Source organism: Salvia miltiorrhiza, chromosome 8, assembly GCF_028751815.1.
Source record: "Salvia miltiorrhiza cultivar Shanhuang (shh) chromosome 8, IMPLAD_Smil_shh, whole genome shotgun sequence".
Taxonomy (NCBI): Eukaryota; Viridiplantae; Streptophyta; class Magnoliopsida; order Lamiales; family Lamiaceae; genus Salvia; species Salvia miltiorrhiza.
The window spans coordinates 27,906,896-28,044,555 of record NC_080394.1 but is presented as its reverse complement, the minus strand read 5'-3'; the positions used below and the strand labels follow the sequence as shown (position 1 = coordinate 28,044,555).

At 36.5% G+C, this 137,660-nt stretch overlaps 11 protein-coding genes, 4 long non-coding RNA genes and 1 pseudogene across 19 annotated transcripts; 9 read left to right on the top strand and 7 right to left on the bottom strand.

Moving 5' to 3' along the window:
* Positions 1-16,546: 16,546 nt before the first annotated feature.
* LOC130998274 (uncharacterized) lies at positions 16,547-17,512 on the top strand. Its single transcript, XM_057923706.1, has one exon. The coding sequence runs from the start codon at positions 16,547-16,549 to the stop codon at positions 17,510-17,512; it is 966 nt and encodes a 321-aa protein (XP_057779689.1).
* Positions 17,513-18,112: 600 nt separating this feature from the next.
* On the top strand, positions 18,113-21,022 carry LOC130997446 (uncharacterized). 2 transcript variants are annotated; one of them, XR_009093081.1, is made up of 6 exons: positions 18,113-18,306; positions 18,384-18,498; positions 18,727-18,769; positions 19,545-19,615; positions 19,687-19,779; positions 20,596-21,022. It is a non-coding gene; the product is annotated as an uncharacterized LOC130997446 (long non-coding RNA). The 2 variants fall into 2 exon arrangements; XR_009093080.1 differs by having other exon boundaries at positions 18,127-18,306; positions 18,384-18,440.
* A 9,652-nt stretch (positions 21,023-30,674) lies between these two features.
* Positions 30,675-33,733, bottom strand: LOC130997449 (uncharacterized). Its single transcript, XR_009093085.1, has 3 exons — positions 33,271-33,733; positions 31,489-31,567; positions 30,675-30,893 (listed from the first exon to the last, which is right to left on the bottom strand). It is a non-coding gene; the product is annotated as an uncharacterized LOC130997449 (long non-coding RNA).
* Positions 33,734-40,039: 6,306 nt separating this feature from the next.
* LOC130997448 (uncharacterized) lies at positions 40,040-43,095 on the bottom strand. The gene is made up of 3 exons (XR_009093083.1): positions 42,636-43,095; positions 40,854-40,932; positions 40,040-40,258 (listed from the first exon to the last, which is right to left on the bottom strand). It is a non-coding gene; the product is annotated as an uncharacterized LOC130997448 (long non-coding RNA).
* A 3,794-nt stretch (positions 43,096-46,889) lies between these two features.
* Positions 46,890-49,392, bottom strand: LOC130998273 (uncharacterized). The gene is made up of 2 exons (XM_057923704.1): positions 47,354-49,392; positions 46,890-47,282 (listed from the first exon to the last, which is right to left on the bottom strand). The coding sequence occupies exons 1-2, from the start codon at positions 49,390-49,392 to the stop codon at positions 46,943-46,945; spliced, it is 2,379 nt and encodes a 792-aa protein (XP_057779687.1). The 3' UTR covers positions 46,890-46,942.
* Positions 49,393-51,974: 2,582 nt separating this feature from the next.
* LOC130997428 (rubisco accumulation factor 1.1, chloroplastic-like) lies at positions 51,975-53,705 on the top strand. The gene has a single exon (XM_057922743.1). It carries the CDS (start codon positions 52,190-52,192, stop codon positions 53,558-53,560), a length of 1,371 nt encoding a protein of 456 aa, XP_057778726.1. The 5' UTR covers positions 51,975-52,189; the 3' UTR covers positions 53,561-53,705.
* A 118-nt stretch (positions 53,706-53,823) lies between these two features.
* LOC130997441 (peptidyl-prolyl cis-trans isomerase CYP19-3-like) lies at positions 53,824-55,230 on the bottom strand. Its single transcript, XM_057922767.1, has 2 exons — positions 55,040-55,230; positions 53,824-54,505 (listed from the first exon to the last, which is right to left on the bottom strand). The coding sequence occupies exon 2, from the start codon at positions 54,502-54,504 to the stop codon at positions 53,980-53,982; it is 525 nt and encodes a 174-aa protein (XP_057778750.1). The 5' UTR covers position 54,505; positions 55,040-55,230; the 3' UTR covers positions 53,824-53,979.
* Positions 55,231-55,629: 399 nt separating this feature from the next.
* Positions 55,630-58,790, top strand: LOC130998272 (uncharacterized). The gene is made up of 2 exons (XM_057923703.1): positions 55,630-56,488; positions 58,714-58,790. The coding sequence occupies exons 1-2, from the start codon at positions 55,630-55,632 to the stop codon at positions 58,788-58,790; spliced, it is 936 nt and encodes a 311-aa protein (XP_057779686.1).
* A 1,441-nt stretch (positions 58,791-60,231) lies between these two features.
* Positions 60,232-65,085, bottom strand: LOC130997433 (uncharacterized). The gene is made up of 5 exons (XM_057922756.1): positions 64,766-65,085; positions 63,944-64,239; positions 63,765-63,854; positions 60,808-61,148; positions 60,232-60,730 (listed from the first exon to the last, which is right to left on the bottom strand). Exons 1-5 carry the CDS (start codon positions 64,950-64,952, stop codon positions 60,466-60,468), a joined length of 1,179 nt encoding a protein of 392 aa, XP_057778739.1. The 5' UTR covers positions 64,953-65,085; the 3' UTR covers positions 60,232-60,465.
* A 9,249-nt stretch (positions 65,086-74,334) lies between these two features.
* LOC130997438 (AT-hook motif nuclear-localized protein 19-like) lies at positions 74,335-75,576 on the top strand. The gene has a single exon (XM_057922763.1). The coding sequence runs from the start codon at positions 74,631-74,633 to the stop codon at positions 75,459-75,461; it is 831 nt and encodes a 276-aa protein (XP_057778746.1). The 5' UTR covers positions 74,335-74,630; the 3' UTR covers positions 75,462-75,576.
* A 9,473-nt stretch (positions 75,577-85,049) lies between these two features.
* LOC130997422 (protein RDM16-like) lies at positions 85,050-90,455 on the bottom strand. Of its 3 annotated transcripts, XM_057922735.1 has the most exons (7): positions 89,985-90,126; positions 87,569-87,652; positions 87,368-87,491; positions 86,790-87,206; positions 86,430-86,624; positions 86,193-86,353; positions 85,050-86,103 (listed from the first exon to the last, which is right to left on the bottom strand). In XM_057922735.1, coding segments are annotated over exons 1-7 (1,866 nt in total). In that variant the 5' UTR covers positions 89,987-90,126; the 3' UTR covers positions 85,050-85,220. The 3 variants fall into 3 exon arrangements, with proteins under 3 accessions (XP_057778718.1, XP_057778717.1, XP_057778719.1); XM_057922734.1 differs by having other exon boundaries at positions 87,368-87,652; positions 89,985-90,455; XM_057922736.1 differs by lacking the exon at positions 89,985-90,126 and having other exon boundaries at positions 87,368-87,486; positions 87,569-87,642.
* A 94-nt stretch (positions 90,456-90,549) lies between these two features.
* Positions 90,550-94,910, top strand: LOC130997434 (SWR1 complex subunit 2). Of its 2 annotated transcripts, XM_057922758.1 has the most exons (12): positions 90,550-90,686; positions 90,768-90,926; positions 90,999-91,068; positions 91,416-91,487; positions 91,566-91,609; positions 91,681-91,939; positions 92,455-92,530; positions 92,627-92,746; positions 92,910-92,978; positions 93,305-93,347; positions 94,021-94,086; positions 94,578-94,910. In XM_057922758.1, exons 2-12 carry the CDS (start codon positions 90,853-90,855, stop codon positions 94,765-94,767), a joined length of 1,083 nt encoding a protein of 360 aa, XP_057778741.1. In that variant the 5' UTR covers positions 90,550-90,686; positions 90,768-90,852; the 3' UTR covers positions 94,768-94,910. The 2 variants fall into 2 exon arrangements, with proteins under 2 accessions (XP_057778741.1, XP_057778740.1); XM_057922757.1 differs by having other exon boundaries at positions 90,649-90,926.
* A 7,215-nt stretch (positions 94,911-102,125) lies between these two features.
* On the bottom strand, positions 102,126-111,585 carry LOC130997421 (homeobox-DDT domain protein RLT3). Its single transcript, XM_057922733.1, has 16 exons — positions 111,104-111,585; positions 110,009-110,058; positions 109,580-109,891; positions 109,366-109,422; positions 109,064-109,277; positions 108,797-108,897; positions 107,914-108,000; positions 107,674-107,805; positions 106,315-106,455; positions 105,605-105,727; positions 105,034-105,480; positions 104,310-104,708; positions 103,622-104,230; positions 103,117-103,221; positions 102,797-103,025; positions 102,126-102,511 (listed from the first exon to the last, which is right to left on the bottom strand). Exons 1-15 carry the CDS (start codon positions 111,372-111,374, stop codon positions 102,804-102,806), a joined length of 3,270 nt encoding a protein of 1,089 aa, XP_057778716.1. The 5' UTR covers positions 111,375-111,585; the 3' UTR covers positions 102,126-102,511; positions 102,797-102,803.
* A 4,190-nt stretch (positions 111,586-115,775) lies between these two features.
* On the top strand, positions 115,776-116,452 carry LOC130998271 (probable BOI-related E3 ubiquitin-protein ligase 3; annotated as a pseudogene).
* A 3,654-nt stretch (positions 116,453-120,106) lies between these two features.
* On the top strand, positions 120,107-123,658 carry LOC130997445 (uncharacterized). Its single transcript, XM_057922770.1, has 5 exons — positions 120,107-120,289; positions 121,816-121,888; positions 121,990-122,038; positions 122,443-122,566; positions 123,320-123,658. The coding sequence occupies exons 1-5, from the start codon at positions 120,287-120,289 to the stop codon at positions 123,398-123,400; spliced, it is 330 nt and encodes a 109-aa protein (XP_057778753.1). The 5' UTR covers positions 120,107-120,286; the 3' UTR covers positions 123,401-123,658.
* Positions 123,659-129,605: 5,947 nt separating this feature from the next.
* On the top strand, positions 129,606-135,038 carry LOC130997456 (uncharacterized). The gene is made up of 3 exons (XR_009093093.1): positions 129,606-129,696; positions 134,093-134,159; positions 134,762-135,038. It is a non-coding gene; the product is annotated as an uncharacterized LOC130997456 (long non-coding RNA).
* The last annotated feature ends 2,622 nt before the right edge of the window (positions 135,039-137,660 follow it).

The window sequence follows — 137,660 nt, the reverse complement described above, 5'->3', positions numbered from 1 at the left end:
AAATTAAAAAAATGCCCACTTTACATCACCCCTTTAAAAAATCCCGCAATTCACAACCAGTGTGAATTCACAACCAAAATTTTTTTGGTTGTGAATTCACACTAGTTGTGAATTGTGAATTCACAACCAGAATTTTTTGTTTGTGAATTCACAACTAGTCGAATTCACAGCCAAAATTTAATTCACAACCAGAATTTTTTGGTTGTGAATTTACAACCAAACGAATTCACAACCAAAATTTAATTCACAACCAGATTTATGTTGGTTGTGAATTCACAATCAGTCGAATTCACAACCTGAATTTAATTCACAACTATAATTTATTTTGGTTGTGAATTCAAGTAGTTGTGAATTTGGGGTTTTAAAGTTTGAATTCACGGCTAAAACTGGAATTTATTTTGGTTGTGAATTCGAGTTTTAGTTGTGAATTCATAGATTTGATTGTGAATTCAACAATATTAAGTTATGAATTTATCGAGCTGGTTGTGAATTTAAGAACATTAAGTTATGAATTCATTGAGCTGGTTGTGAATTCATAGATCTAATTCTGAATTTAAAAACATAAAGTTGTGAATTCATAAATACTATTAAGTTGTGAATTCATAAATATTTCCAGATTAATACTATTAAGTTGACACTAACAACATATACTTTGAGGCTCTCAGAAAAAAACAACATATATATTGTACACCTGTACAGCTGTTCGCTATTATTTTCACCACGCCGCAAGTATACGGTGTAGTTGCAATAAGTGGAAGCAAGGTCGTATCCCACAAGGATTGGTGAATTCAAACTTCTAAATACTATTAATGAGTTGTTTTCAATCTATTTAGACAACCAAAGATGAAGAGGTGTTGATAACTAAAACAAAGCTAAATTAAAGCAAGCAAAGTAAAATAACAACAAGATAAACTTAGTTAATAAATTGGGGAATGACTCGAATGAAAGTTATCCTAGGGACTAAATTTCGATGGATCGTAATGAACTTCAATCTAAAGCAATATTAATCTTGATATGGCCTACTTATCTAGGGCGATCTCCCCACTAGTTTTAGCCCCCTCCCGGACGACTAAAACAGTAGATTATGGGTCATAATTGCCGTCCCCGGTCAATTTCTAACCTATAACTCCCAAGAGCACAAAAGATCAACAAGCCCTCACCCAACTCTCAACCTCCCGGTTTATTGAGATGATATGTATCAAACTCCTAATCTATTGTAATTATCCTCTCCCGATTCAAATCACAAATTAGAAATGCACAAAAGGTGGCCAACCAATCATACAAGAGATAAATCTAGGACTTGAAAAGATAACAATAAGCACAATCAAGATATATATAGAACAAAGAAATCAATCCATTACAAATCCATCTAATCTAATCCCTAAGATAAGAGATTTTAGCCAAGCATATTCATAATAAAAGCAAATCTCAAGTCATAAGAAAACATAAATAAAGATATAGAGAGATAGAGATTCATAGACAAATCCTATAATCTTGATCTTCAATCATGTAGTCTTGATGAGCTCCTTTCCAAGTCTTCCCCTTCTTTCTTTGATTTTGGTGTTGTTCTTGTGTGTGGAAGAGAGAAAAAATGGTAGAGAATAGAGGCTAGGGTTTGGAAATGGAGTGTTGGGGAAGATGAAGTGGGTGTGTGTGGTGAATGAATGGGGAAAGGAAGAGAAAAATGGAGTTTTGAGGCTAAAATCGCGTTTGGGGTCCATTTGGGGGAGCCCCGCCCTTTTCCCGCGGTCACGGCCCGCGTCCGCGGCCTTCAAACGTGGGGGATGCTCAGGGGACCCGCGGTCCCGCCCCGCGGCCGCGGGTGGTGACCGCGGGTGTCTCCTGAGTCGGGGGCAGCTGACCCGCGGTCCCACCCCGCGGCCGCGGGTGGTGACCGCGGGCTACTGGGCGTTATGCGCAGTCCGCTCGTTTTGCTCCGTTCTCCCTCGTCCGGACTCGGATTTGATCGCCGTTTGCGCTCACGGATTCCTCTCGAGACGTACTTCAATATAATATCTTCAAAATCCTCCAATTAATCCTTGATTTTTCCTGAAATTACTCCAAAACTACACCAAGACATCAAATCTTCATAAAACTCAACATTATGGTACAAACACGCATTGGCAAGCAAAATATGAAGGGAAATGACAACAAATCATGTGGAATTGAGGTACGAAAACCATGTTTGTCAACCCCCCCAAACTTAAAGCGTTGTTTGTCCCCAAACAACAAAGAGAAGAGAAATAAAAGATAACAAACATGTGAGAATGAATTGGTGTCATTTCAAGGGCTTCAATTTTTTCAAAATATTTCACTAGTGTATCACAAGTAGATATGCATTTCAAGAAGTCACAAGTGATAGTAAGTTCAACATTATAGCCTCCAAGCTTGAATCCTCACAAGGTGAATGTTTCAATGATGCACTCGACTCTCAAGTGTTTAGAATGGACGTGTTTACACTCAATTCGAAACAATGCATGCAATCTACCATAGGCTTGCCATTTGTCCTAACTCTCTATGCTTCAATGTGTTATAAATAGAGATCAAAAAGGGCTTTCATTGGGTTGTAATGAGGGCTCTTTGGTAAGGTGAGTAGTTTTTTAGGCAAAGTGACTCATCCCACAATCCATCAATCACAATGAACAAATCAACTTCACCATTTCTCTTATCAATCAAAAACCAAAATCCCTACATTTCATCTTTTCATCCTTAGTGATATCTATCATGGCTATGATTCAAAAGGCAAATCACTCCCCTTTATGCTCTTTTATTCACATTCAGTTTCATTTCTTTTTCTTTTTGAGCTCATAGGGGATTAGTGATTTTCACACAATCAAAGCTTGATAAGCAATTTCAATCATTTCCCAAACTTTTTTCTTCATCAAAGCAACCACTAACACTCTAAGTTCTACCCCTTTATCATTGGTTCATTCAAAGAAAGGCTACAAGGCACAAAAGGGGTAAACTAGGATCATATGAGAATTTGGCACAATTGGGGTCAAGTGGCTAACAAAGATGGCCTTAAATCACTTCAATATTAACAACACATCTACTTTTATTTTCAAGAGAGGACTCATGGCAAGTTCTAGAGACCAACATACATGCTCAATCGATTTACACTCAAGAACAAAATGAGATTGTGATAATATGACAATCAATGGCTCAAATCTTACAAGCTCATTATCAAGTTCTTGGAGGCAAAACATTTAAATCACTTGTCACAAGTTCAAACTTTTCATGCATAATCCACAAGTGATACACACAATTTCTTTTCAAAAGCAACATTCATATCATAAGCCCAACACACATTTCATCCAACTCATGTTTTTCAACAATCAAGCTCAAAAACAAAAGACAAGGAAAAGCTCAAAAACAGAGACAAAATCTCATTATTCGAAAACTAAACTAACTAAATAAATAAACAACGGATAAACGAGATAAGTAACCCATCTTCACCCTCCCCCCCAAACTTATTTCACACAAAGGAGAAATAAGTTTGGATGAAGGAGAAAATGGTTACTTGTCTCGTACTCACAAACGAGGTGGAGGCTTAGGTGGTGGCCATTTCTCATCAAATTTGCATGCTCCATCCACCGCGACCCAAAAATATGGTGGCTTTGCAATTCTTGAGACATCCCGGGCGTCATGGTAATCTCGTTCACCATCTAGAGTACCACCACACTCAAACAATTCCTTATTAGACAAATCAAAGTGAAAATCAAAAGATGAAGATAAATAAAAGTGAAAGAAGCAAGCCTTCATAGAATCGCCTGTGGCGAGGTAAGGATCGACAAAATTTTTGACTTTGCTTTCTTTAAAGCTTGTGAAATCTTCATCTTTTTGAAATTGTAGAGATTGTGTCGGAAAAGTTGGGCTCTCGACTTCAAGGGGTTTGGAGAATTGATCCTCATCTTCTTCATACTCTTCTTCAACTTCTTGAGGCTCTTCACTTAGCATTGGCATTGGTTCCTCATACAAGGTTCCATTTTGAAGGCTAATGGCCATGCACAAATCATCAATTCGCTTTTGATTTTCCATAGTGGTAGCCAAAGACCTTCTTTGCTCTTCTAGCATAACCTCCGATTTTGCTAGACTTTTTTCTATCCAAGCTTGTGTAGCTATGAAGCATTGAAGGAGATCGTCTTTTGAATTTGATTTCTCCTCTTGATAGTATCGATTTCCCCCTTGGAAGCCTTCTTGAGTGGAATAAGAAATTTCATAATTCCAACTATTGAAATGGTCCTCATACTCCAATGGTGATTGCCACTCCATGGCATTGCACCCCATGTCATAAAAGTCACCATAGGAAGGTGTTGGTTGGAAGGCTTTTTGGATCATTGGTTGCCTACAATTTCTTTTGGCTTCCAAAACACGCAACTTAAGTTGCATCAACGCCAATTGTAGTTGGAGTTGCTCAACCAACTCATTCCTTCCATCATCCATTTTTGGTGCCGCTTTTACGGTTGTGGAGCAATTTTCTCTAACAAAAACAAATAAACATATAAATAAACAAACATAAAAACAATATCTAAATTAGATAAAAACAACTTTTCACAATATCAAAAGTAAAAACTCAACCAATCCCCGGCAACGGCGCCAAAAACTTGTTCGCTATTATTTTCACCACGCCGCAAGTATACGGTGTAGTTGCAATAAGTGGAAGCAAGGTCGTATCCCACAAGGATTGGTGAATTCAAACTTCTAAATACTATTAATGAGTTGTTTTCAATCTATTTAGACAACCAAAGATGAAGAGGTGTTGATAACTAAAACAAAGCTAAATTAAAGCAAGCAAAGTAAAATAACAACAAGATAAACTTAGTTAATAAATTGGGGAATGACTCGAATGAAAGTTATCCTAGGGACTAAATTTCGATGGATCGTAATGAACTTCAATCTAAAGCAATATTAATCTTGATATGGCCTACTTATCTAGGGCGATCTCCCCACTAGTTTTAGCCCCCTCCCGGACGACTAAAACAGTAGATTATGGGTCATAATTGCCGTCCCCGGTCAATTTCTAACCTATAACTCCCAAGAGCACAAAAGATCAACAAGCCCTCACCCAACTCTCAACCTCCCGGTTTATTGAGATGATATGTATCAAACTCCTAATCTATTGTAATTATCCTCTCCCGATTCAAATCACAAATTAGAAATGCACAAAAGGTGGCCAACCAATCATACAAGAGATAAATCTAGGACTTGAAAAGATAACAATAAGCACAATCAAGATATATATAGAACAAAGAAATCAATCCATTACAAATCCATCTAATCTAATCCCTAAGATAAGAGATTTTAGCCAAGCATATTCATAATAAAAGCAAATCTCAAGTCATAAGAAAACATAAATAAAGATATAGAGAGATAGAGATTCATAGACAAATCCTATAATCTTGATCTTCAATCATGTAGTCTTGATGAGCTCCTTTCCAAGTCTTCCCCTTCTTTCTTTGATTTTGGTGTTGTTCTTGTGTGTGGAAGAGAGAAAAAATGGTAGAGAATAGAGGCTAGGGTTTGGAAATGGAGTGTTGGGGAAGATGAAGTGGGTGTGTGTGGTGAATGAATGGGGAAAGGAAGAGAAAAATGGAGTTTTGAGGCTAAAATCGCGTTTGGGGTCCATTTGGGGGAGCCCCGCCCTTTTCCCGCGGTCACGGCCCGCGTCCGCGGCCTTCAAACGTGGGGGATGCTCAGGGGACCCGCGGTCCCGCCCCGCGGCCGCGGGTGGTGACCGCGGGTGTCTCCTGAGTCGGGGGCAGCTGACCCGCGGTCCCACCCCGCGGCCGCGGGTGGTGACCGCGGGCTACTGGGCGTTATGCGCAGTCCGCTCGTTTTGCTCCGTTCTCCCTCGTCCGGACTCGGATTTGATCGCCGTTTGCGCTCACGGATTCCTCTCGAGACGTACTTCAATATAATATCTTCAAAATCCTCCAATTAATCCTTGATTTTTCCTGAAATTACTCCAAAACTACACCAAGACATCAAATCTTCATAAAACTCAACATTATGGTACAAACACGCATTGGCAAGCAAAATATGAAGGGAAATGACAACAAATCATGTGGAATTGAGGTACGAAAACCATGTTTGTCAACCCCCCCAAACTTAAAGCGTTGTTTGTCCCCAAACAACAAAGAGAAGAGAAATAAAAGATAACAAACATGTGAGAATGAATTGGTGTCATTTCAAGGGCTTCAATTTTTTCAAAATATTTCACTAGTGTATCACAAGTAGATATGCATTTCAAGAAGTCACAAGTGATAGTAAGTTCAACATTATAGCCTCCAAGCTTGAATCCTCACAAGGTGAATGTTTCAATGATGCACTCGACTCTCAAGTGTTTAGAATGGACGTGTTTACACTCAATTCGAAACAATGCATGCAATCTACCATAGGCTTGCCATTTGTCCTAACTCTCTATGCTTCAATGTGTTATAAATAGAGATCAAAAAGGGCTTTCATTGGGTTGTAATGAGGGCTCTTTGGTAAGGTGAGTAGTTTTTTAGGCAAAGTGACTCATCCCACAATCCATCAATCACAATGAACAAATCAACTTCACCATTTCTCTTATCAATCAAAAACCAAAATCCCTACATTTCATCTTTTCATCCTTAGTGATATCTATCATGGCTATGATTCAAAAGGCAAATCACTCCCCTTTATGCTCTTTTATTCACATTCAGTTTCATTTCTTTTTCTTTTTGAGCTCATAGGGGATTAGTGATTTTCACACAATCAAAGCTTGATAAGCAATTTCAATCATTTCCCAAACTTTTTTCTTCATCAAAGCAACCACTAACACTCTAAGTTCTACCCCTTTATCATTGGTTCATTCAAAGAAAGGCTACAAGGCACAAAAGGGGTAAACTAGGATCATATGAGAATTTGGCACAATTGGGGTCAAGTGGCTAACAAAGATGGCCTTAAATCACTTCAATATTAACAACACATCTACTTTTATTTTCAAGAGAGGACTCATGGCAAGTTCTAGAGACCAACATACATGCTCAATCGATTTACACTCAAGAACAAAATGAGATTGTGATAATATGACAATCAATGGCTCAAATCTTACAAGCTCATTATCAAGTTCTTGGAGGCAAAACATTTAAATCACTTGTCACAAGTTCAAACTTTTCATGCATAATCCACAAGTGATACACACAATTTCTTTTCAAAAGCAACATTCATATCATAAGCCCAACACACATTTCATCCAACTCATGTTTTTCAACAATCAAGCTCAAAAACAAAAGACAAGGAAAAGCTCAAAAACAGAGACAAAATCTCATTATTCGAAAACTAAACTAACTAAATAAATAAACAACGGATAAACGAGATAAGTAACCCATCTTCACCCTCCCCCCAAACTTATTTCACACAAAGGAGAAATAAGTTTGGATGAAGGAGAAAATGGTTACTTGTCTCGTACTCACAAACGAGGTGGAGGCTTAGGTGGTGGCCATTTCTCATCAAATTTGCATGCTCCATCCACCGCGACCCAAAAATATGGTGGCTTTGCAATTCTTGAGACATCCCGGGCGTCATGGTAATCTCGTTCACCATCTAGAGTACCACCACACTCAAACAATTCCTTATTAGACAAATCAAAGTGAAAATCAAAAGATGAAGATAAATAAAAGTGAAAGAAGCAAGCCTTCATAGAATCGCCTGTGGCGAGGTAAGGATCGACAAAATTTTTGACTTTGCTTTCTTTAAAGCTTGTGAAATCTTCATCTTTTTGAAATTGTAGAGATTGTGTCGGAAAAGTTGGGCTCTCGACTTCAAGGGGTTTGGAGAATTGATCCTCATCTTCTTCATACTCTTCTTCAACTTCTTGAGGCTCTTCACTTAGCATTGGCATTGGTTCCTCATACAAGGTTCCATTTTGAAGGCTAATGGCCATGCACAAATCATCAATTCGCTTTTGATTTTCCATAGTGGTAGCCAAAGACCTTCTTTGCTCTTCTAGCATAACCTCCGATTTTGCTAGACTTTTTTCTATCCAAGCTTGTGTAGCTATGAAGCATTGAAGGAGATCGTCTTTTGAATTTGATTTCTCCTCTTGATAGTATCGATTTCCCCCTTGGAAGCCTTCTTGAGTGGAATAAGAAATTTCATAATTCCAACTATTGAAATGGTCCTCATACTCCAATGGTGATTGCCACTCCATGGCATTGCACCCCATGTCATAAAAGTCACCATAGGAAGGTGTTGGTTGGAAGGCTTTTTGGATCATTGGTTGCCTACAATTTCTTTTGGCTTCCAAAACACGCAACTTAAGTTGCATCAACGCCAATTGTAGTTGGAGTTGCTCAACCAACTCATTCCTTCCATCATCCATTTTTGGTGCCGCTTTTACGGTTGTGGAGCAATTTTCTCTAACAAAAACAAATAAACATATAAATAAACAAACATAAAAACAATATCTAAATTAGATAAAAACAACTTTTCACAATATCAAAAGTAAAAACTCAACCAATCCCCGGCAACGGCGCCAAAAACTTGTTCGCTATTATTTTCACCACGCCGCAAGTATACGGTGTAGTTGCAATAAGTGGAAGCAAGGTCGTATCCCACAAGGATTGGTGAATTCAAACTTCTAAATACTATTAATGAGTTGTTTTCAATCTATTTAGACAACCAAAGATGAAGAGGTGTTGATAACTAAAACAAAGCTAAATTAAAGCAAGCAAAGTAAAATAACAACAAGATAAACTTAGTTAATAAATTGGGGAATGACTCGAATGAAAGTTATCCTAGGGACTAAATTTCGATGGATCGTAATGAACTTCAATCTAAAGCAATATTAATCTTGATATGGCCTACTTATCTAGGGCGATCTCCCCACTAGTTTTAGCCCCCTCCCGGACGACTAAAACAGTAGATTATGGGTCATAATTGCCGTCCCCGGTCAATTTCTAACCTATAACTCCCAAGAGCACAAAAGATCAACAAGCCCTCACCCAACTCTCAACCTCCCGGTTTATTGAGATGATATGTATCAAACTCCTAATCTATTGTAATTATCCTCTCCCGATTCAAATCACAAATTAGAAATGCACAAAAGGTGGCCAACCAATCATACAAGAGATAAATCTAGGACTTGAAAAGATAACAATAAGCACAATCAAGATATATATAGAACAAAGAAATCAATCCATTACAAATCCATCTAATCTAATCCCTAAGATAAGAGATTTTAGCCAAGCATATTCATAATAAAAGCAAATCTCAAGTCATAAGAAAACATAAATAAAGATATAGAGAGATAGAGATTCATAGACAAATCCTATAATCTTGATCTTCAATCATGTAGTCTTGATGAGCTCCTTTCCAAGTCTTCCCCTTCTTTCTTTGATTTTGGTGTTGTTCTTGTGTGTGGAAGAGAGAAAAAATGGTAGAGAATAGAGGCTAGGGTTTGGAAATGGAGTGTTGGGGAAGATGAAGTGGGTGTGTGTGGTGAATGAATGGGGAAAGGAAGAGAAAAATGGAGTTTTGAGGCTAAAATCGCGTTTGGGGTCCATTTGGGGGAGCCCCGCCCTTTTCCCGCGGTCACGGCCCGCGTCCGCGGCCTTCAAACGTGGGGGATGCTCAGGGGACCCGCGGTCCCGCCCCGCGGCCGCGGGTGGTGACCGCGGGTGTCTCCTGAGTCGGGGGCAGCTGACCCGCGGTCCCACCCCGCGGCCGCGGGTGGTGACCGCGGGCTACTGGGCGTTATGCGCAGTCCGCTCGTTTTGCTCCGTTCTCCCTCGTCCGGACTCGGATTTGATCGCCGTTTGCGCTCACGGATTCCTCTCGAGACGTACTTCAATATAATATCTTCAAAATCCTCCAATTAATCCTTGATTTTTCCTGAAATTACTCCAAAACTACACCAAGACATCAAATCTTCATAAAACTCAACATTATGGTACAAACACGCATTGGCAAGCAAAATATGAAGGGAAATGACAACAAATCATGTGGAATTGAGGTACGAAAACCATGTTTGTCAACAGCCTCCACAAGACCGTTGATTATGTTGCAAAATGGGAAGTTGCTCAAGAAAAGTTGGAATCAGAGATAGAAACCATTGTCAAGGAATGGATCAATTAACAATATTAGAATTTGAGCTTCAAAATGAAAGCAAAAACAAAACGATTCTTCATTTTTATATAAGCAATGATCTTAACAATGTCATGATCAGATACAGCACAATGGGTCTTGCTGTGTTCAACACAAAACCAAAAGAAAAAAGAAATATTTTTCTTGAAGCAACTGCTAAAGTGGTAGTCTACAGCAAGAGGGAAGAGATAATCTGCAATCCACAATCGTAACAATCACCCGGAACCAGTTTCTTATGGTTTTCTTAATCGTACATTCCTTCCTGCTCCCAAACATCTACCAGAAAATCGACCATTTCCTGCCAGTTTAACAGTCGAAACAGTGAGATTATAGGAGTGGTGTTTGCGCGGCGGGGATGTTGCGCGCCGTGTTTCTCGACCCCTTCATCCTCCACGTCACAGCCTTCGCCACCAAAACCATCTCAATCTCCAGCATCGCCGACCCGCCGCCACCGGCTGTCGGAGGCGCGGAGACGGACGGTGAAGGAGAGGTAATCGACGAAGGAAGAGCTGGCGGCGAGAAAAAGGCCGTAGGAGAAGGAGAAGGCGATGAGGACGCAGGAGCCGCCGCCGCCATTTCAAGCACTCCAGATCTCCAGATCTCCGGCGATCGACGGCAACGCCACTTCAAATATTGGAGCTCGAAGTCGGAATCAATGGATTCGGTGCTCTAACCACTGCGATGCCTCCGATTACGCCACCGATTGATGAATCCATGGAATCGAGATCGCCGCGCGACGACAACGGCCACGGCACGCACACTTTCACCACCGCCGTCGGATCCATCGTCTCTGGCGTGAGTTTGTTCGGTTACAACGGCGGCGCAGGGATGAGATCGCCGGCGATCTGAGCTCGAAGGGAGGGAGGGAGGGAGGGAGAGAGAAAAAGAGAGAGAATGGGGAAGGGAGTTGACTGTGAGGGAGAAGAGAGAGAAGAGAATGAGAGAAAAAAAGAGAGTGCCAATTTTTAAAGGAGGGTATTTTTGTCTTTTCAATCAAAAAGTGGACAGTTTTTATTATTTTTATCTTAGTGGACAATTTTTATCTTTACAATATGAAAGTGGATAGTTTTATATATTAACTCTTACTATTATTATTGTTATTGTTATTGTTATTATTATTATTATTATTATTATTATTATTATTATTATTATTTTCTTATTATTCTTATTATTTATTATTGTTATTATTGTGAATGTTATTGTTATTGTTGTTTTATTCTTATTATTATTATTATTATATTATTATTATTATTATTATTATTATTATTATTATTATTTATATATTATTATTATTATTATTATTATTATTGTTGTGTTGTATTATTTATTATTATTGTTATTATTATTATTATTATTATTATTATTATTATTGTTATATTATTTTTATATGTTATATTATTATTATCCTTATTATATTATTATCCTTATTATATTATTATTATATTATTATTTTATTATTATTATTATTATTATTATTATATTATTAGTATTATTATTATTATTATTTTTATTTGTTGTTGTGTTTATTATTTATTGTTATTTTATTATATTATTATTATATTATTTTATTGTTATTATTTTTTTGTTATTATTATATTATCCTTATTATATTATTATCCTTATTATTATTATTATTATTTTATTATTATTTTTTTTATTATTATTTATTATCGTTATTATTATTATTATTATTATATTATTATTATTATTGTTGTTGTTGTTATTTATTATTATTATTATATTATTATTATTATTATTGTTATTTTATTATTTTATTATTGTTATTGTTATTGTTATTGTTATTATTAGATTATATTGTTATTATTATTATTATCCTTATTATATTATTATCCTTATTATTATTATTATATTATTATTATTATTATCGTTATTATTTTATTATTATTATTATTATTATTATTATTTATTATTATTCTTATATTATTATTATTTATGTTATTATTCTTATTATTGTTATTATATTATCCATTTATTATTATCCTTATTATTATTATTATTATTGTTATTATTATTATTATTATTATTATTGTTGGTGTCATTATTATTATTATTATCAAATAACTAATGAAAGATTAGTAAAAGTAATCACAATACATAAACAGTACCCTTTTAGTCTTTTACACCACCTTTTTCAGCTTTCTTAGTCTCCGTGCCGAACCCCAAATGAGAGTTTTTTTGGTGGACGGAGGGAGTAATTTTTTTATGCATGTAAAAATCAGTTTTTCAAAAAAAAAAATTGGGGGGGGGGTGGGGTGGGGGGGGTCAGTGGTCAGAAAATCAGTTTTTGAGAAAAAAAAATTGTGGAGGGATGGGTGGGTGGGTGGGGGGTGGGGGGTAGGGGTGGGTCAGTGGTTAGAAAATCAGTTTTTTTTTTTAAAAAAATTGGGGGGGGGGTGGGGGGGTAGGGGGAGGGGTGGGGTTCAGGGGTGTGGGGGGTGGGGTGAAATCTTATGCATTTTTATATGAAACTTTATGCATTTTTATATGAAAGTTCATGAATTCTCGTATGAAACTTTATGCATCTAAAATATACCTATATTGAGAAAATCTAATTTTTTTTTAATTTCGAAAATTACATTCCAATTTTACCCCTTTCCAGATGTTGCCTTGAAATGCCTTGCCACATGTCACCATCTTGATGCGCCACATGTCATAAATGTGTGGTCTAGATTTGGATTTACGGATCTATTATAAGCTTGGATACTACCGGAACCCAACCATATATATATATATATATATATATATATATATATATATATATATATATATATATAGGGGCACGCTCCAGTGAAACCCCCTATTTTTAGTAAGACCTGAGACACGATCTCGTGCGTTTATTTCACCAATTCTATGACTGATATTGTATCTAGAGGGAGAATTTTTTTTCTTAGGGTTCGAATCCTGGAGGGAGCGAAATATTTTAAATTTCGTTATTCATCAGTATATACTGCCTTGTGGCCCTTGTTCATCAGTATATACGTCTTATTCATTGCACCCAGTGTCTCACGAAAAATAGGGGATCTCACTGAAGCGCGCCCCTATATATATATATATATATATATATATATATATATATATATATATATAACAGAGACCAAATCTCATGCGTTGATCTTATCTAATCTAACGGTCAGCGTTCGTTCATTCAACGTTCAACGAAATTTTGTATTGAACGTATACAGGGTTCGAACCCAAAAACCTCAAATGTTCAATAAAATTATTTGTATGTTCGTTTAACGTTCAATAGGAATTACTGACATGTTCAATAGTTCTCCATTCTCTACTTGTTTGTTGGTTTACATAGAACCTAACCATATCTGTATATATATATTTAAATACCTTTTTGACATATACGTGGTACTTGTGGTGCAAATGCAAAATATATATAGATCATATTCAAATGAAAGAAGAAATTCTAAATATAATAAAATTTAATTAAAAATATACATTAAATAATTAAAATTTCCTTGATGGATAGTGATAACATGCATTCATAATGGAAGAACTAATAACGTAAGGATTCATATATATATGTCTCCATTTTTTTTACCTTCATTTATTACCGAGTTGCATTTTATTAAGTATTAAATATTGTGACTTGGAAAATTTGAATTTTGGCTTCTCATAAAGGATAAACTAAAATGTACATTTCCAATCGGTACTACCAAAATTATTATTATTATTATCTTCAATTTGTCCATGTAATGAAAGTTTTGACCAACTTCAAAGACTGACCCATATTCGAGAAGTTTTTGAAAGTCTTTAGAAGTTAAAAGTTTGGTAGTCAAAAGTTCCAAAATATGAATAAAAATAAATAATAAAATAGTGGGTGATTTGAATGGCAATGAATCCACTAAATATGATTGGAACTTTCTCATTTATTTTGTCTGCCCTTCATACAGCATATCAAACATTAAAGTGGTCTTAAAGTAGTTCTATAAAAATTAAATAAAGTGATCATTTAATCCAAACTTTGTTGCATAATAGACAGTTTGAATACAGAGTTTTCCCGAGCTAGTGCACGTGTGGTGATCAATTCAAAATGCTGTAATATCAAAAAGTGTTGTTTTGACCAAAATTGACAAGTTTCTTTCTTTTTTTCAGTTCATAGCACACTCTCAAATTCACAGTAAAAATATAAGTTTTCTCTTATATGAGGAGTAACAATTTTAATTTAAATATGGTGAATTTTTTGAAAAGGATAAAAGAGAAGCTAAATCCAAGGAGTGAGATGCATTAAAACTTTGCCATCGTAAAGTTAATGAAAAAATACCGATTAAGGAAAGAATAGTTATCTATAAAAAGGATGGTCTCGATGCCGATCGCACCAATTGCCGTATTGTCTTCCGAGAGCAATGTCGGACCATTGTCCGATTATTCTTGATACAAAGAAGGTGGATTGGGGACCAAAGCCATTCCGATTCATCAATGCTTGGATTAAACACCCGGATTACAAACTGATCATTCAAAAGGTGTGGAATGAGGCGAACATTCAGGGATGGAGCTGTTATGTCTTCAAGGAAAAACTAAAGGCTGTGAAGGCGGCTTTGAAAGAGTGGAACAAGACTTCCTTTGGTCACATCGAAAAGAAGATTAACTCCTTGAAGGAAGAACTTCTTGAATGGGACACGATCGACGACGTGTTCGGGTTAGAGGAGAGTGAGGCGACTCGGAGAAACGAGATCAGAGCAAACATCATCCTCCAATCAAGGGCTAAAATTAGTTTACTTCAGCAGAAATCTAATGTCAGGTGGCTTAAGGAGGGGATCTCAACTCAAGTTTCTACCATAAAGCAATCAGAGGTAGAAGGAAAAAGAATGAACTGACAGGGCTACAATTTGAGCAGCAGTGGATTGAAGAGCCGACAACCCTTAAGGAGAAAGTGAAGAACTTTTTCGAGAGCTTTTACAAGAGAAGAAGCAGAGTTATGCCAATCATTCCCCAAGATTTCGTTGCAAGCAAAATCAGCGAAGAGGATAAGAGGTGGATGGTCAAACAATTCACCGAAGAGGAGATCAAGGAAGCAGTTTGGAGCTGCGACGGCAACAAAAGCCCGGGCCCAGATGGTTTCAACATCAACTTCTGGAAAAATGCTTGGGAGACCATCAAACAAGACTTCTTGAAGGTGATGAAGGATTTCCACACAAATGGGAAGATCCCCAAAGGATGCAACTCCTCATTCATTGTCCTTATACCCAAGAAAGAAGAGGCATGTACCTTGGACGAGTTTCGCCCAATATCACTCATCAGCAACATCTACAAGGTCATTGCAAAGATTCTTGCAAACAGAATGAGGGCAGTCATGGATGTGATCATTTCAGAAAACCAAAGTGCCTTCATCTGCGGCCGGAATATCCTAGATGGAGTGGCGGTTCTTAATGAAGCAATGACAGAGGCAAAGAGAAGAAGGAAGGGGAGACTGTTCTTCAAAATTGATTTCGCAAAAGCATACGACTCGGTCGAATGGGATTACTTAGATACGATGCTGGATCGTTTCAACTTTGATCCCCGTTGGAGGAGATGGATCAATGGCTGTCTGACCTCTGCCTCAGCCAATGTCTTGATCAATGGCGCACCTTCGGGTGAATTCCAACTTAAATGGGGCCTCAGACAAGGAGACCCGTTGTCACCTTTTCTTTTCCTTGTAGCAGCCGAAGGTCTTCAATCTTTGATGGATAGAGCAGTGGAGAAACAAGTTGTGAAACCGACAGAAATTGGGAACGACAGAATTAAGGTCTCACACCTTCAATATGCCGACGACACCATTTTCATTCTAGAGGATCAAGAAAGCAACGCGGAATCAATGAAGTACATTTTGAAACTTTTCCAATTGTTGTCAGGTCTGAAAGTTAATTTCGACAAAAGCTGCCTCTTTGGAGTTGAGATCGAGGACCAGAAACTCGAGAGAATGGCGGAGGTGCTTTCATGTAAGGTCGGTTCCTTCCCTTTCATTTACCTTGGGCTCAAAATTGGTGGTCGCTGTAAAAGTGTGGTTGAATGGAATTCGATAGTGGAAAAAGTTAAAAGGAGGGTGGCCGGCTGGAAAAAAATGAAACTCTCTTTGGCTAGACGGATCACCTTGGTGAAGGCAGTTTTGCAGGCAATCCCGGTCTTTCAACTCGCCTTTTCCATCATTCCAAAGGCAACTATCAAGTCCATGAACTCCTTTTTTTGTAAGTTTCTATGGGGGGGAGTGCGAGTCAAGGATCGATTGCGTGGGTGAAGTGGATTGATCTTTGTTGTGACAAGAATGAAGGGGGGTTGGGGTTTAGAAACATCGAGTGGTTCAATAGGGCTTTGGTGTTGAAATGGGTTTGGCGTTATCTTGTAGGGAAAGGAAAATTTTGGGCAAGAATTATGAGATCGATCTATGGGGAGATCGAGTGGGGAGAAGAAGGGATGACATTGGCAGGAGATGGTAAATATAGGACAGGGTGGTTCCTTGAGTGGGGAAATCCAGAACAGGTGGTTTTGGAACAATATTAAGCGTAAAATTGGAAACGGGAGGACCACAAAATTCTGGGAGCATGGGTGGACGGGCACAAGACCTCTAAAGCTTGAATTCCCTAGACTTTTCCAACTAACTGAAAATAAGGAGGCAACAATTAGTGAATTCGGAAAGTGGGAGAACGGAGGTTGGATTTGGGAGTTGAAGTGGAGGCGGGATCTTTTCCAGCGTGAAATCGAGGCTTCTAACGAACTGCTCTCTTCTATCTCTAGTGTTTCTCTTGTTGCAGGGAATGAAGATGGGTGGTGTTGGAGAGCAACCAAGAATGAAACTTTCTCAACAAAATCAGCATATGAACTCATCAAAGCCACAAGGAATCAAGATTTGACAGCGCATCCGAACAAGGATTTGATTGCCAAAGTGTGGGATACACCCGCACCACAGAAAGCGAGAGTCACAGCATGGAGAGCACTGAGGAATAGACTGCCGACCTGTAACAATCTGGTGAAGAGGAATATACAGCTCGGCGTCGAGGAGGTAATGTGCAATGCGTACTTCCATCAAGTTGAGTCTGCAAATCATTGCTTCTTGACATGCCCAAAAGCGGAGGTAATCTGGAACAGCATTTATCAGTGGCTGGGCATCACCGACGTTAGACAGCAGTGCGTCGTTGCACACCTGGAATCTTTTGCACATTTGGGCAGGAGTAAAAGGAGCCGGAAATTCCTTACGACACTTTGGATGTGCACCATTTGGCTGATGTGGAAGTGGCGAAATGTGAGCAGATTCGACAGCAACACTGGAGACACCAAAAGTATGATTGGGGAGCTCAAAGTTAGAATGTGGAGTTGGATTAAAACTTTTGGATTGTTAGATTATGATATTAGTTTCTCCTCTTGGTTTACAGGAGAAATTCATAATTTCATTGTCTAAACTCTTTTGGTACCTCTGGTACCTTGATATTTATACATTAACTTTTCTGATAAAAAAAAATGTAATTATATATTTTAATCTTGATTTTAAACTTGTGTATCAAATAAGTACTGATGTCATGTGTTTTATCTACCAAACACATAAATATAAATATTAATCTCACTTTATCCACAATTTTAACCATAAGTTTAATTAACTAAGTATATCTTAACATGCATATCAAACAAGCCCCAAGTGTTAACAACATAGGTTTTAATTAACCTAATTTTTAATAGTTGAATTCTCCAGTTTAAACTTTAAATAAACTTAAAAGGAACTTATTTTTTTTTGTACATAATATGTTATGAAATTGTATATTACATTAATCAAATAATAATCATACTATTATAAAGTAGATTAAATATCCAAACAATACAATCCAATTTTCAAATAAAATACAATCACTACAAAAAAACGCTTTTTTACCGAGGGATTACCGAGGGAAACTGTTCCCTCGGTAATTACCGAGTATTTTGCGAGAGTTTTCGAGGGATAATGTATTTTTAATATTTCCGAGAGATTACCGAGTGGATAAATTACCGAGAGAATATTTCTCTCGGTAAATGATAAATTTAATTGTATATCTAGATTTAATTTAAGTAAAATTTATAGTTTAAATTTACCGAGTGGAAGTTCCCTCGGTAAAATTGAATTAAACACTGTTCATAGACGTCTTCCTCATTTCCCTCCCCAAATTGAAAGCCCTAGCTACTTTCTCACCCCTTTTCGCCGCTGTCGTCCGCCACCCCACCACCGTAAGCTCACTAACTCTCTCTCTCTATATCGCTCTCTCTCTGTCTCTGAGATCTCTCTGTGTGTGTTATTCCGTCAGCTTTCGCCGTCGTCCCTCCGCGCGCCGCGCGCCGCTGTTACTGCTGCTCTGGTTCAGGTGGAGAAGCTTTCTTTCATTTGGTTTCAATCAACACTCTCTCTCTCTGGTTGAATATGTACAACAACTCAACACTCTCTCTCTCTCTCGTTGAATAAAGCTTGGCCATAGGATTTTAATGTTTGCCAGCAGCTGAAGCATTTTAAATCAAGTAACAGATTTTGAGTAAAATACAAAAGGAAATGCGATTGGATTTAATGTTTTATGTGTGTTTTGCTGTTCTTGGCATTGATATTGGTTAAGTTGCTCTGAATCATGCCTTCTTTTGGCGATTTACTCTGTGCAGAAGGAGTCACCAGTAGGTTTGGCAACAGAATCAGCTCATCCTGGTAATATTTCTGAATCTGTAGTTTTAGAATTGATCAGTTTGTTCTCTTTGATGATAGTTTTTGATATAGTATTGAACCATGGTTTTCTTGGTATAGTGATGGAGAAAAAACAGAACTGATAATAGACTGCATTGTTATCAGTAATCATGATATGTGCTGGTTTTCTTTCTCTTACTTGTGGTTTTCATGAATTGTTGATATTTGCTTTTCTTGATATGTGATTCTGAATAAATCAAAGGATTAGTGATTAGTGATTGAGGATTGCTAGTCATGATTAATGAAAAGAAGTCTCATTATCATGCGGCTATCATTGATTACAGATTAGACAGAAATAATCTCCCAACTCAAGCTTAGGCCTATTAGATTTTCACAGGTCAATATTAAAATATTCATGAGCAACTCAGTAATGCATCCCACTGTTTTCTATGGGAACTGCAGCAACAAACATACCTCTGTTTAGACAACTAGAGAATTTTGGAATGAATGGGCAGTTGTTCTCCTTCATGCAACGACAGTCTCAGGGAATATAAACTAAAAGTAATATGATAGGCGATAGCTCTGTGACCAAGACATAGAATATAGAGGAATACTCAACGGATGAATGGTTTGACTGATCTATCTCTAAGCATATATAAATAAAATGGAACTAAATATGATTCTTCTCTACTGAGGGGTTTGCTGGTTTCCCAGATTTCTTGACAAAGTAAGAGGTTTGTTAATTGGTAACTGCTTGAAGATGAACATGCTATTGTCTAACTTATGTATCTTTTTGCAGGGAAGGGAGATTTTACAGAGCACTGTTAATTGGTAACTGCTTGAAGCTGTATGTAACAGTTCTTGCACAAGGTTGCTTGGTTTTCTAGTAATTTTAAACTTCTGCCCATCGAATTTCTTTAATATTTGTTTTGTCTAAGCAGGTTATTTATGGAGACACAGATTCAATAATGATATAAAGTAGAGCAAGCTTCCCAAAGGGCTTTGTTTTTGGGATTGCATCTTCTGCTTATCAGGTAACCTTTTCATTTTGTAATTTATAATTTATAATTATTTTATGGCTATCTTAACTGGGTGGCATGTAAGAACTTTAAATTATAATATTAATTAACATTTAAGAACTTTTAGAATGACAGCAAACAGATTAGACAATCTTGGCATCCTATAATTGAGACAAAAAACGAGTCTATTATGACTTAGGAATAGTGGAAGCTTCATTAAAAGATTAATAATAAGTGGTTTTCATGCATGAAATTAATATATTCTTTCCTTACTTTAGTTATTATGCTTTTCTTTTTTGTTCTCATTAAACATCTCCAGAACTTAAACCTTGAATTAGGAAATAACAAGGAATCTTGCAAAAATAAATAATTCAGCAGCACTCAGATTGTGGCTTCAACATTTATGCTCATTTAAATCCATCGTAATACATGATTTGTTTTTAATACTCTATTTCTATTGACTATTTTTTGAATTAAATGCATGCACAAAGAAGAAATCTCCAACCAAGCATCATAAACTGCTCCATGCTTGTTTTATAAATTTGACCCCCTCAAGTAAACCTGTATTTTGTGCAATAATTGTGGATTGGGGCAAGGAATCTATAACAGAAAGCAAGTTATCTTAGCTTCTATATTGTGTGTTCTTCATAAAGTATGATTACACGAATCTATTTAGATTAGTGAATTTATAAGCTATTGGCAAATGGAATAAATGATATGGTATTGATAATCAAGGAATGTAAGTTTACTGCATGAATAAAAGGATTTTGCTGGTAATCAAGGAATGAGTTCAAGAGAAATGATATTAGTTCTATGCTGTTGTAAATGCAGGTCTCCGAATCTGGAAGCAGCAGTTGTTTGGGAGATATTCAGCTCAGGAACCAGCAGAAGATTGGAGATTTTGAGAACTTGTGAGAAGTATAGGAAGAAGCCAAGAATAAGAAAAGAGATTGAAAGATTGTGAGCATACACTCCAGCAGCTTCAGACGGAGCGTGAGCAGAGAGTTCGATTGGAGGAGTCACTTCGGGTAACTAATGAGATGCTCCAGCAGTTCTTGAGGTCCCAGCAGTCGAGGAGTAGTGGCTCAGGAGGTTCTTAGCTTTTGTGTAGTATGTTTGGTACATTTTGATACATTATTATGATATTTCGCTTAGATGTAGTTTATTTAGTACTTTTTATGTTATTGTGTTATTTACATATAAACATATTGTTGGATATTGAACAATGTCGAATGAATTTTAAATTATGTTTAGATTATATTGTAATTGGATTTATTGATAAACATGTTGTCGTAACTAGGTATATAAAAAATTAAAATGGAAAAACATAAAAAATCAAACTTTACCGAGGAATTACCGAGAGAAACCACACTCGGTAAATTTGAAAAATATAGCCGTAAATTACCGAGAGAATCACACTTCTCGGCAATATAGCACATTTACCGAGAGATTACCGAGGGAAATTTCCCTCGGTAAAATTAAAGCACAAGCCGACGTGAAACCCGACAAAAAATTACCGAGACCCAAATCCCTCGGTAAATCACTCGGTAAATTTACCGAGGGAATTTTCCCTCGGTAAAATTTTTACCGACATTGAAAATAACGACGGGGCGTTTTTATCGGTGATATCTCGGTAAACATTTTACCGAGGGAAAATCGTGTATTTACCGAGGGAATATTCCCTCAGTAAAAAAAATATTTTTTGTTGTGAATCCATACGTTGTTACTAGAACTTGAATCAATGACCTCTAAGAAGATTTAGTATTTGGTCCATAACTCCTTTTTAAACATTATAATAAAAATAATAATAAATATATATATATACCATTTTATCTCTAACCTTCAAATTATATTCTTAATAAATCCTCAAAATCCTATAGTCATCGTATTCCCAAACATATGAGCCCTAAAATTTGAAAGAAGAAAAAAACCATAAAACTCGTTGAACTCTGCCAGTAGCCTCGATCTATTGTTCCTTACAAAATTGAAAATTCTAGGAAATGAAAAAAACCCAACTGTGTTGATATGAATAGCTTTCACAATGAATAATATTGAGTTTTATGGAAAATTAAATACAATTACAAGGAAACAAAGCAATTGATGGCAGCAATTGAAGGTGTGTTATATGCACTAAACAAATCAAGAAACTGTAAAAAATATGAATACGGTCTCTTTATCTCTATTGTTTGGATGGTTTTTACTATTTTGGTTCTTAGAAATTTTTTATTTTGTGATGAATATGAGATTAAGGCTATAGGAACATTGTCCTAATTTGACATTTTTCTTCTTTCAGTTTTTAAAGTTCGTAGTTTTTATAATTTGGTGGCTATGAGTATGAAGTTTTTCTTCTTTCAAATTTTAGAGTTCATAGTTTTGGGAATACGGTGGCTATGAGATTACAATGATTTATCATATAAATTTAATTTAAAAATTAAGGGTAAACTTGTATATTTATTATTATTATTTTTATTACTTTCTCTGTCCCATAAAAATATGCATAGCACGGGACGACATAAATTTTAAGAAATCTTGTAAAGTGTAGTATGAGTGGAGGAGGGATTCGACATTGATTGTGATGTTTAGTGGAAGAATTATTATTATAAATGGAGTATGTATATTTTTATAAGATGGAAGAAAATAAAGGGTGTATAACTTTTAGAAAGGGGCTATGAAAAGTAAGAAGGAGTCTACGAATAGAATTACCCCTTGAAAGACGTTGAATAATCCGCCCAATAGTTGAGGTTTTGTTTCTATTTTTTCCCTAAAGAAATTGGGCCATTATCCAATTAAGGATTTAAATTTTCTCACCGAGCCCAATCGTTTTCTAAAAAGTTGGGCTGTTTTGTTAAATGTGATATTTGCATCCAACGTCTATATTTTTATGCAACCTCATAGGTGATCATTTTTATTTTATTTTTGTGATAAAACCTCATAGGTAATCACTATGTTCATTACTACATGTTTTTCAAGTATTTAAAATAAAATCTTGAAGTTATAAATCTGTGGTGACATAAATATATGCACAAAACGAGCATTTGTTGAGAATCGAACATTTTGCATGATCCCTAATATACTCCCTCTGTTTATCTTAAGTGTTCTACGGGGAAAAAATTATATTGAAGTATTATCTTTGTGCCCATATTTATTATTTTTAAAGTGTAATAAATTTATTCTTTAATTATTTTTGTGAGCATTTGACTAACTAATGAGCAGCTCATCTTTTAAAATTGTTAAAATACAAATATGTTACTATTCTATTCAAATTGTTAAAGTTCTATGCGTATGAATCTTCACATCTTTTTAAAAATGTGCCCTGATTCGATGTGTGAAAATTGAATTAGTTTGTTTGATTAATGTTTTTGAATTCACAATTAACTCGATGAATTCACAATTGAATTACCAGCGTTGGTTGTGAATTCACAGCCAACACTATTTCTAATTGTGAATTCACGCGAATTCACAACTAACACTATTTTTAGTTGTGAATTCAAACTTTAAAACTTGAATTCACAATCAATACTAGCTATTCAGTTGTGAATTCGAGTTTCAAAGCTTGAATTCACAACCAAAATTAATGACAACTGTGAATTCGACTGGTTGTGAATTCTTGGGCAATTTTTAAATTTTTATATGCAAGTGTGAGTATTTTTTTAATTTTTTTTATTTTAGTGGGTATTTTTTAAATTTACTATTCCAAAGTGCCTATTTTCAAAATTCATTTTTTTTTTTATTCTCAAATTTTGAAATAGGACACTTGAAAAGGAACAATAAATTTTTCTTAATAAGACACTTAAAAAAAATAGAGGGAGTAATCTTTAAAATTATTTATTATATCAAAACCCTCGATAAATTGTACTCCCTCCGTCCCAGCCCAATAGGCTCGCTTTCCTTTTTGGGACGTCCCACTCCAATAGGCCCAGTTTAAAATAGGAAATAATTAGGGCTCTAATTAAAATTATAACTACTAGATTAAACCATAATTAAAACTCTAAAAACTCTAAAAACTCTCATTTTGGAATTCACTCGGCCGTTGTTCTTCTCCCCTCCCCTTCTCCCATCTTCCGCCTTTTCCATTCTCTTTCTCAACGACGAGCGCCACCGCCATTTCCGCCGTCGTCGTCGCTCTCTTTCTCCCCTCTCCCAGTTATGGTGGTCTTCTCCCCCTCCAGATCCCGGAACCTCTACCGTCGTCTCTAGCGACGTAAACCCTAGCCGCCTCCACCGCGTTCTACCGTCTCCACCACGTTCTACCGTCTCCACCGCGTCTTCGGTCTCCACCACCTCCATCCGTCTTGTACACCAGGATCCCCAGATCTGGTGAGGAAGACGATGTGGTGGCTGAAATCGCTGATTTTGGGTGGGGTTGCAGATCTGGAATTTTCTTTCTCTGAGTTTGATTTCTAAGTTCTTTGATTTGTTGATTTGTTGCTGTCAAATGGGTAGAAGGACGATTTTGTTGTTTTATTAATTTTCAAACTCTGAGAAATGGATAGAAGGTCGATTTGTTGATTTGTTGATTTTGTTGATTGTCAAATGGGTAGAAGGACGATTTTCTAAGTTCTTTCTCATAATTTTGTTGGGTGCTGCTATTGAATTCGTAGTGTTTGATTCCTCTAATTAATTTCCAGAATTTCCCCTGATTAATTCGTGCAATAAATTGCAATGCAAATTTAATTTAGTTAAATTAAATGAAAAATGAGATAATGAAGCAAATATGATTAAGGAAAAATAAGAGAACATTTAAAACCTTAATTATTGGTGTACCACACCATTTACCTACTAAAAATGAGTTTCTTAATCTCCGTGCCGAAATGAACTGGGCCTATTGGCCTGGGACGGAGGGAGTAGTAATATATTAAAGAAGGCTAAGAACAATCACAAGTCCTAGAACTAGGTTAATCACAAGTTGAAAAAAAAAAAAATCAATGAGATGGGTGTTTTTTTATATACAAGATACATATTATGTCATAAAATTATATATTATATTGATAAATTAAAAAAATTATTTTTAAGATACAAGATACATATTATGTCATAAAATCGTATATTATCTTAATCAATTAAAAACAATTATATTATTACAAATTAAACCAAATATTCAAAAAAATTACTGCAATTTAATATCTAAACAAAATACAACTCACACAATTTGAAACAAAGATCTGTTCTTACAAAAGAGAGTATTTGATATCTCAACTTTACCGTTTGAATCAAATCTGATGAGTAAAAGTTCAAGTACAAAATAAATTTATGACGTCATATTTGGTATTAGAAGTAACTAATTAGCCGGATATACTTTGATACCAACTCTCATAATAATGTTGCATCAATTACATCATTGTCTTATCAAAAATACGTGACATGCAAGAGCATCCACTCCAACATACTTACACTCATATAGCTTTCATCATCTTTACTCCTTATCCCCTTCTTCTAACGAGCTCAATTTAAACTACATTCATTACAAATAGATTGGACTTTTAAAATATCAACTTTATTATAATAGAAGTAAAATTTATTGATTAAACTAAAAAATTTAAAAATTAGCTATACTTATCATTTTACTTTTCACATAAAAAAAATTTAAAAATTATTCACTAATTTTTTAATTGTGAATTCGAATTTTTGAGTTACAATTCAAAACCAATAATATTTTTAATTGTGAATTCAAGCTTTTAAACTCGAATTCACAATTAACACTAATTCTAGTTATGAATTAAAGCTTTAAAATTCGAATTCACAAATAATACTAGATATTCAATTGAGAATTCAAATTTTAAAGCTTGAATTCATAACTAGATGTAGTGCTAGTCGTCCCTTCAAAAAAGAAAAAATAGTGCTAGTTGTGAATTCGAATTTTTAAAACATAAATTCACAATTAAAAATAGTGTTGATTGTGAATTCAATGTTTAAAATTCAAATTCACAATCAACACAATTTCTAGGTGTGAATTTAAATTTTAAAATTTGAATTCAAAACTAGCAATAATGTGAGTTGTGAATTTAAGCTTTAAAACTAAAATTCAAGTTTTAAAATTCAAATTCAAAACCACCACTAGCGATTCAGTTGTGAATTCATCAATTTGGTTGTGAGTCAAGAACATTAGCAACACAAACCTACCTACATTTTTATCCCAATTAATAAATTCCTTAAATTTTTAATTCTCGTCGAAATTTTTTTCTAGATCGTCAATAAAACTTGATCCTCTTTATTCCACGAATTCTTTACAAATCCCCAAATTATTCTCAATTACCCGCGCATAGATTGGATTTGACGCCTTGTTTGATGATTAAAATCTCACTAAATTTGCCCTTCGTGCAATGCACGACAATAATTATCAAATTAAGTTAATAATAAATTATAGTATACCACAATTATATATGTTGAATTAAAATATATTTTAAACTTTCAAAAGTATATATATATATATATATATATATATATATATATATATAGGGTTAGGTTCAATGAAAAAGGCCTAAATGTAAGAAAGAAGAGAGAAGTAATCTCATCCGTTGATCTTATCTAATCTAACGGACATGATTTATTCACGCCATGTTCAACGGATTTTTTCGTTGAACATTCGTGAACATATACAATATTTTTGGGGGTTCTGGGTTTCGACCCCCCATGAAAAAATCCGTTGAACATGGCGTGAATAAATCATGTCCGTTAGATTAGATAAGATCAACGGATTAGATTACTTCTTTCTTCTTTCTTACATTTAGGCCTTCTTCATTGAACTTTAGCCTATATATATATATATATACTTTTGAAAATATATATAGGGGAAGACTAAAATAAGTACACTTCTTAAGATATAAAATAGGAATTATTTTCAGCCCTTAGATCATCAAGATCTACGGTTGATTTATTATCATGTTGGATGAATTCATGGTCCTGAGTTCGATTTCCAAAGGTAGCAAAAAATTATTTTTCACAATTCATACCTTTATACAACGAATTCATACGTGTTCTACATAATATTCATATATTTTTCCTATTTCTTATTTCTTATTTTAGGAGGTACTCCCACAGTAGCCCTCCCATATATATATATAAAAGAAATCTAAGTATGAAACATATAACCATATCACGAAAATATAGAAATACATTAAATAAGATTTTTTTAATAAAATGAATACAATATTACAACTGCGTCCAAATAATTATATGTACATTTTGATAAAAGGAGTAGAAGTGTTGGAAATTTTAGAAAGAAATAACTAAAATATTTTTATTTAGTCACTCTAATGTATGTATATATATGAAGAAGATCAAATGAGTCCAAGTAAAGAAAAGTAATTTTTACTTGAATAAAGAAAAATAAAATAAGAAATTAGTTCAAATAAATCGTTAACACAAATTAGAAAAATGAATTATTCAAAAGAAATTTAATATCAAACCTCAATCTTTCAAATGATAACTATATTTATTTTTTCCATATCACATATCAAATTAAAATTATTATCATGATCTTTAATTTCATAGATATATTAAACTTTGGTCATTAGTGAATTTGTGTATTTTTTAAAAATAAATAAAGAAAAATAAGAAAAATGTAATTGAGATAAAATGAAAAGAAGAAAAAAAACCTAGTGACGTGATATTCTCTCTCCATGTTGCAAGGGATATGGTTACAATTTGGAGAATGTCATTCTTTTCAAAAATATTTGTAAAATTACCATCTAAATTAATTTGAAATTGATTTTAAATTGAAAACTCTCTTTTTAATATTGTATAGAGTGGCTCATGAGCTTGCTCGTCTTGCTGTTGTTTCTAATGATGTAATGATTTAGAAGTCAGGATTTCCTTCTTGGCTTCTAAATATTGCTCTTTCGGATTTCAATCAATGATAGTTTCTTTCCCTTCAAAAAAAAAATATTGTATAGATATCTTTTCAAGGGAATGCATATCAAGGAACACATCAATCATAAATATCTCACATGGAATGCATATCAAGGAACACATCAATCATAAATATCTCACATGGAATCGCAAGAAATTAGCATTTAGATGATCCAACAACCAAATTTCAGATGGGACGGAATTTAAAGTACCCACTTTGGTTAGTTATCTTACAAAATTACCCACCCATATAAGATGTCTTATAAAACTACCCACTTTGCAATTGATGGTGATAGGTTTGCATCGTTTTCCGTAAAAGTTCTTACACTTTTCTTACACAAGTACACTTGTGTAAGAAAATGTGTAAGAGAGGTAGTTAAATATGACTCTAAATCTGAGGAAATGGCATTATTTGCTAACTTACGTCATTATTTGTAACCCTAAATGCCTTAAGTTCGAAAAAATAAAGACAGGTTTTCATGTTATTAAACATCTATAAGAAAGTTGAAAAAAAATTAAATGAAGCGTATTATGAAACAAGTATTTTTTTTTAAGCTAATACAACAATTACCCGCCGGTTAATCGTAGCCGTTAGCAGTAGCCGGCCGAAAATGGATCCCGGCGGCTACTTTAACCGGCTAGGATTAACAGGCGGGTAAATACTTCATTAGCTTTATAAAACATTCTAGTTTCATAATACTCTTGATTTTAAATTTTTAAACAGACCTAATTTTTATTATTATTATAAACTTAAAGGGGGATTGGACAATTCACGGGTATAATAGCTTTCTAGGGTGGGAATCTATTTGCAGTAAATTCACGAGAATGAGATTGACAATATAAACTCAATAAGTCTAAATTTATTTAGTTTATTTGATTGTATATTAATTAATATTGTAACACATAAAATAATAGCAAATGGTGCATAAAAAAATTACAAAATCATCTATTAAATATTAGTGAAACATAATACACCTTACCAAGTGGGTACCCGCCAGAAATATGTAGCCGGCTGCCGTAGCCGTGGCTAAGAAACTACTCACGGCTACAGCGTACGGCTACTCAGTACTGGCGGGTAAGCTATTAAATATTTTTAAAATAATATTTCATATCATTTTATATAATATTCGTATTTTTTACCCTTAATTTACTACTATTTCTTCTATTTATACACGAAAACCTATTTTTTTTTAAAATTATAAGCTTAAAGGGTGATTGGACAATTCATACGGCTACAATGCAGCTTTATAGGGTGGGAATCTCTTTGCAGTAAATTCACGAGAAGGAGATTGACAAAATAAACTCAATAAGTCTAAATTTATTTAGTTTATTTGATTGTATATGAATTAATATTGTAACACATAAAATAATAGCAAATGGTGCATAAAAAATTACAAAATCATATATTATGAATCAGTGAAACATAATACACCTTAAAAAGTGGGTACCCGCCAGAAATATGTAGCCGGCTGCCGTAGCCGTGGGTAAGAAACTACTCACGGCTAAAGCGTACGGATACTCAGTACTGGCGGGTAAGCTATTAAATGTTTTTAAAATAATTTTTCATATCATTTTATATAATATTCGTATTTTTTACCCTTAATTTACTACTATTTATTCTATTTATACACGAAAACCTATTTTTTTTTTAAATTATAAGCTTAAAGGGTGATTGGACAATTCATACGGCTATACAGATAGGCGAGAATCTTGGAAGCTTTATTGGGGGGATATACACGGCAATTTAAAGGCTTGTTTGACCAAGAAACCCATTTACATGTATAAGAATTGAGTAGAAGTTTTAACCTAGCCGCACGGGTAAAGTTTATTTTTTGAGAGAGAGTGAGAGAGAGAGGCAGCCGAGAAAGAGAGAGACAGAGGAGAAAGAGCATCGGCTACTCATTTTTAAGAGAGAGGAGAGCATTCCAAACCCAAGGTAAATTGGAATGAATTTTTGTTTTTTGCTTGGTTTTCTTGTTTGTCCATGTTTGAATGAGAATCATTTTTTTTGAACTTGAAGGAGAGCATCCACGATTTTTTCAACGTCCGAAGGCATAGACCATGGCTTCTTCTTCAAATCAAGTAAGTATCCTATTTCGTTGATTTTAAATTCGTGAATAAGGATGTTATTTTCCACAACAAGTAGAAGCATGTTATTTTTGTGAATTTTTTTGGACCGGATTGTTTAATTCGAATTACTTGTGTTCGTGAATTAATTATGTTGGGACGAAAATTACATTGTTTAATTATTGGGACGGAATTTACTTATGTTGGGACGAAAATAATTAATTATTGGTTGTATATTCATTTTGGTTGTAGTCATTATGTTTAATTATTTTGTTGGGACGTGAATTACTTATGTTATTTTGTTGTAGTCATTTTGGTTGAATTAGTTATGTTATTTGTGAATTACTTAGTATATAATTTGATTTAGTTTAATTTTAAAATTATTTCAATTATTTAAATAAGCTGAGATGCCAAAGAATTGAATTGGGTAGTGCATAATTATTAAAGTAACGCGAAGATCCTCTACATGTACATAATTATTTTCGTGAATTATTTGATTTAATAATAATTCTATTTGGTTGAATTAGTTATGTTATTATTAAATTGATAATTATTTGATTTAATTAATTATATGTTGGCTTTTTAATTGATAAATTTTTGGTATTGAATAGATCGGTTATCGGAGGCCCGACACAATAAATCGCCCCGGGACGCAGATCAGTTCTTACTACAAGACCAGTTATTTGTCCCTGGTACCCGAGCGACTGAGGGAAATTGGGGGCCACGCACTGGAGAATACGTTCAGGCAGGGTTGCTTTGGACATTTGTTGGATTGGGAGCCAGGCTACAGGTGCAACATGGCATTGCATCATATTGTCTCTCGTCATCTGCTGGATAGTGACGATGTGATGTTGTCACAGCCCACTATCACAACGACGGGTTAACAGGGGTTATGACTTGGGGTGAACAATAAGAAATGGAAATGGACAATTACTTAACATTAAAGTATATGAAATGTCACTCATAGATAAAATGCTAGGATTATATATGATTATTTGGATACTTATAAAACATACACTTAAATGAGAACTGATTAAGGTGGGTTACCCAATAACACGTATAACAACTTCATAACATAGAGCTATCCTAATCAAAGTGTTTTGCAGCGGAAAACGTGTGAGATATACATATGAAGATGTATACTCAAGGTTACATTTCTTGAAATGTCAAAGGAACACCCGCTCAACATCATTCCATTCCATCAACTGCTCAACCTGCACATTTAGAAATACATGCAGGGCTGAGTATAAAAATACTCAGTGGGCATAGCCGAAAATACAACATGCATACATATATAAATTGAACTGCCATAACAGTAACACACAGGGGTTTTCTTAAATGACCTGCGCTTACTAAAATATTTCTTTCATTTTCATAAAGTCGATCGGCCGATCATTTTCCCTCATATGATCCATATCTGTCCTTTCTGTCACGCGCCGGGAAGGAGGCCTCCTTACCACGGACGCCAAGACCGGTCGCAAGCGACTCGCGGTCTCCATAAGTGTACACGTTAACCCTAGCTAGCGACCTTTGTCTAGCATAGGATCCCAATTGGATTTCCTTTAAAGTTGGCGAACCAACACAGATAGGATACATATAAAAACATAAACATTTTTGGCAGTCAATCATTTCATAAACATTTCATTTCATTTCATGAACATTTCATTTTCATTTCATAAGAGTCATTTATCATTTGGGCATAATAATAAACTGAAATTAACAGTTAAAATCATCTCATGCATATATTCGTATAAGAGGCCTACGACACGCAGGGGATCTCTATATACGTATAGTAAAAGTAATGCCCACCTGGATAGGCAAAGCCTGAAGATCATAATCACATAACCTGTCTTGGGAAAACAGTGCTAATCCCCTTGGTCCACAAAGCCTACAAGAAATTCTATTCTTAATAGGTCTCCTTGAATCTAATCTTAAGTCATGGTGTAGTGCTTAACATTCTATGATTCACTTAGCCGGGTTTTTAATGAATAAATAATTAAAAACATTTCTCTTGAGTTAAGAACACCAACAATATTCTTACTCATCTTTCTTTAATAATTGGAATTATAAATAAAACCAATTAAATCATAAATACTTTTTATTTCATGATGCAAATGAAATGTCATGTCATGCTTAGCATATGATAAGTAATTACTTAAAATATGCACTTAATAATAATTTAATATTATTATAAAAATTATCCTTTAAATAAATTAATCAAACTAATAATAGTTCAATTAATTAAAAATAAGAAAGCCCAATTTAATTAATTGAAGGCAATCCAAAGTCTTTAAAAATAATTAATCAAACTAATTAATAGTCTAATTAAATAAAATAGGGAAGCCATTTAAATAGATGAAATAGAGCTCATGCTTAAATAAATAATAGCCCATATAAATTTAAAAGATGAGGCCCAACTCAATAAAATATGAATGGCCCAGACTGAATAAAATAAATCGGGCCCAGCTAAATAAAATTAAAAATCGGCCCAAGCTTTTAAAAATCGCAGCCCAAATCTATTTAAAAATCGAAGCCCATCACTCATAAAAATCGGCCCAAATACTCGGCCCAAATAAGGAAATAACAAAGCCCAACCTTTAAAATTTTCGGCCCATATGCTCAAGCCCACTCCAAACCTAGCCCAAAGTCTTCCTCCCCCTTCTTCTTCCCCATCTGTCGCACAACACTCATCTCTCTCTCCCTCTCAGCCGCTCACTCTCTCTCGCTCTCTGCCTCTCCCGCCGCCGCCACCGGACGGCAGCACCGTCCCCGGAGGCCGGCGGCTCCGCCTCCTCTCTCTCCTTCCCTTCGACCTCAAGTCTCCCTCTCACTCTTCCCCCACCTCACAAACCAACACACGCCGGCCCCTCTCCCGACGCCCCTCCTCTTCTCCCTCTCTCTCGGCGGCAGCAACCGCCGTCACGGTCACCGCCCGACATTAGCGGGCAGAGCCGCCGTGCAGCGGCCTCCTCTCTCTCTACGCGCTCTGGCCAGACAGCAGCTCGGAGCCACCGCTGACCGCCGCCTGCCCTCTCTCAACTCCGGCCGATAGCAGCAGCCATATGCTGCCACCATCGCCGATTCCCAGCAGCTCTCTGTACCCCCCCTTGTTCTCTCTCCTCCTCGCTGCTCTCATGGCCGCTGGAGCTCGCCGGAGCAACGGCGACAACCACTGCCCCTCGGTTCTCCCTTCTCTCGGCTGAAACAGGCCCGACATCCCACCGCGAAGAGCGGCGCCCGAGCCCTCGCTCCCTCTCTCTCACCGTGGCCGGGCGACAGCAGCGCCGCTGCCGTCGACTCTCTCTCTGCCCTTCCCGACTCAAACGCTCCAAACACTCAGATTCGACAGCAAACCAAGTTCAAGACTCCATTTTTCAATAAAAACAACAAATCTCCTCTTCTGCTTTTCTTTTCTTTTAACAACAGTCATGTTCTGATGTATGTGTATGAATAAATAAATGTCATTCTTTTGAAATGCTTGAAATGTTTTGCTGTGTAAATCATGAGGTTTATTTGTGGTTTCTGATAAACCAATTTGGAGCTAGAGGCGTAATGTATAAACAGAGGTAGGCGAAAAAGTCAAGTGGTTACCTTGGCGAGGATTTCAGTTGGTATTCTGATTTTTTGCTTGTTTGCTCAATACTTGATTTTTGGTGAAATGAGCTTGGGCAGCCGATGAAAATTTTCAAAATGAGTGGAGCATGTTTCTAATAGATAGAAGAGTGCAGATTGGAGACTATAATTGTGGAGGTTGCAGTGTAGAATGGTGAAGGGAGTTGCTAGCTGGAAAGCATGATTGAAATTAGTCAGTGATGAATGAGGTGTAATGCATGTATGGTAGGTGGGTAGGTGGGTAGGTGGCTAATGGATGATATAGGGTGTAGGTGATTTGACTAATAAAATATCTGTGTTGGTTTATCGAACTGTAATAATTCTTCAGTGTTCGCTAAATAAAATAGTTCGTGTAAATGATCGATGCTCAATTAAATAAATATATAATGCATATAAATTTAATAACTAAATTTACATATATATATTTTTGTAAATCGTCTTTGTTGGAATTAAAATAAATTCTTTTTTTCTCAATCCGGCGTGAATTATCTTACTTCTAAATTTAAAATTATTCTAAACTTAGCTCGAGGAAACGGGGGTATTACATTCCTCCCTCCTTAAAAAAAATTCCGTCCTCGGAATTGCATATCTGATAATCTAGTTGGGGATACTAGTCTTTTATTGCATTAATCTCTTTCGTGGCCTTTTCCATCCTGTGATGGTTCCACTACATGACGAGAACAATATTATTGCCTCGTAAAACTTGAACCTTGCGATCAAGTATATGGACTGATTTATCTTCATAACTTAGGTCCTGGCTAGGACTACTTTATCTTGCTTAATCACATGCTTTCTTAATTGCGAGATGCTATACGTATTGTACACATCCACAATGCTTGGTGGCAGAGCCAACTTATAGGCTACAAAGGCCTAACTTATCTAGGATCTCAAAACGTCCTATATAACGGGGTCGTAACTTGCCCCTATTTCCCGAAACGTATAACTCCCTTTGAGGGAGAGACTTTGAGGAAAAATCGATCCCCAACATTAAATTCTAATTCCGATCGGCGTTTATCGGCGTAAGACTTTTGTCTATCTTGAGTTTCTTTGATTCTTTGCTTGATGTGGTCGACTTTCTCAATCATTTGTTGGACCAGTTCAGGACCTAACAACATTCTTTCACCCACTTCATCTTAGTAAAGTGGTGAACTACCTTAATTGTTTCCTTTGTCCTAAGTCACCTTCTCAGATTTGACTAGGAAATTCTAACATCAAACTTTTCTCATTATCTTGGTAACTCTCACTTACAGATTAATGGTACTCCTTCTGTCATGTAAACTAATTTTCTCATTTCCAAATATTTTTTTTTAATGGGGGTTTCTAAGTTTCCATTGTGGTGGTGTTCCAACTTTATTCTTACTGTAGCTTCTGGCACTTTAGCCAAAGCATTCACTCTCTTAGCTTGAGCCTACTAGTCTTGGGGTTGGGTTATACCTTAAGTTTAGTTCTATTGCTTTCCTTCCATTTTCTTTTTCTTTACCTCCATCTTGAGGTAGTATACATATCTTGTTTGTGCGTGAACTTTTTCCTTCTCCAATTGTTGTAGTGACTCGGTGGTGAGAGTCTCGTTCATTGCTTGTTCCTTCATAATATCTCCCTAGTTTACTAGGGAAATTGAAAATCTCATGCCGCGATTTATTTACGAACTCCTTTACTCATTTCTCATTATTCATTTATAAATGACTTAAATAAGCATTTTAAACTCCATTAAAATGGAATTGATTTAAAACATTTTAATCCTTTTAAAATCCATACTCATAAAGCCTTAACTCATGCTCTATCTCTTTACTCAACTTTATATAAACTCTCCACTCATCTTAAATCCTTAAGTTCAAGGATAGGTTTCAAGAAAATCATGGTACTAAGTCTCGATTTATCTCTCATATAAGGCTCGTCTAATCTCATTCAACACATAGACAACACAATCACATAAGGCACATAAGAAAACACAATCAAACATTATCAAAACATGCTCTGTTTTTACACTGACTCAACTTCAAAATCTAACCTGTTCTTACTCCGACACCTCCTGGACTCGAGACTCATACCAAAAGAAAGGTCATCGAGTCTATTTTCATATAAAAAAAAAATAGAGTCAAAAACTCGAAGTATTGTAGGAGATATGACTGTTTTACTACAGTCTACCATATTCGGCAGTTTTGAGCAATCGAAAACTTGGATTTTTGAAAAATAGTAAATGTTGTCAAACTGGGCTCACATTTTGTGGATATCTAGCTAATACAATAAGGTTAATACCATAAAATTTTGGAAAGCTAGATCACACAGGAAGCTACTGAAATGAATGACTCTTTCCCCTGCTCTCTGAAACTCTCGGTAGTAATGTGCAGTTTCGGTTTTGTATTTTATAAAAATAGTAAACGAAGTCCAAATCATTTGAAATTTTACCGATGTTCTCAATACTCATGCAGAGACTTGGTATAAAATTTTCAAAGCTTTTTAACATTGAAAAATCGTCGATCACAGTAGGTCAGTAGGCCTACGAAATTCACCACAATCTCATCTCAAACTCTTAAAATACTCAACTCAACATTCCTTCAAGGAAACTCATCAAAGCTCATTTTAAACACATATAACACTCACAAACATTCAAGCACATTATAATGCTCATCATACTCAAATCTTGACTCTCTTCTTACATCATAACCTCAAATCTCTAGTAAAACGTTTCAATGAACGCATCATTAAAATTCTCTTTTCATTTTCATGCACAAAATTACTCAATTATTCAAACATGATCTCATTCATCATATAAATCATTATACACATATAGATTCCCTTTTATCATGTACTAAACTCTAATGAAACTTCATGTATCATCATAAAACTCTTAATAAAACATGACAAACTTTCACATAATGGTCATAAAGCAATTAAACCTCATTTTATCAATCATCGACTTCTCAAAATATGAAAACTCAAAAACTCATATAAACTAAACTAAGTCAAAAATTTTCTTAGCCAACAAAAGACTTACTCAAACATAATTATACACTAATATCATGCTCAAATATATATATCTTAAGCCAAAATCACTTTAATAACACATAGGCAAAAAGTCCTAATTTTTATTAAACTAAACTCTTTTGAAAATATCACTAATCATGTATAACCTATTGATCAAATCATAGATCTAACATCCTAGGTTACCAATTAGCACAAATCAACATCATAAAGCAAGATCACATATAGATACACATGTATGTCATCTTCTTCCTCAAACTAACACTTTTCATTTTTCACCTCTCAACCTCAAGCTTCAATCTCATCCATCATTAATCTTCTAAATCATCTCATAAACTCAAATCCATCATCAATACATCAATTGATCCATAGGATCTCAACATCCCAATTTTAGGTAAACTAACCTAATAGAAAAATCTATATCTCATGGCTAATCATCAAGATATTCATATATATATTAACTCAATAATCATCAATCATCATATAACTCAAGCCAATTCAAGAAAACAAACAACAATTTTTCGTAGGGTTTCAAGCCCCTAATTTTCGAAAATTTCATAGAAATAAGTTGGGTGATTTTCTTGCTCAATCATGATCATATACTCACATATAACATCATACAATCTAGATCTATAAAAATAAGAATCACTTACCCAAGATTAAACAAAAATCAAAGTTTTCCTTTCTCACTTTTCAAACCAAACCCCACGGTCCTCTTGAAATCTTCAAGAATTGAAAGGTGTTTATGTTGATTTGGTGGAGGAATTGATCTTGATGTGAACTTGGAAGCTTTGGTGATTCATCTATGGTGATCTTTTGGAGCAAAATCGGAAGAGAGGGAGAGAAATTGAGAGTGGCCGAATGGTGAAGAAAATGAGGGAAATGAAGTGAATTTGTCTTGCTTAGGAAGGATGATTGGGGACCAAACACTATTCATCATTTAATACTTGTCCCCCCTATACACTAATCCCTTCCCTTCATCTTCATACCACACGTCCACTTCAAGTAAGGCTAAGGAAATTAATCACATGCTTATTAGATTAAAATAATCATGTGTGTGTAAGGTTGTGTAGTCTAGAATAAATCATGTATTAAGCTACATTAATAAAATCATAAAAGACTAATTACTAATTAATGCAATGCTACAAAACTCTTGTGACCAATATTTAAAATAAATATGGCACTAATATTAGTGCACTCACTTAATTATAATATTCTTCATCATAGGAAAAATAATTTGAAAATATTTTCTTTGGAAAAAAAATTTCATAAACCGGCATTCTTTGATTTCTCGGTAAAAATAAACTGCACTTGCTTTGAAAACATAATTAAAATTCCAAGTGCTAAGGTTATCAAATAAAAATCATAATAACTTGCTCACAATGACATACGTAACAAAACTCACATAATCAATCAGTCACGTAATTTCACATAATATCACGTCAAAGCAGTCGGTAAACACAGACAAACTAGACGTCTCTCCGACCGATTTTTTTTTTTTTTTTTTTTTTTTTTTCTTGACTCTATTTTCAACTAATTATTCATATTTTCTTAATAGGACAATCAATCTCTCTGACATCTCAGTATTCTCAATAGTGTTAAGACATTATCTCACAACATAGGGAAAAAGTACGGGGTGTTACATGTACTATCAAATTTAGATAAAATTCATGACTTCATGCATAATTTAAAATTCATGTGGCTCATATAAATACACTTAACTCACCAATTAAAACTTATGCACCACATTTATAAAAATTTTCCTTTAACTAAGCACATTAAAACACATATATAATGATTAAATCACATCAGATAAATCAAACCAGTTTTTTTTTTTTATAAATGGATGCTGAATCCTAATTGTTAATAATTAAGCCCTTAATCAGGGATTAAAAGTCGGGGTATGACATACTATCCATTTTAAAAGAAATTTCGTCACGAAATTTGTACCACAGAAAATAATTCTGGGTACTTCTCATTCATGCTAGAATCGAGTTCCCACATCGCCTTTTCTTGATCATAGTGCTTCCAAAGAACTATTACTAAGGGTATCGACTTATTCCTTAGTACTTTAACTTTCCGATCTAGAATAGATTCGGGTCTCTCCTCATATCAATTGGATTCCTAATTCCAATTTATATACACGAGATTTACTTGAGAATAAGTTCCCTCGTCCTTTTGCGGCGGTTCATTTTGCTCCTACCTCATTCCTAGGGCTCATCTACGGGGTATATTTTTTTTTTAAAGACTAAAATAGTCATCAACCCATTTCTTGTTATCTATCACATGAATAACACTTTCCTATGAATTTATCTTAAAACTATCATAGACCAATTAACTTAAGTCCTCGTACTCGAACACTATATTACGGTCTTAGCTTGGACTCTGAATTTCTATCATAATGAGTGGTCGATATCATTTATAGGACAAAGACTAATCTCAACTAATCACAATTTTACGAAGCCATAGTTTGGGTAGTATACTACGTCGGTAGACTAACACTTCTTAGTCTTATCAATCAAGGGGATCTATCATGACAACTCACGAGTTGCAAGACTCAAACTCAACACAACATCAAAGCAAGGTGTTGTAGAAATTGTTCAAGGGAATCAAAAGAATGACCAGAGGGTATGAAATGATTAACTACTATGTCGAACAAAATGACCTCGAGTAAGAACCCACCTGGCTTTTCAACCGAAAGTTGAAACACATGGGTTTTCAACCCAAAAGACGTCTACTGAGATTTGGATCATGTGGACTGGCCAGGTCCAACATCATCACCTCCCAGTCACACGGGAAACATCGTCCCGAACTTGAAGAGCCATGAACATATTATACATAACAAAACATAAGCTCATTATGACAACTAAACTTATCTTAAGGTTCTCTATCCTATTGATCTCAAACCCCAAACCTCTCTTAAGACATATACACACAGACATACGTACACAGGCAAAACACACTATTCTTAAAATCTGTCCTGTAGCAAAAGTCGATTTGATATTCCGTCGCACTTGAACATTTGAACATAGAGACTATGGTTCAACCTTTGATGCAACGTTTACCTTGAATTCGTCGCGTATTTTCATTCTGTGCTTTTCCTTTACCTCGTACATATCTTTTCATTCCTCTTTGTAGTTCAAAAGAACCATCATTTTCTTAAGGGAGCTGAGACGTTCTAAGTTCTCTTTCATTCTTCTACATCATCACCTTAAGAATCTAGATTGTAGAGATATCCTACTAATCTAGTAGTCTATGTTCTTTTAAAATTGTGATCATGCAACTTATAGCAATCTATGTTATCCGGGAAAACATATGTCAATTTTTCTATCATTCGTCTGATCATAACATCATAGATTGCGAAAATATGCCATGAAAGGCAAAACATTCAACATTTCATCATAACCTGTTCTTCCCATAAACATATTCATGAAGCATTTTAGAACATTAACATCTTTAAAACGTTGAAACTGCAGTTACCTTCTTTCCTTGATTGAGCACGATGCAATGGAGTGTTGAGCGGTGCCATATGAACCCGTGTAAGTCTAAAGAATCAAACTAGACTCGACTCTTTAGAATAAGGTTTCTAGGGCCAGAGCGAACGAACCGCTCTGATACCACTCTGTCACAGCCCACTATCACAACGACGGGTTAACAGGGGTTATGACTTGGGGTGAACAATAAGAAATGGAAATGGACAATTACTTAACATTAAAGTATATGAAATGTCACTCATAGATAAAATGCTAGGATTATATATGATTATTTGGATACTTATAAAACATACACTTAAATGAGAACTGATTAAGGTGGGTTACCCAATAACACGTATAACAACTTCATAACATAGAGCTATCCTAATCAAAGTGTTTTGCAGCGGAAAACGTGTGAGATATACATATGAAGATGTATACTCAAGGTTACATTTCTTGAAATGTCAAAGGAACACCCGCTCAACATCATTCCATTCCATCAACTGCTCAACCTGCACATTTAGAAATACATGCAGGGCTGAGTATAAAAATACTCAGTGGGCATAGCCGAAAATACAACATGCATACATATATAAATTGAACTGCCATAACAGTAACACACAGGGGTTTTCTTAAATGACCTGCGCTTACTAAAATATTTCTTTCATTTTCATAAAGTCGATCGGCCGATCATTTTCCCTCATATGATCCATATCTGTCCTTTCTGTCACGCGCCGGGAAGGAGGCCTCCTTACCACGGACGCCAAGACCGGTCGCAAGCGACTCGCGGTCTCCATAAGTGTACACGTTAACCCTAGCTAGCGACCTTTGTCTAGCATAGGATCCCAATTGGATTTCCTTTAAAGTTGGCGAACCAACACAGATAGGATACATATAAAAACATAAACATTTTTGGCAGTCAATCATTTCATAAACATTTCATTTCATTTCATGAACATTTCATTTTCATTTCATAAGAGTCATTTATCATTTGGGCATAATAATAAACTGAAATTAACAGTTAAAATCATCTCATGCATATATTCGTATAAGAGGCCTACGACACGCAGGGGATCTCTATATACGTATAGTAAAAGTAATGCCCACCTGGATAGGCAAAGCCTGAAGATCATAATCACATAACCTGTCTTGGGAAAACAGTGCTAATCCCCTTGGTCCACAAAGCCTACAAGAAATTCTATTCTTAATAGGTCTCCTTGAATCTAATCTTAAGTCATGGTGTAGTGCTTAACATTCTATGATTCACTTAGCCGGGTTTTTAATGAATAAATAATTAAAAACATTTCTCTTGAGTTAAGAACACCAACAATATTCTTACTCATCTTTCTTTAATAATTGGAATTATAAATAAAACCAATTAAATCATAAATACTTTTTATTTCATGATGCAAATGAAATGTCATGTCATGCTTAGCATATGATAAGTAATTACTTAAAATATGCACTTAATAATAATTTAATATTATTATAAAAATTATCCTTTAAATAAATTAATCAAACTAATAATAGTTCAATTAATTAAAAATAAGAAAGCCCAATTTAATTAATTGAAGGCAATCCAAAGTCTTTAAAAATAATTAATCAAACTAATTAATAGTCTAATTAAATAAAATAGGGAAGCCATTTAAATAGATGAAATAGAGCTCATGCTTAAATAAATAATAGCCCATATAAATTTAAAAGATGAGGCCCAACTCAATAAAATATGAATGGCCCAGACTGAATAAAATAAATCGGGCCCAGCTAAATAAAATTAAAAATCGGCCCAAGCTTTTAAAAATCGCAGCCCAAATCTATTTAAAAATCGAAGCCCATCACTCATAAAAATCGGCCCAAATACTCGGCCCAAATAAGGAAATAACAAAGCCCAACCTTTAAAATTTTCGGCCCATATGCTCAAGCCCACTCCAAACCTAGCCCAAAGTCTTCCTCCCCCTTCTTCTTCCCCATCTGTCGCACAACACTCATCTCTCTCTCCCTCTCAGCCGCTCACTCTCTCTCGCTCTCTGCCTCTCCCGCCGCCGCCACCGGACGGCAGCACCGTCCCCGGAGGCCGGCGGCTCCGCCTCCTCTCTCTCCTTCCCTTCGACCTCAAGTCTCCCTCTCACTCTTCCCCCACCTCACAAACCAACACACGCCGGCCCCTCTCCCGACGCCCCTCCTCTTCTCCCTCTCTCTCGGCGGCAGCAACCGCCGTCACGGTCACCGCCCGACATTAGCGGGCAGAGCCGCCGTGCAGCGGCCTCCTCTCTCTCTACGCGCTCTGGCCAGACAGCAGCTCGGAGCCACCGCTGACCGCCGCCTGCCCTCTCTCAACTCCGGCCGATAGCAGCAGCCATATGCTGCCACCATCGCCGATTCCCAGCAGCTCTCTGTACCCCCCCTTGTTCTCTCTCCTCCTCGCTGCTCTCATGGCCGCTGGAGCTCGCCGGAGCAACGGCGACAACCACTGCCCCTCGGTTCTCCCTTCTCTCGGCTGAAACAGGCCCGACATCCCACCGCGAAGAGCGGCGCCCGAGCCCTCGCTCCCTCTCTCTCACCGTGGCCGGGCGACAGCAGCGCCGCTGCCGTCGACTCTCTCTCTGCCCTTCCCGACTCAAACGCTCCAAACACTCAGATTCGACAGCAAACCAAGTTCAAGACTCCATTTTTCAATAAAAACAACAAATCTCCTCTTCTGCTTTTCTTTTCTTTTAACAACAGTCATGTTCTGATGTATGTGTATGAATAAATAAATGTCATTCTTTTGAAATGCTTGAAATGTTTTGCTGTGTAAATCATGAGGTTTATTTGTGGTTTCTGATAAACCAATTTGGAGCTAGAGGCGTAATGTATAAACAGAGGTAGGCGAAAAAGTCAAGTGGTTACCTTGGCGAGGATTTCAGTTGGTATTCTGATTTTTTGCTTGTTTGCTCAATACTTGATTTTTGGTGAAATGAGCTTGGGCAGCCGATGAAAATTTTCAAAATGAGTGGAGCATGTTTCTAATAGATAGAAGAGTGCAGATTGGAGACTATAATTGTGGAGGTTGCAGTGTAGAATGGTGAAGGGAGTTGCTAGCTGGAAAGCATGATTGAAATTAGTCAGTGATGAATGAGGTGTAATGCATGTATGGTAGGTGGGTAGGTGGGTAGGTGGCTAATGGATGATATAGGGTGTAGGTGATTTGACTAATAAAATATCTGTGTTGGTTTATCGAACTGTAATAATTCTTCAGTGTTCGCTAAATAAAATAGTTCGTGTAAATGATCGATGCTCAATTAAATAAATATATAATGCATATAAATTTAATAACTAAATTTACATATATATATTTTTGTAAATCGTCTTTGTTGGAATTAAAATAAATTCTTTTTTTCTCAATCCGGCGTGAATTATCTTACTTCTAAATTTAAAATTATTCTAAACTTAGCTCGAGGAAACGGGGTATTACAGATGTGGTTCTACATCAACGGCCAGAAGGTTTGCCTTGATCACGCCGCTTTCGCTCTTGTGACCGGATTGTCATTTGGGCAACATCGTTTCGATCCAACAGCCCGCCACAATTTGAATAGTAATGTAGCATACAGACGAGTTTGTGGCGGGCGGCGCTTGTCAGTTAAGGAGTTGGCAAGCATTTTTTTTTAGCAGTGGACGGAGATTGACGACCCCGACGGCTCGATAGCACTGCGTGTGGCCCACCTGTTGGTGCTACACGCATTTATTTTGGGCGTGGACACGCCACGACCCGTGGAGATCTGGACGTGGGCTTTGGCGGAGGACTTGTCGGAGTTCTCCACATTTCCTTGGGGTGCAGCGGCATATAATCGCTTGAACTTCAGGATGAAGAAGATGTCGGTAGAATGGAAGTACCACTTCTATGGGCCTTCTTGGGCTCTATATACTTGGGGTCTTGAGGTTATTCCCGCCTTGGGCAGCCACATCGCTATACATAATGCCGGGATATTACCTAGATTCAAGAGGTGGACCTTCTTGAGTCACAACATTGCAGACTTGCAGCCCCTATTTGAGTCACCGGTAATAATTTAAGTGTTTACTAGTTAATTATATTTGATGTTATGAATATTAATCATCATGTACATATATTTTTTATTGCAGGAGACCGGGCTTTATGAGTTGCAGCCCGAACAGCAGGAGCTGGAGACGCATTGGTGGCTATCGGTCGCGAATGAAGGAGATGTCCAGTTTCCAGGTCCGGGCGTCTTCGGCCAGAGGAATCCTCGACCGGATACGGGGGGTGGGGACCGCTCTGACGCATCTATTCAGATGGAACCCCGACGTCGCAGTTCGAGGCGCAGAGACCAGGGAAAGCGGCAGAGACCACAGGTGGTTTCGTCCTCGTCGAGCAGTGGCCAGCGGGATCAGAGTGGCGGCGGCGATCGCCCCGTGACTTCCGGCCGGAGGTCACAGAGTCAAAGGAGGCCCAGATACGGGGGAGAGAGCAGTGCTGCTCATGGGCCTTCTGGTTTGAGCGAGCAGGAGTGGCAGCGCATGGAACAGATGGTGCGCGAGAGTGAGGGCCGGGTGGCGAGGCGTGTGGAGGAGGGCCTATTCACGAGGCTGAAGAATTGGGCCGAGGAGACCTTTGGGTGTATGCGTTGCCGATGCTCGCATAGCACCGATGTACGTCAGCCCATGCCTGCTCCAAGACCTCAATCGGACAGGCGACGTGAGCCCGAGCCCGAGACGGAGCCCGAGCACGAGGAAGCGCCATCGCAGCAGAGGTCCCCTGCACACCAGTCGCCTGCTAGGGACGCGGGTCACTCTGCCAGTGATGATTATCAAACCCCACCGGGCCCGCATATTGGTTTTGGTGTGCCCACGACTTTTGGGGCTGGCGGACACTTGACCCCATATCTGGGGCCACGCTACTCGTACACTGAGCAGCCCTCGAGCTCAGCACACCCATTCGAGCCGCCTCATTCTTCGCTGCCTATTCTTCTCGAGGCTGGTTATTCTCAGGGAGATATGGAGCGTTTCTGGCAGCAGTTTACTGGGGTAAAAGCTCAGTATTTGTTTTAAATTTAACTTCTAATTGAAATTACGTGTCATTGTTAAACTGTTTATATGTTTAACTTTTGTTGTTTTAATGTAAATATAGGGAGCTTCTGCTTCTGGGGCAACACCTGTCCTTCCCGTCAGTGTTTGTCCACCACCACCACCAGAGGGCGCGCAACTGCGCCGAAGCCACCGTGAGCGGCAGCTTTCGGCTGCGCTGAGATCCCCATTCGTTCACAGCCACGAGCCGAAACCCGTCGACAAGAAGTATATTGAGGGATTTACTCGTATGGTGGAGGGTATCCGTACTGGGAGCTACAGGAAGTTGGTGGTGACAGAGAGTGGGCACCCGATCAAGAGGACGTTTTGGCAAACTCTCATGAGCAGGACTAAAGACCTCGAGCCACAGGTATCTAATATTTTTGATGCATTTGTTACATGTAGTATTATTGTTTACTTAATATTAACACTAAAGTATGTGCAGCATGTAGATGCGTACATGATGACGCTGAGGCATAGGCTGGTGACCGGTACAGACCTGCTTCAGGACATCGATCACAGGACGCATATCATATTGGATACGGAATTCTTCGTAAGCATTAACATATTTTGCGTTTATAATAAAATATTGTTGAAATAATGTTTTTCTTCTTTGCAGGCTTATTTGGATAGAGAATACAAGGAGCTAATGGAGAATGCGCGCCGTATGTTTAGCTCTCGTGCAGAGCAGCGTCTTATAAGCTCTGAGGCTCCGGTGTTGTCGTGGAAGCCGGCTGCCAAGCTGATGTATTCAGTGTATGGCAAGGGTACCTCATCGACTCAGGGAGATTGGTTGGATGCCATTGCGGTACACAATTACACCTACATCATAAATAACTTTGACTGAAAATAAAAAGGATTGTTGATCAAGTATTTCTTCCTGTACAGGTCATTGTTCCTGTATTTGTCGAGGGGCGTATCGTTATCTGTAGCATTGATATGCTCACGGGTAAATGCCGCGTATTCGATCCGAACTTGTATCGGATTGGGGCACAGTCACGCCACGACATGCTGCGCGCTCTGTGTCCTTTGGGCCGTCTTTTCTACCGGGTCCTTGAGGTGTTCCTTTGGTTCGAGAGGACACGCATTGTGGAGAACCCGAATCAGAATCTCCAATGGCGTCAGCTGCAGATCGAGTATGCTGATCCTGCCGAGCAGTTTGCACAGAGCGACCGAGTTAGCTCTGGTGTTTTCGCGTGCATGACCGTGGAGCGTTTGATCGCAGACTCGCCGAGCCTGGAGTGGGGCAATAATAATTTTCAGCTGTACATGCACAAGATAGGCAGTGCCATCTACGAGTTTTGCTCATCCCCCGATGTACTTTGAACTTGTATTCTCTGTACATTATGACTATTTACATCTTTATGACTATTTTGTTTACCAATATTTTTACCCCGACATGTTAGTATCTTCTTATCTATATTTACTTCCATGATGACTTGTGATACATATAAAACTGTAAGATAAGATGAATAAACTAATTACCTGCCACAAAAGTGTAGCCGTGAGTATTAGCCGCCACGGAATTCACTACTAGCGGCTACCACTTTTTTTACACTTTTGTGGCGGCTAATTAGTTTATTTGGATTTAATGACATTTTTAATGCATAATCACATAATTTCAAGCTCTGTAATGGTATATTATAAATTTATTAGTACAAGTTGTGCATTTTCCCAAATTCTCATTCATAATTTCAACTCATAATTGTAGTGACATGTAAATGTTGGTCATTGTTAAGTAAGTATGATTTATTGTTTGAATTTGTCAAATATTAGAATTAAATATCCTTAAAAACGTCCAACAAACCAAAATAGAAGGATTAGCCGCCATAAAAGTGTAGCCGTGAGGATTAGCCGCGTATTATTTTACTACTCGCGGCTAATCCTCACGGATATACTTTTGTGGCGGCTAATCCTTCTATTTTGGTTTGATGGACGTTGTTAAGGATATTCAATTCTAATATTTGACAAATTCAAACAATAAATCATACTTACTTAACAATCAAAATTATGTAGTAATTCATTTCTATTTCTAAATTGCATTTATAATTAAAGAATATAGCAAGTCTTTATGCTGATCTAGAAAGCATTTATAATTAAACATATTTAAAAAAGCTTCAATTTAAACATAAATACGACTACGCATCGGTGGCCGTACCCTTGCACGATCGACGTGTGTGACCAGACCCGCCACAGAGACCACACGTTTTGGGTGCTCGTTTCTTGCTACTAGTTGATGCCTCCGTTGTTGATGTGTTTTGAGTCGGCCTTTCACCTGCGGATCGAACTCGAGTTTCCTTTGGACGACCAGCTTGTCGCCGAGAGAGATTTGGTAAAACAAGCTGAGATGCAATTTGGAAAGGAATATTCCAATTTTCTATGGGAGGCAAGTGGTTAACGTCGCCAGAGTATGTGTCAACTAGTGAACTGTTCCAGTAGTAAGAGTGCACGTAATCCTCCACTGACTCGTTCGCCTCACTGCAAAACAAACGATTATACTTTTTGTTATTTAATAATGGTAATTGAGGTCATGAATAGAAATGACATACGTAATGGCTGCAATCGCATGAGAACACGGCATCTGGTCCTCGTTGAATTCGTTGCATTCACAGCTCTGCTTTTGAAGGTCAACCATATAATGGCGACCACTAGCACGAACCCTGTATTTTCTCTCGGTGGTCCTCTTGGCTGTGTAACGACGACTTTTTACAAGTTCTGCACTGAGCTTCTGTTTTGCCTCCGGAGTCAGATTTTCATCGCTCTCTTGTGCGGCCGCAAGCCTGTCGTTGAACCACTGCTCGACAACTAATCTGACTGCCTCCAACATCGAGCAGATTGGAAGACGCCTGGCCCACAGCAAACGTGCATTAAAACTCTCGGCGGCATTGGATGTAAGGAAACTGTAACGGGACACAGGACATTGTGATCGTGCCCACTTCTCCGGGCCTACGCGCAACAACTTCTCGTACGCCTTTGGCTTCAGAGCAGCCATGGCTGACATTGCACGCGTGTAATCTGATTGCTCGTAGGCGTATGCAGCTTGGCGGAAAAGCTCAGCAACACCGGGCCCGTAACCCTTCATCTTGTTCAACAAGTGGTAGTAGCAAATACCGTGAGTAGCATTTGGAAACTCGCTCTTCACAGCATTAGCGATGGAGACATGCGCATCAGATACAATAAGTAAGTTATCGGGCTCGCCGCAAGCACCTCTCAGATGTGACATAAACCACTTCCACGACTCATCATTCTCGATCGGACCGACACCGATCGCCAAGGGAAAAACTGCCTCGTTTCCGTCTTTTGTCACGGCGACAAACAAAATGCCACTATTTTTGCCCTTCAGGTGTGTGCCGTCAACCACAATCACTGGTCGAAGGTGAAAGTAGAAAGGTGAGATGGAAGCCGCCAGAGCAACAAACAAATGTTTGAACCGGCAGTCTATATCTGCTTCCAAATCATATAAGGTGCCAGGATTCGCTTCCTTCAGGGCATACAGATATCTTGGGAGCAGGAGGAACGAATCATCAACTCGACCGTATATCATATCCATCCCGAGATTTCTTGCACGCAGCGCGACATCATATTTGATTTTGATGCCGAAATCGCGTACTAACTCAGCCATGATGGATTTCGGCTTAATGACCTCTCCATCATCGCGTATTCTGTTTGCCACAAACGCTGCCACCACCTTCGAGTGCGCCTTGATTTTTTTAGCTGTGCGCAAGTCCCCTTCGCATGAATGCTCTTTCAACTTATGCACTCTCCACATCCCTCGGCCGTGACTAGACGCACGAAGATTGAAATTGCAGTTGTCAGAGTGCTTGCACGAGAAATAGACTCGTCCCGGATCTGAGCGGACAACTTTTGTCTCAGTGCCTCGCTTCATGTTCCACAAACCAACAGCAATGATCAGGTCGTCTTTGCTGTTGTAAAAAGAATTCTTCTGCAGATCATCAACTCTAGAAGGGTCACTCTCGTGAGCAACCAGCGAAGCCGAGGCGTCCACTGGAATCAAGGGAACTAACCAATTAGTTAGATCACCGGTCTCGGCTGTCGGATCTCCGTCACGTGTTGTACTTTGTCGGATCCAACCTGCTCGCTCGGTCTCCATGAAATCGATTAGATCGTCGTCTAATAAATCCTCAGAGGCATCAAAAGCAGTGCCCACCTCGAGCGCAGGGTCAAATTCTTCGTCATCAGAATCATCATCGTCTCCTGATGCAACCGAGCCTTCAGCTTCGTGCTCAGGTTCATCATCTGTCCGCACATCGTTCAATCTCCCACATACTTCATTAAGCCTTTCGATTTGATTCCATGCAGATTCGTCTAGCGGTTGTCCATCCCATGTAAAATATTGTCGTGGAGGCGAGCTCTGGACACCATGAAACGACGTATGATGATAATACGGCGTCTCATACTGACTGCATTGTGCTTCATCTACGTGTCCCGAAGGTTCAGCAAAATTAAAAGTAGGGATGTAGGCTTCTTCTACAATCGGACCGTTGTAGTGCTCAACGTACACCATGGGATAGTCGGCAGTTGCCAACAAGGCTTCCACGTCATCGTCTGTGGCCAAGCCACATTTCATCTCCCTACCAAATAGATTGGTCGCCAAATAATACAATTGGTAGCTCGAGCTCAACGAATGCGTCCTCATAATATTGTTGACGCTGCACATCAGGCTCTCAATAGTTTCGTTGACGAGGGGAAGGACCTCTGTAGCCCCACCAACATAGTGTATACCATCGACGAGTCCGTTGTATCTCACATATATGTATCTAACGAATTCCATCTATAAAAACACATAAAATGTAGTATTAAAATATGCATAAACACTTTAAAAATTCTCATAAATATAACATAAAACATTCAAACTATTAATTACACAAACAATATATGAGAAAATCACCTCTTCAAGTAGAATTTGAACACCAATTGCACCAACTATCGCACAAACCACTTCTCAAATCTTTGAGGGTTTCAATTTCTCAATTTTTTAACTGAATGCTCTTTCTACGAGTATTTGGATTTATGTTTTCTCATTCACAAATGTAGCCATTATAGACTAATATTAGATTCCTTTGTACAAATTCACGTGAAATGTATTGTTCATTCATTCAGTACACTTCAATCTATTATTCAATGTGCAATCAAATGCATGCAGAAAGTGAGCATTAAAGCCTCATTACAATCCAAATTTGTGCAGTCACCTTATCTCTTATTTCATGTGGACATGTACTTTTTTGACTAAAACATTAACAAATAAATAGAAATACACAAAAAGGGATACATATGTTACTTTCAAACATTCATAACAAGGTAAAAAAATTTACAACCATATGTATTACTTCAAAATGATTTTTTGCTCCCAAAAAAAATATTAGCAGACACAAAATCGTAGCCGGATTCACTAGCCGTGTGTGAAAATTTTCACACGGCTAGTATGACCGGCTTTGAATTTCTGGCGGCTAATTGTTTTTTTAGAGCTCAAATATTTTTTTGGTTACATTTCATGAGTTTCAAGTGTTTTCTTCAAAAATAGCCTATTATTTTATGTGTTTACTGTATTATAATGTGTTCAATCAAATCATGCATAAAGTGAGTATTATTACCCCACTATAATCCAATTTTTTGCAGATTCAGTATCTCTCATATTTGACATCAATGTATACTTCTTGTAATATAAAAAAAATAAAATTAAAAATTTAAATAAAAACTCTAAATTAAGGTATTCGTGTTATAATATAATATTACTAAGAGGGCTCAAAAATTCACTATTATGTATATTATGCAACAAAAAAATATTATGAAACAAATGGATTAATTAGCCGCCGGAAGTTCATAACCGCTGACCAGTAGCCGTGTATATTTTGGACCGCCGGCTACTGTTCACGGCTATGAATTTCCGGCGGCTAATTGTTTTTTTAGAGCTCAAATATTTTTTTGTTTACATTTCAGGAGTTTCAAGTGTTTTCTTCAAAAATAGCCTATTATTTTATGTGTTTACTGTATTATTTTGTGTTCAATCAAATCATGCATAAAGTGAGTATTTTTACCCCACTATAATCCAATTTTTTGCAGATTCAGTATCTCTCATATTTGACATCAATGTATACTTCTTGTAATATAAAAAAAATAAAATTAAAAATTTAAATAAAAACTCTAAATTAAGGTATTCGTGTTATAATATAATATTACTAAGAGGGCTCAAAAATTCACTATTATGTATATTATGCAACAAAAAAATATTATGAAACAAATGGAGTAATTAGCCGCCGGAAGTTCATAGCCGCTGACCAGTAGCCGTGTATATTTTGGACCGCCGGCTATTGTTCACGGCTATGAATTTCCGGCGGCTAATTGTTTCATTGGTTTCTGAATATTTTTTTGTTGCATAATATACATAATAGTGAAATTTTTAGTCCTCTTACTAATGTTTTTATAACGCAAACGTAAGCTAATTTTTTTATAAATTTTCAAACATACAGTATACATTAGATTGTGAAAGTGACGTGAGTTGGGCAATTATTGTCTCTTCATCACATTTTTAACTTGTGAAATTGACGTGAGTTAGACATTTTACAAAAACCGAAGCATGTCAGGTCTGCTTTTCCAAAAAACCAAGCATGTCGGCTTTGACTTTTTGGACTTTGACTTGGGTGGGTACTTTTGTAAGACAAGTTATAAAAGTGGGTACTTTCGCCTATTCACAGATTTGAGATTACCAACAATCAGTAAACCCCTAAAAATATGGATAGAAACTTGTGTACATCTAAAGTATAATATGTCCTAATTAAATTCAATGAGAATTCAATCATCTTTGTTATAGTTTATCAGTCCTTACTTAGAATTTATTAAGGATGGATTCATTGGGTTTACCACTTTAATAAAAAAAAGGTTAATTATAATTTATATCACGAACTTTTAGCAAATTTCAGCTTATAATTACAATGTTGATTTATTTTTTGAATCGTTTGAACTTTAAAAATTTCGATGTCAAAATATCACAATCACAACGGAGATGTAGTAGTATATGGTTTTTTTTATCGAAATTATATGTAAAACAATGACCAATGATTACGAAATCAAAGCTTAATGCATTACTATATACTAAAGAAAATTTTCAATAATAGATAATTCACTATCCTCGATCGAACCACTAAAATAATTGAAATCACGTCTGAAAATTAATATTACTAGTAATTGATTATTATTTCAAATGTAATTTTAACAAATAGTGGCACTCATTTTCCGAAAGGAGTAATAATAGTAAGATAGGATATCTCTCTCTCTCCTCTTTCTCTTTCTCTTTCTCGACTCACTTCCACAAACCACAGTCTTACTTAGATTCTGAAACAGGATAACGTTTCCCCTGAATCACGAGCATGGTGTCCCTCACCGCAAACACCACCCCTAAACCCTTCCTCTCCACCCCCTTCCTCCCCCACCTCCACCTCCACCCTCACCCCTCGCTCTTCAAGCCCTCTCCCAAACCCCTCTCCATCTCCGCCCTTATCCTCCCCTACTCCTCCACCCCTTCCCGCAACCAGAACCAGAAGCAGCAGCCTCCGCAGCTGCAGCAGGTCTACCAACCCTACCGCGCCCCTCCCTCGCCCCTCCCCGCCCGCTACCGCACCCTCGACACCCTCGCCCGCCTCGAGATCCTCACCAACCGCCTCGGCCTATGGTTCGAGTACGCCTCCCTCATCCCCTCCCTAATTTCCGAGGGTTTCACCTCCTCCACGCTCGAGGAGATCACCGGAATCCCCTCAATCGAGCAGAACCTCCTCGTCGTCGCCGGCCAGGTCCGCGACTCGCTGATTGAGGCCACCGACGCCGAGACCGTCTCCTACTTCGACAACTCTGGCTCGGCGGAGATCCTCTACGAGATCCGGATCCTCAACACGCCGCAGCGTGCCGCTGCCGCGCGATTTATAATTAAACACGGATTCGACGCCAACCGAGCCGAAGAATTGGCGAGATCGATGAAGGATCACCCTAGGCGGTTTGAGGAGAGAGGCTGGGAGTATTTCGATGGAAACATCCCAGGTGATTGCTTGGCGTTTATGTTTTTTAGGCAGGCGCATGAGCACAAAACGGCGTCGTCGCCGGATTGGACGTTGCCGGCGTTGCAGAAGGCGCTGGAGATGGCCGAGACGGAGCGGGCGCGGCTGAGAGTGCTGGAGGATTTGGAGGGGAAGGAGGAGGAGGCTGAAATTGAAGACGAAGTGGTAACCGCAGCGCCTGTGCCGGTTGTTAGGTTGGTGTATGGTGAGGTGGCAGAGTCGAGCGCGGTGGTGGTGCTGCCCGTGTGCAGGGCGGAAGGGAGGGAGATGGAGGTACAGGAGGCGCCGTGGGAGTGCGGGATGCGAGGGAATTTCGGGATCGTGGAGGCAGAGAAGAGCTGGAGCGGGTGGGTGGTGCTGCCGGGGTGGCTGCCGATCGCCGGACTGGGGAGGGGAGGAGCGGTGGTGAGGTTTCCGAAGGCGAAGGGGGTGCTGCCGTGGAAGGATAAGAGGAAGGATGTAGAGGAGGAGATCTTGGTGGTGGTGGATAGGGGACAGAAGGAGGTGGTGGCAGAGGATGGGTTTTATCTGGTGGTGGGGGGTGGCAACGGGAGTGGCGACGAGGCCTTGAAGGTGGAGAGAGGCGTCAAGCTGAAGCAGACGGGGGTGGAGAGCAGCCTCGGCACGGTGCTCTTGGTGGTCCGGCCGCCTAGAGATGATGTTGAAGATCAATTGGTTGATGATGATTAGGAGATGAGATTTTTGCTTCCATTTCGTATATTGTACTAATTTTTTCGAGGGGTGTCAAAACTTTGCAAGAATAAGAGAGACATCCATATTGTTTTTACATCTTGTTCATACTTGTATTCATGTAATACAATCAAACTTTTACCAATATTCATATATTTCACTTTTAGAATGTTCCCTGCAGTATTAATTTTGTCACTTGAACTTGCTACAATTGCATGCATAAATTCATCAGAAATTGACAACTAAAAAAATACTAACATGTATATTTAAAAGCAACAATTTTTAGAATTTAACGATAAGGTTTTAGGTGCAATTATCTCTTACAAAAAAACAAGTGATAATCAAAGGCAAAAGTCCAAGTTTTGCACAGATAGATCCCAAATCTTATTTATGATTTACATATAAAAATCCTAATCAAATTAATCCTCAAGAATCTGACCACAATCCTCAATCAAAACTTTGGCGGAGGGCGGTCCAGCCTCGGAGCCGACCTTCTCCATCTCCTTGACTACGCTATAGCCATCCACGACTTCCCCAAACACCACGTGCTTCCCGTCGAGCCACGACGTCGTCGCCGTGGTAATGAAGAACTGAGAGCCATTGGTGTTTTTACCAGAATTCGCCATGGACAAGAGGCCTGGCTTCGTGTGCTTTAGAGTGAAATTCTCGTCCGCGAACTTGGCTCCATAAATGGATTCTCCACCGGTCCCGTTGCCGCGAGTGAAGTCACCGCCTTGACACATGAAATTGGGGATAATGCGATGGAAAGCAGATCCTTTGAAATGCAGCGGTTTCCCGCTAGATCCGATCCCTTTCTCGCCGGTGCACAGAGCTCGGAAATTCTCGGCGGTTTTCGGAGTGGTATCCGCGAAGAGCTCCATCACTACGCGCCCAGCTTTCGCTCTCCCGATCAATATGTCGAAGAAAACCTTAGGGTTCTTCATTCTGGTAATGGAAACAGACATTAGATAAAAGAATTTTCTTATTCTGGAATCATTATACCAATACTTGGATAATAAAACAACTAATGGAATCAAATTTATGTGGATTAAAACCAAGCAGTAGCAACACAATCACATCAAATTAATGTGAATTTCAGTTCTCGCGAGGAAGATTCAAGCGTACATTCTTTTCTACATTGCAGAGATAATGAGAAATTGCGTAAGGCTCAATCATCGCATATGAAATTTATAGAAAAATGAAAATCAATTACCATTTCCTAAACGAGTTTAAATCCAATGAAATCAACAATTAATGTGTATATCCAGTAAAAAAAATCCTCCAGATGAAGCGATACAAATCGTGAGGATAAAAAATTTACGGACAATTTAATGTCGCACAATTTTTGAGCTTCATAGGCTTTCAATTAGTTTATACCCATGAAGCCTTCGATCTGTGCTTCTCTCTCTCGATTTTGAGACGAAAACAACGTAAAATTAGCTTAGAAGAAGAATTGAAAGATACAAAGGATGGACTTACCTGAGTGAAGTTTGAGAGAGGAAGACGATGCTAAGTGAAGACTCACTGTGATATGAATATATAACAGGAGGCGACTGCAGTGGCTGCGAGATGAGCTTGGGTTTTAGGGTTTAAGAGTTTCTTCTTTTCCGAGTTTGGCCTTATGCTTTCGCATATTCTCACATCGCCCCTTGATTATTTCAAAATTAAATTATCTACTTCCCATGTACTCATTAGAGCATCTCCACCGCCGGGGTCGAAGGGAGTCTCGATCCGGGGCGCTGGGACTTGGGAGGACGCTGCACTGGAGATGCGCCCTAATATGAGGTGGTGTCTTAGCGAAGAGCCGGGGCGAAGGAAGGAAATGGTTGGCGCGTCCTCCGGATGCGCCCCATTTAAAAAAAAAAAATCAAAAATCTGATTTTTTTTTTTTAAATTCGACCGTTCAACAACGGTCTATTTTTGTTTTGTTTTTTTTTTTTTTACTTTTTCCCCGTCTATAAATACCACTCTTCCACATTTATTAAAATTCACCACTTTCTCAACTACAATTCTCTCTTTAAAACTTTTTTAATCCTTACAACAATTCTCTCTTCTACATTTTGCTTGTAATGGATCGCGAATTCGATGAATACCTCGAGCAACAAGGCGGTTCGAGGCTTCCAATGATGGGATTTGCTCCATTTTCGCAAGCCTCCGATGTCTTGGCTACGAGAAATCTTCCCACGCCGGCGGGGAACGTCCAAGAAGAGCCGGAGGCGGTGAGGCCGAAAGTCAAGGGCACCCGCGCTTCATATTCTAGCGAGGAGTCCGAGCTCGTGGCAATCTTGTGGGCGGAGGCAACCCACAATCCTATTTTGGGGACCTCCCAAAGGTTGCTCCAATATTGGGGAGCAATCGCGGAGAAGTTCAACGCGCTCAATGAGTCGGGAGCGCTGCAGCGAAAGTCGGAACATCTCAAGTCCCACTTCGCCCGTGTCCAAAAGGAGACGAAATTCTTCGAGGGCTTCTACAATACTTGCAAGGAGAATTGGGGGAGTGGTATGAGCGACGATCAAATCACCCAACAAGCCCAGACGATGTTCGAGGCGAATTTCAAGAAGCAATTCTCCTACATCAAAGCTTGGAAAGTGTTTCGCGAATGCGAAAGATTCATGTCGCAAGCCGGGGATGTCCACTCCGCAAAGAAGTCGAAGGGCTCCAATGGTGGAGCAACCACCACTTCTTCGGAGCCGAGTGTCACGACGAGGCCCCAAGGCCAAAAAACGACAAAGCGAGACAAGGGCAAGGCGAAGAAGGGAGAATGGTCTTCGGGAGGAGGTTCGACGTTCTCCGACGCCCTCGAGAAGGTGGCCGAAAGCATGAGGGAGCATGCTCTCAAAACGGGGGAAATCGCAGAGGTCAAAAAAATGCAAGCCGAGATGAAACAGGAGGAGATGAATATGAAGCTCTTGAACAAGGACACGACGGGTATGACGGAGGCACAATTGACCTTGCACAACCACCTAGTCCAGGAAGTGCTCAAGCGTCGAGGGCTTATTTAAATTATGAAATTATTGTTATTTTTTATTTTATTATCGTATTTTAATTATGTTTTAAAATTTATTTTAATTATTATAATGTTTAATTTTATTTTTAATGAAATTGAGAATTTAAAAATAAAAGTGTAGAAATATGAATTTTGTGGAAATGGAGATCTAAGACACCCTCTAAGCACCAATGCATTGGAGAGGGGTGTGCTTTAAGTGGGGACCACCATCTAAGACACCCCCTAAGACACCATGCATTGGAGATGCTCTTAGGAATGTAAATAAAGAGATTATTTTAGTTCAGTTGATATTTAAATAAAGTTTTATGATTAAAATACAAATGTAAGTACTTTTTTTAAAATTCAATTAGTTATCAAAAAATATAATGACTTAAATTGTATATATGTTGCAATATATACATGTTTAAATATTTTAATTACGCATATTTAGTTTTAATTACGCATTCATATATGTATTTAAATTAAGTGATTATGAAATTTTATTTAAATATTTATAATAAAATTAAAATTTTATTTTATTTATACTTGTTTTATATGATAATTGAGTTAATATTTTATTTTATATATAAAAAGATATTCCCCCATCCACAAAAATAGTCAAATTTTATCATTTTAGAATGTTCATAAAAATTAATTTCTTTATATTTTTGGACAATACCCTGCAACCTATGTTGCACAGGTGCGGGGGGTGGGGGCGGGAGCGATATGATTCGGGTGCGGGGATACGGATTTTCAAAAATTATAGGGTGCGATTCGTGAAGGATACGTCTATTATATTTATATATTTTATTACATATAACCAATCAAATATATATATATATATATATATATATATATATATATTTTATTATATATAAAACCAATCAAATTTATAGGGTGCGATTCGAGAATTTAGAAGAGTTAGATTAGAGAGTATAATGTATTAGTTTAAATATTTAATACTACATTTAAGTAAAAATGTATAAATTGAGCTCAACAAAATAAAAGTATGAACCATGAAATTAAAAGAAATCGGCCCATGAGATTTAATAAAATAGCCTTTTAACTTAATTAAAAGTCTAAAAGAAAAGAACCCAATTAAAAGTCAAACTTAAAAATTTAAATAAAATCTGAGGAAATTAAAACAATTTAAAATCAAATAAACCCATTTTCTTCACAACCCTATTCTCTCTCCTTCCTCACAACCCGCCGCCCTCTCTATCTCTTATCTCTCTATCGGCTCCTTCATTTTCTCTCTCTCGGAACTGACCACGCCGCTGTCCTCCTTCCGGCGTGAATCCCCAGCAGTCGCACCCCCTCACGGCCCCTCCACCTTTGCCACTGCCTCTTATCTGTCCTCTCTCTCTCTCTCTCTCCCACGTGTTTTTGACAGCAGACGGCCAAGAAGGGCCGCCGTTGCTACTGCTCCTTTCTCGGCTGCATCAGCGGCGCCTGCCCTTCGGCCCCGCCGCCCTGCTCAACCGTCTCGGATCATGCCGCCTCGCCTCCTGTCAGCCAACAGCCGTCCGTCGAGAGTGAGAATCCCGATTCGCGAATCCGATTTTTTTTTTAATTTTTGGGGGGATTCGCCAGGTGGCTAATCCCACGCGAATCGCGCCCGCACCCGTCCCCTGCACGAATCGGATACTGCACGGTATTGTTTTTGCGCGAATCTGTGCATCGCAGCCTACAGTTTATTATCTTTAATACATTGACTTATTTATCATTTATATCATATGGTGAGTCTCCTTCCCCACTTATAATACAATTAATTATCATTATTAACACTACATTTTAAGACATTTCATCACTTACAATATACTCAACCATTTTTATTAAGTATTTTCTCTTCTAAGTATTATCATTTATATCATATGGTGAGTCTCTTTCCCCGAAATATACATTGGTTTGACTTGAGGCTTTGGGCTTTGTAACATTGATGCAGAGGGCCTACGTCTTATTTGTGGATCGAACGTTGGGCTTGATTTGAGTTTTGGGCTGCTTCCATGAAGAACGCCTTGAATCTTGAGTTTTGTGCTTTATAACACTGATGCAGAGGGCCTTCGCCTTATTTTTGGATCGAACGTTGAGCTTGACTTGAGCTTTGGGTTGCTTCCACGAAGAACGTCTTAAATCTTGAGCTTTGGGCTTTATAACGTTGATGCAGAGGGTCTTCGCCTTATTTCTGGATCGAATGTTGAGCTTGACTTGAGCTTTGGGCTGCTTCCACGAAGAACGCCTTGAACTTCTATGGACTTTGTTGTTGATCATAACAATAGTAATGCTAGCATGCGTGCTATGAATAATATCGCGAATGGCAGTTGGTCGGATGAAATGGAGTTGGACGACTTCCACACCAACATGAGTTTTCCTTATTGTTAGGTGTTTGTCCGACTGGGTAATCAGCGTGCTGCAGCTTTTAGGTTGTCCTGCATGTTTTGCTAGGTCGCATTTTTTCTGATATTTGACGAGCTCCTTTTTGAGTCTTGAGTCCCTAGTTTGCGTTCTTGTGCTTTCAAAGGCTTTTATTTCTCTTTCTTTTTAGGGTTAATTGCCCCTAAATACACCACATTTCCTTGAATTCTACAATTGCACATCACCTTTAAAATCCGCCCCTAAATACACCACCTTTCCTTGAATTCTACAATTGCACATCACCTTTAAATCCGCCCCAAAATACATCAATAAACAAGTCATGGCATTAAGAAAATAAAATGAAACTTTTATTTTAATAAATTTCACACGAATTCGATATAATTTGGAATTTAGAGTTACAATAATCAAAAGTACCACATGAATAATATAATAAGTTTGAAAGAAACATTTTTTTTAAAATTTTTTTTAAAGAGGTTCGACGCGCCCATTTTGATTCTCCACGTGCCTCCAATGTCATTTACCTGAAATATTAAATATGGGATAAGCATACATAGTATACTTAGTGTGGGAACATGCAATTATTGTCCACGTTAATAAAATGGTAACACATACGATCATAACATTCAAAACGACACATTTTTGCCAATCTGGAAGCCACGTCATTTAAAGTGGTAACACCCTAATCTAATTAAAGTGTTAAATATAAATTTAAATATCTTTTTAGCAGCGAAAATATAATAAAATAAAATTCTTTATATTTTTATAAAGAATTTTATTTTATTATATTTCCGCTGCTAAAAAGATATTTAAATTCATAAATTAACACTTTAATTTATTTCTTGAGGATTTTTTAATCATGTGCAAAAACAGAAAAAATATAAAGGTGATGTATTTTGGGGCGGATTTAAAGGTGATGTGCAATTGTAGAATTCAAGGAAATGTGGTGTACTTAGGGGCGGATTTTAAAGGTGATGTGCAATTGTAGAATTTAAGGAAAGATGGTGTATTTAGGAGCAATTAACCCTTCTTTTTATATAAAACCTCAATTTAATAATAATAAAAAAAATCTCTTCTAAGATTATTTTTTATAGAATGAGGGAGCATAAAAACATTTGTCGTGCTTTTCACATGTATAAATGCTAGTTAAATATCGCTAAAATGCCCAAACTAGTACATGCCTAATTCCAAAAATATCTTCAACTTTCAATAATATCAACTAAAGGCTCAAATTAATTAAATTGTAACGAAAATGTCATAATCGATCAATAATATCAATAACAAGCCAAAATTATTGAGATTGCAATAAAAATGATCATTATAACAATTTCTACTGAAGAACGATAACGTTGTATATTACACCATAATCTTCCCATCCTTTCCAAGATTAAAAACTAAAAAGGTGAGAAAATAATTTCCAATAAGTTCATACAACTTGAGGCATTCTGAATTCTGATAAATCCAGTTAACATTCATGAGTACACAATCTATCAAACTCAACTACTTCTTGCCGATTTTGGAGGCAGATTGGGAAGTGACAATGGCATCAACCAAGCCACTGCTGACATTTCCGGTCTCCACTGCCTCCGACAGAGCGGCGGATGCTGATCTTCTCGCCTGCGTATTTTTGCTGTAGCCACTCGAAAGCATTCACATCCAGTTTCCCAGATACGGACTTCCCTTGCTTCCTACGCATCTGAAGTTCCTTGATCGAACCCCAGAGCTTCTCAATCGCATCCCTCTGCCGGGTGGTGAATCTTGAAATATTATCAAACGCATGCTTTGCCAAGATGTCGATGGCTGTTTGGCACCTAAAAAAAGAATATGAAGTTCGTATCAAAGCAAAAGGTTTTTCAACATGTAGCACGGAGTGATGAACAAATCTTACCATGGTGTCTTGTATCTCTTTGCAGCACTCTCTAAACACAGAAGTAATGCTTGTCTCTGCAATTTGAGGAATCTCCCCTTCTCGTCATCTTCTTTTCTACTATGGGACGATGACTCCTTTTTCCCATTCGATTTTTCTTCTTTGGCAGGTGCATTTGATATGAGGGCATCCAACCCGAATGGATCGGGCTCTTCCTCATTACCTTCCTTTTTTAGCTGTGCATCTGCATTTGCCTCCTCAGTTTCATCTTTGAAGGCAGCAGCTTCTTCCATATCATCTTCTTTAGTCGCAACTGGAAGAGCGGATATGGCTTCTTTTATTCTCCCAGTTGCCTTTGAGAACTGAAATTATAAAGATAAAATTGAAATAACTGAGAGAAATTAATTATAATGTTATATTGATTACCAAAACTGGAATAGAATGTTGAGCATGGCAACAGTAACTCATAATATACAAGTGAATTTTAATAGCCTAGTACTTACATCTAATCATGTGTTCATCCTAAGGCAACTAAGACATGGGAGAATGATATGTCTTGGAATACGAAAACAATCCGGCTCAAACCATTCAATTAATGTGACCATGATAAGATCCCAACTTAAGTAATGTGAACATCTCAAAGTTCATAGGAAAGCCATGTACCTACTCTAGCTTATGTGGGACAGAAAAAAGTTTCGATGAACTCAATCAAGAACACAAAGGCACTTTCGTCATTTACGGTCAAACTCGGTTCAGGCTCATCATCTCATTAAGCGTGGCAACATCAAGAATATATACTACTTACTGATATTCAATATGGAGATCTTATCAACTATAATTTCAGTATGCAATATGCATTACTCATCCAAAATCCTGCAGGAGGAAGGGTGCAGCTTAGTGATCTTATTTTTCCCTTAAACTGGTGCTGTTTAGTGCCACCCCTCAATAAATAACGTGTAATTATATAAATTTAAATGTAGGAGGTGAGGGGCCAAAGAAAAATCATTGGGCTCATGATTAAACAAATATTAGCAGCTAGTGCTTTCACTCACTGAATGAAACACTAGAAAAAATCAGAAAACGGCAGCTTTGTCCACTTCCCTCTTTTTTGTTTCCTATCCTACCGTTTTGATTATGCCTATCTTTGCATCAAATGTTACCTCCATTTAGCCACCATGCCTCCAGAACAGTCACTGTTAAACACACCCTTCACTTCATGATCAGACATCCAGAAAGAATCAATCACGATGAAGAGCAGAGTTCTACCGATGTAATGTATTGGCTATTTGCGTACGCAGGTGATTGTGCTCAGTGTGTAGGGGATAACAGTGGCAGCATCGGAAAGATGAAAGTGGTGATGTCATGAAGGTGCTACTGCAGGCAGCTGAATTTAATGTTTTTATGCCAGGTGCAGGCGGCTAGCACTTATAGTTAGGTAAGAATAAGATGAAAGTGATGATATCATGAAGGTGCTACTGCAGACAGCTCAGTTTAGCGTTTTTATGCACTGTGCTCATCTGAAGGCGGCGAGCACTTATAGTTAGGTAGGATGGGCCAAAGTTGAAAAATCAGGTAAATTGAGTTAAATTAACCAAACTGCAAATTATGCACTGTGCTCATCATTTCCAACTTCATGACAAAATCAAGCAAGATAGAAATTGCATTTAAATGAGGGTAAATCTATGTTCTAATAGTCAATTCTACTAAAAGAAAAGGAAGAGCGTAAATATTGATGATTCCAGGAGACACATAGGTTCAAGTTAGTAATACTATAGTTTTTGTCAAAGCACAATCATCATATTTAACCCTAAGATATTTAAACCAAGTCTGATAGACTTCCTTCACAATCTTTGTAAGCTCGAAAGATCAGGGCGGTAATATTCAGTGGGAAAAAGAATTTGAAATAAATTTCATTTTATGCTATAAAAAATAAAAAATAAAATGAAGATAAATAATAACTGAAACACTAGCATACCAAATGCTAAAATGATCAATATGAGAGCATGAATGATTAGAATGTCAAGTAATTCTCCACACCAAGCCCAGCATTGCCATCTCGGCGAGTGAAGTAGTAAAACAGGATCAGAGGAAATAGGCAGCTACTTGCAGTTATAGCAATATCTCCTCCACTGGTACAGAAAAATAAAAAGGGTCTTGCAGACTATCAAGGGCTGGATTAAGGAAGTAGCAACTGGAAAACAAACAAGAATCATCTATCCCGCAATTACATCAAAGGAGGAGAGTAAACTGCAACATCAACATTGTTAATACTAGAAGTCCGTGTGACTTTTTTCTTTGGACATCATAAACATCTACGTGCTCTAAGATTTTATTTTAAGTGAGATAAGAGGTGATAATTTTGTGCGCCAACTTGCCAATAAAAAAAATTACAATTATAATGCAAAGTAAAATACAATCTACTTAACAATGGATTGTGTGACTGAAGCCAAAACAAGACATAGCAATAACAAACTATTCTCTGGAGTATCCAAAAGAAATCAGTATAAGCACATACCGGACATGCATACGTCGTTTTAAGTTTTAACTAACCAAAAATACCCCTAATAACCTATTCAGTATGTCCAGTCTATGACAACCATATCCTGAAATTTTACCTCCAACAGAAACAGATTAATCCTCAATAAAATATAATTATAAATGAGGGTAAATAAGCAAAATCTTCTAGGTACTCATAGTTTGAGACATATTCACTGAAATTTTTCTGTTGGCTACATTGTTAATTTAGAAGATTACAGAACACAAGGAAAAGCTCCAAGAAATAAATGTATTCATATGAGCTAGATGGTAAAATTTTGCATGTGTGATAAAGTACACTCGAAGAGGAAGGTGAGTGTTGAGAGAGAGAGGGGAGGGAAGGAGAAATGTGCAGGAGATTAACTGATAGAAAATCATGAAGAACACTGTAAAGCAAAGGTATGTAATTTATAAGAGCATAAAGCATAAATTTACACAATTACCACAAAACTGTCATCAGTGAACAGGTCATTTGCCCAAACAGCCCGGATTGTCCATGCAGCCAATAGATTTTGTTGCTTCTTGTTAAGGCACTGCATGTGTAGATTCAAAATAATTTACATTGTGATCTTCAATAAAAGGTAGAGGTATATGTAAGGTCAGAGAAAACTCGAAGGCTTACTTCAGCTACATCCTGAGCAGCTGAGAATAATGCATGATAATCAGCACGTAAAGAGGGCTCGTTGCAACTAGTTAAGGGGGTCATCGCTGCTTCGAGTACCACAAAGAAATACTCACTGGTAGCTTCCTTGATACTACCAGCCTGGATCAACTGTATAGCAAGCTTCGATGCCTTATTGAACTTTGAAGGATTCTTTATGTGCGAAGCTATCTTCTGCATAGCTTCAATTACTTGTTTTTCCGAGGCATCTGTTGTCGTCTTAAACCTCAAACGTTTACCAGGAGCAGCTGAACTTTCTGTAACGAAAAAAGTGCGTTTAGGAGCAAATCGGAGATTAATCAGATGGTGTTTCTTCACACACAGGGTTCACTTCAATAATGGAATAGATAGTGTCGCGTTTAGGTTCACTTCAAGTAATACATTTAGGTTTTATGGGTGGGGGTGGGGGGATTAATCATCTATGCTTCATCCCAATTTGTACAATAATCTCAAGAGAATATACTCAAACGTTAACTACAACATGTATAATCACCTTCAAAAGGAATCCACTCAAAGGAAAAATGATGAAATCCTTAAAAAGAGTCCGGAAACCACAAACCATCACCTAAAGTTCAAGAACTCCAAACATTATCCACACACACAAAAAAAAAAAACTCCAAATATTGGATAGAAGAAAAAGAAAGAAAACCCTAAAAACCCATAACAGTAATACACGTAAATGTTTAATCTCGACAGAGAAGCCACTTGATCGCCCAGCTAAAAAATAACAGAACATATAAATTAAGAAAAAAAAACGATTCAATATTAATCAAGAGAAAGTACCTTCAGGCTGTGACTCGGGCTGTGGCTTAGGCCGTTTGAGGGCGCTCTTTAGCACCGGAGCAGGAGGAGCCGGCGGCGGCGGGGGTTTGGGATTAGATTTTAGACCACCGTTAATTGGAGGATGTGCGATTTGTTGAGATTGTGGCGCACTTGGAGGCGGCAAATCGTGGAAAAGATCACCAGCCATTCTTCTGTCTGTTACGTTGCTCAGGATCCTCTTTCGTGAACTTGAGTTTCACAGGAAATGAGAGAGAGAGAGAGACGGTGAGGAAATTCAATTGATATATCTGCAAAAAGTTGTGGAAATTCAATAATTTCCTATGTCAAGCTCAAAGTTCAAACCACTTGTTATTTTTACACTTTTGCCCCTTGCTCTGTTCACTTTTACACATATAGTTTCACTCCGTTCGATGGATTAGACAAAATTAACTGGTGAAATTTATAATACTCGTAACTATACTTTCAGTCCCACAAATTTTGAATTAATTACATTTTTCGATCGTTTCACAAATTTTGAGTCATTTCTATATAGTACTCCCTCCGTCCACTAAAGATATGTCACTTTACTTTCGGTACGGGTTTTAATAAAATGTGAGTGAATTTCATAGTGGAGTAAAGGTCCCACGTACTTTAAATGTGAGTGGAATGATGTGGACCCTACTACTAAAAATGAATGTGACATTTTTTTGTGGACGGACAAAAAAGGAAATTGTGGCATATCTTTGGTGGACGGAGGGAGTATGAATTAGGCAAAAAATAAGAATTTCTTAATTAAACTTAACTTAATTAAATTCTCTACTTAATTATTAATCTTGTTAGATGAAATTTTCTGGAATCGGTTCATTCTCTCTCTCTTGACTCATTTCACTCCGCATTGAAACCCTAAATTTATCGTAATCTCTCTTTCTCTCTTAAATCTACCGCCGCCTCTAAAGCTTGAAACCCTCCAATTAGCTTCGCTGCCACCATCAACGACGGCTGCCCCCATGGATTCCACACCGCCTTTGGATAATTCTGGTTGGGTGAACCCTCGCCGACCTCTAAATCGACCATCTACCATCGATTTAATGTTGAGGAAACTCTGACATCCACCATGCTCCACTATGATCCCTCTTCGAGCCCTAGATCCGGCACAGATCACCCTCGATACGGGCGGCTTCGCTGCCTCTCACCGCGATGACCGATGGAAGCAGAGGGGTCGCTGGCGGTGGAGTGTTCGTCAACGGCGGATGACTCCGTGATTCTGTTTCTAATGGCCCTTACTTTCATTCCCACCACCCCAATCGCTCTTCGAGCCCTAGATCTGGCACTGATCACCCTCGATACGGGCAGCTCCGCTGCCCCCCACCGCGATGATCGACGGGAGCGGAGGGCTCACTCAATCCGTTTTTTATGGACCTTTGGTGGATCTAGTGGTTGGAGCGTGGATTACGATGTTGAGTCCAATGTTGATGAACCTCTGGTTGAAAATGAAGAGGACTCATTGGAATTCAAAGCAACCCCCTGTGGATCTTATTACTTTCCATTTCCAAATGAATGGGAGACGTGAGAGGCCGTCGTCGAAGAGACTGCGCGGCAGATGGAGGAGGGGGGCTTCTCCTGGTCTCAGACCGATGATGAAACCCTTCGATAAAATCTGATGGTCAATTTGGTGAGATCTTTCAATTTGCTAATGTTTTTAATCGTTGGTGGCTGCTGAATTGAAGGTGTTGTTGTGGATTGTGAGTGAATTGTGAACTGTTTGCTAATGTTAATTGTTGGTGGCTGTTGAATTGAAGGTGTTATTGCATTGTTCATCAGTATATATGTCTTATTCATTACCAATTTTTAAATTTTATTTTTCACCAGTATATACATCTTGTTCATTAGATATACGTCTTGTTCGTTAGTATTATATGTCTTATTCATTGTCCTCATGTTACACGAAAAATAGGGGGTCTCACTGGAGCGCGCCCCTATATATATATATATATATAGGGTGGTGCTATTCAATGGACTTTCCTTAGTCTATAATATAAGATTAATTTATAACCATAGATTGTACATGATCTACGGCTGGATTTTAATTTAAATGTGTTGTATAGTGCATTTACTTAATTAAATTGTGCATACAGATATGTGACTAAGGGTACAATTGCCCATATCAATTTGATTCCCTAAATATTCTATATGGTAGTTCCGATTGTGAAGCAACAATTAAAAAAGGAAAATTAAGATTTCCAATCATTACTTCTCGATATTATCAATAGAGTGAATATTCATTAATCCGTATAAATTTATACATGAATTTTTCTACTTTATACATTAATCCGTTTGCTTTATAAAAATTTAATAAAAATGAAAATATTCATACGTAGTTGGGAAAACATTCACGAGTGTACATTTAAATATGTTAAAAATTGTGCAAACATAAATTGCATCGAAAGTTAATATTCATGCATAAGTAGGGAAAAATTCATGAGTATATAGTATAAAAATTCGTGCAGTAGAAATTTATTGGATCCGCAGAACGTCTGAAACATACGTTCCTTAGTAGCTGCAGAAGTTGTATGATTAGTAGAGTTCGTGTCAGCCCATCTCTTAATGTATTTGGGTATGAACACTTCACAATTTTACATGAATTATTTCGTATACACTCGTGCACATAAAAACAACCAATAAAAATAACAAAACATAACAGAAAATTGATATAAATAATTGTGCAGTAAATGTTACTAATTCAAAAAGAATACAATCAAGATTTATACGAAGTTAAAAATAACAAATAATCAAAAACTGATTACCGGTGAAGCATGAGTTCAAACTATACAACATTAACAAACAAAAACAATAAAAAATTCGAATGATGAAAATATAAAATTGGTATTAACAACCCTCTATTTGGGTATGAACACTTCGCCATTTTACATGCATTATTTCGTATACACTCGTGCACTTATAATCAACCAATAAAAATAATAAAAAATAGCATAAAATTGAACTAAAGAATTGTGCAGAATATGTTACTAATTCAGAAAAAAAAAAAAACATGAATGAAGTCTTGATTACTGGTAAAGCATAAAGATATGGGAAACATGATCCCATGATTCTTGGGATCCATATTAATTAAAGGAAGGCAATTACATTATTAGCCTCCTAACAATTCGGCTAACCTATTTAAAAAAAAGATCTGGCCGTTAATTCAATTAAGATCAAGAGTTGAGATTGAGTCTTATTTTATAGTATAATATTCAGTCTTATTTTAGCGCAACCCTATATATATATATATATATATATATATATATATAGCAAATAATAACTTATTTATCTTATATGCATGCATAAACAAAGCTTGGAGACTGGACTCTCCCCCGCTGCACAGAACTATAGCACCTTCCTCCGCCTCCACATGCGCGAGGATGAGACTTTTCTGTCAGTGAAGGATGAGAGAGTAGATGTAAGTGTTTAAGTTTAATCAAATATTAGTGATACATAATGAAATGTACTCCCCCCGTTCCACGAATTTTGACACATTTCCAAATAAGGTAATAATTATTACATTCTCTCTCATACTTTATCACTTTTATTACATTATCTCTCTTACTTTATCATTTTTATACTTTATTAACTACACACTTAAAACACTAATCTACAACTCCTTAATTCTCGTGCCGAAACCAAACGTGTCAAGATTCGTGGGATGGAGGGAGTATTTATTTTCTAACAATTATGCATTGTTATGTATGAATTAGGCGGAGATTCGTCGCATTGCTGTTGAGACTTGAGACTGGGCGAGAGAACCGGCTGGATGAGATCTACTTGGAGGTCGTACAGCCTGACAGATCACGGCTCTACGGCACTGGAAGTGCCGATCGGAGCCAGGTTTATAGAGGGTCTACTCACAGCACAGGCACTTCCGCGATGTCTCAGCAGCTGTATGGGACACGGATCTCAACGCTGGAGGAGCGGCTGCAGAAGGCTGACGAGGACAGGGCTGCAGCACTTGAGGCCGAGCGAGCAACACTTCAGGCCGAACGAGCATCACGTGAGGCCCTTGAGCAGTGGATGGCCTACTTCGTAGAGATACTGAGGCGGTCTGGCCAGCTACCTTGAGCAGCACTTCTACGTATTTTTATTTGGTTGAACTAATTAATTCATGTTTTGGAACAAAATTACACTTGCACTTTCTTTTTACATTTATGTTTGCTTGAACTATTTATTTCATGTTTTCAAACAACATTGCACTTACTTCGTAACAAATTAATAAATAAATATTTTTTCGACATAATAATAAGGACGTATGGAAATAAATTCAAAATACATTACAATTAACAAATTAAAATACTTATGGTGTACATACTAGATTGATAAAAAAATTAATAAATAAATATTTTTTCGACATAAAAATAAGGACGTATGGAAATAAATTCAAAATACATTACAATTACCAAATTAAAATACTTATGGTGTATAAAATACATTGATAAAAAAAATATTAATAATAAATTAATAAATAAATATTTTTTCGACGTAAAAATAAGGATGGAACCGAGACGTACCGATCCGTAATTAACAACATCACTTGGATATCATCTCGACATATTATAAGGTATTGTATATTGAAGTAGACTTTAAATGAATTAATATGTATTAGATATACCAATAATACGAATGTTCTGTACTGGTGACCATTCCAAAGGAACTTCAAGGTTAAGCGTGCTTGCTTAGAGCACAATGGTTGACCGACTGGAAAGTTCGTCTAACTTATGCAATACCATATAAATACGGAAATAAATTGTGGGTATAAATAAATAAATAAATAAATAAATTTCAAAAAAATACCAGCGGCAATAGGCCGTTGCTAATCACCGGCGGCGGCCGCCACCGGTAATACTCCGAGATTCCGTCAAGAGGCGCCGCCGCCGTCCAGTCAACATTACCGGCGGCGTAGGTGCCGTCGGTAATTAGCGGTGGCCGAATGTCGCCAGTAATTCTCCGGAAGCTCTCCGTTCAACGACGATTGTTAACGGTGGCGGCGCCGCCGGTAATTTCCGGCGGCATGTGTTTGACGTCGGTAATTGAGTTACCGACGAGGAACCGTCCGACGGCGTCTTATCGACGGCAAACACCGCCGGTAATTGCCTGTTTTTTTGTAGTGAGTTATGTTTAGTTATTTGGACCTATTTAGAAATTATGTACTCATATACATGTCTTAAACCATATTAAAAGAGATTTGACTACTTGTTCTATCTTAAATCCATATAATAATTAATATTCATTAATTTCTCAAACATGTTTAAATTTATAGTATATATAATCAAATAAATTTAAAATAATAATTGATTATCCGTCTAACTAACCCCCAAAATCACAAAGCAAATATTAATAATAAATTGTATAAATAACCAAAGATTAAAAATTAAATTAATAAAAAGCCTAAACATATATACAATCTAGCTATGAATCCCCTTAGAATTTATATACTTGTATCGGTCTCAAACACGACTAAAACTAATTTACTATTTATTCTCATCTCAAACTCATAAAATAATAATCATTAATTATAAAGTTCAACTATTCGAACTCATTTAGGATTTATAATTGTGTAGTTTTATTTGTCCCAACCTTGATTATTATTCGTTCTCATCAAACTCATAAATGCTAATTTGTTGGACCACAATAAAATTTATAAAATCTACATAATAAAATAAAATTTGTAACAATTATGGTATAGTAAATAATATTCCTTTCATGCGGGAAGTGTATGCTTAGTTTGTTTAGCACAAGTTTTAGTAAATGTAGGTGAGTGTGTTGTGAGTGGAGAAAGTGATCCACTTTTATGAGTGGAGTGGAGAAATAATAGTGGGTCATATTGGTAAAGTTATAAATAAGTGTTGAAAGTGAGGATAAAAATTAAATGAGATCATGTCCAAAAACGGGTTGTACGTGCATACTCTTATGGGACGGACGAAGAAGAAAAGTGAGCATACTTTTCTCGAAGTGAGTTTAAATGAATTGATAGGTGCTATTATATCAATAATTTCTCTCTTTTATACTGGTGAGTATTCGAAAGAAACTTCAAGTGTATACCAAAGTGTATACGATTTAGTACAAAATACGTAAAAAATTGAAAATAAATCCCTTCAATTAAAATTAATAAAAAAAAATATATATATATATATAAAATTTAAAAAAACTAAAAATATAAAAAAAACGTCGAATTAATGACAGAAATTTCCGTCGTTAATTGAGTTTGTCACGAAAGGATTAACGGCGAAACAGATCTGTCCTTAATCTGTCGTTGATTACAATTAACGATGAAAAATAATATTTTAGATGAATTTTTTCGTCGTTAATTGCTATTGTTTTTTTTTAGTGAAGTGAGACAACTGAAACTTAAAACATTTTCATTAATTAAAAATAATTTTGTAGTGCCTTAGTTTTTATCACTTAACCTCCTAGGCTTTTATTTGGGACGATGGTCAGGTAGGAGATCTCGAAACAATCATTTTCGCTCTTCCAATTTTTTCTGATTGTCTTCTAGACGAGTATTTTTTTTTTCTTTCTACAGTTTTTTTCTTTAGATTTTTCGTAGAAAGGTTTTAATAAGGCTCGACCCTTAGTTTGCTCTTCATGTACTTTCAAGGATTTTTCTAGGTTGTTTTTTCTTTTTTATATAAAATCGCATTTTAATTAACTTAACCTCCTAGGCTTTGAGCCTTTGAGTAACTAATTAAGTTAATTGGGTATTTAATTTTTCAACTTATAGTTAGATAACAAGAGTATCAAAATTAATGCTCACTTGGAACTCTGAGCATGCATAATGCATTGAAAATACCTCCTACCCCATAAAGTCTCATATTTAATATTTATTGCATAAGAATATTTAATCTATTTCATTCCATATCTATACGAGCTGTTCAAACGAGTCACATATATAATTATTTAATGTTCTTAAATCATAAAAAATTACAATAAATTCATAATTTTATTGAATGAATTTAATTATAAAGTTCGAAATAAGTGATAAAAAATTTAGGGTAAATATCACTTTATATCCCAACATATTAGCGTTTTAACGAATATGTCTAATCGTTTGGATAAGTGCAAAAAAGTACCCAACGTATGAAAATTTTATCATATTTGTCCCGTAAAAACTTTCTGTCGACGGAACAGTGACATGGCTTTAATGGCCCAAAAAATTAAAAAAAAAAAGAAAAAAAATTACACCTCATTAAAGTATAAGTCCGTAATCTAATTATACTTATACATCATTTTCAGCTGAATGGAAGACCGAAAACCCTCAATTTTTCCCCAAATCGTTGAAGCGTGAACTCTTTGTGCTCACTCCACTCTTCTCTGCCATTACCTCTTCGAAAATTCCAGTGCAACACCACACCGCCGCCGACGTTGCAAATTCGCGGCCCTCTTTGGACAATGAGAGTTGGGACAACTTTGGTGTGATGAACACTGTGAACAAGTTTGTTATCTTTCTCTTTATTTTCTTATTCGTCTTATTTTACTTGCTTTGAATCACTGCTATGCCTCCTCTCATTTAGGAAAAAACAAAGAGAGATACAAAAACGTAAAAAAAAAAACAAAAAAATGAGGAAAAAACACAAAATCAAATCTGCCCAGATGTCAATACAAAGGGAATTATCTTGTTACTTTTTTTCGAGATTTTCAGACTGAATCACCTCTCCTTTTCACCGGCTCAATCACCAACCTACCTGAAATCGAGATTTCCAAACTCAATCTCACAGATATAGAGGGAGATAGACGCAAGAAATAAGACGCGAACAAGGTTGGGGGATAGAGGCCACACATACCTGTTCTTTCTTCGCTCCAACTTCAGATTTGGGGGAAATTTGAGGGTTTGTGTTCTTGGGAAAAATTTGAGAGAGAGACGCGAGAATTCAAAAAACTTAAGTTAAGTTATTTGTGTAATTAGTTATTAGTTATTTGACTTTATGTGACGTGTAATTTTATTTTTTACTATTTTTTTTTATTTTTCGGGCCATAAAAGCCATGTCATTGTTCCGTCCGTCCACGTCACTGTTCCGTCGACGAAAAAATTTTACGGGACAAAAATGATAAATTTTTTATACGTTGGGTACTTTTTTGCACTTATTTGAATGATGGGACGTTAAAACGCTAATAAATTGGGATATAAAGCGATATTTACCTATTCATAATAAAATTATTTTTTCAATAAATGTGATTTGTATCACTCCCAATATAATATTATGCCATCATATATAAGTATACGTTGACTATAAACGACGTGCTATATATCTATATTAAGTATATAGTGCTATATATCTATATTAAGTATATAGTGCACCACTACAAAACTGGAGCCTGCAAAAATATCACCCTTGCACCAAAAACTGTGGGATTGTTTTCATATTTATAATATCTTGATTTTATTTAATTATACATATATAACTAACATGTGTACTGTGACATTATTACATAATCGATAAACAGATTTATAATAATGTGTGAATAGGCAAAAATACCATGATTTTAAAGATTTTTAAGTTGAATATGAAAAATGTCTTCTTTTACGAACACAAATATTTTATGCGCAAATTAAGGCTTAAATACTCTTAAATGTTGATGATTTTGCTTGATTTTATGTGAAAAGTCTTACACAAATATGATTGAGTTGAAAATGGGTAAAAAAATATGAAAACAAAAAAATAATGAGTTTATTTAGCCGTCCGACTAGCCAGATTATTTGACGGAGTGGCTTGCTAATCTAGCCTCCGGGTAACTAGATGAACTAGCTAGGGGTGAGCATCGGTTCGGTTCGGTGCAAAACCGAACCAAAAACTCAAAACCGAAAATCGAACCGATGGTTAAAATTGGAACCGAACCGCACCAATTGGGGGTTCGGAATCGAACCGAAACCGAATCGATAAAACCATGAACCGAACCGAACAATGCATTTTTTTTAATTTTATTTTTTTCGAAAATACCAATTAAAAATTGTAAAATAATGTAAAATACACAAATTTCAAATGTCAAATCCCCACAACATGAACATGATAAATAATTATATATTATAATTGTGAATTAGGGTTTTAGTTTTAGGTTAAAAAATTAGAAAAATAATTATATATTATAAAATAATTTTATATAATAAAATATTAGGAGTAATATGTATCGGTTCGGTTCGGTTTAAAACCGAACCAAAAATGAAAACCGAAACCAAACCGAAAATTTTCGGTTTTTACTTTTCAAAATCGAACCAATAGAATTGGAACCGAACCGCACCAATCCAGTTCGGTTCGGTTCGGTTTTCAATGTCGGTTCGATTTCTGCTTACCCTTAGATCTAGCCACCGGCTGGATGAACTTTTAACTTGTAGTTGTTAATTTGAACATAAAATACTTTTATTTAGAAAAATAAGTATCTTTTATATAATTTAATGGATATACGAGCATTTAAAATTTTTAATCTATAATAATATATACATAAGAGTGAGAACAGAACATGCATCCCACTTGCTCATGTGTGACAAGAAAAGAAAACCCTAATTTTCCCACCTTCCTATTTTTCAAGAGACGAAACAAAAATGAAGTCATCTTATTATATACATATCCCTTTGCAAGTCAGTGTCAGAAAACACAGACGACAGCGACAAAGAAAAAGACAGCTAAACGAATACTTTGACGCATTCTCACCAAATAGATTAACAAATTAAACCCCTATTATTGTTTGATCTTTAATTTAATTATTCACTCTTCAAGCTCACCTTAACCCCTTTTTCCCCTTTCATATTTCTTTATCACACTCCAACCTTATCTTCTCCGATCAAATTAGGGTTTCTTAATTTTGCTACTGCTTACTTTGATTTTGTTCAAGAATTCTGATCGAGATGACGAACCGGTGGTGGGCGGCCGCGGGAGTCGACTCGTCGTCGCCGGCGCCGGCGATCGGGAAATCCGATCTCGTGAGCGAGAGCATGGCGATGAAGAATCCGGATCTGAGCATAGCAATGAACGACGGCGTCGGGGGCGGGGGCGGGGGCGGGGGTGAGGAAGAGGAGGAGGAGAGGGAGGGGGCGGTGGAGGCGCCGGCGCGGCGCCCGAGGGGGAGGCCGTCGGGCTCGAAGAACAAGCCGAAGCCGCCGATCTTCGTGACGCGCGACAGCCCCAACGCGCTGCGCAGCCACGTACTGGAGGTGGCGAGCGGCTCCGACGTGGCGGAGTCGATCGCGCAGTTCGCGCGGCGGCGGCAGCGCGGGGTGTGCGTGCTCAGCGCCAATGGAACAGTCGCCAACGTCACGATCAGGCAGCCGTCAGCAGCCGCTGGCGCGGTGGCGCTGCACGGCAGGTTCGAGATACTGTCGCTCACCGGATCGTTCCTGCCCGGGCCGTCGCCGCCCGGGTCGACGGGGCTGACCGTGTACCTCGCCGGCGGGCAGGGGCAGGTGCTGGGGGGCAGCGTCATCGGCGCGCTGGTCGCGGCCGGGCCAGTGATGGTGATCGCCTCCACGTTCTCGAACGCGGTGTACGAGCGGCTGCCGCTCGAGGAGGAGGAGGAGGAGGCCGGCGGCGGCGGAGATATGGGCGGCGGCGTGGAGCAAGGAGGCATGGGTGATCTAAGTGGCTATAATAATATGGCGGCAGCGAGCTTGCTTCATAATGGTGGCCACATCAACAATGATAACTATGCTAATTGGAGTCATGGCCGCAATCCATATTAGGTAATTATTGTTAGAAATTAAGTGTGTCTGTGTGTGTGACTTTGATTAGTCCATAATTACTCGATTGCTAATGATGTTCATTAATTTCGCCTCTTATCCTAACGCTGTTCAAACATATTGTTATGTGCTCCAATGAGTACTCACCCCTTGTGTAACTTTGTGGTATCTCTGGTACCATTCCCAATTATAATGGAATTTTTACAGATCAAAAAAAAAAAAAAAAAAAAAAAATATGTGGAAAGAGATCATATGGATCCCTCGTTTCTAGTATTCTAGAACCTTTTTAATACTATATAATATAATGTTGAATTTTAAAATGCATAAACACTTTAGTTGTTTGAAAACACTTTAGTGCATAAAGTATATAAGCATTATCAAAACATACATGATTATATGCATCACCATATCAATCTGTACACAATTACTATATATACACAAAATTAAATATATGGGATCAATATTATACGGCACTATGGGAAATTAGATTGGGTTCTACCTGATCCTAATCCTTGATTATGCTAATTAATTTATGCACGTAATGTGTTTCAATTGATGTTATAATAAATTGATGTGGAATTAACGTTACATGCAACTGGAGACGTGTGATAAAAGTTTTTAATCTTGTTTCGAACACAATTTTGATGGTCTTAATAGATGTTGGATTAATGGCATATTGGTGTTAATATGTTATGGTTGTGTAAGAAACGGATAGATGAGCAAAGGTTACTTTTCTTTTTCTTTTTGGACAAAATGAGCAAAGGTTACTAGAATTGTGTAAAGGTTTCTTTCTTCTTAATATATAGTACTCATTTAGGGTTTAGAACTTTAATGTATATGTGTGTGTGTGTGTGTGTGTGTGTGTGTGTTTATATCCATAGCGAAAAACGCATTTTGAATTGTCATAAGTCTGTTAATTTGTTGTTACAAATGTCTATATGTAGTCATTAGAATATTACATACTATGTGATATTTATTTGTTCGTTTAGTGGCAGCGTAGTTAATATTTTAGGTTGAATAATTTTTTGAATCTATAAGTTATGTAATCTTTTCAAATATTTATTTATTCTATCAAAAATTAAGATTAAGCATATATTTAAGTTCTTATATTTGTAATGTTTGCTTCAATATGTTCTATATAATTTTTTTATTTTTTTATTTTGTAAATACATATGCTTCTATATTTTATCAAAAGATATTCCTTTTTAACCAATTTTTTAAGACTTTGAAATCACCGTTTAACGAAAATGACTAAAAACATTCATAATGTTAATAGTCCCTTAAGGTCTCTATAGATAGCCATCCTCTCCGTAATGGGGAGCTCTATAAAGAGAATATAGATTTTTCATTTTATTTTTAAAAAATTGAATTATAAATAAAATTTAAAATAAAAAAATCATTAAATTTAACTATTACAATAATCCTAAAAAATATTCCCTCCGTTCCACTTAACTTGATCTATTTTTCTTTTTGGCTTGTCACATTCGACTTGGTCTGTTCCCTTTTTGGATAATCAATTTTCACTACAACATAGGGGTGAGCAAAACCAGACCAAAACCGACGGACCGGACCGAACCGATCGGTTTTTTCAGTCCGGGTCGGTTTTGGTCCATGTATTGGTCCGGTCCGGTCCTATTTTCTTGGACTGAAAATATTTCGGTTCGGTCCTCGTCCCGGGGAGGCCAAAATCGACTAAAACCGAACCGAACCGAATATATATATTTTAAATATATATTTAATATTTTTATTAATTTTTAATATTTTTATTAATATTTTTATTAATTTCTAATATTTTTATTAATATTTTTATTAATTTCTAATATTTTTATTAATTTTTAATATTTTAAAAATGGTCGGTTTTGGACCAAACCGGACCGAGAACGCGGTTTCGTTCCGGTTTCGGTTCGGTCCTAGGGTTTCAGTTGGTCCGATTCGGTCCAAAAATTATTGAAAATTCGTTCCTCGGTTTCGTCGGTTCGGTCCGATCCGGACCGACTGCTCACCCCTACTACAACAAATATGAGCTCACATACCTTTAGACATTTACACTATAATTTACTCTCAATAAAAAGAACTAGGTTCAATGAGACGGGACAAAGAGAGTATATTAAAACAAAATTTAAAATATATCCAAAAAATAAAAACTAGAGATTCCAACATCGTTGTTTAGCGATCTCCTCCAACAATCAATTATGCATGGCTAATTCTCACGACCCCATTCACGAAGTGTCAAGGATGAAAATTTGGACGTCGTTTACGTCACGCTTCATTTGTTTTATATTGCCGAGCTCATCAAATTTGAAATACCTTATTCATCTAGAATGAAATACTTGTATCCGTCTAGAATGAAATTCAACCTAAGATTCGATTTATATGTAGATTTATTGTTTATACACAATTAAAATAATATTTGAAGAGAAAATTTATACAATATATAAATATTACACACATATATATATATATTTTATATATATCATAAAAGTGAAAATAAGTTGATATAATTGAATTTATTCTAAATAGCTTATAAGATGTAGAAATAAGTTCTCAGAGCTTATAACTTATAAGCTCCTTAAAAAGTAAATTCCTCTAACTTAACTTGTTTTTTTTTTCATATGTAATAATTATTTTACAAATATTTTATAAATATTATTTAATTATGATTTTGTTTATTTTCATCACATACTCTTGCAAGTTTATCTTTTTTTTTTCTAACAAAAATTTCCTCTCTCAAACTTATGCGCACCATACAAAAAGAAATTCCACTAATGACATGCGGCTTGGTATAGCTATTATGCGTGTAACAAAAATTAATGATATTTGATGATATAGCTAATCACTAATAATTACATTTTCAAATGCTACTAATTTTCATGATATGAATATTAGCTAGCAAGCCTGATCATTTCACTGATAAAAAAAATTTCGTAGTGGCGGGAAGGACATTTGTACTTGATAAATATAATGAAAACCTTGTAGACATTGTTACATGTCATTTTCTGTACATTTTCCAATAAACTTGATTTGTGAAATCTGGAATTCAATCATTATGAAAAGAACAAATGGAATGATGCATAGAATAGACTGTAATCACTAATCAGTATCTGAGAAGAAAGAAGATAAAGAAAGTACATAATAATGCAGCTTAATTAGATATTCGCCAATTACTTGTAAAATAAGATAATATTCTAATCATAAAATAAATATATACATACAAACAATAAATAATACCGACAGGCATGCACACAGATACAGAATCACCTACCGAAGCAGCAATTTTTCCTTCTCTCCCCTGCAGAAGACAACTTCACCTGGATTAGGATATTTGAAAATTCGAATCGCAATACCTCCATTTAGATCATATTTGATCATACTTTCTCTTCACTATAGCACTTTGTCCAACATTATACTTAAACAAGGTGCGTTTATTTTGGTTATAAAATTTTCATTGAAAAAGAATAAATAAAAAAAAATGAGAGAATATTATTATCTTCTTCTCCTTCTTTTTATTACTATATGTTTATTAGAGATAAAAAGATAAGAAAATATTAAAAAATATTTTCACACCCTTACCTTAGGATAATTTTATTTAATATTGAAGAAAAAAGGAGTGAAAATGAACTGCTCAAGAAAATATTTCATCATGTCCGAAAAAAAAATCATCATAATAAATATATAAAAATAATGAAAAATAGGTGAAAATATACTTTTTAATTCATTTTTTATCAAAGTAAAGCGTCCTAAAAAAATTCCTTTTGAAAGAATTTCGCATAGATATGTGTGCATAATTTTGTGTGGAGGTAAAAGCAAAATTTGTGGCATATATTATATAGATACCAAGCATTGATTGATTCATGCATTTAAAATTTACTAATATATTATAATCGCACAAATTATGTCAGTTGACTAAAATGGTGTTTAAGTGAAGATGATTGGGATCATGTGGACGCTCTCTTCTCCCTCGCTAACCCTAGCCTCATGCCATCCTTAACCGCCGCCGCCGCCATCCGTTCTTCCGGCAGATGGCTTCCACGGTCGTCGACGGTCCAGATAAGGGGGGACTCAATCTCCCCTCGGTTTCAGCCAATTTTGAAGCACCTCGATCTCAATCTACTTATTCATCCCTTTCTCCGTTTCAGCGTTCTCTGCTCATGGGGTCCGGATCTTCTGCCGGAGCAGTTGCAGGTCGGCCGCGCTCGCCCGCTGCTGCTAAGGCTCCGATCGGTCCTACTTCTGTAGTCGACAACTCCTCCAAGAATCCTAACGTGCAGGAAACTAGGGTTTCTTATGCGATGGCCACAGGCAAGAAGACGGATCTGGCAGTGCATAACTTCCATGATCTCAAGCCCACGAAAGAGGGTGATCAGTTCTCCCTCAAAATACCGATGGATCTTTATCTCAAGGAAGTCAAGGAATTCAAATTTGCTTTGACGGGGCACTTGCTGCTTCGAAAAGGTGATAAGCCTCGATCAACTATGGAACTTAAACTGGAGCTTCAGGACTTATGGAGGTTAACCTCTCATTGGCAACTCATTCCGTTGGGAAAAGGTTATTTTACGCTCCAATTTACTTCGGCAGCGGACTTTACGATAGCAAAGGCGAAAATGGTTTGGGAGCTCTCCAAGGGGCATCTCCGACTCCGTAAATGGACCCGAAATTTTGATCCTTTTAAAGAGAATTCCCCTTTGGCGAATGTTTGGGTTCGCATACACTATCTACCAATTGAGTATTGGAATCCACAGGTGATCTCCGGGATTGGACGGTTTTTGGGTCATCCTTTGAAGATTGATAGAGCGACGGTGGGGCGCGAATTTGGGCAATTTGCACGCATACTAGTTGAAATGGATATGTCTCACAATCCCCCTTCTTCTCTTCTGATTGACCGTGGGGATATTTCATTTTACGTTGAATTTGTCTTCGAAAATTTACCGCTCTACTGTGATAGTTGCAAAATAACTGGTCATGCACAAGATTCGTGTCGGAAAAAAAGACGTGTAGAGATGGCCTCTAAGATCGACTCTACGATTGTTGAAGGCGTGCCTGAACTACCAGATCCGAAGACACTGCCTGGCAATGAGTGGCAGGTTGTTGAGAGGGGAAAGAAGCACGTGGCTTCAACGGATATGGCCGCCGGGGCGCAACAGCGTTCTCCGGGGAACTCCTTTGCTCTGCTTTCGACGGAAGAGCAAGAAATACAGCAAGAGCAGCAACAACTCCAGGTGGTTTCGGCGGTTCAGGAGCTGCGGCCTCATAGTCCTGATTTGCCAGCTGTGGTGACGGCTCCGGATGACAAGGGGGATGATATTCAGCAGGCTGGGAGCGATGTGGAGGTGAACGAGGAGATTCAGGTTGAGATGCCGGATGGAAGCGCAGCTGAGGTTGCTTTGGGGAATGACCTGACTTCCTCAAATTTGGACCGTAAGGCTTCGGTTCTTGAGACAAGCAGCGGGAATGAGGATGCACTTGCGGCAGCGGGAATCACTTCTCATGATGGCAAGGTTTTGAACACTACTACGACGGATGATTTTGCTAGTCGTCTAGGTAGTTTAGAGGAGCAAGTTAACCAGGGCATGCAAATGCTCGCTGAAAATGTGACGCCTAAGAGACGGGGCCGTCCTCCGAAGGGGATGGAACGTCCACGTGTTACACAGAGTTCAGAAGATACTATAAAAAATCGCCTCAGGAACGCAGTGAAAATGGGCTATAAGCCGAGAGACTTTGTCATTGATCATGACAGAAGTGCTAGTATGCAGGTTATGAATAATATCGCCAACGGTAGATGGGCAGATGAAATGGAGTTGCAAGAGCAGCACACAAATATGGATTTTCCTTTTTACTAGTTAGTTGTGTGTTTAGGGTGTTGAAGCCTGTCTGGCTTGTGAGTTCTTTTTCGTTGTTTTCTTGATCTCGTTTTTGAGTCCCGATCTCCTAGTCTGCGTCTTTGTGCTTTCATGAGATCTTTTTTTTCTTTTCCTTTTATATAAAATCGCATTTTAATTATTTCAGTTGACTAAAATATAAATTGAATTGACTAATTTCGGTAAATTACAGTAATTGATTAAAATTAATCAATGATCATATTCATAAAAGTCAATGCATGAAAATATCCATCCTCGTATAAAAATAAAAAATATTAATTAAAATAAAATAAAAAATCTAAAATTAACCATTTTTTGTGGGAAAAAAAAATCAAATTTGCCCCTGCCTCTTTCTCTGGGTTTATGTGGATCTATTCCAGGATTGGAGAAAAACGAAAAAGAAAGAGGAGCCGGTAGTGGCAATGGCAACGGTAGGAGAGAAGATGAGATATGGATTGGTGATGAACAATTAGGTACCAAAAATGTCAGCCTTCCAAATCGAGATTTGATCATCTGGATTTGATGAACTCCAAATTTTGATTTGATGAAATTGAAATGAAAGTGATGATCAATTTTATAGTTGTGCTTAAGAAGGTTAGAGAGATGAACAGTAGAAATTTGGAAATTTTTTGAAAATTGTTATTAAGTGAGTTTATGTTGTTAATGTTCTTGATTTCATAACCAGTCCAGTGAATTCACAACTGAATCGCTAATTCTGGTTGTGAATTTGAGTTTTAAAACTCGAATTCACAGCCAAGACAAAACTCAAATTCACAACTAGTATTAATTGTGAAATCGAGTTTTAAGATCGGAATTAACAACTCAATTATAGATTGATTGTGAATTCAATTTTTAAACTTTTAATTTGGAATAGGTTTGATTGTGGATTTGAGTTTTAAAGATACAATTCACAGTTAGGAATATGTTTGATTGTTTATTCGAGTTTTAAAACTAGAATTTATAACTAGGAATAGCCTTGATTGTGAATTGGAGTTCAGAAACTCGAATTCATAACTAAAGAAATTAGTGGATAATTTTTAAGTTTTTTTATGTGATGGGTAAAATGGCAAGTATAGCTACATTTTATGTTTTTTTTTATTAGTGAATGGTTTTTATTTTTACTATTTTAATTTGGATATTTTTAAAGTCACCTCTATTAATAATATAGCATTAACAATATATTTAATTAAAGTTCAATAATTAAAAAATTTAATATAATATATGTAAAACTTAATTTTCAGTATTGGGATGGTAAAAGAAATTGAAAAAATTGAAGTTACTAATTCGGAAATTCGTTATCATTACTACTCCCTCCGTCCACCAAGATTATGTCAATTTGCTTGGGCACGGGATTTAATAAAATTGGTGATGATTTTGATGTAGTGGAGAAAGGGTCCCACCACTTTATGAGATGAGTGGTTGAGATTGAATTTTGAGTGGTTTTTTGTAAATAAAGAGTGTTAGTAAGGATAAAATATTAAAGAGGATGGTGAGACCATTGCCATAAAAGAAAAGTGACATAATCTTGGCAGACATCCGATATAGTAATTGTGACATAATCTTGGCGGACGGAGGGAGTATATAGTATTATATAAATGGAAGGGAAATAATATAATAGTATAATACATTATATTTATCTTTACTTATTTTAATCTTTAAGAAATATTCTATATATGTATGGAGTATTTGATATAAGCTAAGATTTTATTTAATATTTTGAGGTGGTCTTGGGTGCAATCGGGTTGCCCTCAATTCTGACCCAAAACCCACACTCTTTACTTATTTTTTGCTGTCTTTCGCCCACCTCTCTCATACACAGCGTTGCTGTGCCACACCAGAATTAGCCGCACCACCTCGGCGCTGGGAATTCCAGCGATTGTCCACGCCATTGTCCGCCTCTGCACCGACGTTTCTCCACCTGAGTCCGACGCCCCTCTCACATTCCTTCTCCAAAAAAAAAAATGAACCATAGCCCCATCCTTCTCCAAACTGAAATCTGCCGCCGCCGCCGTTCAACTCGGCTTCGCCGCTGCTAACGGGCCGGCGAGGCTGTACTCTCATCCCTCGATCTTTCCTCTCAATTACACATCCCCTTCAAAAATCTAGCCCTAATTTCCCTTTTCCAATCGTCAACGCCGCCGTCGCTAAAGATTCGGCATAGATTCCGTGGTGAATCTCAGGTTCCAGATGGTGTCGTGCAAGATGGAAGCGTAGGATGAGTTGGCCTTGGTGTAGACGACGTTGGAAAACGACGAGTTGTCGAATTTCTCCAACAGACATTCGAGGAAGTGTTTGTGGCCGTCGGCGAGAAGGAAAAGATGAAGAAGATGATGAGAGCGAGAGAGGAGAGGGAAAGATTCTTCATGTTGAGAGACGCTGGAGGCTTGCAAGATGGAGCGTAGGATGAGTTGGCCTTGGTGTAGACGATGTTGAAAACGACGAGTTGTCGTCAAATTTCTCCGACAGACATTCAGACATTCGAGGAAGTGTTTGTGACCGTCGGCGGAGGCTGCCGGCGAGAAGGAAAAGATGATGAGAGTGAGATTGCAAAAACGACGACGTATTGCCCTCCAATTTTTTTTTTTTTTGGGTTAAGGTACAGATACCCCCCTGAACATGACCCCCCTAGAACGTATACCCCCCCCCATTCTCCAACTTGGTACAAATTGCCCCCCAAAATCGACGGAAAGTGTACAACTAACCCCACGGCACAAACGGCCGTTAGACACCGTCCAGGTTTTTTTTTTTTAGTATTACATGCGGGGCCCACCAAGAATGTTTACGCGGGTTTCTCTAACAACTGATGCATACGAAGAGTCTCCCACATTCAAAACTCAAGAGTCGTCGAAGATTTTCAAGACGACGAAGTTGGAAGCAGCGCGCGATTTCTCAGGCAATAAGTCTCCACCGGCGACCACAGATTGCTACTTCCAAAAAACAGGTAAGTTTTGCTTAAACTCGAATCGTGGGGATGGTTTTTGATTGCATGCAGTTAATCCCTAATCAATGAATGTTAATAGATTGAACTAGGATTGAACTGATCCAACACTGGCTGCAATCAAAAACCATCCCCACGATTCGAGTTTAAGCAAAACTTACCTGTTTTTTGGAAGTAGCAATTTGTGGTCGCCGGTGGAGACTTATTGCCTGAGAAATCGCGCGCTGCTTCCAACTTCGTCGTCTTGAAAATCTTCGGCGACTCTTGAGTTTTGAATGTGGAGACTCTTCGTATGCATCAGTTGTTAGAGAAACCCGCGTAAACATTCTTGGTGGGCCCCGCATGTAATACTAAATAAAAATAAAAAAAAATATGGACGGTGTCTAACGGCCGTTTGTGCCGTGGGGTTAGTTGTACACTTTCCGTCGATTTTGGGGGGCAATTTGTACCAAGTTGGAGAATGGGGGGGGTATACGTTCTAGGGGGGTCATGTTCAGGGGGTATCTGTACCTTAACCCTTTTTTTTTTAAGAAAACGGCGTTTAACAGCCGTTTAACGGGTGGACTTAATTGCACCCTTCTTTCAGAAGTTCAGGGAGGTCAACGCGCTTTGATCGAGTATGGGGGGCTAAAAGCTCTGGAGTATAGTTCAAGGACCAATCTGCACCTTTGCCCTAAAAAAAATATTGTCCATGTTAGAGGTTATTCAGCAAAAGCTTACTTCATTCAGTTTAGCCGTATTATTCGCATACACACACACACGCATGTACACACAAAAACTTGTAACAATCCCAGAAAATATGCAAAACCCCAATCATTATTATCAAGCAACTCAGCATAATGAAACCAGATTTTTCCGAAAATTAGCGATGCCCAACATTACATAGTCGAATGCATGGTTACTAGGAAGCAAATTTCAATATGAAAAGAAGTCGAGAATCATGGAGCAGACTAGTCCAAAACATGGAGATTACAAAGGATCATCGGTGGTGAAGTTGATTGCAAGATCCCAATAATGAGCAACACCATGATCTGAAAAGAATTTGCGTGCAGCTGCTTCACTTCTGCATTCTTGGACGAAAAATCTGTTGAAACTTGGTTTAGCAACACTTCCCTGCCAAACAAGCACACATTTGTTAACTGGTTTCTCCTCATCATCATTTTCTTCATCGTCTTCTTTTTCAACAGTAGCAGTCCAATCAATCCTCCTAAGCATAAGCTTCCCGTATCTCTTGATTGCTTTGGAACCACCCTCAACAACGACAACACTTATGCCTTCTGAAATTATTGCGCATCCACTCAGCCTGTTCTCTTGGGCATTAACATCAACCTTAAAACGGGACTGGGGATGAGAGAGGTCATTGATCTTGTAAACCGAAACAATTGTATCATGGGTGCTGGGATCATCAAATAGCTTTCTCTCTTTCTTTCCACGGCGCTCTGCTGGCGTGAGCTTACGGGCAATGTTCCTGTCAATGTGAGCCTGCTCACGCTCAGCTGCAGCACTTCTTATTTCCATTTCAAGCTTTGTGGGGTCCTGTGTTGCTTCTGATCCAAGAACTTTCATGAGGTTGCTCATTTTCACTTTAGGCTTTGGTGGCTCCAAAACACCAAGTCTAATCATCTCTTGCCTATCTTTTTCCCTAGCCAACCGACGCTGTGTGCGAAGTTTCTTCTGCTCCTTCTTAGTTAGCTTTAATGGTTGAGGTGGAGGCGGAGCTGGTTCAGCCGGAGGTTCAATTGGTCGAGGGTGTTCAACATATATGGTAATTTTGTCCATCTTGATATTATCTACGTCTATGCGACCATCAATTATATCACCATAGCTACCAGAGCGTAGAAAAGGCACATCCCTGAAAAGTCAAGGAAAAGTAGTTTAGTAATGCTTGCCAAACAGATGACTATTTCCTTAAAACAGGGATTGATATCTGGCTTGACTTACCACCACTCGACATCAGGAATTGATTCCTTGGGCTTTTCCTTGGTAATCACTCTCTCTCCTACCTCTATCAGATTTGGATTTATATCTGGCTCTGCTTTTGCCTTTGCCAGCTGGGCTTGCTTTGCCTTAAGCTCTTTGGTTTTTGCTTCTCCAAATTGAGACTGGGAAAGACAATTAAGAAGATCAGCAGAATAATGCAAGCACATAAAATATGGCATAAATGAAAGGAGACAATACCCTCAGTTTAATGCTTTCTGCATCTTTTGACCACTTGCCTTCCTCGACAAACTGCATTGTTGGCCTCTTAGTCCTTAATAGCTTATTTTTATTAATCCCCACCCTAGGATCAAAATGTGGATTTGTTTCAGGATCCACATCAAGTTCAGGTTTGAGAATTCGGAAGGCATCTTTCTTTTGCTTGTTGATATTCACCTAGGAGACAGAAGAACAGGCATAAATAAGCAAAACACCAAAATGGATTACATACAATGGTGCTTACCAATTAAAAGTTAATTTTTCATTTTTCATTACTGAAATAGGGTCCAGAATCCTGGAATAATCAAGTATTTATTGATAGCTATGATAACAATCCAATACCTTGAGAGTGCTAAGGCTTTGCGCTTTCGGAATATCCACGACTTTCCCCTCCTCATCAATTTCCCGGCCCATTGCATCCAAACGAAGAACAGGAACTTTTGAAGGTTTCGGTTGGATGGTAACATCCGGCGGCATCTGCCCTGGAAATGCATTAAAGACGGTAGTGAACTCAGGGTCTTGCCAAAATCCCATCTTAGCAGCCAATTCGTGTGCACGTTTTACAGCTTCAACGTTCTGTGCTGTTAGTCCAGCAATCTGAGGAACACCTGCCTGTAATGGGGCAGCAGGATTAGGTGTGCTTGGCATCCCTTCGGTAGGAACACTGACTGGAGCACTAGTTAGACTCGGGAGTACGCCTGAGGAAGAAGGTTTTGCTCTTTGATTACCCACTCCTGTTGAGCCCACATTACTGTTCAACTACATGAGTTGAAAGGATGGATTTCACAAATTAGACGCAAGTAAAAATACAAAATAACGCATTTTTATTGTCTCTAACTACTAAGTACAGATAGTAGGTAACATCAAAAAGTATTTTCAAATATAAAACAAGCACATGAATCAATAATATAAGAACTTACTGAAGAAATCTTCTTCATCCTCTCTGCAAGCTCTTTCTTCTTTTGAAGAGTTAACTTAGCTTTGGCTAAAATATCACGGGACAAGCCCCCACTTGAGCTGGCATCTGAAGTTGTCCAATCTGTACTGGATTTCCCAGGAACCTCATGAGATCTGTTAATATTAACTCCCTTATTTTCATTTGTCTTGGAAATTGAAGATACCTTAGTTGTAGGAGAATCAATACGAGCCCCAAAAGTCTCAGAATAAGTACTAGATGGAGCAACAATTGGTCCAGTTGCAACCCCCTGCAAGAAGAATATAGTGATATTTTTATGTAAGAATCCTATTACAAGTTTACCAATAAAAATTATACAAAGTTACAGATAACGCAGCAGGATTCAATTTTTACAGCATTTCAAGGCAACTACGATATAGAGCAACCAGATTTCGCTTGGACTCCAATGGCAAGGTGATAAAAAACTAACGTGCCACAGAGTTGGGTAAAATTCACACCCATCACAAACATGTAGCTCCTAAAGTGGATACAAGTTTTTCAATGATCACAACATATGTAAGAATCATAGTAAGGTATGAGATACACATCAAACAGAGGGTAAAACACCTAGTGAATTACATTCCAAAAGTAAAAATAAACCATGCTAGAAAGCATGGACAGAATCTACCATCATAAAAAAGGAACTGATAATTTAAGAACACGGAAGCCAAAATGAAGAAATAACAAAATAGATAAAAAGTTTAACATGCGCCTAATTTTTTAGAACAGCATAATATAATAGATTTCACAAGTATCAACCAGAAAAAATATGATAACCATGTTAGATTGCATAGCCACAAAAGAATCTTTAATTTCTCAATTGATAAGTTCGTTAGAAATTGGGATAGCCACAGGATCTAGCAACCAACCACTACAGTGATGATTCATTAAAAGACCAAACAAACTATGAACATAAGTTGTCATCATCAAGAGGTGTATTGATTGAAGAATCATTGCACCAAAACGATTCTTATCATTGAATTTGAAGATACCTTATGTATGTACAAAAACCGAAGGTACTAGAGCAAATGTCATATTCCCAACCATCGACAAGGAACTGTCTAATTGAAAGCCATCAGTTTTACAAATCGAGAAACAAAATAAAAATGAACTTTGAAACATTGTATGCTAGTTTTCAGCATTAGAACCCTGATACTACCCAAATACAATTCACTTGAATATACAAGCGCAAAACAACATGTAATCTGGATTGAAAACATCATGTATATATAGATTCGGATTCATTTAATGTATTTATATCAATCGTTCTGAACAAGTACATGTAGAAGTACCCTTGTCAAATTCTGCAGAGTTTATTAATTTGGAAGATGACACTAAGTATGTCGATAAAAATGTGTAATGGAGTAATAAAATCACGTATAACTGCTACATGGTTTCACTTGGAAATAGTCAAATTTTGTCCCTATATATAAAATACTCCCTCCGTCCCCCAAATAACTTCCCAGGAGGGAGGGAGGGGCACGTGTTTTAAGACGAAAAGGTGAAAAGATAGAAAATAAGGTAAATGGGGAATTGAGAGTTGTGAAAAGTTGAAAAGTAAGGGTAAATGGGGTAAGTTTGTGGTGGGGTATAGTCCAAAAATAGAAAGGGAAGTTTTTTTGGGGACGGACCAAATAAGAAAAGTTAGGAAGTTATTTGGGGGACGGAGTGGGTATGTACTACTAACTGGCCTTTATTTCATAGCAACTTATATTGCCTCATTCATTACATATCTTCCCCTTATTATATTAGTTTTACCTTGATATTTATATTTAATTGCCAAACCATTTTCAAAATATATTCAACTATAAACTTATATTTACATCACAAGTTATTCTACTCCAAATAAATAAGATTATACAACCAGGTTTCTAAGAGAACTTAGTGTGCTTGCATTATTCTGCTGATCTTCTTAATTGTCTTTCTCAGTCTCAATTTGGAGAAGCAAAAGCCAAGTAACAGAGTCGGCCCGTCGCATCAATTTTGATTGCTCTTAGCAAGTAACAGAAAAAACTTAAAACAATAAATCTAAAAAGATTGCTAGATCTGTAATGCTAACCGTATACTGTGAATTTGTTGTGGTGAAGGTGACGAAACTTCTTCAATTTATAGAAAGAATCAATCTGTAATGCTAACCGCTTTATGAGTATTTTGGATTGTGAATCTAGTGCTCAATGTGAGTGATTAGAGTTGTATATCTAGCAACAAGAGATAACATGTAAAGCCACCACAGAGAACATTCTCTCGATGTCAAATCCACAACGAAATGCACAGGCAAAGAAAGCTAATACAAAGTGAAGCACTTATACACAAAGTTAGCTAGAATTCAATAATAATTCATAATACAACTCAATGCCTCCACCAACATAGCTTGTTTATATAGAGATACCCATCAGTGACCTAGTAATATATTCTTTTAAATTGCCCAATATCTATTATCCATCGAGATGCTGCAATTACAGTTGCATTGCACGATATGATTCGATCATGCTCTAGAAAGTACTAACAAAATGATAATTTTCAAGTAAACAGAGACGCAAGAACTCGAATCAAACAAGACAAAACATGAAAAAGGAACTTACATTGCGCGGCTCGTGCTTCACCCCTTTAGTCACAGAGTCCCCTCCAAACTCCAAACCCTCGTCATCTTTATCACCCTCCTCGGTCCTAACATCCTCAAACCTTCGCCTATCTCTCCCACTGTCGTCATAAACCCTAGTCCTCTTCTCGCTCCTCTCCTCACTCTCGCTCCTCTCCTTCCTCTTCTTCCTCTCCACCGAATGAGATCGCTCGCGCTCGCGACGCACGTCTCGATCCCTCTCCTCGCTCTCCCCCCTATCCTTCATCTTCTTCCGCTCAACCGAATGCGACCTCTCGCGCTCTCTGCGCGCATCCCGATCCCTACTCCCCTCTCTCTCAGCTCTGAAATCAGACCTGCGGCGATGGCGGCCGTCGTCGTGCTTGGAGCGGTGGTGGTGGTGTTCTTTAGCTGATTCTCTATCTCGATGTGAATCGGATTCTCTCCGTTTACGGCTGGAAGTTTCCTTCTCCATCGGCCTAGGGTTGTCTCTCTCTCTCTAGAGAAGAACTATCGATGGATGGATTAGGATTTCCTTTTAAACGAAGGAGGCCGGTCGACCCAACGAGCCGCTATTTCTAAAACCCGGTCCAGTTTTCTAAATGCAAGTACCCTGAGACTGAGTCAACCCGTCGCGTTTAAAAAGGTTCAATTTCCTCCCCCGCGAAAAAGAAAAATCCGTAACTGTGAATTTGTTGTGGTGAAGGTGAAAAAACTCATTCAATTTATAGAAAGAATCAATCTGTAGTGATAATCGCTTCATGAGTATTTTGGATTGTGAATCCAGTGTTCGACCAAATGTCTGAGTGAGATTAGGGCTGCAGCGGGAGCGGAGCCTCGTTTTTTTGCCTAAATTAGGCTGAGCGGAATCCATGGACGCCGGCAAAGAGGAGGCGCAGCAACATGTCTTTCTCAATCGCGCCAGTCGAGCCAGCAGGGGCAAACGGTATGCCTAATACATTTCTGTCCGACGACAAAGTGTGTTTGTGCTTAAACCTCACCCAATTTTCTTTCGTAGGATGACAAAGTTGCTTGATGATGAAGCTGAGGAAGATGAGCTCTTCTGGAATCAAGATGCTCTCAAAGAGGTGGCTTCTTCGTCTTATAGGAATTATTATTTTTTATTTGTTTTGAGTTAGTTAAACAAGTGAAAGAGTGTGGTTTATTGCAAAACTTTGTTGGCTGATGAGATGTAAGATAAATGAGCAATAGAATGTTGGTGAAGTTTCTTAAATATGTTGATTATGAAGTCATGTTTCTCATATTAGCATTATTATGTATTTGAAGAACTCAGTCATTTGGACTCTGTCTTCTGCTCTGGTTGTGTGTCTCACCTTATCTTATCTTACACACAACCATGGTATATCTGTGTGAGTGCTTGTGAAATGAATAATGAGATGCACTGAACGAAGTTTGTGCGTCCATATATCTCCAGGAAGAGGTTGATGAAGAGTACGAGGAAGAAGGAGAAGTTGCTGATGTTTTTGACAGCGACTTTGACGAAGATGTGAGTTTGTGTTTTTATCAAGGTTTGCAGTTTCATCTTCTCCATTTATCTTACTTTTCTCCTACTGTATGCCATTAGGAGCCTGAGGCAGATGTTGAAGGGGAGAATGAACCTGATGAGAGGTTTGACTTTCTCTTGTTCAATGCAAAATAGCCTAAGTGATTGTGGAACTTAAGCTTTCTTTTTGGGACAGGACAAGGACAAAAAAGAAACTAACATACCCTGGAAATCCATCCACAAAGAAGAAAAAGAAGAAAGACAACACACCTTCTAAGGTAGAAAGTGCACCTAAAGATGAGAAAAATCTAGAGGAATCGACTCCTTCAGAACATCATGATGCCCCTGATGATGCTGAGGTCGAAAAATCAGTCAGAAAATCAACTAGAACTTCTGTGATCATCAGGCAAGCCGAAAGGGATGCAATTCGTGCAGCTTTGCAAGCTACAATGAAGGTATGGTGAGATGATTACTGATATATCAATCATGTTACCCCCCACCCCCCCTAAAGAGGAACATCTGTTAGCATTTGTATTAGTTCAGGTGAGAAGCGTAAGACCTAGTATGGTCGATTTTCTAGGTCCATAATCAAATTTGAAGGACACCACAATGATTGATTAGAACAAGCAAAATATCGAAGTTCCAGAAACTCACTGGAGAAATGAAGGTGTCCTGATACCGCTGTAGTAAAAACTACATTAGGTCTTGTTCATAAACATTCATGGATGGTATTATAAATGTGATATCAACATCCATATTTGTTGAAAAAATTATACAGTTTTCTTCAATCAAAATTTCAATTGTTAAGCTACTGAACAGTAAGGACTTGTTGGGCTGGCAATAAAGGGGTGGAACTAATTTACTGATTTCTTATTCCTTGCATCATTATTCAATTATCTTGACTTGTTGAATGACTATTTAATTATTTCTGTAAATATGTCATGTTGGTCACTGCCATCTCAATTTTCAGCCTATAAAAAGAAAAAGTGTTGGGGAAGAGAAAAAAATTACACAAGAAGAGATGCTTCTGGAAGCAGCTCAAACAGGTGTTTACCATGAACCTCCTCTCATATTATTGCTTTTATCTGGTTGCAAGGTGGAGCTATTAATTTTACGTGCTTTTCATTGCAACCATGTGGCAGAGATTATGAACTTGAGAAACCTGGAAAAGGTGTTAGCAAGAGAAGAAGAAGTTAAAAAAAGAGCTATTGTGCATAAAGCAGTTTACAGTGGTCCACAGATACGATATCTTTCTAAAAATGGCAAGATTTCAGTACATCTTCCTGAGCATTTTAAACGTTTTATTATTTTCTACAGTAACTATTGGTTAGAGATTTATTTCATTTGATTCATGTTCTAATTTTACTATCTTAATTCTCGTATTTCGTGAAAGATGTGGCGTAAATCAATATATTTTGCTTACAGGCATTTCATATCTAACTTTCATGAATGGATCATCATTTGATGCACAGATCTCAACCAAATCCCCTCCATGTAAGTGTGATGCTTTTGATTGTCATCACATCATATTCTAGCATGCTGATTTTGTATCTCGACTCTGTTCACACATTGCCTTTAACCTTTAATTATGCTGCTTATTATTGATAGATTTGTAAATACACGCCTTTGTATACTGAAGTTTAAATCACTTTTGTATATACAGTTGATTATGTGTTCTACATTCGTAGCCACATCTTTGAATGATGGATTCTTGAATTTGCTAAATATAGGGTTACACAATAATTATGCAGCTTCATACCATATCCAAGTCTTATTTATTTATTTTTCTATCGACTGATATTCTTATCACATCTTCTTAGATCCAGAGAAGGCAGTTTGTGCTGTAACTGGGGTTCCGGCAATGTAAGTTTTGTGAGTTAGGATCTTTTATTTCTAAAGCTGGTTTTTACTCTGTCATTTGAACGTAAAGCCTGAACTCCAAATGGCTGATATTAATTTTGTTCTAGGTAATATACGTACATAAAATAATATACATATAAATTGTTTGTTTGCCTATGCTCTTGAGTATGGAGTATTGCTCAAAATGCCAAAAAAATAGTAATTATTATTATAATAACATTAAAAATCTCCTATACCAGTTTTGGTTCCATATTTATGTATGACCAAGCAAACTAAATGTTTTTGTAGCTCAAATACAAGCTTTTAATGGAGCCAAGTTGAATTTTGAATTGATTATAAATGAAGATAGAAGGGAATGGAAACATGATTTCATTTGGTCATTCTGAAGCCTACGTCCATAGATAGAAATCTCAAAGGGAGACATTGTACTATCCTTTTTTATATGAACACCTATTTCACATGGAAAGAGTAGACGTGATAAAGTAAGAAAGAGATGAGATCACTCTATTATAATAATAACAAATCAAATCAAAACTTTCAAGCATATTAATAAAATTTTGATTCTGAACAAGTATTAAGTTCTTAAACACCATATTACCCTTTATATACTTGTACTGAGGTATTGATCCATCCACACTATGATAAAATATGTGTTTCGTTTTCTGGTGCGATGCAGTTATCGTGATCCAAAGACTGGTTCACCTTATGCAACAAAAGAAGCATTCAAGATCATTCATGAACGGTATGATTTTTGTCTCGTAATTGTCTCTATTACGAGTCTCTTGGGAATGAGGTCAATGAAGCGTTAATCTTGCTGTTTATCATTATTCTCTAGAAAAACTGTGATGGTTGGCTGCTGAAAATGACCATGTATACATGTATCATGTATGAGTAAGAACTAAAAGTATTTACTCCCAACTCCTGTTTCTCAACGTTTCATTATCTTCGGCGTATACAGAAGCAGCCCTTGTTAAGCTAGTTCATTTTCTGAAACACGGTCTAAATTTGAAAATGAAAAAGAATATATTCTACGGATATTTTTCTGAACGCGTTTATGGTCACACAACTATGATGGGATTTATTCTCTTTAAAAAAACTATGATGGGATTTATTGAATTGTGAGATGTATGACTCATTCCATAAATTTCTGTAGTTTGTATTGAATTGTGGCATTGCAACGCCTCCACACAGGGTGAACATATGTATCATTGTGTAACTCTGCTGATCTTATAGGTTCGCTGAAGAGACCGGCCGCAAGAAGAAGGAAAGCACTCCGGGGCTCTTGTCCGATGCAACTTACGAGCCTGGGTTCTCTCAAAAGAGAAAGAGATCGGTTATTCCGCACGACAGTGAAACATCCTACTTTCGGCAGTTTGCTCGTTTCCGCAGGATTCCTGCGGTGGAAATTGAAGATTCAGACTAGGAGGAGCCTTACACCTTCCATACAGCTCTTGACTAGATACATGACAAGGGATATCACATACAGGCATCTTGAATGTAAAATTGGATTGGAGTGTCTACGTAAATGGATAGATTGCGAGAAATGGTAGCATTGTTTTTATTACATATCCCTATAGGGCGGTGTCACTGGCTTCACCATTCAAAAAACATATACTTTTTCCGTCCGTGAAAATATGATCCAAGGGTGACAAATTTTAAGAAAAATTTATGTTTATTTAGTGAGTGGAAAAAGAGACAAATTTAAAAAAAAGTGGAAAAAGGTTGGTGAGTGGAGAAAAGATTACAAGTTAGTGAGTAGAGAAAATGGTCAACAAATTAGTCAAATCATTATTAAAACTAATTAGGATATATTTTTGTGGACTGATCGAAATGACTAATTAGATCATATATTCGTCGATGGAGGGAGTATATATTAATTCTCAACTCAACTTACCATTGAAACCCTAATCTCCGTTTTTGAATACCAAACATATCTATCTATCTATCTTCTATTATTAATTAATATATTAAAGAATTACATGTTGAAGAGCTCACAACCATTCTGTATCTTTGGTGGCACTCTAGAATCTTAGATTTCTAATTTTCTAAATCCTTCATTTCATGCCTCTTAAATCCAAAAAAAATATAAACAAAATATAATCATAACCGTTATTTTTAATACATTTAATATCAATAACTATTTCCTTCAAATTTTTCATAGAAAGTCAAATGTTTATATAATGCAATGTAATTAATGGCTGGAACAAAAAGTAAGGCACCATATAGTAAACCCCATCTTCACAAGTCACACCTCTTATCCCACATTGATTTCTAATTAAACTCCATCTTGACTAAAGTCTATATAAATACTTGTGTGTAGTATGTCATCCTTTATATTTTTGCAGCGTCAATTTAATTTGGTCAATTAATTTTTAGTTGGCCAAATAAATAGTTATATTCTTATTAATAATAAATTTAATATATGTAATATTACTTTGGTCAATATAAATTTATTGAATAATGTGAGTCGATATGTTAAAATAATTACGTAATAAACTACATTTTTCTTATGTAATTTATATTATTAATTCTATAATCAACATTTGACTTTACTATATTTTAGCAAATGTAAAATCTATATAGAATTTGATTTATAACAATAAAATAATGCAATTTGAATCTCATATTGATTTATTGTACATTTTTCAGTTCATAACCTAAATGAAAGTATATGTTTTATGCAATTTTTATTAAACAAATTTTGAATACCATATCTTTTTTTTTTCATAAACTTTACAAATTAAAAATGTAAATTGAATAATATATTTTGTAATATTCTAATCTATAAAAATGTTGCAATTTAAATCTCACATAGTATATAAGTTTACGTAAAGCAATTCAATATTTGTAAGTGTATTCTATCAATGATAAGCATATTAAAATTTATACGTTGGCTGAATTATTATTAGTCAAATTAAAATTTTATTTTGATTAAAAAATAACTATTTATTGGCCAACTAATTAATTAATTAGTCAAATTATCTTATTCTAAAGAGGATGTTTAGTTGGCCAATAAATAGTTTTATATTTAATATAGATCAAATAATTAAGTTTTGTTATTTATTATACAAACAAATCAACCAACTACAATACGAATTAATTATTATATTGATTTTTTTAGAACTAAATATGTTACTTTATTTAACTGGATTAACCAATAACCGGATTAAAAATTTCAATTATTTGAAGTAGGTTCGAGAGAAATTCAATTTGATGTAAATGTGGAATCTCTAAATGTTAGTTATTTAATTCAATTTTAAAAGAATGGCGAGTTTACCACAGTACTAGCATTGAGAAACCTTAAAATTCTAATTATCTGTTAAACTTAAACATAAGATGATTTTCTACATACTAATATTAATATATAAAGTAAATTAAAATATACTCCCTTCGTCCCTGAAATAAGTTCCTCTTTTTCCTTTTTGGGACGTCCCCCAAATAAGTTCATCTTTCTTTCTTTCCATTTTTGAACAACTACCCCACCACTAATAATACTTTATTTATTCTTACTTTTTACTTTTTCACCACTCGCAATACTAATTATAACACTTTTTCATCTTTTCACCACCCCCAATACTAATTATAACATATCTTTTTCCACTATCAATACACTTTACCACTTTTCCTTAAAACTCGTGCCGTCCCCAAAGAGGAACTTATTTTGGGGACGGAGGGAGTAGTAAAATTTGGCTTAATTTATTTAAAACTAATTTATCTTGATATGCTTGCATAAGATTTTTATTTATTCAATGTTACAAAGTTATCTTTTGTATTAAATTAATGACAATATAAATTGACGAATTGATTTGTAAGCATTTCCGCTAGGTATATGTTTTTTTATAACTCTAAACGAGATGAGTCTCAAAATTAAATTTTGATCTTTCAAACTCCAGACGATATAATGTTAAAAAGTTTGAGGTGATCTATCAAATTTCATACGAGATGTACTTAAAAGTCGATTTTGCTCCAAACAATATGATTCTGATAAGTTAGAAGTGGTTTGCGAAACTTCAAACGGAATGATGTTTATAACTAAATTCCGATCCTTTAAACTTCAAATGAGATACTCACCTGCTGTCTTCAAACTCCAAATGAGTGATGCTTAGAGCTCAGTTCTGGCCTTCAAACTATGGACGAGATGATGGTTACAAGTTTGTTATAGTCTTTCAAGCTCTACACGAGATGATGCTCACAAGTCAGTTATAGTCTTACAAGTATTTTGCTCTAAACAATATGATGCTCACAAATTAAAAGTGATTTGTTAAGCTCCAAGCAAAATGATGCTCATAACATAATTTCGGCCTTTGAAGCTTCAAATGAGATAATGCTTAACACTCAGCTTCGGTCATACAAGCTCCAAATGAGTGATGCGTTGTAACTTAAAACACCTAAGTTGACTCGCAAGAGGACGAGGTCCATTTTAGCGTAGTAAGTTAACCCAAGTCGATTATCAAGGAAAGCTAAACAGGGAGACTACTTGTACTACACACAGAAAGAAGAAGAGAGGAAGTCCTAAACATTCTAATCACAAATTGGGTCTGTCTTTTAACTCTACTGATCATCAAACGTAAATCTTAAAATTAATTCTAAGGAAAAGATAAATACATAAATTACTGAATGCATATAATCCTACAACAGAATATAACCTTATTTTTAAGCGTAAAGTTATAAGCAGAAAAGAACTGAAATATCAATGTGTTCACTCTAATTCAAAAACCTAATTTCAGTCTAAGAGAATCCTAAGAAATTAAATCACAGGAAACGCAGAAAATAAATGCAGAATAACCATAACCATAATTACACATACTTAAATTCATTATTAAATCATAAATCAAAGATTAAACGAAAAGTCACAAAAACAAGAGAAAATCTAACAAATTCTAGAATATAAATCACACTACCAAGCAAAAATCCAACAACCGAAATCTGAAAATCACAATCTCCAAATCATATTTTTCAATCCTAAAGCATCAGGAAATTTCCCAAGAAAAGCTAGAAAACTATGGAACCAAGTCTAAACTCTAATGTGTAATCGCCCGCTCTTTATGTTTCTTCCATCCTTTTTAATTAAAAACACGAAACTGCTCCAAAAAGACGCATACGGAGGCCGCAGGGGATCGGAGGCCGCAGAGGTGTGGCTACGCAGAAAGTGGCTGCGGGCGCAGGAGGGGCTGCGAGCGCAGGGCTCGGTGGGCACTGCTAGGCTGCGGCCTCCGTGCTCCAATCCTTGACCTTACTTCTACACTTTCCATCCTCTCCAATCTCTTCCAAGATTACTCCACAATTATTATCTTCCATCACAGTCCTGCGAATGCACCAAGATAAGCTCAAAAATGTTCAATCAAGAGCACGAACATGCCCCAACAATAATATAAATATGCACAAAATTGTAGCAAAATATGCATAAACATGATTATTATAACTCAACTTTGGTCCATCGAACTATAGACGAGATGATGCTCACAAGTCAGTTATAGTCTTCAAGCTCCACACGAAATGATGCTCACAAGTCAGTTATGGTCTAACGAGTTCCGAATGAGATGTTGCTCACAACTCAGGTTTTATCTTTCAAGTTGAAGATGAGATAATACTCATAAGCCAAATCTCATATAACAAGTTTCAGATAAGATAATAATAATTAGTTCGACGTACAAAAGTCAAATGTGATATTTCAAGTTACATACAAGATGATGCTCGAAAGTCTTGTAAAGTTTGGATGAGACAATGTTCATATATAAGATGGTTTTCCTATATTCGATTAACAGAAAATACAATGTGTCAATCTTTCATCATATCCTATGTTAAATTTACCTAAATATTTTTCTTCTTGTTTTTATAAAATCTCCAACCTCACATCAACTTTTTATATTATTTCATTAGATAAAGATTTATATTAAAAGACAATCTATTTTAACTCTCAACAAAAAATTAACATATAACTGATGAAAATTGTTAAGATTATTATAGCTTGAACTGTACTAGCAATTTATTTTAAGCAAATAAAATTGAAATTTAAAAATAGTTTATATAAAAACCATTTCATATGCTATAATGAAAAATAATGTACAAAATTTTCCGTCGAAATTCGTCGGGTTACATACTAGTTGTCTAACAAAAGCTTCCACGACATATTCTGGCTTTTGCTAGAATTCGCTTAAGTTGTCCCTACCATTTAAGAGCATCTTTTCCACTATGAGGCTCTTTACACTTGATCTTTCAAAATTTATTTTTTATTTTATTTTTATTTTAAAATTAGAAAAACAACATAAATTTCATTAAAATTAAAAGGGTTAATGACCGCAAAATACATAAACTTTGCCCAAATTTGCATTTTCACATCACCTTTTAATTTAGCCCCATAATACATAAACTTTTGATTTAATTGAAATGTGCACATCGCGTTATCCACTACCGAAGTTGAAGGTGACGTGTCTTCCGGAGATGTATACGTGGACGCACCGACGGTCATGTAAAACGACGTCGTTTTGTCAAACCTTTTTAAAACAAAAAACGTTGTCGTTTACACCCCTATCGATCTATTTTCTCACATTCTTCGCTGAGACAGACCAGCAAGGGATCGACCGTCACTGTGCTGAAGTTCCGGCGAGGAGCCTCTCTCCCTCTCCACTCTCGCTGAACACCAGAAACCCTTTTTCTCTCTATCTGCAACTTTCTTCCTCGAATTCGGCGGCGACTCGCTGCTGCCAGCCACCACAACATTCAACTAACATTTATTCTCGCAGAAGGGAAAATCCCCAGATTTGTAAATCTCCCGTCCTCAAATTCAGCCGTTGTCATCGCCCCTCTCGCCCTCCTCGTTCCCAGCTACAATTTGATAGACTGCCACCGCCGTGAACCTGCTGCTGCCAACGGCAATCCAACATTCGACTAACATCACAACGCCAACCACCACAACATTAGCCACCACAATATTTTTCTCGCAGAAGGGGAAATCCCCAGATCTATAAATCTCTCGTCCCCAGATCCTGCCGCTGTCGTCGCCCCTCTCGCCCTCCTCGTTCCTGGCTACAATTCGACAGACCGCCACCGTCGTGAACCTGCTCAGCCCCTTACTCATCTCGGCTGACGCCTTGCAGAAAAGCTGCCAACGCCGCCCTCTCTTTCCTTCATTTTATCTCCTTCATCCTATCTCCTACATGCCACTGTGTTAAAAATGTCACGCGTACTGCCACATAACTCTAATAATAGTCTACGTCATTTCCGGTCAACGTTAATTTTAATCGGATTTCTCATCGTGTGTACATTTCAATTAAATTAAAAGTTTATGTATTGTGGAGCTAAATTAAATGATCATGTGCAAAATGCAAATTTAGACAAAATTCTTGTATTTTGCTGCAATTACCCAAATTAAAAATTCAAAATTATATTAATATAAAAAAAGATGCAATAATTTAAAAATCACTACAATAATTTTCATTTCTATTTTATCCTTATTTTCAATGCATTTGTAGATTAAAATAAATATTGAATTTTACAACAAATGATTATAAAAAGTAATAATTGAAAAATGAAATTGAAAATTAGAATTAAAATTATTTAGCTACATTGAGTTGATTGTGTATTGAATCTCAGTTCCAAAAGTGTATGCAATGTGCATGCTCTATAAAGAGAGAAGCTACATTAAATTGATTTTCTATTGAATCTCAAATCGAAAAGTGTCTGCTTCTCTACAATGTGTAGTGCATTATAAAAAAAATGCTACATTAAGTTGATTTTGTATTGAATGTCACATCGAAAAGTGTAGGTTTCTCTACAATGTTTTGGGTGTGTGCATCGCGTGCGATGATTACATACATATCCTCTATAATGTGCAATACAGTATAAAAAATGAAGTTATATTTAGTTAAAATTAAATTAAAATTAAAATATTATGTTTAATTTAAACTATTGTTTTATTTTTTATTGGTGCGTGCATCACACACACTTTTCTCTCTCTTCTAGACACCGAACTCACAGAAACGGGCCGAGGTGCATGCCCCCCACTCGGCAACGATACGGGGCTTGCGCAAGCCGAGCGCGAGTCCCGTTGTAAATGCTCTAACATGTGCTCATCTCTTCTTTACATTGATGTATACTTTCACTTACAAACAAGAATCTTATTTAATTTATATATATATTTGTTTAAAAAAAAAATCTTATTGCACCCATTAAGCTAAAAAAAAGGAAGGGGATTATGTCCTCGATTTTTAATATTTTCTAAAAGATATCCTCAACTTATATTTTCACGTAAAAAATTCTTGACTTTGAAAAGAAATTGATTTGTCATATCTTACCAAATTTGACGATAGGATAATAAGTCGCCTAGCTAGAATTTACATTATTCAATACTCCTTTGTCCACTAAATATAGTCCTAAAAAAGAACGACGTGAATTTTAATAAAAATAATTTTATATATTGTAAATAGAGAAGAAATCTCACTTATAAAATAATATTAATAATGATAATTAATTAAATTATGAGTGAAAATTAAAGCCCATCATGCAATAGAAAGATTTTAAAAATGAAAGAAGACTAATTTTTTTGAAGATCCCAAAATGACAAAAATTGACTAATTTTTATAGGTAGAAGCAGTATAAAATTACAGAAAAAAAAACCTTAAACCTTGAGAATTCAACGAGGTGACTCCATCACTCGATTTAATAAGGCATAAATCATTTTTTTTTCTTTAAAATTGAAAGTTTTTGAAGTGAACACAAGTTGGGGACGTTTTCTAAAAATTATTGAAAGTTAGAATACGAACTATGATCAACTCAAATAGAAAAAGAACGGAAACAATGCACTAACAGATATTACTAAAAACACTGTGAAACCAACAACCTTTATTTATTTACAAGCAGTAAGGTTCCTCACAGAGATGAATGAACGATCAAAATTTGTGTAAAAACTAAATGATTCCATCCCGCCTACTGATTGATATATCACTGGAATATAACTGAACCTCAGCCCCAAACCAAAAGGCATTCTGTTTCTCTTTAGAATGGAAGAATGCCTGCAGCTGCTTCAACCTCGAGCAGGTGGGGATCATCTCGAGCAGGCAGAGATCATCGTGCTTGGGCTTAAAGGTCTTGAGGAAGTTTATAATTCTTCCATTTCTCATTTCACTTTTCCAGGGCCACGGGAGGTCTATACTTAGAGAAACGAGTACCTGATTCCAGAGACAATTTTATTGTAAGAGGGAAAGAAAATAAATTAGAAGATTGATGCATGATTGATGTAATTTAGCAAGAAAATATGGTTAATATTAATAACAGTAGCAGTATTATTTATTTGGAATTATCACATTACCTACTTATCATTTATCAACAGAAGAAATTAGTACAGAACAAGGCAACATGTGACTCGAAGAATGGGATAAAGACAATAATGTGAGAAGAAAATGCAAGACTGCATACTTATTGAGGTAGATGTCAAAATTGAGACAACTGCATACCTTTCTCTCAGTTAGCAATTAGTGATTTATCCACAGAATGACCAGTTTCCACATGAGAGCGAGAGGCCACCAATAAATCCAATTTTACCAACCAAAGTGCAATTGCAGAATATGTTTGCGGCACGGCTGAAAAGTTGGAAATTATTTTATCGGGGGAGCAATAGGAATCGGTACCGCTGTTTTGATAAAACCAGTCTTCATTGATAGCATTTACAAAGTCAGCCAAGACCTAAATAATAGGAAAAAGAAAAATTATGAACTGGGCACCGACCTCAGAATAAATAAATAATAAACACAATGATGAAGTCCATATACAGTACCTGTAGAAACTCTCTTAAACTGGAGACTCGTCGCAACCTATTGACCCACAAATTATGAGCAGACTTTTTCCAAGACACCATCAAGGCATCTTCTGGGATAGCCGACTGCAAGAAGTTGAATACAATATCAGATATTAATCTAATAAGTCATCACAAGAGTCCAAAAACAGGATTTTTCATCTATAAACAGGATGACTCAGCTCATCCATCTAAATAAAATCTTTTATAGTTTCTTATCTAAAAAAAAGAAAAGTAATGTAATAAATCTCATAATGCAGATTTCAAAAAAAAAAAATCTCATAATGTAATATGATCAGTTTTAGTGCAAACATTGAGAAATTTCGTGTTAAGCAGTCAAAAAGGCATATGAAATCCTGCAATAAATATGTCAACAGTAGGCACAAAATAAAAAAACCGTAGGAAACTAACATGACGAGAACATAATCTTCCCGTTGTACCAATGCACCTAAAGTGTGAACAGAATTTTTTATTCATGGCACCCCACCTCAATTGCAAAGATTGCAGCTTTGAGTGCCTGCAATTGGGAAGGTAGAGCTCTCTGCCTTCGGCAACTTTTAACATCAATCCTTGCCTGGCAAGTTGCAGAATGAATAGCATATCTTTCCTCTTGATCAAAATCAATCTCAAACGTCATATGACAGAATCTACAGTGCTTTTCGTCTCTCCAGTAGAGGTCCTGACATTGATCACATCTTCTGAGTGAATCAAGGTATGCCTTCTGGCCATTTTTAACGCTGTTTAGTTCTGAGTAAAACGACTTCCATATCCGGGCACCAAAAGCTTGGGAATCGTCAGATTTTTCAACTAGCCTTTCTCCTTTCTTCCCAGCTTCTACAGCTGCAGTGCCAATAGAACCAGGAAGTTCATTTTGCATTTCCCCGAAGCTAGAACGGTTGTCTACGTCAGACACCGGAGAGGAGCTATCTTCCCTACAAGTATTTAATTCAGACTGGGGCAGATGACAATTTTCACTATCAATTGGTGCACTGGACATTGTTTGGTTCAGAATTGCTTCTCGTATTTCCAAGGAAGCTAGAAGGCGAGCCTCCCGGGCACCCCTTTGGTCTAAAGTAGACAACAATGAATACAAAGCCTACAAAGAGAAGGGTAACGAGTTAATGTTGTGAACAAACCAACAGTGACTAAATGTATATAAGGAAAGTCATAGTGACCTCTTTAGTGTCAATCATTTCCCAGTGACCGTCTTCTGAAGACTCAAAGTAAATCCTCCTGTGTCCAGGATCAAATTCATCACAAGGGCCCAAGAATATCCAGTATCTGTTGTACCTACGATCAGAGCCAAGGTAGATAGACTGCATAGGATGTAAAAATTCCTCTGCTTCCACTTGGTCTGCAATGTTTATCATGTTCGCATGCTTCCCCATGCCATCAATCTTTGACATAAGAACCAAAGAATCAATCGGGTCTGGTGTATTTATGTCGAGTCCACTAGATCTTTGTTGCAAACCACAACTTAATGCCACAGGCTTCACTGTTGATCTCTTTATTTTAGCACCAGAACCATAATGATTGATATTTGGAGGACATGCTGCGCTTGAGGTCAAGGGATCCTGGAATTTTATGCAAATGAAACATCAATAACTTGAATATATATCTGGTGAAGTCCAATATTTTATAAATAAAAGATGTTAGAATGACTAGTTTATAACAACAAGCAGTAGCCATGTAACTTTTTCCTGTCTTAATTAACTATATTTTTTTTTATCTTCAGCTTAATGTGTATGATTTCAATTATAAGTTTCAGAAGCCTGCTCTTTTGAGAGAGACAACTACCAAAAAACCCAGTCGAAAAAGGATGTGATCCTACGCCCCTAATAATTTAGGGTAACTTCATAAGGATAAGAGGATAATTAATTATACAATAATAGGGACTACCTCCATTCTGATGCTGCATCCAGCGCGAATTAGATCAATCAACGCTGTTAAGGCATTGAGCTTCTCTTCTATGCTTAAGTCTGAGTATTCACCCTCCATCAGTCCTAATAGCCACACTTCTCCAGGATGGCTCTCATCAATCTCATTGTATACAGTCGGAAGGTTACTGTTTGATTTACTAACATCAGTTTTGGAGAGACTGGTATCCCTAGACTCGTAGTCAGAATCATTTGCATCATTTCCACCAGTAACTTCAGAAACATCATCTCCACACCCTGAATCATCAGAATCAGATCGAAAATCTTCAGATTCTTTTTCAACAGTGTGGATCCGCAAACGATATCCCGACATGGAGATCCTTTCAAACAATGTTATATCACTGGAGAGAGCTGAGATGATCAAATTCTCCAAGTCTTGGACTGTATCCGTGAGGTTTAAATCAACAATCTACACAGAAAAAGGAACACTCACAGCTAAGTTCTACCTTTTAATATCTGAAGTTGCTGTAATTTCTTTTTTTCTTTTTTCCAATAGGATGTTGCTAAACATTTTGTATATGATAAGAACTTACACTTGAAGATTTTGCCAACTCAGAGGCTTCCAATCCATTATTTCCTCGGGTCAACAAAATACTGAATAATTCTCCCTTCAATGTCCCAGGACTTAAGCCATACTTATCCATGACATTGCCTTCCTAGAAAACAAGAAACAAATACAATGAGTTTGTTGCATCACATTATATGCCCCTTACCAACTGGATCAGCCGAGATCCTGCTTACAAAATACAAGCTATAAAAGCTACACATCTCTTGCACTAGGAACAGTATCTGTTTCTTGCAAACTATAAGATGCATTGAACATTTTGTACATAGGTCTTGTGTCTCGTATTTCAAAACAGAAAAGGGATGGGGATTCCCATGATGTCATCTTTTGATAGAACAAAACTTCATGAATGACATGAGAGATCACAAAACAGAAACAAAAATCATGTTCATCGGAAAACCGAATACCTTACAGCACGCTACTTTCCTTGTCATATTAAGCTTAGAACCAAAACAAGCTATAAAAGCTACACATCTCTTGCACTAGGAACAGTATCTGTTTCTTGCAAACTATAAGATGCATTGCACATTTTGTACATAGGTCTTGTGTCTCGTATTTCAAAACAGAAAAGGGATGGGGATTCCCATGATGTCATCTTTTGATAGAACAAAACTTCATGAATGACATGAGAGATCACAAAACAGAAACAAAAATCATGTTCATCGGAAAACCGAATACCTTACAGCACGCTACTTTCCTTGTCATATTAAGCTTAGAACCAAAACCAGCTGCAGTCAACACCTGACGTAATATTTCTATCCATGTCAGGAGGTTCAGTGACTTCTGCCAGAACTCCAAAACCACACTATGATGTTCAAGCTGCAAAACCCAAGTTTAAAAAGTTAAAACAGCAATGTAAAATACAAATTCCTTGCATAAACATATTTTCTAGGTGATCAATGACAATTGTAATTAATTGCTATATTAACTGCGACAAGGCATATTTTTGAAAGAATATCTATGAAATTTAGAGATCCCTAAACAACTAGCCTGGTGGATCAAGATTATAATAGTTTCCACCAATTGTAGCATAAATACAACTGCGCTCACATGTGCATATCTACAAAACTCCTGAAAGGCATCTGGCAGAGAAGCTTGGAAGAGAATGAAAAGCATGTCAGTGTTCTTTACCGCAATAGTGTTTGTAGTTAACAATTAGCAAACTATGGAGGTATTGGATTACTACCAAACAATTCCTCAAACAAATCGGTTTCCAGTTTCCAGATTCAAATTTACTGTAGTCAAATTCATCAACAGCATTCTCTGAAATAGTTTAGAACAAATCAATCAAATTAACACTAGATTAAAAATGCCATTTTCTTATAAGACATCAAAAATTAATGTTTTGCTGAGGATACGATCTTTGGAAAGAAATCCTTCATGCAACTCTAACCTATGAATCCTGAAATCATGTAATGCTTGAAGTTAAATAGTCTTCCGCATCTCCCCACCCAAAGAAAATACTATATAAAACACACACTCGAGAAAGGACATAAATTTAACACAATTCCAGCAAGATATACCATAACTACATAAACCTTTAACTTCACACAATTATTTGACCAGGCTCATTATGTTACCAAATGCATTACTTGTGCTCATAGTAAATCGTTAAGACACTCCACATCAGATGTATGGTAATGCCAAGCATAAATGTTCTTATCTATATCTAAGAGGACTTAGTATACTTGTCCTAAACAATGAGAACTAGGTTAAAATCAATTTTATACAACTTCTTCTGATTCCAACTTTTCTTTTTATTACCTGAATGAGACTTGAACTTCATCATATAGGAAATTCCATTAGAAAACAACGTCGAAACTATTAAGAATGAACACTCAATATGCTAACAAAAAGTTAAACCTTATTTTTTTGTATATACAGAAGACCAAAGATCATTGGATATCACCAATATAACGATAGAGATTAGAGAGTCATAGAACAATCTCCAACCTGTTCTGCTACTATCATCAGACTGAAGTATGACAAACACAAGATCTACCACTTTAATTGTACCTTGACTTAAGACATACTCACCGAATGAATCAACTCCAAATATTTGCCATTTTTGCTAGCATGAGAGAAAAATCCTCTATTTATCTCCTTGTCAATATCTGAAAAAAGTAGGCTGAGGAGGGCCTCATGCACTAGACCAAGCAACAAAGAATCCTGAAGCCAGAAAGAGGAGGATGAAACCAAGAAGCCAAAAGAAACGCCAACAAACATATATAAATATATGACACATAATGCAGATGATCCGGCAACAATCTAAGTTACCTTATCATGAAACGATCGTGCAAACTCATCTAAGGTGAACGAACGTGTGCCAATTGTTGCAGCGTACGTACAAATAAAATGGAATACCTTCAATAAACAAACACAAGAAAAATAGAAAAACTTAGCATCTAACACATATGAGAATATGTTAATGGAATTAACAAACTAAAAATAACTGGAAATTTAATTAATAAATGAAGAAAAGATTAATACACTGATTCTGCTTTACAGTTCTCCAACTATAAATCAACAAATATACAAATATAGGAAGATAGTAATGAGTGCAGATGCTACTGATCAAGGAAATAAGGTGATTGTGTGCGTGTGTTGGCCTAACAGTAGGTGGTTAATGCCCAAGGCCTGGGGTCCTGGGTTTGAGTACACTGTCGTACGGTCTTTAAATTTCTTTATTTACTTATGTAATTTATCAAAAAAAAAAGGAAATAAGGTGATAAAATCTGAAAGACAAAACACAGATATTTCCTCCATCATGTTTATATATGTCGATTTGAACCAGAAAGTGAAGGAAAATTTTCAGATGGAAGCTGAACAAGTGGGAGTTTTGTGTATTTGTTGCTCTTGAAAGTAATGGTTTGGAATTAAAGATCATCATTGCTTTAAGTTGAAAGTAAAAAGGTAAAAAACTTTATTTAAGTAAAAAAGTAGCCTTATTTTGAGAAAAGAACAGAACTGACAAGTTGGGGCAGGGGGAGCATGAGTGACAAGGTTCATTGAAAATATCCAATGTTATGAGACCACATATAGGAATAGGGTAAACATATTATTTCTTATAACGGAAAAAGGGACTTGATATCCACTCAGCCTGCATCTAGAGTAGCTAAATGCATTATCAAATCACGAAGACTTGTTCTTGTTCAAATACCTTAAAGAGTTTGTTTACTAGTTCTGGCGAGGAAGCCCATGGTTGTATTGACAAAGGTAGCTTCATTGCGACAGAACTTGGAGGGAACTTGGCAAGCAAGTCTGTCAACATACAGAAAATTATTAAGAGGATTAGTAAGAGTGCCCACCAGGTAAGTCCAGTCAATAAGTTCATATACTAAAACAATGATTCATACAGATAACTCCAACGTATAGGAAAGAAGGAACTATAAAAGTAAAGTAAAGAGTAAACTACAGAACATTTGACCTTTGCAAAGGGAGCAACCATGAGAACCACTGGTTGTAAAATGAGCTGAACAAGATAACGGATTTGGTCCTACTTGTAATTCTCTAAGTTCCAGTTCCTCGTCATCTAGTAATGTTGCAAATTCTGTGTTTTCTATACAATTCATTTCTTCAAGAGCAAGTTCACATTTTTCCTTGTGAGGCTTCTTCCGCTTCAGGATTTTCTGGGGTTCCACCTGCAATCATAGCATGGCAAGCAAAACATTTAAAAAATCCCTTACCAAAACATAATCTTGCATATAAAAAAGCTGAGGCAAACTTCACCTTTTTACATCTCAATGAAGCCTTCCTTTTAGCCCTTTCTCTGTTTGCCAATTTTTTCTACACAAGGAACAACAGAATTAAATTTCAATTTTCAAATAAGTGAAGCAGCAAAATTGATAGAGAAAATAGTTGTGTGGATTGAGCTAGCTTTACTGGTAACAGAAGAGATATATAGTTTAGCCAAATAACTGAAACAGAGGATTGGAGAGCAAACCAGAATAGACTCTCGTGGCTGTGCTCGTTTCTTCTTCTTTTGAATGACACTCCCACTGCTACAAGCACCATATTGCAAATCTCTTGCACCAGGATTTGTACCTCGGCCTATCATCATCAAACCTTTGCCAATGCCATATTTATTTCTTCGAACACTGTCTTTAGTCATTAAACCTTTCCCCATGCCATATTTCTTTACTGGACCACCATGTGCAGTCATTGGGCCTTTCCCCATGCCATGCCTCTGAACATGTGGACTGCCCTCACAACAAGTTTCGTAGTCTGACATGGCATCATTGGCATGCATGGAAACCTAACATGAAAACGAAATCAGGGAGCATAAAGTGTTCAAATACTTTATGCAATATCCAAAAAACAAAAAACAAAAAGAAAAGAATGAAAATAAACAGCTAGTTTATGAATTTGGTACCTTTCTTCTTTTATAAAGTCGATTCTCTTCTAGATGAGACCTTCTGGGACCTGGTCATCAGAGTGCAATTATCAAGAACAAGATCTTAACTACATGTGATGCATGCTAATTAACATAAAAGAGAGATAATGAAATGCAAAGCACATATTGACTGCCACGGTTTTGCTCTTTCGAGTTCCTGGATTTCACCTTACTAAAATATTTATTGGCATTTTATTTGTTTATGTAAGGTAGGAGATAAGGAATGTTGCTTCAGTTTTCCTTTTAACTGGTTGTACTTGTGCTTGTGCACACATATTGGAGCAAATTTAGGATACCACCATGGAGATGCAAAAGATCTAGAAAACCAAACTAGTGAGCATTCGGCAGCAAACTTAGGAGCACGCCCTCTGAAGGAATTCCAAATGCGATACTGACTCAATACTATGTTTGGATACAAAGTCAGTAAATCTATCTTGGGCTTCCAGTAATCCAACACAACTATCTATAATGTCATTTGGTCCTAACCCCAATTCACGATGATTAAAGGCCTAATGATGACAGCTGTTTCTAGAATGTTGTAGTAACGAGCTTACAATGTCGAAATTTGAATATATAATTTTCCAAGGCGGCTTGAACTTAAAACCTAAGTAATTCGACCAAGTGACCAGAAAAAACTTGATCAGCAATATTGGTTCAATAAGAATTAACGGAGCATTCAATAGTCCTACATGAGTGAACAACTTATCCGTCTGCAGTATCCCTTTTTGCATCACCTCATGCAGAAACAGCAAATGTTGAAAGCAAGCAAAAGAGTGTAATATTTATTTCTATGTTTGGTAGCCCTGCCAAGTATTTTAGTGCTTAATTAAACGTGAAGAATCTTAACTAGGATTCAACCCTAGAGATGCACTGCATCGTATAGTTAACTCCCCAACATACTCCCTAATTTTCAAACAATTCCGCTTCAAATACAAATAACAACCACTTGAGACACTAATCGACAGAAACCCAGGACACTCAACGCTCAATCAACGGAAATGAAAGCATAATCCAACTAAACAGTTCAAACTCAACATTATGCATAAAACACTAAACCACCCCTCCAATTTTTACCGCCTGGAAAAGCATTAGACGGAAGAGAATCAAATTCATCGCCGAGCGGGGGACCGTCCTTCCTGAAAATTTTGGCGAAGATATCCGCCGGAGTGTACAAAACCTCCTGCAGCCGGTGCCTGTAATCATCCTCATTCATAAATATCTGTTGATTCCGCTTGCTCTTCGTCTTCTGATCAGCAGCTCTGCTTCGCGAATTATGAATTCCTTTGCCATTTCCGAATTCCTGATTACTCCTCTGCCGATTTTTCTTTCCCTTTTTGTTTGCCATAATTAGTTTCGTTTCAAGCTTTATTGAGCTGAATTATCCATTGTAGGGGCGGTGGCGAATGAGGACTGAGGAGAGTAGCTCAGTCTCTCTCTCTCTATCTGTGTGTTTTTGTTTCTCTCTCTTAGCAAGAGTGAGAGAGCTGGGAAATGGAGGGCAGGGTTTTAACAGGTAGGGTTTTGGGTTTTTTGTTTGGGATATTTCTCCGTTTATTATCTCTTACGTCATTTCTTTGGAATATTAATTCACTTTCTATGTTTGGAAATATCTCGTGGGTCGGGTCGGTCTCGGGTTTAGTAGACAGGCTAATATTTGCCTCAACTTCTAATCGGGTCGGACCGTCACTTCTAGACAATTGCATTTTTCATTTTTTTTTGCTTCAGTTATTTTAGATTCAGGATATTATTGTGTGGTGATAACTTTCCATTCTTAGATATCATAAAACTCATTATCCAATTTAAGATCTATTATCAATTTATGTGACATTAAAATTACCATTATCAATTTAAGATTTTAAGAATCAAAATTATCTAATATAATGATGTACATTTTTTTATATAATAATAAATTTTTAAATTTTAACATTGGTATTAATTTTTTTTAATGTAATGTGACACTAAAAAGAAAGATAATTTGAATTGAATTCATGAACTCCAAAAGCACAATAAAAAGTAAGATAATATATATAGAGAGAGAAGAAAAAAAATTAAGAAAACTTTATTCAATAAATTCATTTGATTGGGTTTATAAAAAAAATTCAGTTGATTGCCAAGGATTCTGAGACATTTTGATCCCTCATTTATAGTTTTTTATGTTCGGTTCAATTTTGGAAAATTCTAAAAAATATAAAATTCTCACATATGAGAAACTTAATTTGTAATTCGTTGATTTTCGACGAAAAATTATTTTGTGTCGTAATTTAAAATTAAAAATAAGTTTATATTTGAATAGAGTTCAATTATGTGAATCGTTAGTCGTGATGGATGACGTTGAAGAGTCAAAATTAGGGGTGGTAACCGAACAGATTTCGGTTAATCGAAATCGATTAAGACAGAATTTACTAATCGATAATCGAATCGATTTTTGGTTCGATTAACCGGATATAACCGGTTTACTTCATTTTACAATATATGGACTAAATGCATTGAAATATCACATTATAGAAAGCAATATTAAAGTATGGTAAGCAAATGATGATTGCAGAATTGGACAACCATTTGTTATCACTGGGTACATGAACGGGATAACTTTTACAATGGAAATGAAATACAAAGTAGAAATTGTACTAAGAAAATAGAGGAATTAGAAAATAACAACGAGACTAAACTGAAATACAAAAATGAATGAATAAACAAAAGAAACCAATGCCGAATCGAGAGAGAGTCTAAAGCCGCAAAAAGAATTTCGCCCCGTAAGTGCTCACGGTTTGGCGATTCTTCCCCAAAGGTAAAACGGCAACGTCTCGTCTGAAGTAGCACCTCAAGTCGGACGAGCTCTGGCGAGCTGAACAAGATCGAGAACTGAGCTAAAGACGATGTGCAGAATGTCGTATGAGAGTATGCAGAATTTCAGTAAGTATGCCATGCACTAGAGACACCTATTTATAGACTCCTCATCATGAGGAGGAAATAAATCTCCATTAAGAGAGTAAAGACAGCCAGAGCTGTTACTGGATGTTACACATTCAACTTTTGAATTATAATGTTACAGAATTCAAGTGAATTCATGTTTGGACGTTTCAGCTTTTGAATTCTAAAATATTTGCTGTTGTTTCAGATTTTCAAAACTAATAGCATCTGCTGCTGCTGCAGTTTTGAAACTGATAGCATCTGCTTCAGTTTAAGTATCTGCTTCAGTTTTGGAAACTGATAGTTTCAGTTTCAGTATCTGCTTCAGTTTCGAAAATTGATAGCTTCAGTTCAGCAAAAGTATTTTGTCCAAAAGAATATAATTGGACCCAAACACCGCCCAAACCACCAATCGCCAATTGCCAAGATCCAAGATCCAAGTCCTACCGTACCCGACCCGCCCGTCCAGCGGCGGCGCGCGTGTGTGTGCGCGTGCGAGGCCATGGCCTTCATTAAGCCCACTAGCAAGCCATGAGCAATTCTATTCTTATTACATTATTTTCCTACACAACATTCAAACTTTGACATACAATATCTCACTCATCGGAAATCGGTTTTGAGACTTCAAGTATACCACGTTCATCTACTCGAGACGTAGATTAACATCCAATAATTATTTCAATTAAATAATTAATTTTTTAGATTGGTCTTAACACCAATATTTCCAACAATCCCCTACATGAGTGAGAAAGCCGTATGCAAATGTATACAAACACTTAGCTCAGTCTTATTAAGAAACAACATTGCTTTTGAAAAGGTAGTCTGTGGCTTTGAACCTACCATAGTCAATCTTATTGAGTATACTGGCGGCCTAGTGGATGTTGATACCAAGTGTTGCTTGAAGTATATCCATGCCATCAGTGATTCCCATTTGCCCTAAATATATCAGGGCTTGCTTGACCAATTCTTCATCAACTTCCAAGTTCAAATGAAGTGTGTCTGCCCTTATCAAAGCTTTTTTCTCATGTGTGGTAACTTGTAGTTGTTCTCTCCTCTTACCTTCATAATTTCGATCATACACCTATGTAAGGATAAGAAAACATTATTCAAAGTCTGGGCCAATAGTTCTTCATAATTTCGATCATACACTAAATTATCAACTGTGTTGCATGATTTCTCTGTTTGTATGGATTGTACAACCCTGAACCAGCCTAGATCATTCACATTTGTGTCTGGGCTGTTGGGTGGTTGTGGTACCAATTCAAAGTGGAACCCATCTTGGTTTGTAGCCTCTTTGAATATCTGGTATGTGTTACTTTATATGAGGTCGTGCATTGTCTTGCTGAATGTAATTATGTTTGCTTTGATTGACTGGCCATTTGGATTTTATAGCTGGTAAAATTTGCATTGGAAATTTTCATATAACAACTGAAATTTTATTCCAAAAAAATAGCATTACATTTCATACAACATTCAATATCTGCACTAATTAATTTAGCACCACATTCCATGCATTTATCTACTTCTTGCCATACTTGATTCACCAAGCATTCTCTCACTACCTCCTTAGTGACAGACTGTATTGGCTTGGTCTCCATTGTGCATGCTGGTATGTTCTTTCTTGCTCTTTGTGCTAGAAGTTGATGTGTGAAAAGGGAATATCCCTATTTTGCCATCAAACATCACCGAACCATCTTCATTAAACATCGGCCTGCATACCGCACACATAAACATCACTTTTGTGATGAACTTCTTGCTCTTGCAAGTCCTATGAGGCTCTAACTCTCCTGGAGCCAAGTAGAATCTATGCATGCCTTTAGTCATATAGAACCATTTTTCATCAATATGAATTGTGTTATGCATGCTCTTGAACCTTAGCACATTCATTATTCTATCAACCTCTATAGCCTCTAGACTGAATCTAAGCCTTAGCAAATTATTCGAAGCAGTAAGATCTGGTCTTATGACCAATGTGTGAGCTTTGATTAGCCCCCTTGTAATCCACTTTCCCACTGTGCTCTTAGAACAACCAACACCTTGAGCTAAACTCCTAACTGTGGACCGTTTTTTCAGCTCTAAGCTTGTGATGGGTTCCAACTTAATTTGCACTCTTTTTGGTCTGTTTTTGTTTCCTATCTTTACACTTTGCAAATAAACTTGATGTTTTTGATGTTGTAAATAGTTATGACAGATGAAGTGTATTTATAGGAGTTAATGCAATTTGAATTTTGAGATGGAATATGTAATTTATGGCACAATCTTGTGTTTTTTTTTTGCCACCAAAATTTCAGACATGCATTTAAGTTGGGCAGAATTTTTATTCCAACTGTTTCAGCCTTTTGAAGTGGCGGCAGTTTTAATTTAAGTTGTCTAGATTTTATTTCCTTAGTTTTTTATTCAATTTTGCATGGCTTTCTCTCTCTTAGTTTCTTTTGTTAATTAGGATTATAAAATCATTAATAAGGTGGGTACTGCCACTTTATACCTTACAACACATTTCTTAATCTTCGTGCCGAAAAATTTAGGGTCATTTGAAGCGTGACAGAGGGAGTATAATTTTTTTTAATTTAATTAAATATCTAAAACTATTGATTAAATTAAGTGTGGGTTATTGATTAAAATTATAAAACTTTAAAGGTTAAGGTGTAGATAGGCCGCTATAGCGTATTGCTCTTCATAGTCACTGTGTGTGCAAATAGGCCCCCAAAATACGAAAAATCATACATTTAAACCCTCTTGACCTAAAGCCGTCTGCATTCGTCAATCAATTTTATTTTTTTATTCAAATTGTGTGGCCCACCTCTCTCTCTCTCTCTCTCCACAAAACCAATTTAACATGGCCGTCGAAGCTCGGCATCTCAATCTCTTTCCTCCGTAGATTCTCAGTAATAGATAGGCGCGGGGTTTCTCTTTCCTTTCCTTGTTTTAGGAACGGCTTGAATAGGTGTTTGACTTTTTTGTTGGATGAAAATCAAGTGTAGAGGCCTTATGAACAACGGTGTGGAAGGGATTGGAAACACGTACGCCGCGCCGACGGGATTCAGAATGCTGCCTCCCTTGTCAGGGACCACGACGACGACCGAGGCTATGGCTCCCATGTACTGTTCACCGATTACGTAAACCGTCCTCGCCAAAACGTCCGCGATTAAGTCCAACAGCGGCCTCACGTACGCCGCCGTCCCGGTCTCCAAGAAGCGATCCAGAGACGCGATCAATCCTGTGATGGATTCGTCGCTGTCCACCGCGAATAACCGTCGCGGTTCCCTCACTTTTCTCGGCGAAGATTTCTCCTTCCACTTCCAGCAACAGCAGTTGGAGATGGATCGTTTCATCACGCAACATGTCAGTAACCGTTGGTTTCAAAATCACTTTGATATTTATGTTTCTTTATTCATGATGAATTTGTTGCAACAGACAGAAAAAGTGCGATTAGAAATCGATGAGAAACGGAAGAAATACTCGCGGCGGATCGCGACGGTTGTGTAGGAGAACATATTGAAGAATTTGAATTAAAATAGTAAAAAAAAAATTGAGGTCAAAAGGAGTTTAAATGTATGATTTTTCGGACTTTGAGGGCCTATTTGCACACACAGTGACTATGGAGAGCAATACGCTATAAAGGCCTATACTACATGGGCCCATCTGTACCTTAACCAAACTTTAAATATGGTTTATAATTATTTATTTTTTATTTATTTGTGTATGAATATATTTATTTATTTTTATATAATGCATAATATTCTATAATTATAATGTGTGATTTTAATTATAATTATTAATAATTTAAATATTCATCTAATATACTTCATCCATCCACAAAATTAGTCATTCTTTACTCACAATACATTCAAATATTTTTATTAAAACTTGTATCGTCACTGTTAGGACTATTTTTTTTGTGAACGACTGGAGTATAACAAAACAACTCCAATGATTATATTTTAGTGGCATATTTCAAATTCAATTGTGTGTATTATTTTTGGGAGTCAATTTTTAAAACATATATTCATGCAATTTGTTGTTTGAAGTCCATTTTAAAAAATATATATATCTTAAATGTCCAGCTTCCTGATATATTCAAATGTTATCTTAAAATTACGTCATTAATCCCATCAACTGCATTATGTCACTCACTAAACAATTTTTGAATTAAAATATTTTTGTTTAGTGCTGCAAAATTTAAGAAAATCAAAATAAAAATTAAATAAATATTTTTGTTCGGTCTTTTTTTAAATAAGATATAGCATAATTATGTTTGTTGGGAATTTGATTTTATTCTTTGTTTAATTTTTACTTCACATTTGCATTCATGCAATGCACGAGAAATATTTTTATATTTATTCATATATAAAATTTATATCAACTCAATAATTATCAATATAATAAAAATATATTTTTAATGAAATATATTTAAGTCGAATATAGAAAAAATAAAGAAAACTGATATTATGAAAAAGCAAAAAAAGTAAGAAAATAAAATAACTGAAAAGAAAAATAATGCAAAATGAAAATAAAAATAAAACTGAAAATAAAAAAGAATTAGAAAATAGATTTATTAATAAAAAGAGGAAAGAGGAGAGACAATTTTTAAAATTTTAAATTTGTAGACAAATATAACTTATATATTTTAAATCTAATATTTACATAATGCATATCCTTTTCTTTTGAGAATTTACATAATGCATATCAAGTTAAAGTTCTCATCTTAATCTTTAATTTGATATGCATATCAAATATTCTATAATTAGTCAAATTTCACAATTTTAGAAAAAGAAATAAACATAAAAATAAGAAGATAAAGAAAATAAAAAGGAAAAATATAATTACAAATAAACCATCAATTTTATTATAATCACAAAATTGCCACACAATTTGAAATTGATGTGAAATTGAAAATTGGCTTTTTAATATATTATTATAGATTTATTTATGGGTATTTATCATATTCCCAAACCAATTTACTATTATTTGTAGATTATTAACTAAACCTTTTTTTATATTGATGAATTAGTATTATTTGTTCAAAAATGATACTAATTTAAATTATTTACTTTACAATCTATTGATTAAATTATTATTATACGATACTCATTAAATATAATATTATATACTCATTTAATTGATAATAGTTTATTAATTATTATACACTACAAATCAAACAATATCTATATTAAAGATTTTTTTTGTTACTAAATAATCGAACTTAATTATAAATAATGATATTTTTAATATTTTCATTTAATTCAATTTTTTTAAAAAAATATAAATATATTGTGAACCGTGTACTAATCTATATATTATATAAAAGAATAATTTAACGGTAAAATTTTAGCGCCATATTTTCTTATATAATTTAAAAGAACGTGATTAGCTTTCTTATATTTAAAAGAACGTGATTAACTTCTGTTTGAGATTACCACGGATTCAATCAGTTTTAGATTGATTTTTATCCTTATTTTTCTCAGAAGAAAAAAACTGACCGATAATCACATTATTTAATTTTCATAACTACAACTCCATCTCACTTGACAAAAACACAGCCGCTTCTCACCCCTTCACAACCACAACCTATCTTTCGTCTCCCCACTTGCCACAAGAACTTCACCGCTGTTAGCACTTTTTTTCATCCAATTTCATCAACGAGCCGTGACCTCGCCAATAACAATCGTAGCAGTCCAGCGACGACTTCCAACATTGTTTGACCGCCACCATCCGACAAAACGGCTACCAGCGTCTCCCCTTCCCCCTTATCAGTCAGTTTATTTTCTCTCTTAATTATTTTTTTTTATGTTGCAAAATACAAGGTTTTGATGTGTGTTTATAGGTGAAGTTTGGAAGTCGACACAGAATTTTATGAATTTATACAGGTGAGTGAGAAGGGGAATTAATAAAACAAAGCGAAGAGCTGGTACTTACAATTTCAATAAAAGCTCATAGTTTTTTATACCGCCAAACAGGTTTTGTGATTGGTACTTGACAATTTCATGCAGTCGGCGATAGTCCTATCATTCTTTGAGTACATTGTTTTGTCTCACAATTATTACGGTGCACGTAGATTTTTAAAAAAATCTATGTATGTTTTTTGTATTACATCTCCTAATATCTCATCCATTGAAAGATCCGATAGAATATATTAGAAATCTGCTACCGATCAAGAACTCCATTATTCTCAAATGTAAGCTATAGCTGTTATGCATTTACGATGTGGAGTCTGGCTAATAATGAAGAAAGATTTAACAAATTGAAACAACATCTTCAAGTTCCCAGCACAAAGAGCTTGATGCAATATAATACAAAATTAATGTTGGTGGCTTCTTCTGAATTGAAGGAAGTATTTCATTGTTTGGATAACCATGGATGACTGGGGACAGATGGAAAATATTTTATGAGGCAGCCAACATCATATGTTTATCCAACAACGAACTCAATCTTTGATGTTGTGTGGAAAATTTATTTTGAACTATGGTGTGTGATGTGAGCTATGATTTTTTTTTTGTGAGCATGTTAACAAGACCGCTGCTGGATAAGTTCACCAAATTCTGGAAAGATTTGGTTCTTGCAATTACCGTAGTGATGGATCCCAAGGCTCAAGATGAAGTTTGTGGAATTTAGCTTCTCGAGGATAATATGGTGATAATATGGAAGTCTGCACAATATGTGAGGATAGCATTCTCTCCGATGATGGTGGTTAATTGTTATTTAGATTGAATTTATAGATATTATTTTTGTTGCATTTGATTTTTGTCTAACTTGAATTTTTATGAAAAATACTTTTGTTGGTTAAAAATTTATAGATTTTTTATTTTATTCGGTTGATTGAAAGTATAAATTATTTTTGTTGCATTTCATTGTTGTCCTAACTGAATTTGTTTTTTTTCTATTGTCTTTTATATTTATTTTTTTGTATTTTGAACAAGTTCATAACATTTTTATATTAGTTGGATGATTGTTTACGGGATATCTGGTGATGATTCATTTTCTCAAGAAATTGGTCTTAATTTGTTAATTGTATTAAATAAAAATGCAACAAAAATTACAATTTATCTTATTATTATAAGCATTAATTTGATAATATTATTACTCTCAAAATTTGCATAAAATAGACTTGATATGAATAAGTCATAATTATTTAAAATAATCGTTTAATAAAAATATGAAAACTGCTTTTCCCCTCAATATTTATGTAACCCCAACCATCATTATTAAGTAGCTCGTACAGAAACCGTGATCTCTCTGTCTCTCTCACCCACACAACTGCAAATAGAAATAATTCTTGTAATAAGGCAAAGGCTCTTGTTCTACAATACGGGGCGAGGAGTTTTGAAGTGGCTAATGCTCTGAAAGGACATGGTAAATTCACAATGCCCCTTAAATTTCATTCGCATCGCATTCTGGAATAGCTGAAAATGTCGCTGAGCTGTTTACACTAGAACTTCTGATCTGTGTTATTCAGGACTTGTCAGTTTGTAGTTTCTTAAGATACGCTCAATTTAACTCAGATTTATCGTTTCGTAATATATTGTAGATCGTGAGGTGCCAAATTATTAGCAGAGACTGCGAGTATCTAGATTCTACATAGTGCGTTTTAGTTTAAGATCTGAGTTGAATACCTATGTGGATTTGTTATTGAGTATGTATTTCCATGACTGTATGATGTATGGTGATTGTACGAAAATTTAAAACTATGATTTGCTATTTTTACTACCCTATTTCTGCTGGCATGATTTTGTGATCGGAGTGGTTTTATATATACATATGTTCACATGGAATTGACGAAACAGATTCTGAATTTGTCATAGTTGATAGGTACTACTGTTGAAGCAACGACACTATTGTTAAATGAGCACTTGTTTTTTCTCTTTGTTTGATCCGTAACTTAGAAGATGCATTTTGGTATCAGTTAGAAAGGGCTTCTTTTGTAAAGTTTATATTATAGGAAGGATAAATACTCAAGAGTGGACATAAAAGAGTATATTATGTTATGTGTTTCAGATGCTATACTTCAATTATCATTGATCAATACTTTGTCACAATCAAACTATAAGCCATGCTGATATGAACTGCAATCAATCACATGAAAGAAGGATGAGACATGCTTCAACTTCCGAAATTCATCCGATCAATATTGGACCAGTAATTACACACTTGTAAAGAGTATGGATGATAACACATCCTAATCTTTTCCCATATCGATGCCTGGTGAATTTGTAGTATCGTCATTGTGGAACATTTCAAGCACTCACTTTCTTCTGACATCCATAATTCTGCAATTATGGCATCATATGACATCTTCGATTGATTTATTACTAAGCTGGCAGATTATCCCCATTTCCAAGTCTTCAACTCACAACCTGCTTCTTGAGTTTCCTCATTTCTTTGATTGCTTGCCATTTTACTTTTATTAGTGCTCCTAATAATCCATCAAATCTATCAACTGTTCTTAGTCTTTTTATCTTAAACAGAAAGATAGCAGTAACTTTTACTTCTTCTGCTAGTTGATCTAGGATGTTCCTTTAAATAAAAAAAATTACCTTTTCACGTGCACATGGACAGGGCAGGTGCTTTTGAGCATGCAATATGTGTGTGCTGACTGCTGATGGAGTCTTTTGTTAAGCTTTTACCAATTTATTTCAAATGAAGGAAAAAGTTACTTGTTTTGTAAACAGAATATATATGGCTTTTATGCGAGTGAAAAAGGACCAAAACTTATAATGCAGAAGAGGACATAAAATCTTGTTTTCCATTTGATAGTATGTATAACAGTTCTTTCTGTGCCTGTTGCTGAAAGTTTAGTCATATACAATTATTTGTGGCATGATCTAATACAATCAGATCTCTCTCTACTGAATTGTTGATTTAGCTATTTGTCTTGACAGGAAAAGGAAGCGAAGAAGGAAGCTTTTAGAAAGTACCTTGAATCCAGTGGAGTTCTTGATGCTCTAACAAAAGGTCACATCCCATTTAACATTGCATTGTTTACTCATCTGATACGGATATTAAGTTTCCATTTCTACATGTCTTATTTTGCTAACCTTTTCATTTAACTGCAGTTCTTGTCGCACTGTACGAGCAGAATGACAAACCTTCTTCAGCTACTGAGTAAGTACATCGTAAATGTAATCCATTAATATTCTTTGTGGAAAATTATGTGGTTGCTTGTGTATATGGCTGTAAGTTTTTAGTATAGTCTGGTGCCGTTGAACTCAAGTAGATAACTATGCTTCTCTAAGACTGTTTTCAATAGCAGCGCTTATTCCAACAAGACCAGCAAGAGTTGTGCTTGTAGTTTCTGAAAAGCATGCCATTGATTCAGTTGACCTTTGGTGGATGCTATGTAAGATTCCATAAAGATGAAAAATTTCTGACTCCATCTTAAAAATAGGAGAGTTTACACCATCATCCATTTGACTTTCCAGTATGGATGCATCTCTTTGCTCTAGTTATAGTTTTTCTTGACAAAGCAATAGTTGTGAAATGAAACTCTTATATTTGTGGTTTAACAGGTTCATCCAGCAAAAACTAGGAGGTCCAACCCTGTCGGAATATGAAAAGCTGCAAACTGAATTATCTGATCTACAAATACGATATAATGAGCTTTTGGCTGCACATCAAGAGAAGTCCCGAGAGGTTATCCTGATTTGATCTGTTCTGCTCCTACCACACTATCTCTGCTTATCTTTTTGAACCTGATTTTGTTTTTTGATGACATAGGAATGCTTTGGCAAAAATCAAATGTGGCCTTCGAATTTTATTCTTTTTCTGTTTTGCTACTTTCTTCTTTATATATTGAATATGCAAAAAGAAAAATAACTTGAAGTGACAATAGATGAAGAAAAAAGTTAAAATGCCAAAATAAAATATTAAATTAAGCTGATGTGGCAAGAGTGAAAAAAATTCGGGGCCTAGGGCTACGGAGGATTTTTGCCAAAATGATTAGTATCCTTGGATCATATAAACAAGTAGTGCAAATTTGCATAGCTTGTTAATTCCTCTATAACACTTCTTTTTTCTGCATATAAAGCAAAAAATCTCCTACAAAATGAGTAATGCCATCTCGAGGTCTAGGGATATATTACCATTGTTAAATGTACACTAGTTGGTGTGAGTTTTTGTAGAGATGCATATGAGAGAATCCAAATAAATTGTACATTACCTATCAACCTGTCGACATTCTTTTGTGAACTTACTCATTTTCTTCTTTATCCTTTGCACACTTTTTTTTTTGGTTGTAGTGCCTGGGCTATATTATTGTTGGGAAGTTCTCTTGTGCATGCTCATATATTATTCATGCCTGTTTTTGTGTTCTGATTGATGCAAATAAAAAAGTGATTCTTGTTACCATGCGCCTGTAATAGCTAATGATTTCACATTTTTTTGCAGTACGAGGAACTCAAAAACACTCACATCCAAGCATCAATGAACGAGAGCGCGGAGGATGCCCAAAGTGGTAAACCAACTTAATTTCATGTTACCATAGAAAACGTAGCAGCTATTCTTAATGTGTTTGTTGTGTTGATTTAAATGTCTTCTCAACTCATGGCCTTTTTAACATGATAGTCCGTATATATCGATCAAATTCCCCTTGGAGCTGAGCTAGACTTGGAATGAGGGGAATTTGAGCAACGCTGTATGTATTCCATATTCTAACATCATAGGGAACACCATTGTAATAACATGTTGCTAGCTGTTAGTACAATATCTGCTCTTTTTCCTTAGATATTTGTTTTGCTCTTAAAATTCCGCATAATGATCCTATAATATCCATCGATACCTACGTTCCTACTATGAGTGAAACTCTAGTTTAGTTCGCGTCAGTATTTTTTTTATACATTTATTTTATTTCTAATATCTCAAAAATTATTATTGACGTCCTTAATTTTAAAAATTACCTAAAAATCAACACTCAAACTGTTCATTTTTTCTATTACTTTAAATAAATGAATAAAAGAACGAGTTTTGATTTTTATGTAATTTATAAAATTAATTACATTAATAAAAAATTTTGAGGTATTAAAATCAAAATAGATGTAAGGGTTATTGCCGGAAAATACTCATAGTTTGCCAATTTTTTGATTTATAACATGACTTTATAATTTGTCCAGAAAATACATTAATTTTCAATTTAATCGCAATTATAACATGACCTTATAGTCTGACAAGAAAATACACCAATTTTCAGTTTAATTGTAATTATAACATGACCTTATAATTTATTTAGTATAATAATATCAAAATTTAGCATTAAATATTTTTAATTTTCTTTTCTTCTCAAAATATACTATAAATATATATATATACATATATATTTGATGATTATACATCTAACATAGTTCCTATTATATAGTTCATAAATTATTTAACATAGTTCCTATGTACCTAAATTATTTATTGGTTCTAATATTTTATAATTTCATAATTTAAATAGATAAATACTTATTATAAATGTATATATTAATAGAAGAGAGAGAGAAAAAGAGAGGTAATGGATCAAATGAGAATGGTTTTTAAAATGAAAAATGAGATTAGTAATGTCAGATATTCAAATTCTACCGTTGAAATTAAATAATGTGAATCAAGATTAATGAATAAGTTAATAAGACACACTAACAACATTTGATCATGGGCGGCTAGAATCTCGAAGTGTGCGTAATTTTACGACATTAATTTAATACGATTGTTCATGCATTATAATTAATTTGTTTATAGATTTTTGTTGACTTATTTGTAGATTTTACTAACTCTATTCGTTACATACATTTTTTCGTAGATTTGAAATATGGGCCGTATGTATAACGATCACATGGTCTATAAGTCATCTCTTGTTTGAAAATTCAGTCGTTTATATTTTTATTTATTTACTTTTGTTTTTTTAATTTAAATTTTTTTGATCGTTTATATATATATATATATATTTTTAACAACCGAATTTTCGGTCGTTAATATTATTTTTTCATTTTTATTTTTATATATATAAATAAATATTTTTTACGTTCGAAAATTCGGTCGTTATTATCAATTTTTTTAAGAGTGGATTTTGAAAATAACCTATTTGTTTTAGTAAATTTAAAATTTGTCCACTAAGATAAAAACTTAAAAAATAGTCACACTTACCATTTTACCATTTACCTTTAAAAAAAATCTTTTTACTCACCCCCTGCCCTGCCCCACCCCTCGACCACCCACCCCCAAGCCAAAAAAAAATCCAATTGAAAGTTCAGTTAGCAATCCAACTGACTGCTCGAAAGCTGGTTAGTAAGATTGATAACTAGTGAGTGCGGAATGTGGTGGTTGGTTAACTCACCTTTTTAGAAAATCTTTTAAGTTATCTATTTAGCTTAATCAAAGTTCAGTTTAAGATTAGTGACCTAAGTCAGTTTGATGAAATATACTCAAAGACAGTTTTAATGCTTGTGTTGTATGCGATGCATGAGATTAGTTTGCTGACAGTTAAGCAGATATATCAAACTAAATTGAAATACTAAATATAAGAATACATGCAATTTTAAGTAGTTCGGAGAATACTCCTACGTCCATGATCCTGGTTTATAGGAGAATCCCTTAACTTTGGATTCTTTGTTTTAAGGCTGCAAGTCAGCTTGATAAATCAGTTTCGTTAGATTAATCCCCGGGTTACGCGGCCGTGAATGTTAAAGCAATTTCCTCGGTTGCACCCTAGACAACTTCTCAGTTTTCAGACTATGAACTTGTAGCTTACTTGATGAATTCCTTCTAACACTAACACATACTTTTACACAAGGTGAAGGGTTTTTAGAGTGGGTTTCCAACTAAGAGCACATTGTTACAAGACGAATAATGAGTTTGATAGTTTTCTCTAATCTAGGCTTAAGATACATAAGATACTGATATAGAAGGCGTAGAACTAATGGAATGTTTGTATACAAAAACTGGAAGAACTTATCTAGAAATTCCAAAAATAAGCTTGTAAACACTTTAGAATTCCCTTCTTCGAAATACGCTGAGTTCTTGAGAATATGGTTGAATGCTTGAAACTGTAAAATTCAAATGCGCATTGTTTTTTGTAGTCTTTCCGTTGGGATACCATGGGGTATTTATACATCATAAGTGTTCAGTAGGTTCGTTGGAGAGAGTGCTTAAAAAACTTCGGTGGTTGGCTTCAAAATTATTTCCGTTGCACCCAATGAGAGGCTATGTTAGATTTTGGCAACTCCGTCGTACTTTGGAAGTGTTGACATTCTATAGAAATCCTCATATAATCTTGTCCTTTAGCCAGATAAAGCGAAATCTTGATTATATGTCAAGTCGGTTGCATTAAATGTTCGATATTGCTTGATATGCCACAATGGTTGACTCCGATTTAGCTTTTCTGACTTTAGAGCTGATATGGCATTAATAAATATGTGTGCGTGTCAACCCTCTCTATCTGCACGGTCCACTTGGTGAAATTTCAATTTTTGAATCATGGCCATGTAATGCGGCGTGAGCTTGGGATCTAATCAGTTCTAGAAGCCACAATCCTCCTATAATAAAAATAAGATATTAACAAATTATTCCAAACAAGAAAGATGAGGAAACCAACATTTTGCTTTCGACAACAGAGGAATCGCCTCTCCGAATTTTTCTCAGTGTGGGAGGTGCGCAAGCAAGCTGGAATTCAATGGTTACAATGTTCATTAATTTGTTGAGCTCCTAAATTCGAGCTTGTGCTCCAGTATGAATCCATGGTTGTGCTATAAGAACCCTAATAGAAAGAGTGAATTGCAGAACCCTCCCTAATTTTGAACTTAAAATTATTTTTTGACCATCAACACGTAAAACGACATCATTTTACGTTAATGTCAAACGCCATCGTTTCAGTCATCGGACGACATATCCACGCTGACTTTTTGACTGCCAACTTCGATTCAATTTGGGGGGAAAATTGAATGCGGGGGAAATTCCCTTTTAATTTTCCAATTCATGTATTGTCAAGTAAAAAAATTTGGTCATGGGAAAAATCCAAAAATGAAAAAGTATGTGTATTTTCCGACAATTAACCGTTAAATAAATATATGGAGTAGTATTTATATAAAGTATTGTGGTTGGGTGGTTGGAGTGGTCATGGATAAATTTTTCAAAATAAATGTGGTTGGATTAAAATGAATATTAGGAATGTGAAAGAGAAATTAATTAAATATTGAAGATGTTGAATAGTTAGATTGTTAAAGTGATTGCTAATGATAGACTAAATAGTTCATTCAATAACTCATCCAACAAACCGGGTTTCAGGGCAAAAAAGAAAAGCATTGGAATTTTCTCACAAGATAAATTTCAATATTTTTTCAAAGTGTATTATATTTTATTTTAGGGGTTATTGCCGAAAAATACATGTAGTTTGTCAATTTTCTGGTTTATAACATGACTTTATAATTTGACCAGAAAATACATCATTTTTTAATTTAATCGCAATTATAACATGACTTTATAGTCTCACAAGAAAATTCACCAAGTTTCAATTTATTCTCAATTATAACATGACTTTATTTAGATTATTTTTCATCATAGATGTATTAATATTTATTGTATTTATATTAAATTGTTATGTATAAAATATTGTTAATTAATTGATTAATTTTTATAAAAATTAAGTTAGATGATTAATTATTTCATTATATATATATATATATATATATCAAGATATTATATTGATGGTTTAAAAATATATATATATATATATACATATATATATATATATATATATATCTACATTTTCAACACACAAATGCACATATATATAAATTTGATTTTAATATTCTATTAATATATTAATAAGTATTTATTTATTTAAATTATGAAATTATAAAATATTAGGACCAATAAATAATTTAGGTACATATATAATAGAAACTATGTTAAAAAGTAAATAATATCATAGTATTATTTACATATAGATGTATATTTATCAAATATATGTGTGTATATATATATACAATAAATATTAATACTTTTTATTTGAATATATATATATATATATATATATATATATATATATAGTATATTGTGAGATGAAAAGAAAATTAAAAATATTTAATATATTGAACTTTGATATTATTATACTACTAATTTAATTACAAGGTCATGTTATAATTGAGAATAAATTGAAACTTGGTGTATTTTCTTGTCAGACTATAAAGTCATGTTATAATTGCGATTAAATTGAAAATTGATGTATTTTCTGGTCAAATTATAAAGTCATGTTATAAATCAGAAAATTGACAAACTACATGTATTTTCCGGCAATAACCCCTTTATTTTATTAGTTATCATAAAACGATTGTTAAGAGGTGAAGAATTATTTTTGTCACCTATATTTTTATAAGAGTGTTGAGGATGTAAGTTAAAAAAAAATACGCGATCACATATGGGGCTGTGAATCGGTCAGTTCGATCGGTCAATCAACCCAAAGAGCTAGAATCGGACAACGACGGTTAGCAGTCTTTGTGAGCCGAACCGACTGATTTTGGGCAAACCGACCGACCAAACATCGAACCGAAAATATAGTTGATTTTTTGATCGGTTGATCGACATGAGTAGAGAGCGACATGGACTACGGAAGGAGAAGAAGACCTAAGAGAGATGAAGGGAGAGCAGCGCGGACTGCGTGGGAGAATAAGCCGTCAAATTCAACACATAGTATAATAGAGAGATAGGAGATGTTGTTGGCGTGGAGCGGGAGGAAAGGCTGCGCAGAGGAGGAGACATGAAGATGAAACGACGTCGGCAATACATAGAGGCAGAGGAGAAAGAGAATGAGTGAGGAAGAGAGTCAAATACAAAAGAGGGAGACGAAAATGGCACGGGGGGAGGGGCAGCAGAGGGGAGATAGAATGAGTGAGGTGCGGCCTGAGTAGAGAGAGAATAAGTGTGGCAAGAGAGAATTATGTAATACCCGGGCTTTTGATGACGTGTTTAGTTGCTTGAGTTTGAGTAATTAGGGTATCCTTTGTTTGATTACTTGTACAGAGATGAGGAGTTATATGAAGTTTTCTTGTTTTTTTTTAAAAGATGTTGAGATGTTCTTTTGATGATGTTTGGATGATGTGGGATTTTATATCCGTAATTGAGTTTGAGTATTTGAATAATTCGAGATAATTATTTGAATGAGAACGGTGAACTCGGAAGTGAAATCTGAGTCCGTTAAGACGTTTTTGAAATTTTTGACTTTTTGACGATGAATAGTAAAAATACTGCTATTTCGTCTGTTTGTCGACTTTCAAAATCTTACGTGCACGTCGTCGAGAAATATTCTTAGTTTTTCGATACGAGTCCAATAATGAAAGTTTTTATTTTTGGACGACGAGTGAATAGTAAATCGGGATTTCTCGATAAACGAACCGAGCTCGTTTATCAGAATTTCGAGAACGGGCATGCGTTTTCTATATTTATATAGAATTACGAGTGTAATGAAAGTGAGTAGGAGTTGAGAGGGCGAGTAACGAAGAGTATGAGTAGTTAGTCGTTAAGACGAGACGAGACGAGACAAAACGAGATATTTAACGACTAAATATCTAACCTACCCTACCCCTAACCACCCCCCAACCGCCCAAACCCCTTTCCCCTCACTTACTTACGGCTGTTAGCAGCCAACACCCCTCACTTTTAATTTTTAATTATCTCACACACACTAAACACACACACAACTCACGTATATCTCCATTGTTGAGGAGTTGGAGCTTTTGAGCTCCGTTTTGAGCGAGAAGACGAGCCCCGATCATCTTTTCGAACACGTATCTAAGTAGGTAAGATCTCTACCTACGTTTTGATGGTTTTCTTTTCGATTTTCGTCGACGTCGAAAAACGTCGATTCTCGACTTTATTTTGAAACGACGTCGGATCGTCGTGAAATTTTAGTATGTTGTTCTTGGGTAGATGTTGAGCATGTTTAATGAAGGGAGTAAGAACGGAACGAACCGTAGCTATGAAACCCATGAGGGCAGCCCCGTTTTTCACATATTAGCTTGTCTTTCGATTTTTGTTTGATCGTTTTGACTTGATATTTGTGCTTAAGGGTATGCTAGAATCGATATATATTAAATTCGTATTTTTCCAAGCACGAAAATTGTATAAGTTTTTAGAGTATGATTATTTAAATTCGTGAAGTTTGGGACGTTGCATAATGAATATTATTGCGTATATGTGTTCTACGATATCACTGCTGAATTGAAATTTTATTGAGAAAAAGAAAAACGAAAGTAACAAAGAAAACCCGTTGAAGGCACAACAGACGCAAACTAACGGGCTACGAAACCATAACGGCGAGGACCCATAGGGAAAAACACCGTGATAGGAAAAAAGAGTCAAGAAATGTGCAGGAGCTCCATAGCATGAACCCCATGACAATCAAAATTCAAGAGCATCATCCTCCGTATGAATATAAGAATCCATGATGTCCCCCCAACGTTGAGGATAGACCGGTTGAATATCAGAATCCATGATGTCCCCCCAACGTTGAGGATAGACCGGTTGAATATCAGAATCCATGATGTCCCCCCAACGTTGAGAAGAGACCGCCGTCATCGCAAGACCAGCTGCATCCCCGGGAGTGGAGATAGAAGCAGGATGTCGTAACCTTTGCTTTATAGAGGTATTAGAAATCCCCCCTTTCCCGACTTGCTTGGTAGCGCCCTTAGGACGCCCTCGGCCTCGCTTGGCCGTAGGAGCTTCAGTGAGCTCGACTGTTGAGTCTGAGGCTGGGCGAACCTGATCAAGAGGCACAGTTGCATGAGTCGAGTCATCATGCAGAGGGACGATTGAAGCACCAGACTCAGGGGTGCGATCGATGCCAGGCTCTTCCTGAGATGCTGAAGTCGTAATAGCGGCTGTGGGTATGCCACTACTAGAATTAGGCACAACATCATTTAGAGACATATCGGGAGACTCAACAACAAAGTTTTCGTCCACCCTGTCGCTATCTGTTTCGGCCACCTTCTCATCATCTTTATGAAACACGCCGTAACGTTTTTCCAATCCAATCGGCTGAAGATCACTATCCTTGACATTAGGTTCATTAACCTGTTCCTTAGGCTGCCAAGCAGGCTTGGGATCCACCGTAGTAGCTCTTTCATGATTCTCCTCAACTTGATCAGCCGCTTCCTCATTCTTCTGCTTGCCATTTGCTTTCGCAACTCTCCGGCATTTGTCCGTGGAATGACCAGTGATTTTACAACGAGAACAGAACAACGGCAAAGATTCGAAACCAAATTCAATGTAGAAAGAATTATTACCATCATCGATGTACATTGAATTGAGAAGGGGCAGCGCCATATTGATTTCCACAAGGACCCTGGCGAAGTGCCCCACTTGGCCATTAGCAGAAACGTTGTCAATACGCAACGGATATCCTAGGGCTCGACCAATATTAGCAATAATAACTGGAGTCCATAATTCCACCGGGAGGTAATACACCCTTACCCACACTTGCGCAAGAGATGAGGTTTCTTTATAAGGATCAAAGTATCTGCACCATTCTCGAAGACGTATGTGACCCGTTGAAAGCTGGAGGATCGCATTTCCTTTTGCCTTTTTTTTTGCTTCCAGCGTATTGAATTTGATAGTAAAGAATCCCTTAGCCATAGGAATGAATTGGCAATCCGAGCACTGCCAGATACGTTGCAACTCTAGCGTAATATCCGTGAACGAACGCGGCTTGTCGCCTTTGCGAAGGATCATCCTCCCGATCAAAGCAAACTGGAATTCATCTAGACGCTGTTGATACTCTGATTTCGGGATCGATAAAGTAACGACCTCCCCCTCACGTTTCGAATGAAGGGTACGAAGGCCATAAGCAGGAAAATCCGGCTTCTTGATAATGGTAGGCCGAACTTTCGCGGCATAAGAGATAGGTTGGCTGGACGACTGGATGAGCTGTTCTGAGTCGTGTAATCCTCCAGAAGTCTTATCTGTATCAGCATTAGGCGTCGACTGCAGAGAGTGCATCTTAGTAGCATCGAGTTGTAACAGCAAACCAGCTTCGGCGGCGCTAGTAACGGCCGAAGTGGCGATGCTTGTATTTGCAGCAGCGGCTAGGGGCAGCGGCTGAAGAGAGTGCCTCTTAGAGGCGTCTAGAGGTCGTGGAGGATCGAAGTTTGTGGAGATAGGAGGGAGGTTGAGAGCCCCCTTGTCATGAATTCCGGCCGGCGAACGGAGGTCCATCGACCAGCAGAGGAGATGCTGCTTAGGGTCTGGGCAAGCGGGCGTCGACGAACTGAAACCAGATCTGAAACGGACCAGATCTGAGCCGCCGCCCAGAGCTGTTGCGGGTTTTGGGCTGGAATCGAGGTCGTCGGTGTAACCTCCGACTCGCCTACGAGCTGCGACCGGCTGGATTCCGTCCAGCGAGAGCGGCGCTTCTCCCTGCTGAAAACGCCTCCCCTCGACGCAGGCTTCTCCAGCGTGCTGACGAGCAGCGGGCTTCGTCAGGAGAGGTCGCGCGACGTCGTCGGCGTCGCGGATCTTGCGGCAGCGACGGGCTGACTGGAACGAGAAGGGAGCAGCGGCTGCTGCTGCAAACCCAATTCCCAAACCCTTGCTGCTCCTGTAGCGATTCTCTCTCTCTAATAGCAGATGAACCCAGCGGTGGCGAGATGCGAAAGCTGCGCGCCGTGTAGTGGGCGGGAACCCAGCAGTGGCGAGATGCGATTTTCAGCGTCGGCCTTCTCTTTTCTTGCGAAAAGGATGAACAGTGCAGAGCACTTTGGATGAACAGTGCAGAGCACTTTCAGCTGAAATGATTCGTCGTCAAAGAAATTAAAACTGGAATTCTGTAAAAAATTTACAGCAGTTTCAAGCTTATGTTTCGATGAGTTTTCATTGCTTGATGGCTCTGAAATTTTAGTATGTTTATCTATGATATGTGTATTTCGTCGCTGCAAAATTTCATGTCTTTTGGATGATGTTTGGTATTTTAAAGATATTTTGAAAAAATCCTTGACAGAATCTGTCAACTGTTGGTAGACTTCACAAAAACGTTTATATCTATTAATCCATGAAGGATTTTGCATCACCGTTTTTTTTAAACGAAACTAGACTTCAATACTTTTCTAAAAACATAATATTTCGATTTTTATGACCTCTGAAACAGAGCAGTTTATTATTTCAAAAATGCCCTGTTCTGCTGTCATATTTTTCCAACAGTAAAAGTGTATGAGTTTCATTGTTTATTTGGCAGATCATATGAACGTTTTCTCTTGTGAAATTTTAACCAAATCTTCAAGGATACCTTTAGTTTTGGCTGATTAAATTTGATGGAATTTTATTAAGGTTTGCCTTGGTTTCTAATGGCCTAAACAAAATTGGCAGAAACTGTCAATCTTTGACAGCCTGCACTAAAAGAGCAATATCTCCAAAAACCTTTAACCTTTTTGGTTAACTACCATTTTTAGAGTGAACTACACTTCATGGAGTTTTTGAGATCAATTGGTATGAGAGTTTATGATGATTGAGTTGGTTGTTATGAATTTTTAAAGATGACACAAAAACAGCAAAACTTTCTAGAAAATAACTTGATTATATTTGTTTTGATGGATGATACGATATGACTAAATGGTGTGAGTTGTGAGAGTTATGATTAACGCACATAAATGTTGGTATCTGACACTCGAACAATTGGTGTCGAGTATAAATGATAGTTTACTGATAAAGAGTTTTGATGATTTTGAATTGTTTGGTTTGCGTTGAAAAGATGTCAAGATGTTAAGTTTTGAGTCGAGAGACGAGTTCACGTAGTGAGATTCACGCGTTGAAATCTCGTGGCTGACATTATATATGAATAGGTCATGTCGAAATTTTTAGTGAAATTAGAATTTGAGCATAGTCGATTCTTGTTGACCCGTGACTCAAATACATGCCTAATGGAAAGTTTAACTTTCTAATTGGTTAATTAGACGAGATGAGAGCGAATAGATCTGCTAAGAAAGTGGACTTTTCGATGTGTTAAATATTTCTTTTAATTGAAGCGCTGCTAATTATAACATAAGGATGTTATAATTAATGAGTAATGACGAGAGATAATAATTGTTATATTGATTAACAATCAAGAGAGATGAACATTAGAGATACTAATGTTTCATAAAAGAAATTAGATTATTAATCGAGGTTTCTTTTATAACTTCTCACCAATTCTTCATAACGATGAAGGTCCTTTTGGGAAGTAACGACTTGAGGGAGAGAGTGACGTTACTCATTGATACAGAGACACAACGAGGTGGGCATTACTTTTACTATACGTATATAGAGATCCCCTGCGTGTCGTAGGCCTCTTATACGAATGAATGCATGAGATGATCTAACTGTTAATTTCAGTTTCATATATATCAAATGAGTTTAAATGTTACGTTCAAGCAAGTTATTTCATGACAAAATCTTTGAGTTAAAGTTATTTCAACTATTGTCTTGCCATAAAATGTTTCAATTTTAGTATGATATCTATCTGCTTTGGCTTTGCCAATGATGCAATCGAATTCGGGTCCTGAGCAGTTGATAGCTATCCTGCCAGGGCTAGTGTACACCAGTGACCGTGAGTCATCTAGCGGGTTGGCCGGTCAAGTGACCGTGAGAGGTGGCCACCTCTCCGGCACACAGTTTCAGATATGATAGATTACAAAAGAACTTAGTCTGATCAGACGAACTTTAAGAATCACAAATGAACTTAGTAAGCTTGGGCCTTTTTAGCGAAAAACTCCCTTGCTGTACTGTTTATGATGGCATGACAATTTACAGTTTTGAAGCATGTATTTTTATACCTAGGCATACGTGCCCACTGAGTGCTTTTGTACTCAGCCCTGCATATGTTTTCTAAATGTGCAGGTTGAGCTGATGTGATGATGGTGCTGCAATGAGCGGAGTCTCCAGGGTTGTTAATAAATAGTTAACCTGTCTAGAATATGTCTTCATACATATGTCTAGCTACTTTCCGCTGCAAGATGTTGTTGATGTTATAGTATGTTATGTCATACTTTGAGTCTTAAGAGAATGGTTTCATACGATGTATAACTTGATTAATGATATTAATTAAGTTTTATGCTGTCTTTCATAGACTGTTTTCAATTGAGTATTAATGAATAAAAATGACGAGTTTTATTAAGATGAGTAAGTTTTACGGCTATAAATGACGCCCCTTTTCTTCCCCTTCTTCTTTAACCCCATCCCTAGTCGTGGATCACTCGGCCTAACTATCCATAGTTAGGGCGGGCTGTGACAGAGTGGTATCAGAGCGAAGGTTAAGCTCTGAATTAGAAGTCTTGAGTTTAGTCTAGAATGAGTCACTAGACTAATAGTTATTAACAACCGTGAGCTCAGCGCACCATCACACCAGGCTCAACGAGGTATGTAAAATTTCAAAGTTTATTTGACGTTAAATTTTGAAGAGCACGATGTTGAGGTTATATGATGAGTTATGATGTTATGCTTTGAAGATGCATAGTTTGAGTTTGAGGATGACAACATGATTAATAATGAGTTATTATGTTGTAAGAGCATATGTTGATGTTACATGATGAATCATGAGAGCGTTTGTATCGTATGATGTTATATGATTGAGGATGCATAATTATGAGTTATGATGTGATGTATTTGAGATGTTTTGTGATGAGAATTGTTTGAGCAGTTGTGATAAGTCACGATGATTTAGATGAAGGAATCTAATGTCATTGTTAAGAGAGATTTTCTACTAAGTAGAAGGATGAAATGAGAACTTAGAGCTAAAGCTTGAGAGAATTAGCAATTGCTTTAAGTACTTGTTGGTTTGAGTTATGAGTTTGAGTTATGAGCTTGAGTATAATAGCATGATTAATGATGAGTTATTAGCATGCTTCAATGAGATATTGTACGATATGTTGAGTTGTTTGGTGACGCGAGTTTTGCTCACGCAACCTTAATGGTACTTGAGGAGGTATCATGAGCCATAGTCTTTGGAGATGGCTTTGAGAGAGAATTGTTGAGTTGTCTTACTGAGTCACGATGATTTAGATTAAGGGATCTAATATCATTGTTTAGAGAGGTTACCTACTATGTAAAGATGGGACGAGATGAGAATTTAGATGTTTTGAGCTTAAGTTTTAAGATAACAGTACTACTTAATAGGAGTTTTGCTAAGTTATGTTTTGTTTATTTCTGTTGCTGGAGCCAAGTAGAGTTAGTTCCTAGAGTCACCTTTAAGTTCTCCTTATAGGTTGGCCAGGACTATTGGCACTGCACGAAAGTGGACTGTTGTGAGATCGAACTCAGGAAAGATCGGATACGAGGACGAGGCGTACAGTATGTGGTACAGAGATACCCTAGCAGATTTTCAAACACATGTTCATAGACTATGAAAGGATGAAAGCCTTATGGTTGTTACTAGACTGGATGGCATCGTGCACCTAGTCCCTGTGCTACCAATCGAGTGGTAGGATTGAGCAAGGAAGAAAGCCACTCAATATGATGGGACATGTTGTCTTGAGCATTGGACCCACAGGAGATGAGATTTGTTACAGATACCCAGATTTTCTATGCGGATCTACTGACCGGATGCTTGTTTTCTACCAGGGACTCTAGAAGAGTGTAGTAGATATCGAGTCGATCCTTGAGTATCAGTTACCAAAGATGATAAAATGATAAACGATAATGAGGATGAGAAGTAGCCGAGGAGGGCTAGAGTTGATGAGGATGAGAAGAGAAGTCGATGTAGGCTAGAGCTAAGGATGATCTTGAGAGTATGCGCGGTACACCCTCGTTTTTGATTAGTTGCAATTACATTGCGATGTATATAACTTACTTAGGAGATACTGGTACTTGAGATTTTGACATGATGATAGATAAGCATGCGAATATAGTACCCTACTGATGTTAAGTAGATGGATGTTCCTAGTGTGCTAAAGTAGCAACTAGATGAGTTAACTGGTAGCAATTACCGTAGGAGGTCCAGACCGAGACATAGTACTATTAATGGTGTCGGTTTAGAAGGGACATTACGATAGATACTATGGTTTTTGTAGGGTTTAAATAACCCCTTTATGTAAGCCCTCTAAAAAGAGGCATTCTACTGATGGATATATTAGGTTGACCAGAGTGGTCTTTTTGTTAGCATTTCGTGAGTGCTTATTGCCTTACAGATGAATGTTAAGGTGACCGTGAGGGTTTTCCTTAAAGTGGAGTTAGTAAATTGAACTTGAGTTTTGAGGATGCTTAGAGCGTTGGTCGAGTTGAGTTTTCCTTTTGTGATTTCAAAAATGCCTCAAAGATGTCATCAAGAGTGTGATGTGAAGGATAGGCGGGATAATACTCCGCCACCACCACCGCAACATGAGAGGAGAGTAAAAAAATATTGAACTTTCGAAACAAGAGTCTAGAACATAGGACCCTGAGTTTAAGCTTTTAGCTTGCTGGTGTGAACTTAAGTTTTGTTATGTATAGTATGTTGAGGGTTTAGAAGACACAGAATTTCCAAGTTCGGGATAGTATATCCCGTGTGACTGGGGAGTGATTATGTTGGACCTGGCCAGTCCGCATGATCCAAATCTCAGTAGACGTGTTTTGGGTTTATAAACCCACGTGTTTCAACTTTCTGTTGAAAAGCCAGATGGGTTCTTACTCTAGGTCATTTTTGTTCGACCTGGTAGTTACTTCATTCCACCCTCTGGTCATTCATTTGAGTCTCTTGAACAATTTGTTTTAATGTCATTCTAGGGTTGAACCCTTACAACTTTTGAGTTATCCTAGTAGATTC

Excerpts from the sequence above, each read along its gene's own strand:
- LOC130998274 (XM_057923706.1), top strand. The coding sequence starts at position 16,547 with ATGGTAAATATAGGACAGGGTGGTTCCTTGAGTGGGGAAATCCAGAAC.
- LOC130998273 (XM_057923704.1), bottom strand. The coding sequence starts at position 49,392 with ATGAAATGTGGCTTGGCCACAGACGATGACGTGGAAGCCTTGTTGGCA. Across the intron at positions 47,283-47,353 it reads CATGCGATTGCAGCCATTAC|TGAGGCGAACGAGTCAGTGG; the intron begins GTATGTCATTTC and ends TTTGTTTTGCAG.
- LOC130997428 (XM_057922743.1), top strand. The coding sequence starts at position 52,190 with ATGGTGTCCCTCACCGCAAACACCACCCCTAAACCCTTCCTCTCCACC.
- LOC130997441 (XM_057922767.1), bottom strand. The coding sequence starts at position 54,504 with ATGAAGAACCCTAAGGTTTTCTTCGACATATTGATCGGGAGAGCGAAA.
- LOC130998272 (XM_057923703.1), top strand. The coding sequence starts at position 55,630 with ATGGATCGCGAATTCGATGAATACCTCGAGCAACAAGGCGGTTCGAGG. Across the intron at positions 56,489-58,713 it reads CTTGAACAAGGACACGACGG|AGGGTCTTCGCCTTATTTCT; the intron begins GTATGACGGAGG and ends ACGTTGATGCAG.
- LOC130997433 (XM_057922756.1), bottom strand. The coding sequence starts at position 64,952 with ATGGCTGGTGATCTTTTCCACGATTTGCCGCCTCCAAGTGCGCCACAA. Across the intron at positions 64,240-64,765 it reads GCCCGAGTCACAGCCTGAAG|AAAGTTCAGCTGCTCCTGGT; the intron begins GTACTTTCTCTT and ends TTTTCGTTACAG. Across the intron at positions 63,855-63,943 it reads CTGCTCAGGATGTAGCTGAA|TGCCTTAACAAGAAGCAACA; the intron begins GTAAGCCTTCGA and ends CTACACATGCAG.
- LOC130997438 (XM_057922763.1), top strand. The coding sequence starts at position 74,631 with ATGACGAACCGGTGGTGGGCGGCCGCGGGAGTCGACTCGTCGTCGCCG.
- LOC130997422 (XM_057922734.1), bottom strand. The coding sequence starts at position 90,455 with ATGGAGAAGGAAACTTCCAGCCGTAAACGGAGAGAATCCGATTCACAT. Across the intron at positions 87,653-89,984 it reads TGAAGCACGAGCCGCGCAAT|GGGGTTGCAACTGGACCAAT; the intron begins GTAAGTTCCTTT and ends TTCTTCTTGCAG. Across the intron at positions 86,354-86,429 it reads CAGAAAGCATTAAACTGAGG|TCTCAATTTGGAGAAGCAAA; the intron begins GTATTGTCTCCT and ends TGTCTTTCCCAG.
- LOC130997434 (XM_057922758.1), top strand. The coding sequence starts at position 90,853 with ATGGACGCCGGCAAAGAGGAGGCGCAGCAACATGTCTTTCTCAATCGC. Across the intron at positions 91,610-91,680 it reads GAGAATGAACCTGATGAGAG|GACAAGGACAAAAAAGAAAC; the intron begins GTTTGACTTTCT and ends TTTTTGGGACAG. Across the intron at positions 92,531-92,626 it reads TCTGGAAGCAGCTCAAACAG|AGATTATGAACTTGAGAAAC; the intron begins GTGTTTACCATG and ends ACCATGTGGCAG.
- LOC130997421 (XM_057922733.1), bottom strand. The coding sequence starts at position 111,374 with ATGGCAAACAAAAAGGGAAAGAAAAATCGGCAGAGGAGTAATCAGGAA. Across the intron at positions 107,806-107,913 it reads CACGATCGTTTCATGATAAG|GATTCTTTGTTGCTTGGTCT; the intron begins GTAACTTAGATT and ends TTCTGGCTTCAG. Across the intron at positions 104,709-105,033 it reads GATGCAGCATCAGAATGGAG|GATCCCTTGACCTCAAGCGC; the intron begins GTAGTCCCTATT and ends ATAAAATTCCAG.
- LOC130997445 (XM_057922770.1), top strand. Across the intron at positions 121,889-121,989 it reads TCTTGATGCTCTAACAAAAG|TTCTTGTCGCACTGTACGAG; the intron begins GTCACATCCCAT and ends ATTTAACTGCAG. Across the intron at positions 122,567-123,319 it reads ATCAAGAGAAGTCCCGAGAG|TACGAGGAACTCAAAAACAC; the intron begins GTTATCCTGATT and ends ATTTTTTTGCAG.